The 140,281-nt window shown below is 44.9% G+C and overlaps 2 long non-coding RNA genes across 2 annotated transcripts; both read right to left on the bottom strand.

The window, feature by feature from the left end:
- Positions 1-57,422: 57,422 nt before the first annotated feature.
- On the bottom strand, positions 57,423-94,011 carry LOC126036847 (uncharacterized). Its single transcript, XR_007505400.1, has 3 exons — positions 93,983-94,011; positions 57,991-58,091; positions 57,423-57,470 (listed from the first exon to the last, which is right to left on the bottom strand). It is a non-coding gene; the product is annotated as an uncharacterized LOC126036847 (long non-coding RNA).
- On the bottom strand, positions 92,344-93,470 carry LOC126036845 (uncharacterized). The gene is made up of 3 exons (XR_007505398.1): positions 93,383-93,470; positions 92,761-92,865; positions 92,344-92,490 (listed from the first exon to the last, which is right to left on the bottom strand). It is a non-coding gene; the product is annotated as an uncharacterized LOC126036845 (long non-coding RNA).
- Positions 94,012-140,281: the final 46,270 nt, after the last annotated feature.

Raw genomic sequence — 140,281 nt, 5'->3', positions numbered from 1 at the left:
GAGGTGTCAGGCTCAAAAGTGTGCAGAAAGAAAACCCTTCACAGGCTCGTTCACCCTCCTGAGAGGCAAAGCCCATTAGCAGCATCATGTTTTCTCTCTTTTTCTTTCTAACAGTAGAGCTGAAGCTCTAGCATCCTGAGGATAACAAGAGGTACAAATACGGTAAGGAAAAAGAATATCTTATTGGATCAATGGGTAGATTCAGAAAAAAACCCTGCTACACAGTAGTTTATCCTGACTGCTAGCTAGAACCGAGAAGACTGTTTTTTCCACTTGGGTCAACAGTTCCGGTGAAACATACTACCTGTCTAGGACGGCTGCATCTGAGGAACAAGAATTAGTTATTTGCAATACAAGGAATGAGTCATTTTGTGTCATGATATTCATCAGACTGCACAGAGAAACAAGAGACAAATGCATTTGAATACCCATGTGTTGTGTTACGTTTTAACCACTTAACATTCCCCAAGAGCTCAAGAAGACAGAGCAGAAAGACAGGAGACAGGTGAAAGCCTAGAGCGCCAGCTAGACGGAATGAAAGACCCTCTTCCTTCTCTGAAGCTTCAGCAAGGCTTCCTTCACCTGCTTGTTCCTCCGACTGTCAATGACGGGGTTCAAACTGGGGCTGACGAGACTGTAGAAAAGGGAAAGAACTTTCTCCCTCCCAGAGGAGTTACCGCTCCCGGGCCCCGCGTACACGAAGATGGCGTTTCCATAAAAGACACCCACCACGGTCGGGTGGGAGCCACACGTGGAGGTGGTTTCGTGCCATCCTGGCACAGAGCGGATGCGCAGATCGGTGGCCAGGCTGTCCAGGGAGCAAATCAGGATTAAGGCTAAAGGGAAGAGGAAGAAGCACACACAAACAGCAAAGATCAGGACTTTATTGGCAGGAGCGGCAGGGCAGGCCAGCTTTGAGACAGCAAGAATTTCACAGGAGAAGTGGACAACCTCGCAGGGGCCACAGAAAGGCAGGTGTAAAGCCAGAGAGGCTTGCAGTGTACCAAATACGAACGCCAAAGCCCACAGAAATGTGGCAAGGGTGAGGCGCAGCCTCCAGATCACGATGAGGGCATAGCGCGGGGGACGGCAGATTGCCACGTAGCGAACATGAGACATGACGGCCAGCAGCACACACGCTGTAAGTGCAAAGATTAAATAAAGATGGCTCTGTGCCCCACACCCAGCAAAGGAGGGGGTTCTGCCTTGTCCACGGAGGCTCCTTAGCATACGGGGGACATTGCTGGAGGCGTAGCAGATGTCCGCGATGGAGAGGTGGCAGAGGAAGAAGTACATGGGGCTGTGGAGGCAGTAGTCCGGGCAGATAAGCAGAAAGACAAGTGCGTTTCCCATCAGAGTGGCAGAGCAGAGGGCAGAGAAAAGGCCAAAGAGGCAGCGCTGCAGGGCTGGGGTGCTGCAGAACCCCAGGAGGACGAATTCTGTGACCGTCGTTTCATTCTGCACGCTGTGCTGGAGGTGAGGCAGCACAAACTGCGACCACGGAGATCTGGAAGCGAAGGAGCAAGGAAAAGGAAAGAAAAAGGAGAGTTTTCCTAAGAATGTCAGGTCCTTTACTCTTTACGCTGCAGCTCCCTTCTCCCCGTTTTTCCCTCTGACTCCAGTGAAAGGTGCGTACTACCCTCCCCACGCTGAGCGACGTACATCTGAATTGCAAGCTCCAATCTCTCGGCAAACTTTGAGCAGTTTGACCAATCTCGCACAACTTTGCTGCCTAGCTTGCCCTTGAAGTCTTTCTTTTCCTGGGTTGGTTTTGGGGTTTTTTTTGCAGGGGGTGGGGAGGGGCAGGGTATGGTTTGGCTGTTGGAGGAGATAAAATGATGAAGATTGCAGGTGTCGATTAAGGTGAAGTCAGAACAACTTCAAAGCAGCTATTTTAAATTAAGTCCATATTAAAAGGAATGCACAGTTCACAGAATAATTCCAGTTTTACCATTAAACCAACCAGCATTTCCAAGCCACTGCTGTGTCCTCTTTACCTTCGTGAAATGCATTCCTACTGAATCCTGCAGTTGCTTGATCCAACTCCCCTATCCCAGCTACTGCAGGTCCGGGAAGGTCAGGCAGAACGTCACCTTGGTTCCTGCTGTGCAGCTGCTTGCCCTTACCAGTTTCGCAGGGTGCTGGTCAAGGTCCCTGGGCATCCCCTGGCACTTGTCTCCACGCGGCTCTCTGGTCTCCAAGATCTTCCGCCACTTCCAGGATATTTCCTCCAGCCAGGATCTTCACCTTTTCCTTCCTGGGTCCCTTGCTTCTCTTCAAGATCCCTTCTTCTTTCTGGGAACCCTTCTTTTTGACACCACCTCTTCTTTCTGGAACCCCACGCCCCCAGTTTTCCTAATCTGTCTATGTGAGCAGTACAATGCCTGATCAGCCTCCAAATTAAGGCTTCTCTCTCCTAGCTCTTTACTAACTGTAGGATTCGGGACACGCCACTTTTGATTATTCCAGGTGTTACCCAAATTTACAACCAGCCCACGCTGGCTGCGTGTAGCAAGAAGCAGGCTTCTGCTTGACAGCTCAGAACTCAGTTTCAGACATTCACACGCACAGACCTTGCCGCACACGTGCACCCAGTCACGTGTTGCCTGGTAACCTTCACAGTTTGAGCCGGTTTTTTGTCTACGGCCGGGCTTCAGAGGCAGGGCATGGCCACAGAAGCGCATTCCCCCCGTCAGTCTGTGAAGTGAGCAAGGGAGAGTCAATACTTGTCTGGTGAGCCTCATACCCAGACAATGTGGTCGAGCCCTCTCCTGTGACAGCCCTGGCAAAAGCCACAGCAGGGTGCTCCCTTGCCTCTGCCTAGGTCACTGGGGTTCCCCTGCCTGCCATTGCTCCTTTGTCCTCCTCTGCGTTTGTGGAGATGAACCTTTAACCACACAACCTAACACCTACAACACCGGGAAAAAGAGAGGCTGCAGAGGGTCCAACGGGGAAGGTCGCCGATGTAGAATGCTCTTTGTGAGAGGCAGCACACCCAGCTCACCTCCTTGCTCCTGAGCTGCTCTATCGGAAGCACTGCGTGCAGGACGCTCTGTTCAACAGGCTGTGTCTGTATCTGACTGCCTTGTCCTTGCTACAGCACCGTGTGCTGGGGGAACGCCACGGAGAGCAAGGAGGACGCTCTTTCCCCAGGAGCAACGGAGGGTGCTCAGCTGAGTGCTGCTGCAGGGGCCAAAGTGGGGCAGGCAGGCAGGGAGGGGAACGCAGGAACGAGGGAGCTGGCAGTAACCGGCCAGTCTGGGAGATGCCCGAGAGGCTCGAGAACCCTGTAAGCACAGGACGAGCTTAGAGGAGGTTCAACGTGAGGCCCTGTGGTTAACCATCCCCTCCAGATCTGGACCTTCTCTGGTTCCCGAGTTACCGTGCAGTTTCACAGCCTGGTGCAGAGATCCTGACTGGGAGATCACTGTACCTCCAGGAGTCAGGGATCCACCTAACAGTTACCCTGAGCGGGTGCAGGTCTGTGCTGCGCTGTACGTGCAGCGTGGCCTTCAGGCTGCGTCCCTACACATGTCCCTTGGCCGCAGGATAAACGGAGCTGGTTGACTGTAACAGAGGAGCCTCCAGGCAGCTCCTGCTTGGTACCAGCGATTACGCCACCTGCGCGGCCCTGCCGTTACCTAAAGTGCAGCAAGAAGTCCGCACGTGAACATCCTTTATGCATAGAGATGTTTTCTTCTAAGCAAAGTTGTATAACACCGTGAATGACCAAAAGGAGGAACTTCTCCACAGGCAGGATCTGTACAGTGTGCCAAGGGAAAATCCATCTGGGGTCTGCCCAATGCTGCATGAACGCAGGGTCCCCAGCATCTGAAGGGACCTAAGATTTACTTGCTACCAGGATGCCTCTTCTTCCTGGCTACGTCGCCTCCCAAGATCTTGCCCACCCCCAGCCTACTGGGGAGCGGGGGAATGTTAGAGAGACAGCCTTGATGCTGTGCCAGCACTGCTCAGCCATGGCCAAAACACTGCTGTGTTATCAACAGCTTTCTAGCTACCAGTACAGAGCACAGCACTACGAGGGCTGCTGTGGGGTAAAGGAACTCCAACTCAGCCAGATCCAATACAGAAGGAAAGTGGAGGAACAACAGAGGGGGCAGCCCAGGGACACAGAGCCCCAGGTCTCATCTGGCCACTCCTGTGACCATACAGTGTATTCAAAATCAAATACCTGAAGTGCTCCCTTAGATGCAGTTTACAGCCAGGGGACAAGAAGGTGGCAGTTCTGCATTTCGCAGCTCCCAGGCTGATGGCAGAGCCAAAGCAAAAAAAAAAACCACAACAAAAAACAAACCAACCAAGAGAGGTAAAACTGGAGCGCAGGGAGCAAATGCTTTTCTTTCACCTTAGGCCAACTGCTCGGACGCTCTCTATGCTGCCCTGCCGCAGAGGGCATCCCTCTCGTACCAGTAAGAGACATAAGAGTGAATTAAAGCCAGGACCCCAAACCAGACCAAAAACCCGGTCATGATCAAGAAGAAAGTGGAGAATGCATCAAATATAACAGAAAATTTATTTTGGACATTCCCAGTTTACATTTGGAAAAAAGAGGAAAAAAAAAAGAGGAGGAATTAGGTATTAAAAGAAGAGCACTGAATGATAAAGCAGTAGCAGTCCCTCTACCACTACAAACCCACACCCCCACACGCACGTACGCACACAGACTTAACACCACCAAAATCCCCTTGACTGTGACCTTCACCTCAGCTTGCTGGTCTAGAGATACTGAATGCCTGAAGCACACCAAGGATAACTGAAAACATCTGCATGGCTTTAATGGGAATCCTCCAACTGAAACAAAAATGCCTTCACTTTGCACTGAATTCCCCCGCTTTCACGTAACCAAACACTGACCTGCCCTAAACCCTGCAACAGAGAGCGCTGAACTTGCCTGGTCCTCCCAGCCCCATATACCTCCTGTGCCTCCACCAATCTTTTTCTTACACAAAAGAGTTTCATTGCTTGCTCTGCGAGAAGTTTTTCCCATGCCACTGCTTTTTTCCCTGCTGCTACAGAGACAAAATACCAGGGAGCCAACATGCTGCACGCTGTAAAAGAGTCCGTACCTGAATTCCTCTGAGCAACGACACACCCATGTAGAGAAAGACGCCATAAAGCACAGGCATTGGTATAAATTGGGGGGGGGGGGGGGGGGGGGGAAGCAAAAAAAAAGAAAGAATGCAATCGTTTCTTTTTCTGTATTGCATTTTCAGTATTACCACCCTCTTCCACAGGCACTGCCTAAAATTGCTTGAAGCTTTCCAGCTTCCATTCAGGCTTAGAGATGGGTCAGATTTTAACCATTTTTTTGCCATTTTGTGCGCACGAGTGAGCTAAGGCTCTGCTTTAGGCTGAACTTGGGAGTTACCTCTCCTCAGAATAATCCTATTTTCCAGAAAGGTTGGAGGAAAATAGGCGATTTCACCCGTGCTACCCTATGCCGCATTCTCTGGCGGTAGAAGAAACACTTCTGCCTATTCTTGGGGCAACAGGCAAAGGCCACAGGCCTCCTCCTAGCATAGAGACGAGATTACTTTGTGGGAGGAACGTGCAAGGAAGCCCACGGGGATGACCTCAGTGTGTTTAGCTCCTGGGAACGGCTGCTCCGGGGCATTTGGGGAGCAAATTGCAGCCACTAAAGGGCTGCCTGTTTGAAACAGAGCAGATGCGCTCGTCTGAAAATGCTCAACTGTAACCCATAAACATGGGCGGGCCTGAAAGACACCCAAAAATTCAAGCAGTTGCGTTGCGCGCTCGCCTCGAGCACACCAAACGGGGGCCTGAAGGGCTGCAAAGCCTAACCGAGGCTGGTTCCCACCGTGGGTCAAGCCCCAAGGGTTGGGATCACCTCCTCCTCCTCCGCTCCACAACTAACTACTCAGGCCTGCAGAGAGGGGACTGTTTTGCTGTAACCTCCAACAAGCTCGCGGTTGTTGGGTGGTTTGCATTTTCCTCTCACCTTTAACACAGAAGTGAAGAAGACGGAGCAGCCCATGAGCACAAAGATCAGCAAGCCAGTGACTCTCTGCTCTCGTATCCCCAGAAACTTGGGTTGTTCTCCTGGAGCTGAGCAGTCAGACTCTACTTTGAGGCTATTCACGTGGGTGATGGACAGGACGGTCGCAGCCACAAACCAGGGCAGCCCCATCACAGAGCACACCCCGAGCATCATGGCCACCACAAAAAGGTCCAGGTGGTACCCGCATCCTTTCTGCAGGCAGGAAAACAAGAAACAGAGCATCCCATAGCACAAGAGCAAGGATAACGTCGCAAGTCAGACTCAAACCCTGCTCGAGCACAAGTCAACTTCTTCAGAATTCAAAACAAGAAATGGAAACAAGCAAGCGTGTATGCAGGCTTTGCACAAGCACCTGGCATGAAAATCTGGCAGGAGTTCAGACACAATGGATATGCAGAGCTCGTGCGATAAATACTTCAAAAAACAACAAGCCACAACCCAAAACCACCAAAACATTTTTTCCACTCATAAAGAAAATTCTACCACTTGCGAGGAAGGTGTGACTCTGAGTTATCCCTGGCAGCGCATCAAAACAATTCATTCCCCACACCTGCTGCTGCTGCCATTTTAAAACGAAAACACGCTTCTATATTGCTCCAAGATTAATTTGCTCCTCCAAAAGGTTGCTCATCTGAACTGCCCTGTCACTTGCTCCCTGCATCATCGTTAATCCAGGAGAGCATCCTGCCATGCAGCTTGACCTTGTCCCAAACCAATGCCTTCAGAAAGCATCGGGAATAAGAGCTTCTCCCCAGACCTGCAGCCCAGAAGGGGCTGGAGTCATCTCTCGCAGGCCCTTACCTTCAGCTTGTGCTCCTTCCTGTTCACAATAACGGCACTGATCTGCTGGTCCATGAATATCAAGATGGTGCAGAGCAGAGCTGGGACGAGCGCAGCCAACACCGTCCACCAAGGGTTGGGACCTATGGGGTTGATGAACCACCCGCGGTCGTCTCTGGTAGGCTGCAACAAAGCCCACACATCAGCATCGTCTCCCAGCCCAGGCACTCCACTGGCTTTCATTTTCCCCTCTGTGATGGGTTGACCCTGGCTGAACACCAGGTGCCCACCAAAGCCATTCTATCACTCCCCCATCCTCAGCTGGACAGGGGAGAGAAAATATAACAAAAGGCTCGCGGGTCGAGATAAGGACAGGAGAGATCATTCACTATTACCGTCACGGGCAAAACAGACTCAATTTGCAAAACATACTCAATTTATTACAAATCAACCAGAGCAAGGTAATGAGAAGTAAAACGAAATCTCAGAACACCTTCCCACCACCCCTCCGTTCTTCCCGGGCACAACTACCCTCCCGGATTTCACCACCAAGCCCCCCCAGCGGCACAGGGGGACAGGGATGGGGTTTATGGTCATCACACGTTATTTTCTGCCGCTTCACCTCCTCAGGACGAGGGCTGATCACACTCTTCCCCTGCTCCAGCGTGGGGTCCCACCCACGGGAGACAGTCCTCCACGAACTCCTCCAACGTGGGCCATTCCCACGGGCTGCAGTTCTTCACGAACTGCTCCAGCATGGGTCCATTCCACGGTGTGCAGTCCTTCAGGAGCACACTGCTCCAGCGCGGGTCCCCCACGGGGTCACAAGTCCTGCCAGAAAGCCTGCTCCGTGGGCTCCTCTCTCCACAGATCCGCAGGTCCTGCCAGGAACCTGCTCCAGCGCGGGGTTCCCACGGGGTCACAGCCTCCTTCGGGAACCCACCTGCTCCGGCGTGGGGTCCTCCACGGGCTACAGGTGGAGATCTGCTCCACCGTGGACCTCCCTGGACTGCAGGGGGACAGCCTGCCTCACCAGGGTCTTCACCACGGGCTGCAGGGGAATCTTCGCTCCGGCGCCTGGAGCATCTCCTCCCCCTCCTTCTTCACTGACCTTGGTGTCCGCAGGCTTGTTTCTCTTACATGTTCTCACTCCTCACTCCGGCGGCAGTTTCTCTCCGTCCCAACTTTTTCCTTCTTAAAAATGTTATCACAGAGGTGTTACCACTATCACTGATTGGCTCGGCCTTGGCCGGCGGCGGGTCCGTCTCAGAGCCGGCTAATATGGGCTCGCTCTCTCTTGAACACAGGGGAAGCTTCCAGCAGTTTCTTACAGAAGCCACCCCTGTAACCCCCCCCCCGCTACCAAAACCTTGCCAAACAAAACCAATACATTCCACCCCTCGCCTCTGTGCATCACATTTTTAAGAACTATCATTAAAATCCACATTCATCACACAAAGTCTTCACTCACATCACAAAAATAATTCCCCACACCAAAATCAAAATAATATCATCACAAAACTGACAAAAGTGGACAATTTACACACACAATCCACCCCTCATCCCTTCACCACAATTACAACAATAAAGATTCCCCATTCATCAAGCAGCTCTTAACTCTCTAGCTGCGTTCAGTCCATGTTTTGCCCGTTACCTCTCTCAGTTACTATCCTTATCTCAAATTCCTCACATGCCCGCATTCTCCACCAAAAAGACTGTGATGGGTTGACCCTGGCTGAACACCAGGTGCCCACCAAAGCCATTCTATCACTCCCCCATCCTCAGCTGGACAGGGGAGAGAAAATATAACAAAAGGCTCGCGGGTCGAGATAAGGACAGGAGAGATCATTCACTATTACCGTCACGGGCAAAACAGACTCAATTTGCAAAACATACTCAATTTATTACAAATCAACCAGAGCAAGGTAATGAGAAGTAAAACGAAATCTCAGAACACCTTCCCACCACCCCTCCGTTCTTCCCGGGCACAACTACCCTCCCGGATTTCACCACCAAGCCCCCCCAGCGGCACAGGGGGACAGGGATGGGGTTTATGGTCATCACACGTTATTTTCTGCCGCTTCACCTCCTCAGGACGAGGGCTGATCACACTCTTCCCCTGCTCCAGCGTGGGGTCCCACCCACGGGAGACAGTCCTCCACGAACTCCTCCAACGTGGGCCATTCCCACGGGCTGCAGTTCTTCACGAACTGCTCCAGCATGGGTCCATTCCACGGTGTGCAGTCCTTCAGGAGCACACTGCTCCAGCGCGGGTCCCCCACGGGGTCACAAGTCCTGCCAGAAAGCCTGCTCCGTGGGCTCCTCTCTCCACAGATCCGCAGGTCCTGCCAGGAACCTGCTCCAGCGCGGGGTTCCCACGGGGTCACAGCCTCCTTCGGGAACCCACCTGCTCCGGCGTGGGGTCCTCCACGGGCTACAGGTGGAGATCTGCTCCACCGTGGACCTCCCTGGACTGCAGGGGGACAGCCTGCCTCACCAGGGTCTTCACCACGGGCTGCAGGGGAATCTTCGCTCCGGCGCCTGGAGCATCTCCTCCCCCTCCTTCTTCACTGACCTTGGTGTCCGCAGGCTTGTTTCTCTTACATGTTCTCACTCCTCACTCCGGCGGCAGTTTCTCTCCGTCCCAACTTTTTCCTTCTTAAAAATGTTATCACAGAGGCGTTACCACTATCACTGATTGGCTCGGCCTTGGCCGGCGGCGGGTCCGTCTCAGAGCCGGCTAATATGGGCTCGCTCTCTCTTGAACACAGGGGAAGCTTCCAGCAGTTTCTTACAGAAGCCACCCCTGTAACCCCCCCCCGCTACCAAAACCTTGCCAAACAAAACCAATACACCCTCCCTCCTTGTGTCAGAGCACCTCCCAGCCCTGGCTTCATGTCCCCCTCTCCCGGGGGCTTCAGCAGTGCCAGTCTCCTCTTTGCAAGCACCTCTAGATACTTCCCCTGTAGGTATCTAGTTTTGGGGCCATCTTCTCGTTTCCAGGAGGAAGCAAGGCACTTGGAGGTGGAAGAGGAGATGGTCACACCACCAGCATCTCCTCCAGACTCAGCCCTGCCCTGCCCCGGCATCACCTTGTGGCACCCCCACCGTGCCAAAACATCCCGTTACCTTGAACGCATGGGGGACCTGGAGCTTCGGCGATGGGATCCCAACCACAAAGTCAAGGAGCACCATGATGACGATGGTGAGGAAAACAGCAAAGTCGCTCACTGTGGACCGTACCTGGGGCGAGAAACCAGAGGTGAGAGGGGCATGGCAAACAGGGCCGTAACGTGAGATGCAAGAGTTGCAGACATCCACAACATTAAGGCTGCTTAACCAAATCCCACCACCCCTCTGAGCACATGCAGCCTGATCCCTTGCTTAGATACTGCTGCTGTGTTTGTCCCTGTGAGATCTGGTGTCACACAATAAAAAAAAGCTTAACTAGGCCAACAAGGGTTGGTTTAAGTCAAAATCTAAAAATAATAATAATAATATTAAAAATAAGAAAACACATGTCTGACACTACAGCTACACTCACAGCTACAATGGCAACAAGGCACTGAGGCATCCTTTAGTCCTCAAAAGGAAGCTCCTCATTCGAATCTACTTTCCGCTCGAGCACATAATGCGCAGAAGGTAGGGTAAAAAAACCAAACCGAAAACCCCAACCCCCAAAACTTTGGGAAACCTGACTTCCTACTACCTGAGGAGAAGAAATAAAATAAAAAAAAAATCAAACCCCAAAAATCTTCAATCTGGGACAGGTCACGAGGCAGGTGGGAAACGCTACGATGATTTTGCACTCATGGAAATGAGTGTGGGACATCCAAGCTCTTGGAGAGCTTGGCCTGCAAGGGCAACGTTTCCCAGCTTGACCAAGGCAGGGCAAATACTGCTTAGTGCTCCAGGAAAGCCATTTTGGGAAACGAGTGCGGAGATGGACACTGGCCACCTCCTTCTACTTACTCTGGTTGGAAAGTAGCGGCTGGTTTTAAACTTCTTCAAGAAGCTTGACAGGGCAAAGGTGGCGAAGAAGAGGATGCAGCACCAGAAGAACACGTCAGGGGTGTAGGGGCCGTCGCGTCCACAGGCAGGTCCTTGAAACTCCCCACGCAAATACCGACATTCCTGGAGAAACAGAGCGTCAGGACACAAAGGCAGTGCACGTGCGGCAGGGAAACCTCGCATAGCTAGGGGGTTTTGAGGATCTTGGCCCAAGATCCACAACCCTGTAACTGCTCCTGCCAATGGAGATTTATATTTAATGAGCAGCAGCAGCTGAACAAGTGACACATCGAACTACAGAGCAGAGAAATAAGATGTGAGGAGACACCATACGCTAGTAACACATTACAAGAAACACTCATCCAGGTGACACTCTCCCATCAGTTGCTTGCATTCATAGCATTGTGTTTCCTTAACTGCATCTGGCTTCAGTCCTGACATCTTCCCGCAAAAAACAACATGCCAGGCTCTCCCAACCCTGTGAAGAAAACCTCATCAGCTTTCCTAACTAAAAAGTAATTCTTTTAAAAATTATTTTTAAACCTGAAAAGGACTAGGATTCACAGGACTAGCGTCATTACATTCACTTCACAGTTCAAAATGGGAGGACAAAAGATAACTGACATGACAAACACCACAGTTACAGACGTTCCTTCCTGGGGGTGCAGTTCGCACACCTAGGAGCTCATGCATGCACGAATGCGTGACGCCAGGCAGCAGTCTCCTTACGTGCCTCTGACCTCAGGAAGAAACAGGTAACATGAATACTTTTACTCCATTTGCATCCTGAGGACCAGAGATGGAGCCCAAGATTTGCCTAGATGACACAGTCGGTTCCTTTAAGGGATGAAATTGTTCGTTTGAGTTTGGCTTCAAGGACTCCCACAGCTGGCGATTAACTAAGAGGTATGCTACAGCGAGGAGCCCGACACACAGACTTGCAGGACAACTCATCACGCCAGGCCTCTGAGCTTGCAGTTCTCCGCAGGGCCCGGTGCTGCCTGAGCAGGTGGATGGACTTCCCAGTTCCAGAGATACAAGCTCGTGAATCAAACCCTCCGCAAGCACGCAGGCAAAACTGGCTGCGCTTTAGCGAAGCAAACCAACAACGAGGCTTCCTTTGTTTGGGTGCCTCCTGTCTGACGATGCTCTGGGCTACTTTCTCTTCCTGGCAGTAACAGGAATAAGTTGCTCTCATACCTACCAGCTTCTGACAGAGAAAGAGGATGATCTCGTTCTTGCCTGCTAGGACCAGGGGTGGCAATAACGCAGTCTGCCGAGACTGGAAAGGGATGCCTTGGAGGCAGAAACACGCAGGTGTTCATTACTCCTGGGCACTCGGAATCACGGGAGGTGATGATGCCGAAGGGCCTGATCCGATTCACAAACTGACACACCTTAGGACTGAAAAGGCTTCTCCTTCCACTAACTTACTTTTCTCTGCAACAACAGCCTCAGGAGAGTAACTTCTCCGTAACCCTTTACACTACAGCAACTACAATACTTAATCCTAATGTACCTTACAAGAAAACTACTGCGGTCTTCTCTACTAGAGGGCCAACGCTGCTGCGCCTGTAAGGAGCGCTTTACGTTTTATTAACCTTTTGAAACAACGCACTAGCTTTCCTTGCAATCGCATTACGTGGGCTTCCTGGGACTTTATATATGCACGTTCGTTTTCTCTGGCTAAATCAGATTTGGAACGCAGGGGTGGCCATCTGAAAACACTGCAAAACATTCTTTTTACATACATCAGTTCTCTGGTGAAGGCAACAACTGAGGAGGATCTTCAGCTAATGTAAAACTGCAAAGCTCAGAGGAGTCGTACTCCAGCTAAAGATCTGCGCACTACTGGGCAGGAATGTCAAATTAAGCAACGCCCAACAGATACAAGTCATTGGACCTTTTCTTTTACAAGTAGGAAAGAAAGGGTACACAGAAAGATAGTGGTCTGTAGAAAATGGATGTAAATCATCAAGACTACTGAGGATTACTCGAATCGCTTCCTGGAGAGGCCAAAACAAGAAAGGAAGGAAGAATATTAACAAGATAGCCACAATCCCACCGCCAAGTACAGTTTTCAGGCTTGGGAAAAAAAAATAACATTACAGTTTGCAGGAGTCAGAGCAGGTTCTAGATATTTTGCTTTTCCTCCTCCCCTTCTTCCCCCTGCTCCCTCCCATCACCTTAGAGCACGCTGCCCTAACAGATTCACAGAAACTGAAGTGAACGAATATCTTAACCCTGAATTAACATAGAAGCAATACTATGGAGAGTGGAGGTGTGCTTTTAAATTTAACAAGTTCTACATTTAAGAAGCCTCCTCCTTGCCAGCACAACACATGCAGTATTGACCTGTTTCAAAAATAAACATATTCCCCTTTTTCGGAATATTGACCCAATTCAGTTACAAAGGAACTGTAATTCAGCCCCAACAAACGCCTGCTTTATAAACGGGAAACTTTTTCTAGGAATACCTTTCAGTATTTTCAAAATTGAAAAAGAAATTAACCAATAATTTTCTGTATCAGTTACAATCAGCACATTTTCTTCAATAATATTTGCAATGCTACTACTGTACTCTGAAGATTTGTTTCAACTTAACTAACAGGAACATTTTTAAACAGGCAGTATATTGGTCTCATTTCCTCGGGAACGGCAGGGGCTTTCTTCTGTCTCAGGAAGAAGATGACAACAACAGAACTCATCAGCTGTCACCAAGCTTGGCCACAAAGTAATGGCGTCATTAAAAGAACATCCCCTGGCTTCCACAGCTTCCCAACTATTAACTACATCTTTTGTAAGCCAGCTTCTCCAAAGTTGTTCACTGCCAGGTATCGGCCAACAATAAAATGCACAGGGAGAGAAAGTCTCAAAGGAAAGCTGAACCCATTCAGAAGTAAACAAATGTCGCACAAGTGTCACTTGGAAATAAGGAAATAGGGTGGAGTGTAAGGAATTACGGCATGCAAGTGTTCTCTGGCATATAGTCTGGCAGGCAGCCATTCTCATATCCTCCACATTCAGGGGCCCCAGCCAGAACTTGGTCAGAGATGAGAACTCTCCTTCCTCTTCAGAAAGGCCCTCTCCTCGCTTAATATGGAACACGTTAATGAAAGGAGTTACACAGCACGCCACAGCAGAAGGACAGATATCACCCACCCAAGACTCACGCTGTGGTCATGAAGTCTTCATGAATCACCAGGGACACAAAAGTACGATTGAGGAAGGGATGCTGAAGCGGCAATGAGGAGAAGAGGGTGGAAAGAATGGAAGAAAGCAAGGGGCGATGACAGGCTGCCAAACTCAAACAAATGCAGTGCTCTCTCTACCATCAGGAGATCAAACACCTGCAGGCTGCTCAGAAACGTACGCACACTACTGGCAGCGCTGTCCAAAGGGATTACGCTGAGGGAAAGAGCTTGGTCACAAACAAGAGCAACATTTCAAGCATCTTCTGAACACCACACGACACCACAAGACAGACAACACACCTTCCTCTCCAAAATCAACACAGAGAACAAAACAAGGAGGAAGGTTAATCCTCCTAGATCTGACGCTATTCCAGCAGAATGCTAATAAGCAAAGCTAAAGAAACAACTGCGTTTCAATTCATCCCAAAATAAAGTCATGCAGCAGAATTTCAAAGACTCGGCCTACTTCTCCAAAGGAAAAAGGAGACTAGTGTGGCACGAGATTTAATGCAGCTTCAGGTCTGGAGACAGCCTAATTGGCGTGGTGTTCATAGCACAGTCTCTTCAATTCTGCAGCAGCTAACAACAGTCACTTCCAGAGTAAAGCCAGGCCCTGGCAATGCCTGTGCACATCTCATTGCCAAAGCAAATTCACTCACACTCATAAAACCACTCTCTAGGCAGAGGCTTGAGTCATTGCCTATGGCATTTTAGCCCTGCTGCAACCTCACTGGCATGAAAACAGCCCTTTCGGGATGCCACGACACTGTTCTGTTCCTCTGATGCAGGGATACTTCCTGGCTCAAAAGGATCTCAGTCCTAGTTTCTGCACGGGTGCCACCACCTGAAAAGAGACTTCACCTCAACAGTTCAGAACATTTTCCAAAAGCCTCTGAGGGCATCAACCTTGAACTGCTGTCTGATGATGATCACACCCTTGCAACAACATACACAGGGAGCCAGATTATGCTGAGCCGCTGCTTTTTTATTAATACTTATGAATACTATCATTATTCATTTTTTATCAGAGGCTGAGACACCAACAACAACTCATAAAGTTTCAGACCAAGTTTGAGCCCTACAGAACACTCCTTCAGCAGGACCCAATCTAGAGGCACCTGCTTAAAAATACAACCCTTAAACCTAAGCAGCTCCAGCTCCTTTTTCAGAGCAGCTCAAACTTCTGGAATTATTACAGATCCCAGCCTCCGGCAATTCCCAGTCCCCTCTCAAACTAAAAGCTCCAGAGCTCCTCAACTGAGCTGGTCAAGGTTTTGCCCACTCACAAAAGCACTTGCCCATCATCTCTGTCTGCCTGACTAGCAGACACAAGCAGATTCCTCCAGGGCAATACCCTCAGGGAAAGTCTCTTTTTCACTTCTAAAGGACCATCCTCCTCACTTGTTTTACATCCTCCCCAGCTGACCAGGCTGCTCAGCACCCTGTGCTTTAGTTACTTTGCTGGCTGCTAACTCAAACTTCCCATTGCAGCCTTACCACACAACTGTTACCTCCCACAACCCTCCTATTCCTTGTGCCCTGCACACCCAAAGGCCGCTTTCCTTTCTCTGCCTTGCATGCCAGCAGTACCACAGACTAAAACACTCTCCCTTCACTCTCCTTTCTCAGGCTTGCCACTACAGTGCCTTCTAGAAACTAAGAGCGGCAGTTATCCTAAAAGTCCTGCTCAGCCCCTCTGCCTGCAGCAGAGGCACGCTCTTCTTTCCAAACAGGACAGGTTTGTCACAAACACGTTGGAAAGAGGAGTGGCAGCGCAAGGGGAACCTTGTGAAAGAAAAAATCCCAAGAGCACAACAAACAACTGCTGCCACTGAGAGTTTCCAAAGACTCTTTCCACATCCACACTTGAGCGCCAGATTGCCAGGCCAGCAAAAGGCACATTGCTACCAGCAGACAGCCCAAGAAAGAAGGACATACTTTGCGTACAGAGCTCCACGGCTGTGCTGGTTTTGACTGGCAGAGAGTTAATTTTCCCCACAGTAGCTTGCACGGGGCTACGTTTTGGATTTGTGCTGAAAGCAGTGCTTACCCAGCATCAAGGCCTTTTCTGCTCCTCACCCCACCCCACCAGGGAGTCGGCTGCGGGTGCACAAGAAGCTGGGGGGGGGGGGGGCACAAAACTGGGACAGGTGACCCCAACTGACCTAAAGGATATTCCAGACCACAGGATGTCACGCTCAGCAATATAACTGGGGGAAGAAGAAGGAAGGGGGGACATGCCCAAGTAACTGTTAGGCGTGATGGAACCCTGCTTTCCTGCAAACTAAACACCTGCCAGACAATGGGAAGCAGTGACTGAATTCCTGACTTTGCTTTGCTCGCGTGCACAGCTTTTACTTATTAAACGGTATTTATCCCAACCCGCGAGTTGATTCACCCTTCCGATCCTCTCCCTCCTCCCACTGCGGGGCAGCGAGCGAGCAGCCGTGCGGGGCTTAGCTGCCAGCTGGGGTTAAACCACTACAAAGGCTCGAGAGCTTCTCAGCTGAACACTTTAAATAAAATTTCAAAACACCGTCAGTAAAACCAGCCTCTTTTCCCACTGAAGCACGAAATCCACGCACGGCACTGGAACAGGAGCGCTTTTTACAGCTCCCGTTACTCCCATTACACTCCCGTGCAAGCGCAGTAGCCCCTCGGAAGCGACCGCTTTCACGGTCAGTGAAAGAGGGCAGGAAAAGAGCAGCACCCCCCGTCCCATCCGAATTGAGGGTCTCCTAGGAACTCACTGCTACCGGCAGGCACCAAACTGCAGGCTGTAGCTTCAACACGCTCACCTGCCGATTTGAAGTCCGTACACATGCCTGCCTGCCTGCCTGCGTGAAGAAACCTGGTTTCAGGCAACCGACAGGTACCTGCTGTCGAGGACGTCCTCCTTTCTCCCAGCCGAGGGAAGGAAGCAGGAGAGCCAACGGGACGCGACAGCTCTGGAAACGCCACTGCCGACCTCCCTGAAGCTCCCTCCAGGGCCTCTTGCCCCGGGGGCTGCCAAGAACGCCCGGGCAGGACTGTGTCGCAGCCCGCCACCCACGCCAGGCTGGGAGGGAGGGAGGGAGACCCCCGGCGGCTGCGGGTCCCTTCCCTGCGGGGACAGCCGGCAGAAACTCCTTTTTTTTCCGTCCCCTTGAGCAGCTGCACCGCCACCGCCCGCAGCTCTCGGGGGCCACAGAGGGTTATTCTGCTCAAGAGGAGGAGGAAAAACAAAAGAAAAGAGAAAGCCCCAAACCCAAACGTAAAGGAGCCTCAGCGCTGGAGGACGAGCTCTCCTCTCTCAAAGCAGCCTGGGGGAACCACGGGCAGAAGAGGCGAACCCAGCCCTGGGCTTGGGGTTTGAGGACTGCTCACCGCTTCCCCAGCCACCCTCCCTGGGTGGAGAAGTTCTGCAGCACGTTGAAGGCAGAGAGCAGGACCCAGCTCTGCACCACCAGCGCTTTGCCGGGACACAGGCAGCCTGAGCAGAGCCTGGACCTCCCCGTACACCTCACCGCAGACAGCCAGAGCACACCCAGACACCCAGGCATCCTCCACGTGGAGGCCACTTCCCACCCCGGCTGGCCAACGCAACGCGCTGCCTACCTTCTTCAAGGACGTCAGCGGTTTGATGCTGACGAAGACCATCTTGTTCTTCTGGACATGTTTCAGGATGAAAGCATCCTTGGCCAGGTTCTCGTCAGAGAGGTGGAATTCCACCTGGGACACAACCCTCCTGGCCAGCTGCCAGTCAGGGATGCAGTAGCTGCAGTCCAAGAGATCAGCCCCCAGAACATAGCTTGCATTGCAGAAGCTCCCGGCAAAGCAGCAGGGACACGGGTGTGACTTGGTGGCCTTTGGGATGTGCAGCACTGCCCGGTCCCAGCCACAGCGGTCGGTGCAGATGGCAGAGTCTTGAGGAGCGGGGTGGCTCAGCTGCGCTCTGAAATGAAACGGAGTTTTATGCTTTTAGAAGCGCGCTTGCCTTCACGCCCCCAGCATCGGTCCCTGCCACAAGTTACGCAGCACATGGCCTTGCACAATCTTGCAGCCAGAGGTGCCTCACGAACAGAGCGCAATCTCTTTGATTACCAGGATACAGGCCAGGAGAGATCTTTGGCCTCCGGTTCACGGCAGTTGTCCCGACTCCCCCAGGCCACACACTGTTCACACAGTGGGAGCGAGAGGCCTGTGTCCTTGGTACCCTTGGGGTGTCCTTGCTAGCGCCGAATCCTCCAAGCACGAGGAGGGGATGTACTAACCCCATCCCTGGGGTCCCGTAGAGCGCAAACAGCCCCAGCGCCCTGACACCGGACGTTGGGCAGAATCCAGTCCTTTTCTGGGAGCACGCGGCGGCGGGTACCGTCTCCTCCGGGGTGTCACGCACCCAGGGAAAGGGCCACCCCCTCCCAGGGGGATCCACAGCTGCTGCTTTTCCCAGCAGGAGACTGAAAGACCTGACAGCACTACTGGAGCGAGGGCTGGGGGAAAGCGTGCCACCGAGCGACACCGCGTGACCTTCCTTCACGCCCTCGACGTCCTTTTTCCTATATCTACCTCGCTCCGGTCAACGCAGCGAACAGAAGCGCAGGCAACGGTCACAAACGCATTTGCCATCTGGCGCAAAGAGGCTGCGGCTGCAGCTTGGTGCCCACTCGGCTCGGCTGAATCAACTTGTTCTTCTTCCCCCACCGGAAAAATACTGTTGAAAGCAAAGAGCATTTGCACCTGCAGACCCCGAGAGCCGCCTGTAGGCCCTGGGCGCACCCCAGCCTCCCTTAACCCTTTCCCCCCCAGGAGGAGCTGGGGAGGCTCTTGGGGGTGGGGCGGAACACAGGGAGCCCCCGCCTTCCTTCCGGGGAGACACCAAAGAGTCCTTGGCAGCCAACAGCCAGAAGGGACCATGGCGCAGCCACCAACGCAGCTCCCACTGCCTGGGCCCTGGGGCCCCCCGGCGCCCCAGATTTTCCAGCCATTCGTGCTCCCCAAAACCTTCTACCCTCGAGGTAGGGACCAACGCCAAGCCCTGCAGCCCAGGGACGCTCTTGGGGGGCAAGAGCAGAGGTGACCGCCGGCCATCGCTCCTGTCTCATTCTCTCAGGCTCGGCCAACCTGTGCCGCCTGCCTGCGTGGGAGCAGCCCTTCCCTGCAACCCGGGCCCCGCAGGCACCACCAGCAGGTATGGCACCCCAGTCTGCTTTGGCACCTTCGCCATCCCCATCACACCCGTTCCCCCGGCACTTTTCGCATGGGGGTTCAGCAAGCCCCGGTGAGCATCCTTGCCCTCGCCTGGGCGGCGCGTGCCCAGTAAAACCCATCTGCAGAGAATTCCCCAAATATCTGGGGCCACCTCTCCCCTTTCACCTCCCCGATGTGAGTCTCCATCCCCGATTTGCAACCCCGTCCCACCGGCACAGCGGCTCACCCCGGGGGGATCGCCCCGGCCACAAGCTCCCCACGCCCCTGGCCCAGAGCTGGGGGATGTCGGCCATCGGGGCTGGCTCGGCGGGTGCCCCTGGACAGTTCCCCCGGCCCAGCACGGCTCCCCCTCACCCACACAGGTCTGCAGAGGGCTCCATGTGGCTGCCTCTTCGACCCCCGGGTCTTCCGCATCCAGTGGACAACCACCGACCTGCCTCCACCGGCCACTGCCACGCTTGGCCAAGGCGCCGCTTCTCTGCCGGGTGCTGCCCTGTGGGGTCCCGGGGGCTGCGGGGCCCCCCTGGCCTGGGCAGCCACAGGGACCCCCCAGGGCCAACCATGATACCTCGCACCCTACAAAAATCAGAGGAGTGGGGTGGCCCCAGACCCTCCATTGCTGCTGACAGCCATCCCCAGCTACCAGCACATCGAGGGGCAGCTGGCGAAGATCAACATCTCCAGCGCGGCCAACCCTGCGGGGGCACCCCCAGGCAGCGACGTCCCCCCCAGCCAAGCCCTTGGAGATGCCCTTGCCGTGGCTGAGAAAGTGGCTCTCCAAGAGGCCCTAATGCTCTTTGATTGCTCCCTGGGCGGGCTGGCAATCAGCCAGCATGCTCCCAGCAGCAGCCCCATGCCTGGGGACGCTGGTGGCACCGGCGCAGACACCCCCGACTGCGACTTCAGCTCGCTCTCGCTGCCTGAGGAGATGCTCACCCCCGACTACTGCATCCCTGAGCTCAGCGACGCCATGCTGAGCCTCAAAATAGTCAACGGCGGCGGGATGGAGCCCCAGGAGCCGTGGCAGGATGCGGGGATGGACCTGCCACCGTCCCCACCTGCCACGGCAGGCAAGCGGAGGAAGAGGCAGGCGCAGAGCTCCTTGCCGATGCCACCCAGCAAGCGCAGGGCTCTGGCAGCCAATGTGAGGGTGTGAGGGGGGGATGGGGATTAGACAGGGGTGAGAGGGATGGAGATGAGGGGAGTGGGGGGTGGGAGTGGAGGGGGGGTATTTGTCGAAGGGGGGGCCAGGGAGGGGGCTAGGGAGGGGTTAGACCAGCTTGGATGGGACCTTTTCTCTTGTCTTTTCAATTAAAAGCTCCTTCTCCAGAACCGCTCCGTGCCTGTGTGGGACGGGGAGGGAGAGCAGGGGGCACCAAGAAACAGCACCCAAGAGGTGCAAAAGCCCCACTGAGCCCCCAATCCGAGCCAGCAAGCCACGAGGGGAACCCAGCCACCCCCAGGGCCCAGTCACCACCAGCGGGGCAGGCAATGGTGGGGCGGGACACGGACGACTCCCCTCTCCCCTTCCCCAGGGGTGGGGAAGCCAGGACAGACAGGTCCCTGCAGGACTCACGGACACGGCCCCACGCAGAAAGCAGCACAGAGCCCCAGCGACAACGACAGACCTTGGGGGCCGGGGGGGACAAGGACACGCATGACAGCGAGGCCTGCAAGGCCTTCGTCTTGAACACCACCAGCGTCCCCTCCAGCGGGGACAGGGCTCGGTGCACAGCCCTTCAAAGCCTCAAGACCATCACGGCCTTCCTCGGGTCCCAGCGCACTCAGACCCGGAGAGCCCAGCTTTGCCTCACTGACACAGCAAAATAACCCCCAATCACCCTAAGAATGGCGAGGGAGGGAGCTGCAGGCCAGGCAGGGACCCTCCTCCACTTCTCTGGCTGCACCTTGGGCAGCTGTAAGACCAGCAAGGAGGGAGAAAAAATCAGAAAGAAAAAAAAAAAAACAAATCACTGCACCAGCCAGAAAGTGCCTGGAAACTTTATCAAATGGTACATTTCAGCTTGGGGGCTTGAAGATTTACACCCATGTACCAGTAAAGCTCTCCATGCATGCTACAATTTGGTGGGAGCAAGATTTGTGGATATGTCTGCACCCAAAACGCAGCAGTAAGTGGCATCCTTTAACTGCTGTTCTTCCCAAGCCCATTTACCTTTGCAGAAAAAGGGATTGTCATCCTGCACATGGCACAAAGCAAGACACATGCAGCCTATGGTGGCTGAGAGGGTTATTAGGGAATAAATGCATTGAGCTGGTAAATTCAGCCACCAGCACTTGAAATCAGACACTGAGTCCCAACTCAAGCAGCGCTCGCTCTCCTCCCTGCCATCACGCCTCACCATCGAGCTATTAAAGCCGTCCCATTGTACCAGCTGTCCCAAGGCTGGCCCACAGCATCTGCCCAGCTTCAGCAGGCACCAAGGCCAACCCTTACGCTTCCCCTGCCTGACCCTCCGACTCAGCTCCAGCCCTTCTGGGGCAGCCCGTGCAATTTGCCATGAGCTGCTGTTAACACTCACGGGCCCAGTGACAGTACTGGATTTACTCCAGTTTATGTCAGGAACAGTGAGCTCAGCCAGGACATTCGGATTCTTCCCATCCTCCCACCAACCTTATTCATAAACAGGGGTTTGTTTGGGGTTTTTTTAAACGCCGTATTTTAGGTAGATGTAATTACTGTGAAATGCAGCAAGAGGTCAGCAGACTACATCATCACACAGACGGTCCAGGAGATGAGACGCCCTGAGCCGGGACAACAGTCAGCCCCTTCCACTGTTCAGCCCCTGGAAACATTTTGAGAAAACCAGAGGGTCGGGCTGCTCCAATACAGCTCTCACACTCCTGGCTCTGGAGCCTTCATCTCACATTCCCCACATCCCTTCGGCCTTTCTAATCACAGGCTTTAAGGTCACGACATACATCGGTGAGCAAATATTGATTTGCCTGCACTGCCTACAGATCATAATCTAACTCCACGCACCTTAAAGAAGCTCAGCACACACTCCACGTTCTTACAGCTGCTTTGACTGCAATTCAGTCTCTAGTGCATTACCCTTATTTATAATGCCAGGGCTTCAGCGTGGTGCCTCAGGCACTCTAAAATTATTACAGGGCCCTTTTGACTTTCAATTCCCTTCTATTCAATTCCATTTTTATTTGCCAGCAGAGACTCCCATTGACCAGCGGTGGAAGCCAACCGTGCGCAGGCAGACGGCACTACTGCATGTTAAGCCAATCCTATAGAAATTACTTGCACGTGGCTCAACACGACGCGTCATCTCAGTTTGAATGAGAAACGCCGGGTCTGGAAGAGCAGGTGGCAGAGCGCTCCTGGGTGCAGCTGCCTTGGAGAGATGAGTCATCCAGGCTTGGAGCAGCACCGGGGGTGCTCAGCTGCAGCCCCTCGACAGTGCCATCTGTCCGGCTGATGCAGCCATCATTTTAAAAAACGGCGAAGGAAAGCGACTTTAAGAATCAGAGCTCCGGTGAAATCAAACTTCAATTATTTACCAAATCTCACTTTTACAGTCACCTAGCAGCAAACCAGTTTCCACAGCTGGTACAAAATATTAAAACCATCAAAATATTTAGACATACCATACAGAATGTATGGAAATATGCTATCAATTCCCCCCTTCCTGTTTGAGGCTACTAATTCTTTTAGTAGTCTCACCTGAACGTAGCTTGCGTCACAGTTGCGCACAGCATTCTTTATCTCCTTCCATTCATTTATGCTAACATTAACAGGCTGTATTTAAGAGAAATGCTACTAACTTAGACAAATCTTTTAAGATGACAGCTTGCTTAGCTGTATTTAGGAATACATGAACTAATCTACAACCATGCTGTTTTAGAAGAAGGTACCTTTCATATTCCTGGGTAAAAAAAAAACATTACATATGAAGACATTCTATGTACATTTTATTTGATGGATATATCCTTTCAGCAGGTTTTTTTTTTAATATAATTACACCATTTCTTCAGCTAGAGAAAACAGTGAATTGCAGAACTACAAGAAATGGATTCCTGAGGATGACAGGGAGGTAAGTATTTTGTTAGCGAGTTATTGATGGTTTTATTTGCTTCTTTCTTATTTAATCTAGTGATGACTTTCCCCTTTGCCTGTTCTCCACCAGGATTCACTCTAACAGCTGGTGACCAGGCAATCACACTCACTAGGTAAGTTATCAAATACCAGGGGCCTTCGTTTGCATAGCCATGTTAATCTGGTGTTCACAGCACATCCTTCAGTTCACTTTTAATAAATAAATCCCATTTATTTAATAAAGAAAGAAAGAAAGAAAATAGCAGAGGGGAAGGAAGGTTGCTGTGCTGCTTTACAAAGCAAGCAGTAGCTCAAGCAGCCTCAGAAGGGATGGTTCTGCCCCCTCTACTGAACAGCATCCTCCTCCGTGAGCTTTCACGAATAGGCCCTCTGAAATAAGGTGCTCAGTGTAAGGGTGAAGAAATCGAGCCCCAAATCATTTTACTGCCGGGCCAGTTCCTGGCTTTGCATTTCCCACGACAGTCAAAAGGAAAATGCATTCCAGCACTCCAGAGACAACATTTTTGATTTTCAGGCAAACTTTTTTCTCCTGTACCGCCAGACCCTGGAGCCTGATGCATGGTTAGACTTTTTCTAACCTTGACACATCACTGCTATTGCAAAAGTTCCAACAAATTCCTTTTGCTCTCTGTTCAAGGAAAGTTTCACCAATCTCCAGGAGAAAACAGCAGCCCCAGTTTAAATCCAGCCTGCGCTTTCTCTGCGCAGACAGTATGAAAGAAAAAACAAGAGGTGAAATGTAAGCTAAAGCACCGCTGGCTTCCTAACCGACTAAAAGCATGAAGACCCCATCCTTGAAACAACACCGTAAATGACCCTGTGACAACAAGCACAATCCCACAGAGGTCACCAGATGCAGAAACACATCCTTCTTTCTCCAGCACCTTTTCCCTTGGCCCCCTCCAAATGCTGCCCGTGCGGGCTCCAGCTGCCTCCTACCTCTGAAGCACCTTCTGCCACAGCAGCAATGTTCTTCTGCAGAGTTCGACACCTCTGTCACCCCAACCTCAATCACAGGATAAATAAAGGGCCTGACAAAGTCTACAATGGGTCCATCTTTCTCAGCCTTGTCCTCTTTTTTAAGCTGCGGGGCTCTTTTCTGAACGACATTTTTCTAAGTACAGCTGGGAGATGAGTGTTGGAAATCGGTGCCAGGAGCTGGGGCTGGAAGAGAAGACAGGAGTTTTGAGCTGGAAGGCGCGGGAGCCTGGGAGGGGGCAGAAGAGGGGCTCTGCAGCAGGGCGAGGGGCTCTGCAGTGAGGGGCTGCCAAACAGGGCAAGTCTGTATTAGCGACTATAGTCTCCGTTATCACTCCCCTTCCACCTTCTGGAAGGAGCGGGGCAGCAAGATTCTCCCTGTGGGAAGCAGTCTGGGACAGGACGTGGGGGACACGTGGGGTTTGCAGAAGGGCTCTGAGCAACAGGGGCAAGGCCCTTCCCTCCGTGCTGTGCCCCCACACTTACATCTGGACACCTGTGGCCAGGGCTACACTTGGGGCTGGAGTACGCAGGCAGGAGCCCTGCTGCCAGCTCACCCCCTGCTTACACACCTACCCCACGCACAGCACTGCTGCCTCCTTCTCCTTACCAAGGAAGCAACAGCCATAAGCTACCTCTCCAGCACGTGCAAGCAGGGCAGTACACTTTGAAACGCGTTTCCTCTAAAAACACCCCAGACAAAACAGATGCCAAGAGCGACAGTGTAGTTCTCTGCCTCCAAAGAAGCGGGGTACTGCTGAGACTGTCCACTGCACACACAGAGAGCGCTTTCCACCAGCCGTACCAACACACCCTCACCAGGTATTGCCTGTTCATTAATTACTTGCACTAGCAGATCTTCCCCACCTTGACTTTCGGAATGTTGGGCCATTATGGGACTTGGATTCCTTCCAGTACCAGGCAACAGCATCTTTTTAAAGAAATAAAAATAGCACTGATACATGGGTACACTACCTCTTATATTACTAGAGCTACCACAGAACGCATCATTGGTAGAATTCCACTCAGTCTGGTCGACTTACCCTCTCGATCATTTTTTGAGCCCTTACATCTTACCAGTTTACTGAAAAGGCACTTTCTTTTTTGGACAAAAGCCCAAATAAAATACTTCGCAGTCCATGTAATTCTCGGCCTTCCTATGTTCCTGTATGTCTCCTTCTCTATAGCGGATAAATAAATCATGCATTTGGTTTTCAAGTAATGCAACCAAATGCCAGACAGACATCATCTAACCCAAGGACCCATTAACTGACCCAAGCTTTGCTCCCCACGAGACCAAATGTTTTAACAGGCTCAAGATTTAAGTGCATTTTATCAAAACTCTAACATACATACCTATATATATATCTCATCCCTTCTGCTCTGAACAGGACCAGGGAAAAACTGAAAAAACTTAATTCCAATAATTTACTCCAGAGTGGTCTTGTAGCTCAACAGGCTGATTCACAGGTCAAAGAAACTCGCAACAAAATAGCACCAGAGCTATTTTCATTCTCCGTTTCCCAAGACAGAGTATTGCAGTTATGTTTGCCAATATTCACCGTTTACACCAATTACCCAAACTTCCTTATTATTTATAACTTCTTGGGGTACAGTTTCATCGCTTTTACACATATGCCCCTCTGCCTCGCACTAGAACCATGGATCCTACTCGAGGTTGCTCACCGAGTACAGTACGATTTCGCCTTGGTACACTTAGAAATATCTTTGTGAATGGTATTTCACAGCATGCTCTTGCATGTCCCCTTCAGTTAGCAAAACATCATGGATATGCTCTACGTATCTGTACTCCTAAAGTTGTCCTCTTTCTGTAAAACTGATTTTAAGTCAAGCTGTTATGCAGCTGTTCCATAATCAAATTGCATACCATAAAAGCTGATGTAGGAAGTATTACCACGTTGCAGAAGGTAAATAGTCATAGATTAAGCTTGTTCTCCTTAGCTTGAAAAACTAGGCAAGTTAGAGATCAGGACTTCTAAAATTAATCAAAACCTTGGCGGATGTATTAACAAAAACAAAGCTCAGTGTTTTAAAGAAAATAAAAGGAGTCTGCTTTAGTTCAAGCTCTGCTAAAATTACCTGATGGATAGGTGCCTAACGTGCATCCTGTGCCAGACACTCTGTATGCACAGAGACCTTTCTTATACACTTTCTTAATTACCTGCACTGCTTATCAGTATTCATTCCTTCATATAGGCATACTCATTTCAAGCAACTTATCTTAGTAGGGCTATTTTCATCACAGCTTGCTTTGAATACCATCTCATTGGCAACATCAGCTGGTCAACCCTTAGGTATACATAGGATTCCCACAGGTACCCGCACCTACAGAATCTGGCATTTGTGAGACAATGCCTGTGCAAAGGCTAACGAGGTGGCTAAAACAGTCTCATTTGGTGCATCCAGGATGGGTGCTGCATCCTCTATCCACAGCGCAGACAAACACAGGACTAAGATGCACGTGATACAGTGAATTTACTGGGTGAGAAGGGAGAAAGCAGAAGAGGATTTGCCTTCTGAAACGGGACAGTACTCTTCTCAAGAGCAAGAGCTGCTGCTTTTATTAACTGTTTTCAAAAATCTGCAGCTAAGAGGACTCCTTTGAGCTGAGTACTTAACAGTCCTTCTCCACTTGTACATACTTGACAAATACAAGGGTATTGCCCCTGAGGGTGTGTTTTGGCTTCATGGGGGGTTTGTTTGTTTCTCCAGAAGAAATTGCCAGGAAGTAGTAAATGTCAGCAGCTCTTCAAGTATGCTGGTGTGTTTCTGCATGGTTTGTAGCCCTGCCTCCAAAGGAAAAACACATGCACACAGTTTAGCATTGAAAATACTTCACACTGTACTGATGGCTTTTTTTCTTCTGAATCTCAGTTCGTAATTGTTGGAAGCAAGTTTTCTAGTCATAAAGTTAACTGAGCTATTGGAAAAACCTGCTGTGTACTATCTTTACACTGCTATCCACCAGCGTGGAACTTACTTTCCTGTAACTACATACCTCAGATTATAAAATACATATGCATGTGTTCATTTCAAATGATCAGTTATTCATGTCATAGCTGAAGAAACATATCTCAACGTGAGAAAACAAGTATACACCTACTCACTCAACTGCAAGGTTTAAGCTTCACTGCAACACACCTTATAGTTTTAGTTTCTTTCCAGAGGTGAAGATGACAACAGAAAGGCTAGAGTCCAAGGCTGTTTTCACCTACCCTGAATGTTATTTCAAGTTATTGCTCTGTGATTAATACAAAGATTACACAGTGATATGGCTTGAAAGGCTGACCATCTTTCACGCACTCTGCAGAGTGCAAGGTTTTGTGCACGAATCATAGAGAAATGGGAATCAGCACAGGTAGATCAGTGATTTGTCTGTCACACGTACAACAAAGTGTTAAGAGGTTAACTGGCAATTTGTTTCATTTTTATCCTTACATCTCCACCACTGGTAAGCCAGTTGGGTGAGACCCTTCATTTCTGTAATTCCAACTGGTTTACACTGTACTCAATATTCCCATCTCTAAACATGGGCCCACTCAAAACAAACAACTGATTTCAGGTTTTAAAAACACTTTTTGAGTTTTAAAACATCTCTAAGTTTTACAGCAGTCCAGTTGTATGTGCAACTCCAAAACATCCCTCGCCTGTAAATCCACCAGTCGGATGATCATTTACATCATAGGTCTTTCACCGAGCGCAATGTTCCTGAGGTGGGCACAATGCGATATGTGCCAGTGTAGACTCTTTTCCATTACCAGGGAAGGTAAAAAGATGCTTTAATATCACTGAAAATTCAGGCTGGATGGAAAAACACACAAGTAGAAAATGCTGATTTCAAAAATGCCAAGGCATATCCTTTCGTTGCCCACATGGAAAAAACCCATAGACCAGGTATGGCTATGGAGATCTCTTCCTCCACCCCACTACTCCCTAAAAGGACAACGGGCAGATTTTTCACGCTGCTTGGGACCCACAAAATCTATAATTTGCTGTTATGTTTCTGCATGCAGCCCTCTGCATCATGCGGGAGCAAAGACATGCTCCTGCTGCCTTGCAGCCCTGCCACTCCACAACTCCCAGGACACCTCAGAGCTCTGCACATCCCCATCGGTTCTCCTTGGGTGGACATTCCCAGAGGAATTATGCTGCTGTGAGCACGCAAAGCCGCGTAATCCAAGCCACCTGAAGGAGACACAAAACAATTATACATTTTCTCCTTAATAAACAGTCCCTCTGGACACAGAAGTCACAGACTGTCTCTGCTCGGCAGCACGTGGGATAACGGCGCATCAGTCACATCCTACATGTTCTCCGTGTTGTTTCTTTCTTTTGCAGCACTTGCAGATATCCACTGGGGAATATGGTAATCCCAAAACACTGCTGCCTCCATGCTACACGGTTTCACCATTCATCAACATTAGCTGTGTTCATGCATTATAAAGTACTGGCTTATTTGTACAGGAAGGAAAGACAAATTAGGAAGTTTGTGTACTAACACTTTATCTGCCCTGGCTTTGACACACCACACCCTGCCCTCTTCTAGAACCGCGGTACCAAAAAAAAGCTATGCAAAAATGACACGTACTCTCTGCTTCTAGTCTGCTTTCTTTTCCCCACCATCAAATCCCTTCTCGGAGATATGAGAAGACAAGCAATGTAGAAAGCACCTGGAAGGTTACCTTACTGCTTTTCCAACAAATTATATGGCTGCCCGCCTCTGGGAAACGTTTGGGGAGCTGCATCAACATGCAAGGAACCTCAAAAGGAGGAGGGAATTTTTGACTGCTCTAATTGTCACTCTGTCCTGAAAGTGAGACCTCCAGCACAGCAAAGACCTCTGACACCAAACAAAATCAGCAATGAACAACCACCAAGATGGTTTCCCACACAAACCTCAGTCCTGCCCTTGGCAAACTGCAGGCAATTTGCTTAGAGAAGAAATTTTCTTAAGCTGTCAACTGGGCAACAAAATTGCCATCAAGGAAAAAACAAATGCAACAGTATCTCCATGCAGATGCCAAAAAGAGAGCACTAGGTTCTTCTTCCAGGAGAAGAACCAAGAGAGACGCTATAGACTAGGTTCATTCAGTAAAACCCGCTAACAGCATCTGACTTCTCCTTTATCACTCTGATACGCACCTACTTACTCCTAACTTACAGTGGACAGAGTAAATATGGTTTAAGAATTACTTGTTCTCAAATTTCACTTATATTCTTAAAAGTACAGGACTTCGGGCATAAATCTGCCACACAGGACACGCCTGTTTCCCATCTATATTCAATCTAAAAGCAGCCTTTCTTGAAATGATCATAAATTACACATTGACACTTGGCAGCCTTTGTTAAAAACAGAAACCTACCACAGCCTCATCACAGCTCTCTGTTGCCATCTCCTCACTTCTGTAGCTAAACACACCCAGTGTGGCAAAGCAGCTGCATCATTTACTGTTCATTAAGAGGTAGACATGATGCAGCAGGTGCATGTCAGGTTTTGTCCATTACTTCACAATTACTTGTTCTGAATATTTAACCCACATTTTGGGAGGTGGAATGAGAACCATTTATCTAAATCAGAATGATTCACCTGCGGAATATTTTCCCCTCCTGCACCTCTTTTATACCCCCCTTCCCCCCAACCTCATAAACTATTACATTCTCCTGGATCACCTTATTAGTACTCAGCTATTAATAGCAGACTCCACAAACTCCTCACTCCTCAATTAATGTTGCTCAGCCAAACAGCCCATGCTTGAAAGGGCTCAGGATGACTACAGAAACCTCTCTGTTGCAGGAACTAACAACCTTGAAAGATACCTTAACGAGGCCAAGAAGATCTCCTCAAGTTTATTAAAAAAAAATAAAATGTGCTAACTCATCCAAATGCTTGCATGAATTTGGACCAGTTTCTGTCAAACTTCCCCTTGTTCTTGGTTGCCTAGGACTCACTCTTAGATTTTAACCCAGCCACCTTTGCACACAGGATTTGTCCAGAATTGTAAGTTTCCATTAAAATGCAGAAAACCCTTGAAAGCTAACGTTATTTCCATTTTCTATACAGACTGGTACGCTTGTAGAAAAAGCTCCACTGTCCAGAAGGCTGTTGACCACAGCCTTCGTTTGCAGCTTGAACTACAGCCAATCCAGATCACTGAAGGTGAGGACAAACACTCTGAATTTGACTCACAACATCATAAAAAGTCAGGGTAGCAAGTCAAGCACATGCCAAATAATTTACTTTTTACATATATGACTTCATTCTCCACAAGGTTGAAGCAGCTCAGCAGCAATCTCATACTAGTGGCAAAATACAAGACTAACACATAGCAGTAGGTATCTTGCAAGTGCCACCAAAATGTGAAACACAAATATAGGCAACTTGCTGTATACAACTGATCACAAACTCTGGCATCTGAATAACAGGAAGGTGAGCTGGAAGATCGATGTGTTACACCACCCGCACAATTCTCCCACCAACAGGGCTCCTCTCTTGCCTGAGAACAGTAAATTCACACTGGGCTACTGCAAAACTATCGCCAACAATTGAAATGAGAAAAGGTTGTGGTATTTAATTAGGAATTTTTAAAAATGCCATCCGTTAAATATAAACTGTCAGGACTTCATTCTTTCTGCCTCAGTGTTGTTCATTGAGCCCTTCTTTGCTTTCTTGAATAATAGCCATGAATTTTGGGAAGGGTGCAGAGAGGATTACTTAAAGTATAGCGAGGGCTGTGTCCCGTGCCAGAAGCTTTAAAAAAAAAAAAAGAAAAAGAAAAAGAAAAAGAAAAAGAAAAAGAAAAAATAAAAGAAAAAGAAAAAAGAAAACAGAACTGTGGCAAATGGAAGGAATGACAACTTCAAATCTGCAAGCGCACAAGTGATCAACAAATGCTGGTTGATAGCCTAACGTGGTGAGTAAAGCAATCACAGTACGCCTGCTTCTGCCCTGACAAGGGCCAAATGAGAGAACAACCATCAGCCAGGGGTCATGGGCAAGCCATCACTTCTGCACAAAATTAAAGTACAATGGAAACAGGCTGGAGAAATACACAGAATGACAGTGTGGAAAGATGCCCCTCTGCCTTACTTCAGATGTTCATCTAGAGGAAGCGAAGGAAGAAAACAACAGCTATTCTATTTGTGATTTCCTGCTGCTGCAGGAGTGCCTGAACTGGCATGATAACATCTTCTTCCACCCAGGTGTGCTAGAAAGGGAATGCTGCACACATCAGTTACTGAATTCAATGAAATAGATGCAAGTAATAAGTTCATAAACTGATCTCTAAATCACTGCTATTTTGTGGATAGACAAGGTCAGAGTCTCCATCCCTGTATTTCATCTACAGGCTTGCAGTCCATTTGACTCTCACTTAAAAGTTATTCCTGATTTCACTCTTGAACTGAACAACAGGGAAATAAAAACGGACTTCTTGCATCCCTAGCCCCATGGTTACTTGCAACGAATCCTAAAAGGATGGTCACAGTGCACGTTTTTAGGGTTTTATCTGCCATTTGACAACACTTCCAGCTACCCACTAGTCAGATAAACACTAACATCAGCCACTGCGTAGAGGTCTGGCTTACCAGAGCTATCGCTCCTCTGTCATTGGGTCTTCTTGTCCACAGCTTTTGTAGAGCCCCAGCAAAACAGCCCTCTTCTCTCCCGTTGCATATACATAATGGGCAGCTACACTCATCAGCTAGTCACAGACCTGTGGCACATGAAAGAGGAGCTGGGCATGACCTTCAGCATCAAAATCACCCGCCTCCACGCTCAGAGCAGTGTGGCAGCCTGTGTGCCCTCAGTGAGGAGCGAGGCTCTGCAAGCCAACACAGAGAGAGGGGAATGCGCTGCCTCCTATCATGGACGCTACCCTCACACCCTCATCAGTGTTAATTGTGATTCTCCTGTAGCAGCATGAACTACTATCAAAGAGGTAATGACAACAACAAAACATTTGAAACCAACTTCCTGTATTCTACATGAGAGTGAAAAATACGTGCTTTCCTCCAAACGATGCTGCTTGTTTTTTTCTTCCTCCTCCTTTTTTCCCCCTTTTTGCTTAGTATTCAGCTGTGGGTTTTGCATCTCCTCAGAGATGAGCACAACATAGCCGGTTCCTCGCTGGACCTGTTCATGACAAACTTCACTGCCAGTTTCTAATGCTTCTTCTAGCAGCTAAGTTTTGTCCCTCAGTATGGTTTCAGGCTTCCCTCCTGGCTGAGTTGTTGCAGTGTGTTCATAGGTCTCAGCCTACGATATTGCCCTGGAAGGAGCAAAATTCCCACTTGCTGACACTAGAGAGGAAACTTGCAGTCTGTGACAGGCCACAAATCCTCCTCTCCTATCAGGGTAAAAAAAAAAAGCAGGTACTTGGTACCGCACGCCCTGCTTTTCCAACATATGCCACCTTTTCCAGGCTTCTCACAGACAGAGCACTTGAAGAACGAAGGGCTGAGTTATCCTGCAGGACCACCAGCATCTCTCAGCAGGATCCTGGCCTGACATTCAGGAAATGGTCCAGGGCTCTCCCTACCTACACATGCACACACACAGAAAACCATCCACCTCCTCTCATTCCTCATTTTCCTTTCCATGGCATTCCCATTTTTGCTGTCACAAACTAGGTATCCCAAGGAGAGTGTTGCAAGGAAGGTCCTTGGCAAAGCTGGTTCCTTACACGACTGTTTGGTAAGGACTAGGACAAACCACTAAACAGGCATGTAAAAACCACAAAGCACATGATTCTGAAAATCATGCATTGCCATTTTTCTATGCATTTTTTTCATGCTGCTTTGCAGTGTACATTTTCATATTGTGTTTTAACAGTGAGATTGATTTAATTGACAATTGTTTATCTAATATTGCTAGTCTCCTACGTTATTACTATTTTTACAGGCATCAAAAAAATTCTGATGAAAATGTTTTAAAGTTGAAAGAACACCCACAAGAGAAGAAAGTTCCAAAATCACCTGAGAAATTTCCAAGGTTTACTTTCTTCCTCAGAAATACAACAAAATAATAATCATTTTCATTGCAATTTCATTTAACTGAAGTCTGTCTTCTACCTTGTGAAATGGGAAATAAGTACACCATTATTCTCTGTGTTAACATACTACTTCCAATTAGCTGTACCTTTATATTAAGTTTAGCTACGAGACATTTACTTGCATGCTTCTAAATATACAGTTGGGTTATTTCATTTTATAATCCATGCTGCCTGGAAACTACAGAGCCAGAAGTTTGGGTGTTTTCCCTGTAAAGAAGAGTTTCATTTTACGAATATATGACCAAGAAGAATAAAGCTGAGAAGAAGAAATTTCAGGAAACAGGTATAAAATGAACTCAGCGATCCTATCTCAACTCTCCATTGCTTCTATTGAGACGATCTTCTCAAAGCCGCTCTGCAGGCTAAGTTGGCCATATGTCCACACTGCTAGGCTGCAGCAAGGCACCAGCCTCTGTTCGACAAGCAGTAACGCTTTGAAAAACGCTTCCAGTAACGCTGGAAGGCTTTTGATGCACTTTCCAGTTGGCACTCATATGTAGTTTGGATGCATCTTCTGGACGCAAGCCACCTGAAGCATCACTAGTCAATGTACACCTGGAGAAGAGGCATAGCCCAAAACACTGTAGTTACATGGCCAGGTCAGCACGATGCTATAGCCAGTGTGACCCAGAAAACTAGATGCAACGATGCCTCACCGTAACCAGTCATGATGTCATCTCAACACGGGCACCAAGCAAGGAGGTTGCTGGTCAGGTAACTGCCACTGGGCTTCACAAGACTAAACTAACACCTGGGTCTTGACTGCTTACAAGTTCGGGACAGACAAAAGCCCTAAAACACGCAGACTTGATCAGTGACGCTAGCATAAATGGAATGCTTATGGCAGTCATCCCAGGAAAATGCTAAGTGCCACACAAATGGACACCATCCTCCAGTAGATGCTACACAACAGGGAACCCGTGGACAAGCCCAGCCCAGCCAAGGATGGCCTTCTGTCAGAAAGCGACTGTTAGTTTCATCGCTAAGTCGAGGACAAGCCAGAGGGCTGTAGTTTCACACACCTGCACGCTCCAATGCTGACACTGAACAGGCGGGTGCCGAGCAAGGAAGGCCACAGGGTAATGTGAGTTTGGTGCAGACAGAGGATGATGACCACAACCCTCTCCTTCTGGACTGGGCAGCTCATCCCAGACCTGGCACTACTCCAGACTTTCTGCCAGCTCATTTAGCCCACAGCCCAGTCCTGCAAATCCAGTCCTGCCAAGGGATGCTGGTGTCACTCTGCCAGAAACAGCCTGAGGTGACAGGCCTTGGTTCAGTAAGAATCGCAAAAAAAACAAACCCAAAAACAATTAAAAAAAAAAAAATCACACAAAATCTCACGATGCAACAACATAAAACTGGCACAGGAGCTAGACCCCTGCATGTGAACCAGCTGGTTATCCATGACCACGAGGAGGTCACCGCAGGTCACCTCAGCTCTCTTACCTGCAGCTCTGGCTGTCCCTCACAAAACAGCTGAACCCCTCCTGCCTTTCCTGTCCTGCTAGTAACATCCCACTGAAAAATAATCCCTCCGTGGTCACCAGAGAACAGCCAAGGAGGACAGAGGGCAGAGGCACTTACAAAGGTAACAGTGAGGTGGCCCTGGGGTCCGCATGGTTACAGAGAAGTCAAGTATGGCACAAATGCTCTCCAAGACTAGGCAGACCGTAGTCAGGTGCTATGGAATAGCAAGGATCCCTCGCAGCACTCAGCCTTTCTGTACTGGGGATGTCAAACAGCATGAACATGGGTGCAGTTGTCTAGCCAGAGCTACAGCCATGGGGACTTACTCTAAAATTTGCACATACTTGCCCCTCAAAAGCCAGCATTTTGTCTCAGAGTTCAACAAAGCCAGTGTTTAGCTCAATGTGGTCACATAGCAAACCTGTTTCTTTCACCCCCTCTCCAGAAAAGATCTCCTATTCAAAACCAAAACAACAAACCACAGATGGTCGCTGTTCATGCTACCCATCTGAAATTTTGAGTCAAGTTAGCTTTTGGTGCTTTGTTTCTATCACCAGAGTCCTTGAAATTCCCACAGAAGTATGAAGGCACTCAGAAGAGAAGAGAACTGGTTGATCGGATTACCTTGCTCTCCATCTGAATTGCACTCCATTAGCTAATGCCATTCAGCTTGTGACACCTTAGTTGCCTTAGGCATATACTGGTACAGCCCTGCTAAAGGCAGGTACTCTGATAAAACTGCAGGGATAAAACTGGCAGAGAATCTGGTCTCACATCTGAGGCCATCCCTGGGCCAACAAAACCAAACAAAACCAGAGAATTTTAGAAGCCAGCTGCTGAAAGTATTTAACAGGTAGTTCCCAAGAAAGTGTCTGTGGACAGAGGAGTGTCACAAAGATGACTTCACCTTTGACAAGACAAAGGAAAAGTATAATCACATTTTGCATGTCAATAGACACACAAATTCAGCAATTGAAAGATTAATGAGAGAACGGGCTTATTTGCTTTCCTATCACTTTGTCTTATCTCAGGGCTGGAGGAAATACACTAGAAAATGAGTGAGTGGCTGGGTGGTGCTTAGTTGCTGGCTGGGGTTAAACAATACCTTTGAGATGCCTACCATTTTGTTAAGCTACTGATCAAGTTCAGCTATGCTTAAGAACTTAAGGGGAAGGCTGACTGAGAGATATACAGCAATTTCCTTTGGAAAAGGATAGCCAGTTTTCCTTAGGAAACAAGGCTAAAAATTATGCCAACAGGAATTGCAAGGCATCCCAGTTTGATATTAGTATGTAGAGGCTTTTAATCGCTCATGGTGGAGACAACTAAATAGTGCATTATTAAACACTTCCTTATCACAATAAAGGCTATCCTTAAGTTAGTGTCTTTTCCTATATACAACTCTCTGCCCATATACAGTTTCTTCTGAAAACCTGCAAGGAAGACTGGGCTAGCAACTTTGGTAAGCCAAGCAACTAAGCACAGACCCGGGAACAGACTTGTATGCCCACAGGAGTGCCGCACGGACGTTTGAGACTCACGTGGTTGGAGAGGTATACCACCATCTGGATTTAAAAATATGACTGTCCTCTGCGCGTGGTGGAGGTACCGTAGTCCATGTCAAGGACTGGGGGTGATCTGCATGCTTACAAAGACAGACCTGGAAGCCTTGCACAGCTGCAAAACAAATGCTCAGAGTTTATTATGGTACCAGATTCACGTGACGTACGTCAGGCAGAGAAGGGTGGTCAAGGACAGGCATTGGGCAGTCCTCAAAGCAGGACTTCTTTACTACCAGGACTTTCTTTAGCCATGGAGCTTCAGCTCAAACTCTCATCCCCATCTTGGAAGTGGATTTCTTCCCTGCCTTTCTGAGGCACAGCTCTGTTAGGACACCCACAGTCCATCTGAATTTCTCAACTTGGGTCTTTTCATGTGTCCGATATTTACAGGGACAGAATCTCTGGCTTTGCTTGTCATCAGTAATACATCTATCCTATGAAGAACAAGAACACTGGGACACTAAAAAAAACCCCAACTCAAAAGGCAGAGAAGTCCATTTCTCTTTCAACTGCCTGAAAAAACACCTTCCTCCTGGACCCCTGTGGATATACACAAAGAGAGAGAGAATGCAGCCTTTGAACAGTAACTGGGATAAATCTCTTTCTCCTCTGATCATTCCCCCTCTGACTCATAAATCTCAATCTACCAGGAAAATAGTGCACAGCTCTCACAAAGCATGACTTGCACCTAGAAGGGAGGCACAATTAAAAGAAGAGACAAGAGAGACAAATGATATGGGAGCCATTTCCTTAATGAACAGAACACTTTTCCCTTCTTATTCGTCATAATGACTACCAATAAAGAACAGGAAGAAGCAACAGGTTTGAATACAACACCGATGAATTTAAGTTTAATCCAAGTAAAGTGCCTTATAACAAGTCTGGATTGAAAAAGATGCTGAGAAGGGTGGTTTTCAGAGAGACTGCTTACATTTTAATGTTTAGCGAGACCTGAATCTGCAGTAGATGGGTACAAAAAACAAGGAGAAAATGTCCTTTTTTTTTTTTTTTTTTTAACAAGTTAGGGCAAGTGAGATTCATCTCTCATTTTTGTGTGTTCTTTAAAAAAACAAGAAGAAAATCCAAATAAAAAAGGCAATAAACAAATACTGAGACCTGGGAGGGAAGGCGGGCTTTATTCTACCCCACGACTAGCCCTCAACTCCTGTTCTTCTGCGGTCATGGTCACAGCTCTCCCACATAGCATCACCTCCCTCTCTGATTTTCAGACCTCACATACTAGCTTAGGTAGCTACAGCCAAGCTTCGGTGCTGCCCAGAGAGTGTCAAAACGTGAGAGGTGCTAAAGGAGTCCTGTAGGTCCCTCTCCACCAGGTCACTAGAGATGGGCTCTTGCTAGGACTCAGGCAAAGTAGGGGGAAGGCTGGCTCATACACCTTATTCCCACTGATGCCACCTTGACCCACATGATTGAGCCTCGTGGGCTGACTCCCAGCACGCGGTGCTGTGCCTGAAATTTTCGCATTTGGAGCACTGCAGCATCCTCTCTATCCTGTCGATCAAATGGCCAGTAGCTGGCATGAGCAACAGTTTACATCACTCACAACTGAACCTGAAAGACAGGAAGATTAGCTGCCAGGGCGATTTAAGACTCCCAAAGCAGAACAGGAGCAGATAAGGAAAGCAAAGCAAACCATCCTTAGAAAGATAAACAAACTTTGCAGCTGACACAGGAAAAGCAGCTATGAAGGTAAGCAGGGGTGTTACCAGTCTCAAGCTCAAAGTATTTTGAAAGGTGACAGCAGTTAAGAACCCATGCAAGCCTTGAGCTTAAAAACACTCTGACCTTGAAGGAACTCAATCTGCCTTTCTGGTTCCCAGGACATATGGCCTCAGTAACAGATGATCTATATCATATCTATATCTATACCTATATCGTATCTATATCTATATCATATCTATCTCTATATCTATACCTAGTTCAGTATAGCTACACAGGTATCCCGTAAGGCTTGTCTGGTACAGGACAGAGGGTCTTTGCCTCGCCTGCTGACTGTTCAGCTGCCTGCTACCCTGACTCATCACTTTGGAATCACTGCTGCCCCAAGCCCCCACGGGCTAGATGGAGCCAGCTGGACTACTCCACGATTCCAGACCAACTTCAGCTGTCACACAGAATGGCAGGTTGCACTGAACATTTTGTCTCAGACCAGCATCTCCACTCCTCCCTGGATGTCACCGTCACCTTGTAGCATGGGATCTCTCCTCCCACGAGATCCAGCACAGCCATTACATCCCATAAGCACCACCACAGTCATACACCCCAATCCAGTATCCCAGGTCTTCGGACTCAAAAGAACTGCCCGTCTCTCCCGTACATCGAAACCAAACAAGTCTAGCAGAAATGATGACATCTTGGACACATCGAGTTTTCCGCTGGAACAGTGCCACCCTGGTGACTTGGTTCACTCCAGGCAGCAGTCTGGGACAAACGCAGCAGTTTCTCCCCTATCCTCCAATATAAATAACCTCCACAAACTTCTAGGTGGTATTGGGAGAACAGCACCCAAACTGTCTCCCGTTTCTCTGCTCCCCCTGCTGGGTGCCAGCCCAGCATTATCAAAATGCCTGCTTGGGTAGCGCTGCCAGGCAGCAGCACACGGAAGCTAAAGCAGCCTGTAAAGTTACTACACAGTCTCCCAAAGAGCTCAGTAATTACCATTGTTAATTCTTACCAAGACCAATAGCACCACTACTCTTTACAGGGACCAAGCAGATCAAAAAGCAGATCCGGGAAGAGAGTTTCCGAGTTACAGGCTTCAGTGTCAGCAACCGCTGACATCTCCAGCCAACAGCCAGATCACGCAGCCCTCCCAAGGCTGTACGCCCACCACCTAATATTCCACACTGGCATCAGTCCACAGCCACTGCCAACGATTGTACGTACATGGATGCTGATCCACGCACAGCTATTCAAAAAAGAAAGGAATCACAGCCCCTGAAATTGTGAACTTGCATATTGGTGCAAAGACAGACAGTGGATATATCGCGTTTGTTGCATAAAGTGTGGGCCAAGAAGCTAATCACTTCTATGTGTCTCATGATACTTTTTTTCCCTTGTCAAAAGGGGATAATCCACCATTCTCCATATTCCACTGTATTTTCAAATGTAATTCAAGTTGGGGCCTCCCCTGCCTTTACTAGACAAATAGAATAAATGCCAGGGAGAATGGATTTTAAATCTACATTTTAAGCACTGGAGTAGTAGAACTAGTCAAGACACAAAATTACTTACAACTGCTCGCTCACTGCAATAGAGAGAGAGGTATAGAGAGGGGGTTCGTTTCATTTGGGTTTTGCTTTACATCTTAAAGACGGATTATTACCGCAGGAAAAGTACAACCGAAATGATTGAAGTAGTCACATTCCTCCTTCCATGTTTAAATGCGTTTCAAGCTCAGATCTGGAAGCGGAACAAAAGCACACATAGATCTCCTCCGAATTTTCCAAGCTACAGAACAATAAGTACCGCACAGTAGAAAACAAGATCTAATACAAGAGGTGGCAGCTGGGATTTCATGCTGCTTATATGTATTCACATAAAAAGATATGCAATCACAAGCAAGCGTCACTCCTTTGACACTGGACAGGCATTCTCTCTCTAGCTGTGCATGGAAGGGATAGTTTTGCCATACACTGCTCCAACAGCAGTCAATCAGAACTAGTAAGGGAGTCGCTGCATTTTACAGTTCGTAGCAGTCACGTTCGAAAGCAAGGCCTGGTTTTTCTCTCTGTAAAATCAGTTCATGCAAGCCCAACGTGGCCCCACGCACCCCCTGAGATTCAGCCAACAGATTCCCAATTAAGACATGCTGAACTGGACAACTTGGAAAGCACATTTCAGTCCCCAAAAGGCAACAGGGTAGCAAGATCTTCCACTAGCGTCTAGTAAACAAGAAACAAGGAAAGCCCATGCTTGCCAGGCAATCACTTACCCTCAGACACACCAGGCAAAATCTGTCACGGAAGCACTTGAAGATCACCACCCACAGAAGACCTTGAGGAATCAAACATGCAGCCCATCATACAAAAGATGCTACTGCCTCCTAAGCCCCAGTTTGCACCATAATACCAACATGATCCCAAACTCAGTAAAAACACCACGGTGTTTTTATTTTCTCGTGTCTTTAGACAGTAATTGCAACATACCCTCTTCTCTTCCACTCCCCTGCAGAGCTCAAGCGCGCACGGGGCTTCCTTTCTTTATGAAACTAGACAATTAAAATCTACTTTGTAACAACAATTTGTTTGGATTCCCATCTATAAAAGCCTCCAAAAATGCCACACTGTACAGTAATTCCTCTACCGGTGAAATACAAAGGTTCGGTAATGTTTATAAAGCCATTTAAACTGCATGAGCAAAACTATTTTGCTTCATTACATTTTCCAGCCCTTCATGCTATGTACAAGCTCACTGCTTCCAAGAGTCACCCCTACTCACATGATCAAATCATGCCACTTGAAACGCTCCGACATTATTTTGCCATATAAAAAGGTTGAAATTATCGTGACGACGGCAACCTAAGGACTGCAGGTACCCAGAATCTGGTATGAGAAGTGAAAGCTGAAAAAGAGTTAGAGCTCTTGAAATTACACATTTTAAACACCAGAGACACAAAGTGTTTAAAAGCCATTCAATACCACGCCTCACCAGAAAACCAGAAAACCATCAAAGGTTCTGAAACACTTGTCCTGAATCATTTCAATGGAAATATTAAAGAATGAAAACGCCCCAGGGAATTACAGGATTCATTTATATAGACTGACAAACTCACTTTGTGGTAACGCGTTTTTAAATGTCAAGCAGCATAAACAAGGTATCTGAAATTACCACCTAATACAACGACTTGAACTTCAGCGCCTTCAAAATCACACTTAGACGAAGACTGAAATAAGTTTGACAGACTGAAGTATAATCAAAATCACTGTAGTCAAGAGAAATTTATCCAAAGCAAAAACCATTTCATGCTTGCACACATGTGTGTTTACTATAAAAGTAGAGCATAGGTTTTCAACAACGACCAAAAAAAGGCTCAAAAAACACTTGGAAAAAATAAATTCTGCCACTCGCTCCGCTTTTGCTGGGCACGCCGATTTTCACATTTTGGTCAAAGATCACTCGGCTTCTCCAGTTTACCTCACTTTGGGAAAATCATTTTCAGAAGACATGCCTCCAAGAAACATCGGACAACTGTACGTCCACATGATTAAGTAAGAGGTAGGATCTATCACGCACTTTACAACAGCAGCGACCGCTTGCTTGCAAGCCCCTGGCCAGAATCCTTCTCCTTGGCAAAATAAATTAATGCTAGACAGTTCTCAAGACATCACATCAACAGGAAAAGGGTTAGCTCTCCCTCGCATCAATAAAGCACATCATCTGACCTAAAGCGCAAGTCTTCATCACTACACCACTTTCAGAAGAAACAGTGCCAACCTTCAAAGACATCTTCCTAGAATGAGCTGTCTTTCCTGACCATTTTGACTACTTACAGACTTTATATCTGTCTAGTTCTTCATCTTTTAGGAAGGCTAATGAGGTCGGAGAAGTAAAGGACAAGTCCAGCCAGTATTATTTATGGACCTCTGTTTTCACTCTTGTTCAGTACAGATACGCAGCACTGCGGAATCCTTCGGGACTGATTTCTCCCACCAAACCCACGCTGCAGACTTAATCTTAAAAGCATATTCTCTCGAGGATAAACAAAGTAAACTCATATCCGCCAGACCTGAAAGATGTTTTCACCAATGCCTCAGGACTGTCCACTGCTGGTAGTTCATCCGCTGAGCTTTCTTCAGGAGGTCTAGGGTCACTGAGGATCCTCGGCTTTGGCCTTTTCTTGAGGTTGCCGGTCAGCCCACCGATAACGGTGTTCCACAAGCAGTTCTGTCATTTAGACCCTGCAAAACCAGACAGTCAGCAAAACACATTCCTAGGCCTACTGTCCAGCCTCTCAGCAGTCTGCAAAACAAAGATGCTCTCTGAACTTTTCACCTTTGCATCACCACCAGTTTGGGATTAAGCCTGAAAACCCAAAAGAAAGCTCCAAGTGGAAATAAGCACTACCTTTCAGCTCATTCCAAGCCCAAGACCACAATGCTTCCCATAAAAAGATTTGGTTTCAGAACAGGGAGTTTTCACATCTCAGTAAAAACCATCCTCTCCACGTTAACTTAGAGCTTAGCATGTAGTGGCTTGGCTGTATTTCAAGCCAAAGAACGAACCACAAAACAAAGCACCAAATCCATACAATATTAATCGTTGAGTTTCTTAGTGCTTAAATTACAGACTTGAGAGATCACTGAAGGACTCGCATCCAAAAAACATACTTCTTTTCTGCTGAAATTTCAACTTTTCCCAGCAGACGTTCAAATGCCAAAATATTTCTAGGGATGGTCTTTGTACATGTCTTTCCAAGAGTCGCCAGGCGCCTCTTGCATGTCATTCAGAGAACCCATCCTCATCTGCAAGTCTAGCTCCACTGACAAAGTACAATTAGCACCCTTCAGTCAGATCTCCTCCCCCCCCACCGCTCAAGAACAGAATACCTGCCTTACAGCTCATCAAGTTGAAGGACAGGGAGGGGTCACTCCCCACTTAAGACAGGCTCAACCTGGGGAAGAAACCAAATCCCTGTAATCTGCTACCCATCAAGTCACAACAAGGCTACGAGGAAGCAAAACCCAGCCTGAGAACAGCTTCCCCCCGGGGAGCCCTCCCGCCTTCCCGCCTCAACTCCACTCCCCGTTCTCTCCACCTCCTCCCCCCGGCGGCGCAGGGGAACAGGGGACGGGGACGGGGGCTGGGGTCGGCTCCTCACCCCTTGTCTCTGCCGCTCCTTCCTCCTCAGGGGGAGGAGGACTCCGCGCTCGGCCCCTGCTCCGCCCTGGGCTCCCTCCCTCCCTCCCGCGGGAGACAGCCCTTCCCCAACTTCTCCAGCGTGGGTCCTTCCCGCGGGCTGCAGTTCCTCACAGACTCCTCCAGCGCGGGTCCCTTCCACAGACAGGGTGCAGTCCTTCCGTCACAGCCTGCTCCAGCGCGGGAGCCGCGGCCATTTTGGGGGACATCCGCTCCCCCGCTCCCCTCCACGGGCTGGGGGGGACAGCCTGCCGCCTCCCCGCGGGCTGCGGGGGCATCCCCTCCTCCCCCGCTCCTCCTCCTTCCCTGACCTCGGGATCCGCAGAGGGCTTCCTCTCACGTCCCACTCCCCCGACTCCCTCACGGGGCGTTCCCCTTCGGAAATCTCTTCTCCCAGAGGCGCTACCGCCGTCGCTGAGGGGCTCGGCCTGGGCCAGAGGCGGGGCCGGCTCCGAGCCGGGGGAGCTTCGAGCAGCTTCTCCCAGGAGCCGGCCCTGCGGCCCCTCAAACCCCGCCACACACACACACACACACACAAACCAACAAAAAACCGAAAGAGGGAGGGAGCAGATGCCGAGAAGAGCGGCGAAGGGCTGCAATGGTGCTCACCTCAGTCAAGATGTTGCCGAAAAACTCGGAATAAAGAACTTATCAACACCAATTTAGTGTAGATAAGCAGACACTTCTTTATTAACGGCCGGGTGCGCGGGTGAGTCCTCTCAAAAGACCACGCCCACCTGAACACCCAAATCCTACACCTTCTCTTGAACTTATTCATTCATATTCATTAGGTTTCCGAGAAACGTTATACATATCCATTAGATTTCTGGGACGTCATTAGCATATGTTAATGTCCTTTACACATGCGCATTGAAGGTCTCTGGTGGTCTTCTAGAGTCCTCTGGTGGTCTTTCATAGTCTTCCTCACTTTGTCCGATAGTTGACCTCTCAGGTGGTTTTGCGCAGTACGACTTTCGCCATCATGTATTTGATTACATAAAATACATTCAACGTTAATTCTTAAATTTAACCTTTCAAATGATTGGCCCTCAGTCACACCACTTCATCAATATTCTTATACTAAAACATTCATTGGTTGATTTTACTTAATTCCACTAACTGGAATCTTGACCAAAGTGGGGTTTCTAAGCAACAGAACTAGGTCCATAACGATCTCTCTTAGTTTCTTAAGACAAAACACTGTAATACTAACAAATTGGTCAAAGTTTCTATGGTTAACTAATTTTAGACAATACTTATTCTTTTGTGATTGTATACAGCACATTCTGCATGCTCCCAAGCTTCTATATGTTCTTATTACTTATTATCTAAATTCTAAATGTTCCTACTAGATGATTTTGGCCAATTCCTTCGGCCTTGGTACCGGGTTATACAGAGGGTTTCACAGCAGCTGTGGGTTGTTAATTAAACGTGCAAAATACAATAGAGATACTTTTGCTAAACTACTTCTTACCATTTTATATTCTTATTAAACATGAGCTATTCTAACAACTACCAAATCAATAATAAATCAAAGCTACTAACTAGTCAATAACAAATAACATAATCATAATCAATAACCAATCAGTAACAAAGAGGCTTCTCTCAGCAGAGGTGCAGCAAGCCTTCATCTTACTGGATTCCAAAGGAGTCACTGTTATAAATGAATTTAGTCCCAAACAGGATTCCAAACAAAGTTAACAATTTATTAAATGCATAAAGGCAAGCAAACAGCGCTGGGCAGGCGGGGAGCTTCTGCTCTACCACAACGCGCGCCCTGAAAAACAAGACAGCTTCTTTTATAGTCTAACGTCCATTACATATTCATACTAGGCGTGTTCTTCTCCATCTCCTGGTTGTGTGGGTGCTTAGAAACTTGTCTCTGACCAGGCAGCAGACATGCTGTGTGACAGCCGACACCTTGCACAGCACCAGCTGCGGTCACCAGAACCCAAACAAGTTCACAACAGACACCTCCCCCTCAGCAGATGCATACCACAAATGGCCCATCGAGATCCCCAGCACTGCAATCCCTGAGGCCCAGCACACATCCAAATGCCTCAGTTCTCCTCCAGGATAGTTAACAACAAAACCGGTTTTGGCTTGGCAAAAAGAGAAGGAACTCTGGACGTATTGATATAGAGAACGAACTGCTAATTGCTCAATGATTGTCTCTCTATAACTTTACAGATGAGACAAAGACTGGTGTTTGTAAGAAGGAACCATGAACAATCACAAAATCTTGTTGCTTGAATAGATAGGGCTGGCAAAGATACGAACTCCTGCCTTTGTTCTCGTAACCATATGATTCTTGTAACACTGCTTACCAAGGACGGGTGTCTGTCAGGGATTAAGTTTGTCAGGGACCGGTACTGGTCAAGGACGGATGCGTTAACCAAGGAAGTGATAACAAGAACTGAAATATAGGTCTAAGATAAGATGTATGAGAAGCAACCATAAAACTGTTATAATTGCCTAGTAAGAAGAGAGCATGCGTAGATGACTAAAGTTCATCTAAAGGACAGAAGAGGAAGAGGAAGATAGAACCCCTGAAGAAGTAAACAACTACCAAAGACAAATCTGAGCATGCGCAATGATGACATATACATTTCAGAACTGCTGACATGAGCCTTTTTAATTACTCCGCCTCACTTATGCATATGTATGTTTTTGTATTGAATAACCTTATGAATATGTATATTTACATTGTACAAATTTCTGGTAAATTGTGCAACGGTGTAATGAACGGGTTAACTTTGTTCATGAAATCGCACATGGGGGTAGAGACATTCTCCACAAATACCCCTAAAAGTCTTACTGCTAATCTTGACCTTTGGTCCGTGTATTTTAGATAAAAGTTGTAGCCCTTGTTCAAAGCAGAATAGAATCAATTCAGCTAATGGTGCTAAAACAACAAATATGATAATTTACTTACATACTAATCGGGAAGGGGGAAGACACACATTGTGAAAAAACCCAAGTGCTTAAATGTTGCGTAAAAGTCACGAGGAAAATAACAATTATAATTTACTAGATAAGGGGATTAACTCTACCACGACTACATATCTCCATAGCAAAAGACATTCTACATCAAAAAGACACTTCCACTTGAGAAGATGGACCGAATCCACCCAATAATGAACCTACAGGAGCAAAGAAAAAAAAAGGAGAAACAAGACAAGGTGAAGATTGACAAGGTGGGGGGGGGCATAAACTGTATAAAAGGAATGTAACTATAACAGAAAGTTGCGAGCTTTTGGCGGAGCACTGCCTCCCCGGCCGCCCAGCGCTGTTTTGCTCTTTTATCGCTTGCTAATAAATTCGACCTTTTTTATTCACTACAAATTGGCTCCTCCAATTTGTCACAAGCGTCTATAACAACGGTGTGCACGATAGGTGGAGCGATCCCCCGTGCAACCAGTGCTGTCAATAAAGAATACCTACTTAATAGTCAATCAAACTATTGAGTTAATTTCTTTGAATCAATCTCTTCTGTCTCCTCCCGGCCTGCAATTATACAAGGGTCGACAAAATGGTTAAAGATTACATAGAAAGTGAGGGTCACATTTTTTATGCGGCCCTAGTGTTATAGACCAGGAAGGTGCCAGCCCTGAAAGCTAATGCAGGTCTGCACTATCCCCCTGCAGCCTATCTTTACCGCAACAGCACTGAGGATCTCTGCTTTCCCAGAGACTCAGCATGTCACGGTGCTTGTTCTTGGCAGAAACTTTTTCTGAAAAGGCAAACTTACGGCTCCTTCTCCCACAAGGAAGGTGCCAGCCCTGAAAGCTCTTGCACGTCTGCACTATCCCTCTGCAGCCTATCTTTAGCAGCAACAGCACTGGGGATCTCTGCTTTCCCAGAGATTCAGCATGTCACTGTGCTTATTCTCGGCAGAAACGTTTTCTGAAAAGGCAAACGTCTGGTTCCTTCTCCCACAAGGAAGCTGCCAGCCCTGAAAGATCTTGCTGGTCTTCACCGTCCCCCTGCAGCCTATCTTTAGCCGCAACAGCACTGGGGATCTCTGCTTTCCCAGAGATTCAGCATGTCACTGTGCTTGTTCTCGGCAGAAACGCTTTCTGAAAAGGCAAACTTACGGCTCCTTCTCCCACAAGGAAGCTGCCAGCCCTGAAAGATCTTGCTGGGCTTAACCGTCCCCCTGCAGCTTATCTTTCCCGCAACAGCACTGGAGATCTCTGCTTTCCCAGAGATTCAGCATGTCACGGTGCTTGTTCGCGGCAGAAACTTTTTCTGAAAAGGCAAACGGCCGGCTCCTTCTCCCACAAGGAAGCTGCCAGCCCTGAAAGATCTTGCTGGGCTTAACTGTCCCCCTGCAGCCTATCCACAGGCACACCAGAGCTGGGCATCTCAGCTTTCCCAGACACTCAGCATCTGAACGCAGCTCGTTCTCGGCAGAGCCTTTTTCTGAAAAGGCAAACTTACGTCTCCTTCTCCCACAAGGAAGCTCCCAGCCCTGAAAGCTCTTGCAGGTCTGCACTATTCCCCTGCAGCGTATGTTTAGGCGCAAGAGCACTGGGTATCTCTGCTTTCCCAGAGACTCAGCATCTCATGGTGCTTGTTCTCCGTAGAAACTTTTTCTGAAAAGGCAAACGTCCGGCTCCTTCTCCCACAAGGAAGCTGCCAGCCCTGAAAGATCTTGCTGGTCTTCACCGTCCTCCTGCAGCCTGTCCACAGGCACAACAGCACTGGGGATCTCTGCTTTCCCAGAGACTCAGCATGTCACGGTGCTCGCTCTCGGCAGAGCCTTTTTCTGAAAAGGCAAACATCTGGCTCCTTCTCCCACAAGGAAGCTGCCAGCCCTGAAAGCTAATGCAGGTATTCACTATCCCCCTGCAGCCTATCTTTAGCCGCAACAGCACTGAGGATCTCTGCTTTCCCAGAGACTCAGCATGTCACGGTGCTTGTTCTCGGCAGAAACGTTTTCTGAAAAGGCAAACTTACGGCTCCTTCTCCCACAAGGAAGCTGCCAGCCCTGAAAGATCTAGCTGGTGTTCACCGTCCCCCTGCAGCCTATCTTTAGCCTTAACAGCACTGAGAATCTCTGCTTTCCCAGAGACTCAGCAAGTCACTGTGCTTGTTCTCGGCAGAAACGTTTTCTGAAAAGGCAAACGTCCGGCTCCTTCTCCCACAAGGAAGCTGCCAGCCCTGAAAGCTAATGCAGGTATTCACTATCCCCCTGCAGCTTATCTTTAGCCGCAACAGCACTGGGGATCTCTGCTTTCCCAGAGACTCATCATCTCACGGTGCTCGTTCTCGGCAGAAACTTTTTCTGAAAAAGCAAACGTCTGGCTCCTTGTCCCGCAAGGAAAAGTGCCAGCCCTGAAAGATTTTGTGGTCTTCGCCGCCCCCTGCAGCCTATCCACAGGCAAAACAGCACTGGGGATCCTTTAGCCGCAGCAGCACTGGGGATCTCTGCTTTCCCAGAGACTCAGCATGTCACGGTGCTTCTTCTCCGCAGAAACTTTTTCTGAAAAGGCAAACTTACGGCTCCTTCTCCCACAAGGAAGCTGCCAGCCCTGAAAGCTAATGCAGGTATTCACTATCCCCATGCAGCCTATCTTTAGCCGCAACAGCACTGGGGATCTCTGCTTTCCCAGAGACTCAGCAAGTCATTGTGCTTGTTCTCGGCAGAAACGTTTTCTGAAAAGGCAAACGGCCGGCTTCTTCTCCCACAAGGAACCTGCCAGCCCTGAAAGATCTTCCTGGACTTCACCGTCCCCCTGCAGCCTATCTTTAGCCGCAACAGCACTGGGGATCTCTGCTTTCCCAGAGATTCAGCATGTCACTGTGATTGTTCTCGGCAGAAACGTTTTCTGAAAAGGCAAACGGCCGGCTCCTTCTCCCACAAGGAAGCTGCCAGCCCTGAAAGATCTTGCTGGTCTTCACCGTCTCCCTGCAGCCTATCCACAGGCACAACAGCACTGGGGATCTCTGCTTTCCCAGAGACTCAGCATGTCACGGTGCTCGTTCTCGGCAGAGCCTTTTTCTGAAAAGGCAAACGTCTTGCTCCTTCTACCACAAGGAAGGTGCCAGCCCTGAAAGCTCTTGCAGGTCTTCACTATCCTCCTGCAGTCTATTCACGGGCACAACAGCACAGGGGATCTCTGCTTTCGCAGAGATTCAGCATCTCACGGTGCTCGTTCTCGGCAGAAACTTTTTCTGAAAAAGCAAACCTCTGGCTCCTTCTCCTGCAAGGCAAGTGCCAGGCCTGAAAGATTTTGTGGTCTTCGCCGCCCCCTGCAGCCTATCCACAGGCACAACAGCACTGGGGATCCTTTAGCCGCAGCAGCACTGGGGATCTCTGCTTTCCCAGAGACTCAGCATGTCACGGTGCTTCTTCTCCGCAGAAACTTTTTCTGAAAAGGCAAACTTACGGCTCCTTCTCCCACAAGGAAGGTGCCAGCCCTGAAAGATCTTGCTGCTCTTCACTATCCCCCTGCAGCCTATGTTTAGCCGCAACAGCACTGAGGATCTCTGCTTTCCCAGATACTCAGCATGTCACGGTGCTTGTTCTCGGCAGAAACGTTTTCTGAAAAGGCAAACTTACGGCTCCTTCTCCCACAAGGAAGCTGCCAGCCCTGAAAGCTAATGCAGGTATTCACTATCCCCCTGCAGCCTATCTTTAGCCGCAACAGCACTGGGGATCTCTGCTTTCCCAGAGACTCAGCATCTCACGGTGCTCGTACTCGGCAGAGCGTTTTTCTGAAAAGGCAAAAGTCCGGCTAATTCTTCTACAAGGAAAGTGCCAGCTCTGAAAGCTCTCTCTGCTTTCCCAGAGCCTCAGCATCTCATGCTGCTCGCTCTTGGCACAGCCTTTTTCAGAAAAGGGAAACGTTCGGCTCCTTCTCCCATAAAGTTTGCCTTTTCAGAAAAAGGCTCTGCCGAGAAAGAGCACCGTGACATGCTGAGTCTCCGGGAAAGCAGACGTCCTCAGTGGTATTGCGGCTAAATATAGTCTACTGGGGGACGGCGAAACCAAGGAAGAGCTTTCAAGGCTGGCAACTTTCTTCTGGGAGAAGGAGCCGTACGTTTGCCTTTTCTGAGAAAGGCTCTGCCGAGAACGAGCACTGTGAGATTCTGAGTCTCTGGGAAAGCAGAGATCCTCAGTGATGTTGTGCCTGTGGATAGGCTGCAGAGGGATAGTGAAGACCAGCAAGATCTTTCAGGGCTGGCAGCTTCCTTGTGGGAGAAGGAGCCAGACGTTTGCCTTTTCAGAAAAAGCCTCTGCCGAGAACGAGCACCGTGACATGCTGAGTCTCCGGGAAAGCAGAGATCCCCAGTGCTGTTGTGCCTGTGGATAGGCTGCAGGGGGCGGTGAAGACCAGCAAGAGCGTTCATGGCTGGAACATTTCTTCTGTGAGAAGGAGCCGGACGTTTGTGTTTTCTGAAAAAGGCTCTGCCACCTTCCGTGTGGGACAAGGATCCGGCCGTGTGCCTTTTTGGAAACAGGCTCTGCCGAGGACGAGAGCCATGAGATGTTCCTGCTCCTCTGGGCAAGCCTGGGTCCCAAATCCTGTTGTGCCTGTGAACAGGCTGCAGGGGGACGGTGGCATTGCTGGGGGGGCTGGGGCCATCCGTCTCCCCTCTCTGCTGGTGCTAGCAGAGTCCCCAGGCATGGGTCCACTGCTGGGACCATCCTGGCTGACCTCCACTCCATCCAGGGAGCAACCGAAGAGCCTTAGGGCCTCTTCCAGGAGCATCTCCTCGGACACTGCAAGGTCGCCTGCAGTGTCCCCAAGGGCTTGGTTGTGGGCAGCAGCGCAGGGGCTGGGGGCGACATTGCTGCCCGGGGGTGCCCCCGCAGGGGTGGCCGTGCTGGGGATGTTGATCTGTGCCAACTGCCCCTCGCTGTGCTGGTAGCCAGGGATGGACACTGGCAGCTCCAGAGGGGCTGGGGCCACCCCACACCTCTGATTTTCATAGGGTACAAGGTATTGTGGTTGGCCCTGGGGGGTCCCTGGGGCTGCCCAGGCCAGGGGGGCCCTGCAGCCCCCGGGGCCCCACAGGGCCGCACCCGGCAGTGAAGCGGCACCTTGGCCAAGCGTGGCGCTGGCCGGTGGAGGCGGGTCGGTGGTTGTCCACTGGATGCGGAAGACCCGGGGGTCGAAGAGGCAGCCACATGGAGCCCTCTGCAGACCTCTGTGGGTGAGGGGGAGCTGTGCTGGGCTGGGGGGACTGTCCAGGGGCACCCGTTGAGCTGGCCCCGATGGCCGACATCCCCCAGCTCTAGGCCAGGGGTGTGGGGAGCTTGTGGATGGGGCAATCCCCACGGGGTGAGCCGCTGTGCTGGTGGGATGGGGTTGCAAATCGGGGAGGAGACTCGCATCAAGGAGGTGAAAGGGGAGAGGTGGCCCCAAATATTTGGGGAATTCTCTGCAGATGGGCTTTACTGGGCACGCGCCGCCCGGGCGAGGGCAAGGATGCTCACCGGGGCTTGCTGAACCCCCATGCGAAAAGTGCCGGGGGAACGGGTGTGATGGGGATGGCGAAGGTGCCAGAGCAGGCTGGGGTGCCATACCTGCTGGTGGTGCCTGGGGGGCCTGTGCTGCAGGGAAGGGCTGCTCCCATGCGGGCAGGCGGCATAGGTTGGCTGAGCCTAAGAGAATGAGACAGGAGCGATGGCCGGCGGTCACCTCTGCTCTTGCCCCCCAAGAGCGTCCCTGGGCTGCAGGGGTTGGGGTCGGTCCCTACCTCGAGGGTAGAAGGTTTTGGGGAGCACAAATGGCTGGAAAAGCTGGGGCGCTGGGGGGCCCCAGGGCCCAGGCAGTGGGAGCTGCGTTGGTGGCCGTGCCATGGTCCCTTCTGGCTGTTGGCTGCCAAGGACTCTTTGGCGTCTCCGCGGAAGGAATGCGGGGGCTCCCTGTGTTCCGCCCCACCCCCAAGAGCCTCCCCAGCTCCTCCTGGGGAGGGAAAGGGTTAAGGGAGGCTGGGGTGCCCCCGGGGCCTACAGGCAGCTCTTGGGGTCTGCGGGTGCAAATGCTCTTTGCTTTCAACAGTATTTTTCCGGTGGGGGAAGAAGAACAAGTTGATTCAGCCGAGCCAAGCGGGGACCAAGCTGCAGCCGCAGCCTCCTTGCACCAGATGGCAAATGCGTTTGTGACCGTTGCCCGCGCTTCTGTTTGCTGTGTTGACCAGAGCGAGGCAGAAATAGGAAAAAGGACCTCGAGGGCACGAAGGAAGGTCATGCGGTGTCGCTCGGTGGCACGCTTCCCCCCAGCCCTCGCTCCAGTAGTGCTGTCAGGTCTTTTAGTCTCTTGATGGGAAAAGGAGCAGCTCTGGATCCCCCTCGAGGGGGTGGCGCTTTCCCTGGGTGCGTGACACCCGGAGAAGACGATACCTGCTGCTGCGTGCTCCCAGAAAAGGACTGGATTCTGCCCAACGTCCGGTGTCAGGGCGCTGGGGCTGTTTGCGCTCTACGGGACCCCAGGGATGGGGTTAGTACATCCCCTCCTCGTGCTTGGAGGATTCGGCGCTAGCAAGGACACCCCAAGGGTAGCAAGGACACAGGCCTCTCGCTCCCGCTGTGTGAACAGTGTGTGGCCTGGGGGAGTCGGGACAACTGCCGTGAACCGGAGGCCAAAGATCTCTCCTGGCCTGTATCCTGGTAATCAAAGAGATTGCGCTCTGTTCGTGAGGCACCTCTGGCTGCAAGATTGTGCAAGGCCATGTGCTGTGTAACTTGTGGCAGGGACCGATGCTGGGGGTGTGAAGGCAAGCGCGCTTCTAAAAGCATAAAACTCCGTTTCATTTCAGAGCGCAGCTGAGCCACCCCGCTCCTCAAGACTCTGCCATCTGCACCGACCGCTGTGGCTGGGACCGGGCAGTGCTGCACATCCCAAAGGCCACCAAGTCACACCCGTGTCCCTGCTGCTTTGCCAGGAGCTTCTGCGATGCGAGCGATGTTTTGGGGGCTGATCTCTTGGACTGCAGCTACTCCGTCCCTGACCGGCAGCTGGCCAGGAGGGTTGTGTCCCAGGTGGAATTCCACCTCTCTGACGAGAACCTGGCCAAGGATGCTTTCCTCCTGAAACATGTCCAGAAGAACAAGATGGCCTTCGTCAGCATCAAACCGCTGCCGTCCTTGAAGAAGGTAGGCAGTGCGTTGCGTTGGCCAGCCGGGGTGGGAAGTGGCCTCCACGTGGAGGATGCCTGGGTGTCTGGGTGTGCTCTGGCTGTGTGTGGTGAGGTGTACGGGGAGGTCCAGGCTCTGCTCAGGCCGCCTGTGTCCCAGCAAAGCGCTGGTGGTGCAGAGCTGGGTCCTGCTCTCTGCCTTCAACGTGCTGCAGCAGTTCTCCACCCAGGGAGGGTGGCTGGGGAAGCGGTGAGCAGTCCTCAAGCCCAGGGCTGGGTTCGCCTCTTCTGCCCGTGGTTCCCCTAGGCTGCTCTGTGAGAGATCATGCCTTAACTAAAAAACTGCAGGGAAGCACTGGTGGTGTGATGTCCAGGGAAGCTGTGTCTTCTTGCCATGGTCCGGGAGCACAGGCGACCTTCTCCCACAAATCCTGAATGAGGGATATTGCCTTGCCATGACCTCAGGTTGATGGGGTTGCAGCCTGCCTGGATGATGGGTTTAGGGTGGCCCCTGCCTGGGGAGACTCACAGTGACGCAGTGGCCCCCTCTGTCCCTCAGGTGAAATACCTGACGCAGGACTGGTGGCTGACGCTTTACACCCTGCAGTTCTCGGAGCTGCTGGAGGTGAATGAGGAGGGCACCAAAGTGAGGCGGTGGGTGATAGCATACGTCCATACAGAATGTATGGTATGTCTAAATATTTGTTGGTTTTAATATTTTGTACCAGCCGTGGAAACTGGTTTGCTGCTAGGTGACTGTAAAAGGCAGATTTGGTAAATGATTATTAGAAATCTTATACTAACACTATGATTGAAAAAATAGAAGTGTAGCCAAGTAATTAACTAGTAGAGTTAGTAACCCACTCCTAAGTTTTACAGTTCTTTGCTCTTATGACTGGATGTTCCTGTACATTAGATAAGATTAATATTGAAACTGACCATATATGACTGCAACCATGTTAAGCTCCAAGATCAATGAACAAGGATGACAAACAAGACTTGAAGGTCAGCCAACAGAATTTGAAATGGATCAGTGGTCACAAAAGCAGCCCTTCGGCTCAAATTAAGAACCGTTGCGTGTCATCAGATGTAGGCAGTCCTATGATACTCAGTTACAATAATTTTTATGTCTATGTATACTAATCTGATTAATATGTAATTAGTTACTCCATATAACCTGCTTGTGCTGAAGTTGTGGCACGCACGCTAGGTGGACCCTGTGCACCCAGCGCTGCAATAAAGAATGCCTACTTTCTAAAACTCCAAAATGAGTCTTAGAGAGTTTCTTCGACCGGCTTTTCAGTATCATGGGTCCCCATCCCCAAGTCCCTGCTGAGCGTCCCCCCCAGCAGACTGCTGCTGGCCTGGGAGCTGCTGCCCCTGGAGCAGGACGTGCTGCACAAGGACCCCTCAGCCCCCTCCTGGCCCAGCAGCAACTTCAAGCCCAGCAATTTCAGCAATGCCTTCACTGGATTGCTCCTCGCCAGCAAAGTCTTCCCTCTGCTCGGGACAGGCTTGGGCACAGGCAGCTGCTACGGCCTCTGCTCCAGCACTGAGAGCACTCGTGGCTGCGGCTGGGGGAGTGGGGTGGGTGCCTGGGCACCCTGGCCCAGCAGCCCCTCTCCAGATGCCAAACCTCTTGCCGGCAGTCCTCCGGCAGTGGCGTGGGTGCCTGAGCCCCTTGGCCTGCGGGATGCGGTGCTTTGCCTGCCCCACTGTTGTCCCAAAAGTGGGGTCGTTTACCCGGGGTGCAAAATGCCAATATAAACACAGAGCAGAGGTGTTTTATTCCAGTTCATGTTTACGCAAAGATGGGGGCTAGGTGGTAATCCGCAACGCTAGCACCCCTCATGCCTAAACGGGCAAGCAATTTATACAGTTCAGTTATACGTATTTGATTTCCAAAGTTCTTCCCAAAACTATTGCTGGGAGTTGCTTATCTCCCACAGTTTCTATTGGGCTACAGTTTCCCTGCTTGGAATTAAAGGTCCAGTGTGCTTTTCTTCTACAGCACATGCTCAAGAAGAGTGGGGGGGTAAGTCTTTTTGGTGTGGAATTGAGTTGGTGGTCATGATCTCCCCCTGCCACCTTTCTTTACCTTTCCTCCAGTTTTCAAAGATGTTTCTGACTTCATGCCTATTAGTAATTATTCAACTTTTTGGCGCCTCCTGGGGCAGGATGTTCTTCCCTTCTTCTCAGTCTTTCAGTTCTTCTTCAGGGGCACAGTTGTTAGCAAGGCATGCGTTGATCATACAAAGGGGATCTTGTTTCACACGACCTTTGTGGCCTTTTTCGTGTGGCTTAAGTACATAATTTCTTAAGTACATCATTTCCCCCTGTGGTGGGTTGACCCTGGCTGGATGCCAGGTGCCCACCAAAGCCGTTCTATCACTCCCCCTCCTCAGCTGGACAGGAGAGAGAAAATATAACAAAGAGCTTGTGGGTCGAGATAAGGACAGGAGAGATCACTCACCAATTACCGTCACAGGCAAAAGAGACTCCGCTTGGGGAAAATTAACTCAATTTATTACAAATCAACCAGAGCAGGGTAATGAGAAATACAACCAAATCTCAGAGCACCTTCCCTCCACCCCTCCCTTCTTCCTGGGCACAACTTCACTCCCGGATTCCCTACCAACCCCCCCCAGTGGCACAGGGGGACAGGGAATGGGGTTTACGGTCAGTTCATCACACGTTATTGTGATACTTTCCAAACCAACTGTTGTGGTTTCAGCCCGGCCGGTAACAAAGGACCATGCAGCCGCTCGCTCACTCCTCCTTCCCCCTCCGGTGGGATGGGGAGGAGACGGAGGAGAGAAAAGGAAAAAAAGAAACTGGAACCTCGAGGGTTGAGATAAAGGCAGTTTACTGGGACAAACACAAAGAGATTACAACAACAACAACGGCACTAATGAAAAAAAAAAAATATACAAAAAGAGTGATGCACAATGCAACTGCTCACCACCCGGGACCCGACGCTCCGCCACTTCCCCCACCGAAAACAGAGCCCACCCCCTGGCCCGCTCCCCATTTATATACTGGGCAGGATGTCACATGGTATGGAATAGCTCCTTGGCTAGTTCAGGTCAGCTGCCCCGGCTATGCCCCCAACTCCCAGGTTCCTGTAAAAATTAACTCTATCCCAGCTGAACCCAGGACACCAACCAAGAAAGGTAAAACTGGAGCGCAGGGAGCAAATGCTTTTCTTTCACCTTAGGCCAACTGCTCGGACGCTCTCCATGCTGCCCTGCCACAGAGGTCATCCCTCTTGTACCGGTAAGAGACATAAGAGTGAATTAAAGCCAGGACCCCAAACCAGACCAAAAACCCGGTCATGATGAAGAAGAAAGTGGAGAATGCATCAAATATAGCAGAAAATTATTTTGGACATTCCCAGTTTACATTTCGAAAAAAGAGGGAAAAAAAAAGAGGAGGAATTAGGTATTAAAAGAAGAGCACTGAATGATAAAGCAGTAGCAGTCCCTCTACCACTACAAACCCACACCCCCACATGCACGTACGCACACAGACTTAACACCACCAAACTCCCCTTGACTGTGACCTTCACCTCAGCTTGCTGGTCTAGAGATACTGAATGCCTGAAGCACACCAAGGATAACTGAAAACATCTGCATAGCTTTAATGGGAATCCTCCAACTGAAACAAAGCGCTTTCTCCCTCTGTCTGCATTGGCACATCCCCGAGTCACGCTCTCACTCCTCTCCTTCAAAGTCAAGATTCCTAAACGTGAAAAGCGGGAGTGGGGAAAGGCGAAGGGAAGAGAAAAAGAGGGAGAGCATCATCAGTGGAAGACCTGCCACCTGCTGCTGATTCAGCCCTGTTTGGGGGACCACCCCAGCAGAGAGGAGATGGTTTGCATGCCACGGTCCTCCCTGCCTGTTCCCAGGGACAGGCCGTTTGCTCAGCCTTGCCGGCCAAAGCGTGGGAAAAGCGTAGGTGTGCGCCGTCGCTTGCAGAGGAGCACGGTCACGTTCACGTGCAATCCTTTACCTTTTTCCTCCCTGGATTCAAAGAGTTTCCGTCTTCAAAGTGAGAGCCTTCCATACAGTCATTTGTGACATTTCATCCAGGATAATAATCTCAGAAGGATCAGTCCTGCAATAAATATTTTACATAGCAATCCATGATTACGGGAACTGATGCCACCAAGGGCATTAGCATCAGCAAGAAGAACAGCAGAGCCCTGAGAATCAAAGCTCTGCATAATTGTGGGAGGTTTTGCTGGATGAGGAGTTTTGGGAGGGAAGCCGGGGAGCTGCGGAGCAACAGCTCTGTGCAAAGGCTCTTGCTGGGGCTTAGCCCCGGTCCAGGTTCCTAAGCCACTGCTGGTACAGATCACGCCTGCAACTCCTCATGTGTAAGTATGAGGATCTCCAGCTACCGTAAAGGCACTGGTGAGGCAAGGTTTGGGGGTCAAAAGCGAGTGCTGCAGCCACTATGCTTGGGGTCAGAGCCCTGCAATCACCTTCTGCAGCCCTGCCCCCGAATTTGATTTTCCCACCAAGCTGCCTGCTCGTTTCTATGGGATGCCCCACAAAGAGGCAAGTGGAGAAAACTCTGCCAAACACCTTCAAGCTAATCTTGCCGGGGGTCCTGGCGCTTGGTGGGGCTTTACCTGTCACTGCTTTGCTTTGGGATATCCACGTCACTGGTCTTCCCCACGTTCAGCTGAACTGAACTTGCAGCAGCAGCAGCTTCCATTGCCCTCCTGGGCTCCTGATGTAAAAAAGGGACAAATCACGTTCTCTGTCTTTGGTCAAAGTGGAGATAAGCTGAATGCCCAGCACAAATGTAGCAGTCTGCCCTCCCCTTCTGCCCCTTGGCAGCTATAGGTATTAGTGCAGCAGGGGAGAAACCGTTCACTCCAAAGATTTCGGGGCAGGGGGATTGTGTGTTCAAAACACAATTATGAGCAAGTCTTGACAGCAGCAGCAGCAGCAGCAGCAGCAGCAGTATCTAATAATAATCATCATAATGATAATGAGCTTTGTGAAAAACGACTCATTTTAAAAAGTATACCTGTATTCAACTGTTCAGCTCACTGCTACTTGAGGAAACAAAGGTTAAAATGTGGGATCCAGGCTACTGGGATCTATTTCAATTGAGTGCTGATCTTCCCCCAGCGTTTCCAGACAAGCTGTAAGAGAAACAGGCAATCTCACAGCCCGACGGAGATGTCCAGCCCCGAGGACCCAGCAAGCCTTACCTCTTCTTCTTCTTCTCTGGCTTCATTTCTGGCATCGTCCCACTTCTTCTTCCTTTCTGGCATAAGGTCATCCAGAAAGCTGAGCTCTTGCTTTGAAAAGCAGAAATCCATCGCTTTCCGGACAAAGACGAGAGCCAAAACCTTCACGAATAAGAGGGAAGATGCGGTGAGCTCAGAGACGATGCCACCTCACTCCAACGCTGCAAACACCCCGCTGCCGAGCAGCGGCAGCTCTTACCATCATGGGAAAGATGATGGCGGCACGGGACACCTTGATGGTCCAGAGCAGGACGAGGCAGGTCAGCTGGATCGCCGTGAAGAAATGCACCTTTCGCAAGGGCACGTGCCGCAGGTAGATGAAATCCGGCTGGTGTTTCGCCGGCATCCAAAACAGCTTCAAGCGATCAAAGAACTGCAAAATAAAAGGGAAAGGTTGCCACCTTGGGACTGCGGCAAGTTTCTGGCCCTCTCGAGATGTGGAGGCACTTTGCAGCATCTCGCTTGCCGTCAGAAATCCTGGATCCCACCGCGTTCCTCCTGGGAGCAGCATCCATTTTCCCTTCGCTCCATCTAGCAACCGCCTTGGCCCTGAGAGCTGCCCACCAAACGGCAACTATTCCATGCCATTCCATTATTAGCATTTCTCGGCCCACTGAATCCCCCAGCGAGGATTTCCACCAGTGGTAGAAACTGCCTTCCCTTTGCACTGAATTCCCCCGCTTTCACGTAACCAAACACTGACCTGCCCTAAACCCTGCAACAGAGAGCGCTGAACGTGCCTGGTCCTCCCAGCCCTATATACCTCCTGTACCTCCACCAATCTTTTTCTTACACAAAAGAGTTTCATTGCTTGCTCTGCGAGAAGTTTTTCCCATGCCACTGCTTTTTTCCCTGCTGCTACAGAGACAAAATACCAGGGAGCTGACATGCTGCACGCTGTAAAAGAGTCCGTACCTGAATTCCTCTGAGCGATGACACACCCATGTAGAGAAAGACGCCATAAAGCACAGGCATTGGTATAAACTGCGGGGGGGAAAGGAAAAAAAAAAAGGAATGCAATCATTTCTTTTTCCATATTGCATTTTCAGTATTACCATCCTCTTCCACAGGCACTACCTAAAATTGCTTGAAGCTTTCCAGCTTCCATTCAGGCTTAGAGATGGGTCAGATTTTAACCATTTTTTTGCCATTTTGTGCGCACGAGTGAGCTAAGGCTCTGCTTTAGGCTGAACTTGGGAGTTACCTCTCCTCAGAATAATCCTATTTTCCAGAAAGGTTGGAGGAAAACGGGCGATTTCACCCGTGCTACCCTATGCCGCATTCTCTGGCGGTAGAAGAAACACTTCTGCCTATTCCTGGGGCAACAGGCAAAGGCCACAGGCTTCCTTTTAGCCTAGAGACAAGATTACTTTGTGGGAGGAACATGCAAGGAAGCCCACGGGGATGACCTCAGTGTGTTTAGCTCCTGGGAACGGCTGCTCCGGGGCATTTGGGGAGCAAATTGCAGCCAGTAAAGGGCTGCCTGTTTGAAAGAGAGCAGGGCTGCCTGTTTGAAAGAGAGCAGATATGCTGGTCTGAATATGCTCAACTGTAACCCATAAACATGGGTGGGCCTGAAAGACACCCGAAAATTCAAGCAGTTGCATCGCTCGCTCGCCTCGAGCACACCAAACGGGGACCTGAAGGGCTGCAAAGCCTAACCGAGGCTGGTTCCCACCGTGGGTCAAGCCCCAAGGGTTGGGATCACCTCCTCCTCCTCCGCTCCACAACTAACTACTCAGGCCTGCAGAGAGGGGACTGTTTTGCTGTAACCTCCAACAAGCTCGCGGTTGTTGGGTGGTTTGCATTTTCCTCTCACCTTTAACACAGAAGTGAAGAAGACGGAGCAGCCCATGAGCACAAAGATCAGCAAGCCAGTGACTCTCTGCTCTCGTATCCCCAGAAACTTGGGTTGTTCTCCTGGAGCTGAGCAGTCAGACTCTACTTTGAGGCTATTCACGTGGGTGATGGACAGGATGGTCGCAGCCACAAACCAGGGCAGCCCCATCACAGGGCACACCCCGAGCATCACGGCCACCACAAAAAGGTCCAGGTGGTACCCGCATCCTTTCTGCAGGCAGGAAAACAAGAAACAGAGCATCCCATAGCACAAGAGCAAGGATAACGTCGCAAGTCAGACTCAAACCCTGCTCGAGCACAAGTCAACTTCTTCAGAATTCAAAACAAGAAATGGGTCTGAGTCTGGAGGAGATGCTGGTGGTGTGACCATCTCCTCTTCCACCTCCAAGTGCCTTGCTTCCTCCTGGAAACGAGAAGATGGCCCCAAAACTAGATACCTATGGGGGAAGTATATAGAGCTGCTTGCAAAGAGCATCTCCTCCAGACTCAGCCCTGCCCTGCCCCGGCATCACCTTGTGGCACCCCCACGTGCCAAAACATCCCATTACCTTGAACGCATGGGGGACCTGGAGCTTCGGTGATGGGATCCCAACCACAAAGTCAAGGAGCGCCATGATGACGATGGTGAGGAAAACAGCAAAGTCGCTCACTGTGGACCGTACCTGGGGCGAGAAACCAGAGGTGAGAGGGGCATGGCAAACAGGGCCGTAAGGTGAGATGCAAGAGTTGCAGACATCCACAACATTAAGGCTGCTTAACCAAGTCCCACCACCCCTCTGAGCACATGCAGCCTGATCCCTTGCTTAGATACTGCTGCTGTGTTTGTCCCTGTGAGATCTGGGGTCAGACAATAAAAAAAGCTTAACTAGGCCGACAAGGGTTGGTTTAAGTCAAAACCTAAAAATAATAATAATAATATTAAAAATAAGAAAAGAGATGTCTGCTACTACAGCTACACGCACAGCTACAATGGCAACAAGGCATTGAGGCATCCTTTAGTCCTCAAAAGGAAGCTCCTCATTCGAATCTACTTTCCACTCGAGCACATAATGCGCAGAAGGTAGGGGAAAAAAACCAAACTGAAAACCCCAACCCCCAAAACTTTGGGAAACCTGACTTCCTACTACCTGAGGAGGAAAAAAATATATAAAAAAATCAAACCCCAAAAATCTTCAATGTGGGGCAGGTCACGAGGCAGGTGGGAAATGCTACGATAATTTTGCACTCACGGAGTTGGAGTTGGAGTTTTGCACTCATGATTTTGCAGCCATGGAGTTATTTCCAAGCCCCGCGCAGCACCGTCCCTTGCCAGCGGGTTGGACTGACTTGCAGCAGCGGTGAGAGTTGGGAAAGATGGGCAGCAGAGCCTGGTACACACCTGGGCTTCTTGACCTGCTGGACCTTCCTGCTTCTTTTAAGTCCTCATCTCTTTCTCTCTTCCTTCTTTTCTTTTCTCGTTGGCATTCCTCCTCCTCTGCCCAGGCCTGTTTTCTCTTTCTTTTCTTTCTGTTTTCCTTTTCCTGGGGGGGAGCCTGCAAACCTTTCCATCCTACAGTATGATTAGGTAGGTAAAGCCAGGATCAACTAGAATCAGTTCTTGATTTACCCAAAGCTGACTCATTTTACCTTCTTTCCTCTGAAACGCTCTTTAGTCCTTCTGTGCATCCCAGGGAGTCTACTGTGGTCCCTGGGGTGGTTGGAGCCAAAGCAACGGGTGCCTACAACAGAAATGTCAGAGTCAGCAGGTGGCAAGGGACACCCTGGAGCAGCAGGCGACTCTTTGGCAAAATGCTGCCTTAGCCCTACAGAGAAGATCCCTTTGGCTGGTTTGCATTAGCCCTTTCTTCCAAAGGCCTCACTTTGGAACACAGGATTCACACGGGTGTGTGACACTCTGTTTCTGGCAGCTCAACAAACACAGGGATAGCGTGTCTCGGGTAGGAGAGTAGCTCCTATACCACGCTGAGCCTCGACATATTTAACATCGTCGGGATGGAGCCCCAGGAGCCGCGGAAGGATGCGGGGATGGACCTGCCACCATCCCCGTCTGCCACGGCAGAGCAGCCGAGGAAGAGGCAGGCGCGGAGCTCCTTGCCAATGCCACCCAGCAAGCGCAGGGCTCTGGCAGACGACATGGGGGTGTGAGGGGGGATCAGACGGGGGTGAGATGGAGATGGGGGGAGTGGGGGGTGGGAGGGGGGAATCAGACAGGGGTGAGATGGAGATGGGGGGAGTGGGGGGTGGGAGGGGAGGGGGGTGGATTGGTTGGGGGGGGTTGAGGGGGTGGGTGGGAGGCGGGTGGGGGGTAGGGTGGGTTTACAGCAGCTTTGGTGGGACCTTTTCTTTTGTCTTCCCCTTTAAAAGCTCTTTCTCCAGAACCGCTCCGTGCCTGTGTGGGACAGGGAGGGAGCGCGGGGGGCACCGGGAAACAGCCTGTTCTTTCCTGCCATGCTGGCTGCACCCACCTGTGGGGCTGTCCTTGGGAAGGGCACCAGAGCCGAGAAAGCCCCTGGGAGAGGGGCGGGGAGAAGCTCTTCTCCAGAGATTTGCCAGAAGCTCTCCAGAGCATCCCTTTTCCAGCCCATGAGATACTCTGTGTGACAAGGGAAGGTGCCCGTCGGTCCAAGGGATGAGGCCCTGCAGGGCTCCCATCAGGGTCCTTTGACCTACCCATCTTCCAGCTGCCACCCCAGGAGCTGTGGGTCTCACGAAGGGCAGAGCCCTGTCCCCCACCTGCCGCTGGGACAGACATTGGTGCATCCAGCCATTAAAACCTGCCGAGGCCAGCTAACTAGGAAAAAGAGAGGAGCCACACTGTGCATGCCCAAAGGATAACATTAATAAGTATATGATTAGAACCATATAAGCTTGTCTTGCTGTAGGTAACGGTATGCCCACTAGGAGGAACTACCCCCCCAGTGCATCCAGCGCTGCAATAAAGAATGCCTGCTTTCTAAAACTCCAAAATTGAGCCTCAGAGAGTTTTTTCGACCGGCTTTTTCGGTTACACACCCCTACCTCTGACTGGCAGGACAGAAGAGAAGATTGTTCGGGCACCTGTCCCTTTCACTCGTGCCACTCAAGTCCTGCTCGACCTTGCCCGGGTTTTGCTTTACCGTGTCCTGGTGCCCGCATGGAAAAGGAGCAGGGGAAAGCGGTCTGTGCTTCGAACCAGCGTGCCAGCCTCCCCGTGACATCCCGGAGCACTCCTGGGTGGTCAGCACCACGGGGCCCTCCTTTTTCGTCTGGCAAAGTCTCAGCTCCTCCTCTCTTGCTCGCTCCTCCTCCGCCATCCACATGCTGCTTTTCTAGGTGGTGGAAAGCATATTCTGCTTTCCCTGACTCCCACACGGCCCCTTGGTTTCCAGCAGGCTTCCCACCAGCGCCTCTGCAAGCCTGTTCTTAGGTGCAAGCGAAAGGAGAATTTTCTCTTTATTATTCCCACACCTCAGAGGCAATTCTGCTTTCACTGAACTGAATGGAAATTTGTGAGTAAAGATGATGTTTAGATTCACCTGCAGTGCCACAGTAGAGTTCACAGGGCCCTGCCCACCTTCAATAAATGTCAGCTTTGTGTTGTGGTTTTCACTGGAGTGAGAGCTACTGAATTGGAGAAGACCCACGGGAGAAAATAAACTGATGACAGAAGTTTTGAACGATGGCCTTGGGAACCACAGATGTGCGTGTTTATAGAGTACCTCTCCTTCAATCTCCTGAGAGGATTTTTTCCTCTCATAACTTGAGTAGGATGGAAAACTTTTCGGTCTGATGGATTTGGTATTTTTAACTTCACTTTTTACTGTGTTGCGAAAAAAATGCACGCAGTCTTACCATTTACATCCCACAGTGTTACCCGCTGGGCAGAAATGTCTGAGGCTTTCACATCTATTCCGTACCTCTGCTAACACTCTGCCAGTCTTGATCTGGTCGAACGAGAGCAGCTACTGCAGATAACGTTCTCGACTTCCCCATCTCCTCACTCTGGTTTTCCTGTGTTTCTCAGGCATATGCTTTCTCGAGACTGCATATGAGGGTGAGAGATTACTAGAGTCCGTCCTTATTCCTAAAGGCATCTGAAAATTCTGTTAGGAGTCACTTGCTGTAAGATTATCTCCTGAAGTCATCGCAGAAATATCTAAGATCTTGTAGAAATTCTTTGGAGGCTCAGGAAGGTATGATTCTTTTCTTATGCTCAGTTTCACAAAAGTCTCTGTAGCCTTTGTCTCATCTTCTTTAATGCTATGTTTGAGGATTACTGGTTCTCCCAAGCAGGGTGCCCTGCTGTTGCATTAGCCAGGCACAGCACAGAACCCTTGGTCTGGCCATGGTGAATACTTTTTTGGATAGGCTCAGATGAGCATGGTGAGTTTATGTTGTTTCAAGGATTTGCTGCAACATCTGTGCCTACTTTGACCCAATACTGCAAGCTGTTTAAAGCCATACACTTCCCCCTCCCCCTCCAATGAACCAGTCTGAGACTCTGTAGAGCACAGGATTATTGCACTATAATATAAGGTATTAATATAGCAGCAAAGCAGTGTTCCTTGCTGGAATACCTACCTAGCCTTCCTACCAGGATAATATTGTTTCATACTGTGTGTACTAGAATGAAAATGCTCATAAATGCAACATGAATATTTGCTGACTGCAGGTATTTTTACAGTGCTGATCCCTCTAATATGGAGGCAGATGTAACGACAGTCACCCGTGTACTTCTATGAGCCTGTGCAATGTTTAGTTTGTTAATGGGCTGGAGAGTGATTTCTGATGATGATTAACCCTCAACTCCTGTTCTTCTGCGGTCATGGTCACAGCTCTCCCGCATAGCATCACCTCCCTCTCTGATTTTCAGACCTCACATACTAGCTTAGGTAGCTACAGCCAAGCTTCGGTGCTGCCCAGAGAGTGTCAAAACGTGAGAGGTGCTAAAGGAGTCCTGTAGGTCCCTCTCCACCAGGTCACTAGAGATGGGCTCTTGCTAGGACTCAGGCAAGGTAGGGGGAAGGCTGGCTCCTTGTTAATCCTTTGGAATCCAGTAAGATGAAGGCTTGCTGCACCTCTGCTGAGAGAAGCCTCTTGACTGAGGTGAGCACCATTGCAGCCCTTCGCCGCTCTTCTCGGCATCTGCTCCCTCCCTCTTTCGGTTTTTTGTTGGTTTTGTGTGTGTGTGTGTGTGTGTGTGTGGCGGGGTTTGAGGGGCCGCAGGGCCGGCTCCTGGGAGAAGCTGCTCGAAGCTCCCCCGGCTCGGAGCCGGCCCCGCCTCTGGCCCAGGCCGAGCCCCTCAGCGACGGCGGTAGCGCCTCTGGGAGAAGAGATTTCCGAAGGGGAACGCCCCGTGAGGGAGTCGGGGGAGTGGGACGTGAGAGGAACCCCTCTGCGGATCCCGAGGTCAGGGAAGGAGGAGGAGCGGGGGAGGAGGGGATGCCCCCGCAGCCCGCGGGGAGGCGGCAGGCTGTCCCCCCCAGCCCGTGGAGGGGAGCGGGGGAGCGGATGTCCCCCAAAATGGCCGCGGCTCCCGCGCTGGAGCAGGCTGTGATGGAAGGACTGCACCCTGTCTGTGGAAGGGACCCGCGCTGGAGGAGTCTGTGAGGAACTGCAGCCCGCGGGAAGGACCCACGCTGGAGAAGTTGGGGAAGGGCTGTCTCCCGCGGGAGGGAGGGAGGGAGGGAGGGAGCCCAGGGCGGAGCAGGGGCCGAGCGCGGAGTCCTCCTCCCCCTGAGGAGGAAGGAGCGGCAGAGACAAGGGGTGAGGAGCCGACCCCAGCCCCCGTCCCCGTCCCCTGTTCCCCTGCGCCGCCGGGGGGAGGAGGTGGAGAGAACGGGGAGTGGAGTTGAGGCGGGAAGGCGGGAGGGCTCCCCGGGGGGAAGCTGTTCTCAGGCTGGGTTTTGCTTCCTCGTAGCCTTGTTGTGACTTGATGGGTAGCAGATTACAGGGATTTGGTTTCTTCCCCAGGTTGAGCCTGTCTTAAGTGGGGAGTGACCCCTCCCTGTCCTTCAACTTGATGAGCTGTAAGGCAGGTATTCTGTTCTTGAGCGGTGGGGGGGGAGGAGATCTGACTGAAGGGTGCTAATTGTACTTTGTCAGTGGAGCTAGACTTGCAGATGAGGATGGGTTCTCTGAATGACATGCAAGAGGCGCCTGGCGACTCTTGGAAAGACATGTACAAAGACCATCCCTAGAAATATTTTGGCATTTGAACGTCTGCTGGGAAAAGTTGAAATTTCAGCAGAAAAGAAGTATGTTTTTTGGATGCGAGTCCTTCAGTGATCTCTCAAGTCTGTAATTTAAGCACTGAGAAACTCAACGATTAATATTGTATGGATTTGGTGCTTTGTTTTGTGGTTCGTTCTTTGGCTTGAAATACAGCCACGCCACTACATGCTAAGCTCTAAGTTAACGTGGAGAGGATGGTTTTTACTGAGATGTGAAAACTCCCTGTTCTGAAACCAAATCTTTTTATGGGAAGCATTGTGGTCTTGGGCTTGGAATGAGCTGAAAGGTAGTGCTTATTTCCACTTGGAGCTTTCTTTTGGGTTTTCAGGCTTAATCCCAAACTGGTGGTGATGCAAAGGTGAAAAGTTCAGAGAACATCTTTGTTTTGCAGACTGCTGAGAGGCTGGACAGTAGGCCTAGCAATGTGTTTTGCTGACTGTCTGGTTTTGCAGGGTCTAAATGACAGAACTGCTTGTGGAACACCGTTATCGGTGGGCTGACCGGCAACCTCAAGAAAAGGCCAAAGCCGAGGATCCTCAGTGACCCTAGACCTCCTGAAGAAAGCTCAGCGGATGAACTACCAGCAGTGGACAGTCCTGAGGCATTGGTGAAAACATCTTTCAGGTCTGGCGGATATGAGTTTACTTTGTTTATCCTCGAGAGAATATGCTTTTAAGATTAAGTCTGCAGCGTGGGTTTGGTGGGAGAAATCAGTCCCGAAGGATTCCGCAGTGCTGCGTATCTGTACTGAACAAGAGTGAAAACAGAGGTCCATAAATAATACTGGCTGGACTTGTCCTTTACTTCTCCGACCTCATTAGCCTTCCTAAAAGATGAAGAACTAGACAGATATAAAGTCTGTAAGTAGTCAAAATGGTCAGGAAAGACAGCTCATTCTAGGAAGATGTCTTTGAAGGTTGGCACTGTTTCTTCTGAAAGTGGTGTAGTGATGAAGACTTGCGCTTTAGGTCAGATGATGTGCTTTATTGATGCGAGGGAGAGCTAACCCTTTTCCTGTTGATGTGATGTCTTGAGAACTGTCTAGCATTAATTTATTTTGCCAAGGAGAAGGATTCTGGCCAGGGGCTTGCAAGCAAGCGGTCGCTGCTGTTGTAAAGTGCGTGATAGATCCTACCTCTTACTTAATCATGTGGACGTACAGTTGTCCGATGTTTCTTGGAGGCATGTCTTCTGAAAATGATTTTCCCAAAGTGAGGTAAACTGGAGAAGCCGAGTGATCTTTGACCAAAATGTGAAAATCGGCGTGCCCAGCAAAAGCGGAGCGAGTGGCAGAATTTATTTTTTCCAAGTGTTTTTTGAGCCTTTTTTTGGTCGTTGTTGAAAACCTATGCTCTACTTTTATAGTAAACACACATGTGTGCAAGCATGAAATGGTTTTTGCTTTGGATAAATTTCTCTTGACTACAGTGATTTTGATTATACCTCAGTCTGTCAAACTTATTTCAGTCTTCGTCTAAGTGTGATTTTGAAGGCGCTGAAGTTCAAGTCGTTGTATTAGGTGGTAATTTCAGATACCTTGTTTATGCTGCTTGACATTTAAAAACGCGTTACCACAAAGTGAGTTTGTCAGTCTATATAAATGAATCCTGTAATTCCCTGGGGCGTTTTCATTCTTTAATATTTCCATTGAAATGATTCAGGACAAGTGTTTCAGAACCTTTGATGGTTTTCTGGTTTTCTGGTGAGGCGTGGTATTGAATGGCTTTTAAACACTTTGTGTCTCTGGTGTTTAAAATGTGTAATTTCAAGAGCTCTAACTCTTTTTCAGCTTTCACTTCTCATACCAGATTCTGGGTACCTGCAGTCCTTAGGTTGCCGTCGTCACGATAATTTCAACCTTTTTATATGGCAAAATAATGTCGGAGCGTTTCAAGTGGCATGATTTGATCATGTGAGTAGGGGTGACTCTTGGAAGCAGTGAGCTTGTACATAGCATGAAGGGCTGGAAAATGTAATGAAGCAAAATAGTTTTGCTCATGCAGTTTAAATGGCTTTATAAACATTACCGAACCTTTGTATTTCACCGGTAGAGGAATTACTGTACAGTGTGGCATTTTTGGAGGCTTTTATAGATGGGAATCCAAACAAATTGTTGTTACAAAGTAGATTTTAATTGTCTAGTTTCATAAAGAAAGGAAGCCCCGTGCGCGCTTGAGCTCTGCAGGGGAGTGGAAGAGAAGAGGGTATGTTGCAATTACTGTCTAAAGACACGAGAAAATAAAAACACCGTGGTGTTTTTACTGAGTTTGGGATCATGTTGGTATTATGGTGCAAACTGGGGCTTAGGAGGCAGTAGCATCTTTTGTATGATGGGCTGCATGTTTGATTCCTCAAGGTCTTCTGTGGGTGGTGATCTTCAAGTGCTTCCGTGACAGATTTTGCCTGGTGTGTCTGAGGGTAAGTGATTGCCTGGCAAGCATGGGCTTTCCTTGTTTCTTGTTTACTAGACGCTAGTGGAAGATCTTGCTACCCTGTTGCCTTTTGGGGACTGAAATGTGCTTTCCAAGTTGTCCAGTTCAGCATGTCTTAATTGGGAATCTGTTGGCTGAATCTCAGGGGGTGCGTGGGGCCACGTTGGGCTTGCATGAACTGATTTTACAGAGAGAAAAACCAGGCCTTGCTTTCGAACGTGACTGCTACGAACTGTAAAATGCAGCGACTCCCTTACTAGTTCTGATTGACTGCTGTTGGAGCAGTGTATGGCAAAACTATCCCTTCCACGCACAGCTAGAGAGAGAATGCCTATCCAGTGTCAAAGGAGTGACGCTTGCTTGTGATTGCATCTCTTTTTATGTGAATACATATAAGCAGCATGAAATCCCAGCTGCCACCTCTTGTATTAGATCTTGTTTTCTACTGTGCGGTACTTATTGTTCTGTAGCTTGGAAAATTCGGAGGAGATCTATGTGTGCTTTTGTTCCGCTTCCAGATCTGAGCTTGAAACGCATTTAAACATGGAAGGAGGAATGTGACTACTTCAATCATTTCGGTTGTACTTTTCCTGCGGTAATAATCCGTCTTTAAGATGTAAAGCAAAACCCAAATGAAACGAACCCCCTCTCTATACCTCTCTCTCTATTGCAGTGAGCGAGCAGTTGTAAGTAATTTTGTGTCTTGACTAGTTCTACTACTCCAGTGCTTAAAATGTAGATTTAAAATCCATTCTCCCTGGCATTTATTCTATTTGTCTAGTAAAGGCAGGGGAGGCCCCAACTTGAATTACATTTGAAAATACAGTGGAATATGGAGAATGGTGGATTATCCCCTTTTGACAAGGGAAAAAAAGTATCATGAGACACATAGAAGTGATTAGCTTCTTGGCCCACACTTTATGCAACAAACGCGATATATCCACTGTCTGTCTTTGCACCAATATGCAAGTTCACAATTTCAGGGGCTGTGATTCCTTTCTTTTTTGAATAGCTGTGCGTGGATCAGCATCCATGTACGTACAATCGTTGGCAGTGGCTGTGGACTGATGCCAGTGTGGAATATTAGGTGGTGGGCGTACAGCCTTGGGAGGGCTGCGTGATCTGGCTGTTGGCTGGAGATGTCAGCGGTTGCTGACACTGAAGCCTGTAACTCGGAAACTCTCTTCCCGGATCTGCTTTTTGATCTGCTTGGTCCCTGTAAAGAGTAGTGGTGCTATTGGTCTTGGTAAGAATTAACAGTGGTAATTACTGAGCTCATCGGGAGACTGTGTAGTAACTTTACAGGCTGCTTTAGCTTCCGTGTGCTGCTGCCTGGCAGCGCTACCCAAGCAGGCATTTTGATAATGCTGGGCTGGCACCCAGCAGGGGGAGCAGAGAAACGGGAGACAGTTTGGGTGCTGTTCTCCCAATACCACCTAGAAGTTTGTGGAAGTGCTTTATATTGGAGGATAGGGGAGAAACTGCTGCGTTTGTCCCAGACTGCTGCCTGGAGTGAACCAAGTCACCAGGGTGGCACTGTTCCAGCGGAAAACTCGATGTGTCCAAGATGTCATCATTTCTGCTAGACTTGTTTGGTTTTGATGTACGGGAGAGACGGGCTGTTCTTTTGAGTCCGAAGACCTGGGATACTGGATTGGGGTGTATGACTGTGGTGGTGCTTATGGGATGTAATGGCTGTGCTGGATCTCGTGGGAGGAGAGATCCCATGGTACAAGGTGACGGTGACATCCAGGGAGGAGTGGAGATGCTGGTCTGAGACAAAATGTTCAGTGCAACCTGCCATTCTGTGTGACAGCTGAAGTTGGTCTGGAATCGTGGAGTAGTCCAGCTGGCTCCATCTAGCACGTGGAGGCTTGGGGCAGCAGTGATTCCAAAGTGACGAGTCAGGGTAGCAGGCAGCTGAACAGTCAGCAGGTGAGGCAAAGACCCTCTGTCCTGTACCAGACAAACCTTATGGGATACCTGTGTAGCTATACTGAACTAGGAAGTGATATAGATCATCTGTCACTGAGGCCATATGTCCTGAGAACCAGAAAGGCAGATTGAGTTCCTTCAAGGTCAGAGTGTTTTTAAGCTCAAGGCTTGCATGGGTTCTTAACTGCTGTCACCTTTCAAAATACTTTGAGCTTGAGACTGGTAACACCCCTGCTTACCTTAATAGCTGCTTTTCCTGTGTCAGCTGCAAAGTTTCTTTATCTTTCCAAGGACGGTTTGCTTTGCTTTCCTTATCTGCTTCTGTTCTGCTTTGGGAGTCTTAAATCGCCCTGGCAGCTAATCTTCCTGTATTTCAGGTTCAGTTGTGAGTGATGTAAAGTGTTGCTCCTGCCAGCTACTGGCCATTTGATCGACAGGATAGAGAGGATGCTGCAAGCGCTCCAAATGCGAAAACTTCAGTCACAGCACCGCGTGCTGGGAGTCAGCCCACGAGGCTCAATCATGTGGGTCAAGGTGGCATCAGTGGGAATAAGGGGTATGAGCCAGCCTTCCCCCTACTTTGCCTGAGTCCTAGCAAGAGCCCATCTCTAGTGACCTGGTGGAGAGGGACCTACAGGACTCCTTTAGCACCTCTCACGTTTTGACACTCTCTGGGCAGCACCGAAGCTTGGCTGTAGCTACCTAAGCTAGTATGTGAGGTCTGAAAATCAGAGAGGGAGGTGATGCTATGTGGGAGAGCTGTGACCATGACCGCAGAAGAACAGGAGTTGAGGGCTAGTCGTGGGGTAGAATAAAGCCCGCCTTCCCTCCCAGGTCTCAGTATTTGTTTATTGCCTTTTTTATTTGGATTTTCTTCTTGTTTTTTTAAAGAACACACAAAAATGAGAGATGAATCTCACTTGCCCTAACTTGTTAAAAAAAAAAAAAAAAAAAGGACATTTTCTCCTTGTTTTTTGTACCCATCTACTGCAGATTCAGGTCTCGCTAAACATTAAAATGTAAGCAGTCTCTCTGAAAACCACCCTTCTCAGCATCTTTTTCAATCCAGACTTGTTATAAGGCACTTTACTTGGATTAAACTTAAATTCATCGGTGTTGTATTCAAACCTGTTGCTTCTTCCTGTTCTTTATTGGTAGTCATTATGACGAATAAGAAGGGAAAAGTGTTCTGTTCATTAAGGAAATGGCTCCCATATCATTTGTCTCTCTTGTCTCTTCTTTTAATTGTGCCTCCCTTCTAGGTGCAAGTCATGCTTTGTGAGAGCTGTGCACTATTTTCCTGGTAGATTGAGATTTATGAGTCAGAGGGGGAATGATCAGAGGAGAAAGAGATTTATCCCAGTTACTGTTCAAAGGCTGCATTCTCTCTCTCTTTGTGTATATCCACAGGGGTCCAGGAGGAAGGTGTTTTTTCAGGCAGTTGAAAGAGAAATGGACTTCTCTGCCTTTTGAGTTGGGGTTTTTTTTAGTGTCCCAGTGTTCTTGTTCTTCATAGGATAGATGTATTACTGATGACAAGCAAAGCCAGAGATTCTGTCCCTGTAAATATCGGACACATGAAAAGACCCAAGTTGAGAAATTCAGATGGACTGTGGGTGTCCTAACAGAGCTGTGCCTCAGAAAGGCAGGGAAGAAATCCACTTCCAAGATGGGGATGAGAGTTTGAGCTGAAGCTCCATGGCTAAAGAAAGTCCTGGTAGTAAAGAAGTCCTGCTTTGAGGACTGCCCAATGCCTGTCCTTGACCACCCTTCTCTGCCTGACGTACGTCACGTGAATCTGGTACCATAATAAACTCTGAGCATTTGTTTTGCAGCTGTGCAAGGCTTCCAGGTCTGTCTTTGTAAGCATGCAGATCACCCCCAGTCCTTGACATGGATGATGGTACCTCCACCACGCGCAGAGGACAGTCATATTTTTAAATCCAGATGGTGGTATACCTCTCCAACCACGTGAGTCTCAAACGTCCGTGCGGCACTCCTGTGGGCATACAAGTCTGTTCCCGGGTCTGTGCTTAGTTGCTTGGCTTACCAAAGTTGCTAGCCCAGTCTTCCTTGCAGGTTTTCAGAAGAAACTGTATATGGGCAGAGAGTTGTATATAGGAAAAGACACTAACTTAAGGATAGCCTTTATTGTGATAAGGAAGTGTTTAATAATGCACTATTTAGTTGTCTCCACCATGAGCGATTAAAAGCCTCTACATACTAATATCAAACTGGGATGCCTTGCAATTCCTGTTGGCATAATTTTTAGCCTGGTTTCCTAAGGAAAACTGGCTATCCTTTTCCAAAGGAAATTGCTGTATATCTCTCAGTCAGCCTTCCCCTTAAGTTCTTAAGCATAGCTGAACTTGATCAGTAGCTTAACAAAATGGTAGGCATCTCAAAGGTATTGTTTAACCCCAGCCAGCAACTAAGCACCACCCAGCCACTCACTCATTTTCTAGTGTATTTCCTCCAGCCCTGAGATAAGACAAAGTGATAGGAAAGCAAATAAGCCTGTTCTCTTATTAATCTTTCAATTGCTGAATTTGTGTGTCTATTGACATGCAAAATGTGATTATACTTTTCCTTTGTCTTGTCAAAGGTGAAGTCATCTTAGTGACACTCCTCTGTCCACAGACACTTTCTTGCGAACTACCTGTTAAATACTTTCAGCAGCTGGCTTCTAAAATTCTCTGGTTTTGTTTGGTTTTGTTGGCCCAGGCATGGCCTCAGATGTGAGACCAGATTCTCTGCCAGTTTTATCCCTGCAGTTTTATCAGAGTACCTGCCTTTAGCAGGGCTGTACCAGTATATGCCTAAGGCAACTAAGGTGTCACAAGCTGAATGGCATTAGCTAATGGAGTGCAATTCAGATGGAGAGCAAGGTAATCCGATCAACCAGTTCTCTGTTCTCTTCTGAGTGCCTTCATACTTCTGTGGGAATTTCAAGGACTCTGGTGATAGAAACAAAGCACCAAAAGCTAACTTGACTCAAAATTTCAGATGGGTAGCATGAACAGCGACCATCTGTGGTTTGTTGTTTTGGTTTTGAATAGGAGATCTTTTCTGGAGAGGGGGTGAAAGAAACAGGTTTGCTATGTGACCACATTGAGCTAAACACTGGCTTTGTTGAACTCTGAGACAAAATGCTGGCTTTTGAGGGGCAAGTATGTGCAAATTTTAGAGTAAGTCCCCATGTCTGTAGCTCTGGCTAGACAACTGCACCCATGTTCATGCTGTTTGACATCCCCAGTACAGAAAGGCTGAGTGCTGCGAGGGATCCTTGCTATTCCATAGCACCTGACTACGGTCTGCCTAGTCTTGGAGAGCATTTGTGCCATACTTGACTTCTCTGTAACCATGCGGACCCCAGGGCCACCTCACTGTTACCTTTGTAAGTGGCTCTGCCCTGTGTCCTCCTTGGCTGTTCTCTGGTGACCACGGAGGGATTATTTTTCAGTGGGATGTTACTAGCAGGACAGGAAAGGCAGGAGGGGTTCAGCTGTTTTGTGAGGGACAGCCAGAGCTGCAGGTAAGAGAGCTGAGGTGACCTGCGGTGACCTCCTCGTGGTCATGGATAACCAGCTGGTTCACATGCAGGGGTCTAGCTCCTGTGCCAGTTTTATGTTGTTGCATCGTGAGATTTTGCGTGATATTTTTTAAAATTTTTTTTGGGGTTGTTTTTTTTGTGATTCTTACTGAACCAAGGCCTGTCACCTCAGGCTGTTTCTGGCAGAGTGACACCAGCATCCCTTGACAGGACTGGATTTGCAGGGCTCGGCTGTGGGCTACATGAGCTGGCACAAAGTCTGGAGTAGTGCCAGGTCTGGGATGAGCTGCCCAGTCCAGAAGGAGAGGGTTGTGGTCATCATCCTCTGTCTGCACCAAACTCACATTACCCTGTGGCCTTCCTTGCTCGGCACCCGCCTGTTCAGTGTCAGCATTGGAGCGTGCAGGTGTGTGAAACTACAGCCCTCTGGCTTGTCCTCGACTTAGCGATGAAACTAACAGTCGCTTTCTGACAGAAGGCCATCCTTGGCTGGGCTGGGCATGTCCACGGGTTCCCTGTTGTGTAGCATCTACTGGAGGATAGTGTCCATTTGTGTGGCACTTAGCATTTTCCTGGGATGACTGCCATAAGCATTCCATTTATGCTAGCGTCACTGATCAAGTCTGCGTGTTTTAGGGCTTTTGTCTGTCCCGAACTTGTAAGCAGTCAAGACCCAGATGTTAGTTTAGTCTTGTGAAGCCCAGTGGCAGTTACCTGACCAGCAATAGAAGCAATGGAGAGTTGAGAGAGGATCGCTGAGTTCATTTTATACCTGTTTCCTGAAATTTCTTCTTCTCAGCTTTATTCTTCTTGGTCATATATTCTTAAAATGAAACTCTTCTTTACAGGGAAAAAACCCAAACTTCTGGCTCTGTAGTTTCCAGGCAGCATGGATTATAAAATGAAATAACCCAACTGTATATTTAGAAGCATGCAAGTAAATGTCTCGTAGCTAAACTTAATATAAAGGTACAGCTAATTGGAAGTAGTATGTTAACACAGAGAATAATGGTGTACTTATTTCCCATTTCACAAGGTAGAAGACAGACTTCAGTTAAATGAAATTGCAATGAAAATGATTATTATTTTGTTGTATTTCTGAGGAAGAAAGTAAACCTTGGAAATTTCTCAGGTGATTTTGGAACTTTCTTCTCTTGTGGGTGTTCTTTCAACTTTAAAACATTTTCATCAGAATTTTTTTGATGCCTGTAAAAATAGTAATAACGTAGGAGACTAGCAATATTAGATAAACAATTGTCAATTAAATCAATCTCACTGTTAAAACACAATATGAAAATGTACACTGCAAAGCAGCATGAAAAAAATGTATAGAAAAATGGCAATGCATGATTTTCAGAATCATGTGCTTTGTGGTTTTTACATGCCTGTTTAGTGGTTTGTCCTAGTCCTTACCAAACAGTCGTGTAAGGAACCAGCTTTGCCAAGGACCTTCCTTGCAACACTCTCCTTGGGATACCTAGTTTGTGACAGCAAAAATGGGAATGCTGTGGAAAGGAAAATGAGGAATGAGAGGAGGTGGATGGTTTTCTGTGTGTGTGCATGTGTAGGTAGGGAGAGCCCTGGACCATTTCCTGAATGTCAGGCCAGGATCCTGCTGAGAGATGCTGGTGGTCCTGCAGGATAACTCAGCCCTTCGTTCTTCAAGTGCTCTGTCTGTGAGAAGCCTGGAAAAGGTGGCATATGTTGGAAAAGCAGGGCGTGCGGTACCAAGTACCTGCTTTTTTTTTACCCTGATAGGAGAGGAGGATTTGTGGCCTGTCACAGACTGCAAGTTTCCTCTCTAGTGTCAGCAAGTGGGAATTTTGCTCCTTCCAGGGCAATATCGTAGGTTGAGACCTATGAACACACTGCAACAACTCAGCCGGGAGGGAAGCCTGAAACCATACTGAGGGACAAAACTTAGCTGCTAGAAGAAGCATTAGAAACTGGCAGTGAAGTTTGTCATGAACAGGTCCAGCGAGGAACCGGCTATGTTGTGCTCATCTCTGAGGAGATGCAAAACCCACAGCTGAATACTAAGCAAAAAGGGGGAAAAAAGGAGGAGGAAGAAAAAACCAAGCAGCATCGTTTGGAGGAAAGCACGTATTTTTCACTCTCCTGTAGAATACAGGAAGTTGGTTTCAAATGTTTTGTTGTTGTCATTACCTCTTTGATAGGAGTAGTTCATGCTGCTACAGGAGAATCACAATTAACACTGATGAGGGTGTGAGGGTAGCGTCCATGATAGGAGGCAGCGCATTCCCCTCTCTCTGTGTTGGCTTGCAGAGCCTCGCTCCTCACTGAGGGCACACAGGCTGCCACACTGCTCTGAGCGTGGAGGCGGGTGATTTTGATGCTGAAGGTCATGCCCAGCTCCTCTTTCATGTGCCACAGGTCTGTGACTAGCTGATGAGTGTAGCTGCCCATTATGTATATGCAACGGGAGAGAAGAGGGCTGTTTTGCTGGGGCTCTACAAAAGCTGTGGACAAGAAGACCCAATGACAGAGGAGCGATAGCTCTGGTAAGCCAGACCTCTACACAGTGGCTGATGTTAGTGTTTATCTGACTTGTGGGTAGCTGGAAGTGTTGTCAAATGGCAGATAAAACCCTAAAAACGTGCACTGTGACCATCCTTTTAGGATTCGTTGCAAGTAACCATGGGGCTAGGGATGCAAGAAGTCCGTTTTTATTTCCCTGTTGTTCAGTTCAAGAGTGAAATCAGGAATAACTTTTAAGTGAGAGTCAAATGGACTGCAAGCCTGTAGATGAAATACAGGGATGGAGACTCTGACCTTGTCTATCCACAAAATAGCAGTGATTTAGAGATCAGTTTATGAACTTATTACTTGCATCTATTTCATTGAATTCAGTAACTGATGTGTGCAGCATTCCCTTTCTAGCACACCTGGGTGGAAGAAGATGTTATCATGCCAGTTCAGGCACTCCTGCAGCAGCAGGAAATCGCGAATAGAATAGCTGTTGTTTTCTTCCTTCGCTTCCTCTAGATGAACATCTGAAGTAAGGCAGAGGGGCATCTTTCCACACTGTCATTCTGTGTATTTCTCTTTCTTCAGCCTGTTTCCATTGTACTTTAATTTTGTGCAGAAGTGATGGCTTGCCCATGACCCCTGGCTGATGGTTGTTCTCTCATTTGGCCCTTGTCAGGGCAGAAGCAGGCGTACTGTGATTGCTTTACTCACCACGTTAGGCTATCAACCAGCATTTGTTGATCACTTGTGCGCTTGCAGATTTGAAGTTGTCATTCCTTCCATTTGCCACAGTTCTCTTTTCTTTTTTTCTTTTTCTTTTTCTTTTTCTTTTTCTTTTTCTTTTTCTTTTTCTTTTTCTTTTTCTTTTTTTTAAAGCTTCTGGCACGGGACACAGCCCTCGCTATACTTTAAGTAATCCTCTCTGCACCCTTCCCAAAATTCATGGCTATTATTCAAGAAAGCAAAGAAGGGCTCAATGAACAACACTGAGGCAGAAAGAATGAAGTCCTGACAGTTTATATTTAACGGATGGCATTTTTAAAAATTCCTAATTAAATACCACAACCTTTTCTCATTTCAATTGTTGGTGATAGTTTTGCAGTAGCCCAGTGTGAATTTACTGTTCTCAGGCAAGAGAGGAGCCCTGTTGGTGGGAGAATTGTGCGGGTGGTGTAACACATCGATCTTCCAGCTCACCTTCCTGTTATTCAGATGCCAGAGTTTGTGATCAGTTGTATACAGCAAGTTGCCTATATTTGTGTTTCACATTTTGTTGGCACTTGCAAGATACCTACTGCTATGTGTTAGTCTTGTATTTTGCCACTAGTATGAGATTGCTGCTGAGCTGCTTCAACCTTGTGGAGAATGAAGTCATATATGTAAAAAGTAAATTATTTGGCATGTGCTTGACTTGCTACCCTGACTTTTTATCATGTTGTGAGTCAAATTCAGAGTGTTTGTCCTCACCTTCAGTGATCTGGATTGGCTGTAGTTCAAGCTGCAAACGAAGGCTGTGGTCAACAGCCTTCTGGACAGTGGAGCTTTTTCTACAAGTGTACCAGTCTGTATAGAAAATGGAAATAACGTTAGCTTTCAAGGTTTTTCTGCATTTTAATGGAAACTTACAATTCTGGACAAATCCTGTGTGCAAAGGTGGCTGGGTTAAAATCTAAGAGTGACTCCTAGGCAAACAAGAACAAGGGGAAGTTTGACAGAAACTGGTCCAAATTCATGCAAGCATTGAGATGAGTTAGCACATTTTATTTTTTTTTAATAAACTTGAGGAGATCTTCTTGGCCTCGTTAAGGTATCTTTCAAGGTTGTTAGTTCCTGCAACACAGAGGTTTCTGTAGTCATCCTGAGCCCTTTCAAGCATGGGCTCTTTGGCTGAGCAACATTAATTGAGGAGTGAGGAGTTTGTGGAGTCTGCTATTAATAGCTGAGTACTAATAAGGTGATCCAGGAGAATGTAATAGTTTATGAGGTTGGGGGGAAGGGGGGTATAAAAGAGGTGCAGGAGGGGAAAATATTCCTCAGGAGAATCATTCTGATTTAGATAAATGGTTCTCATTCTGCCTCCCAAAATGTGGGTTAAATATTCAGAACAAGTAATTGTGAAGTAATGGTCAAAACCTGACATGCACCTGCTGCATCATGTCTACCTCTTAATGAACAGTAAATGATGCAGCTGCTTTGCCACACTGGGTGTGTTTAGCTACAGAAGTGAGGAGATGGCAACAGAGAGCTGTGATGAGGCTGTGGTAGGTTTCTGTTTTTAACAAAGGCTGCCAAGTGTCAATGTGTAATTTATGATCATTTCAAGAAAGGCTGCTTTTAGATTGAATATAGATGGGAAACAGGTGTGTCCTGTGTGGCAGATTTATGCCCGAAGTCCTGTACTTTTAAGAATATAAGTGCAATTTGAGAACAAGTAATTCTTAAACCATATTTACTCTGTCCACTGTAAGTTAGGAGTAAGTAGGTGCGTATCAGAGTGATAAAGGAGAAGTCAGATGCTGTTAGCGGGTTTTACTGAATGAACCTAGTCTATAGCGTCTCTCTTGGTTCTTCTCCTGGAAGAAGAACCTAGTGCTCTCTTTTTGGCATCTGCATGGAGATACTGTTGCATTTGTTTTTTCCTTGATGGCAATTTTGTTGCCCAGTTGACAGCTTAAGAAAATTTCTTCTCTAAGCAAATTGCCTGCAGTTTGCCAAGGGCAGGACTGAGGTTTGTGTGGGAAACCATCTTGGTGGTTGTGCATTGCTGATTTTGTTTGGTGTCAGAGGTCTTTGCTGTGCTGGAGGTCTCACTTTCAGGACAGAGTGACAATTAGAGCAGTCAAAAATTCCCTCCTCCTTTTGAGGTTCCTTGCATGTTGATGCAGCTCCCCAAACGTTTTCCAGAGGCGGGCAGCCATATAATTTGTTGGAAAAGCAGTAAGGTAACCTTCCAGGTGCTTTCTACATTGCTTGTCTTCTCATATCTCTGAGAAGGGATTTGATGGTGGGGAAAAGAAAGCAGACTAGAAGCAGAGAGTACGTGTCATTTTTGCATAGCTTTTTTTTGGTACCGCGATTCTAGAAGAGGGCAGGGTGTGGTGTGTCAAAGCCAGGGCAGATAAAGTGTTAGTACACAAACTTCCTAATTTGTCTTTCCTTCCTGTACAAATAAGCCAGTACTTTATAATGCATGAACACAGCTAATGTTGATGAATGGTGAAACCGTGTAGCATGGAGGCAGCAGTGTTTTGGGATTACCATATTCCCCAGTGGATATCTGCAAGTGCTGCAAAAGAAAGAAACAACACGGAGAACATGTAGGATGTGACTGATGCGCCGTTATCCCACGTGCTGCCGAGCAGAGACAGTCTGTGACTTCTGTGTCCAGAGGGACTGTTTATTAAGGAGAAAATGTACAATTGTTTTGTGTCTCCTTCAGGTGGCTTGGATTACGTGGCTTTGCGTGCTCACAGCAGCATAATTCCTCTGGGAATGTCCACCCAAGGAGAACCGATGGGGATGTGCAGAGCTCTGAGGTGTCCTGGGAGTTGTGGAGTGGCAGGGCTGCAAGGCAGCAGGAGCATGTCTTTGCTCCCGCATGATGCAGAGGGCTGCATGCAGAAACATAACAGCAAATTATAGATCTTTGTGGGTCCCAAGCAGCGTGAAAAATCTGCCCGTTGTCCTTTTAGGCAGTAGTGGGGTGGAGGAAGAGATCTCCATAGCCATACCTGGTCTATGGGTTTTTTCCATGTGGGCAACGAAAGGATATGCCTTGGCATTTTTGAAATCAGCATTTTCTACTTGTGTGTTTTTCCATCCAGCCTGAATTTTCAGTGATATTAAAGCATCTTTTTACCTTCCCTGGTAATGGAAAAGAGTCTACACTGGCACATATCGCATTGTGCCCACCTCAGGAACATTGCGCTCGGTGAAAGACCTATGATGTAAATGAGCATCCGACTGGTGGATTTATAGGCGAGGGATGTTTTGGAGTTGCACATACAACTGGACTGCTGTAAAACTTAGAGATGTTTTAAAAGTAAAAAAGTGTTTTTAAAACCTGAAATCAGTTGTTTGTTTTGAGTGGGCCCATGTTTAGAGATGGGAATATTGAGTACAGTGTAAACCAGTTGGAATTACAGAAATGAAGGGTCTCACCCAACTGGCTTACCAGTGGTGGAGATGTAAGGATAAAAATGAAACAAATTGCCAGTTAACCTCTTAACAGTTTGTTGTACGTGTGACAGACAAATCACTGATCTACCTGTGCTGATTCCCATTTCTCTATGATTCATGTACAAAACCTCACACTGCAGAGTGCATGAAAGATGGTCAGCCTTTCAAGCCATATCACTGTGTAATCTTTGTATTAATCACAGAGCAATAACTTGAAATAACATTCAGGGTAGGTGAAAACAGCCTTGGACTCTAGCCTTTCTGTTGTCATCTTCACCTCTGGAAAGAAACTAAAACTATAAGGTGTGTTGCAGTGAAGCTTACAACTTGCAGTTAAGTGAGTAGGTGTATACCTGTTTTCTCACGTTGAGATATGTTTCTTCAGCTATGAAATGAATAACTGATCATTTGAAATGAACACATGCATATGTATTTTAGAATCTGAGGTATGTAGTTACAGGACAGTAAGTTCCATGCTGGTGGATAGCAGTGTAAAGATAATATACAGCAGGTTTTTCCAATAGCTCAGTTAACTTTATGACTAGAAAACTTGCTTCCAACAATTACGAACTGAGATTCAGAAGGAAAAAAGCCATCAGTACAGTGTGAAGTATTTTCAATGCTAAACTGTGTGCATGTGTTTTTCCTTTGGAGGCAGGGCTACAAACCATGCAGAAACACACCAGCATACTTGAAGAGCTGCTGACATTTACTACTTCCTGGCAATTTCTTCTGGAGAAACAAACAAACCCCCAATCAAGCCAAAACACACCCTCAGGGGCAATACCCTTGTATTTGTCAAGTATGTACAAGTGGAGAAGGACTGTTAAGTACTCAGCTCAAAGGAGTCCTCTTAGCTGCAGATTTTTGAAAACAGTTAATAAAAGCAGCAGCTCTTGCTCTTGAGAAGAGTACTGTCCCGTTTCAGAAGGCAAATCCTCTTCTGCTTTCTCCCTTCTCACCCAGTAAATTCACTGTATCACGTGCATCTTAGTCCTGTGTTTGTCTGCGCTGTGGATAGAGGATGCAGCACCCATCCTGGATGCACCAAATGAGACTGTTTTAGCCACCTCGTTAGCCTTTGCACAGGCATTGTCTCACAAATGCCAGATTCTGTAGGTGTGGGTACCTGTGGGAATCCTCTGTATACCTAAGGGTTGACCAGCTGATGTTGCCAATGAGATGGTATTCAAAGCAAGCTGTGATGAAAATAGCCCTACTAAGATAAGTTGCTCTAAATGAGTATGCGTATATGAAGGAATGAATACTGATAAGCAGTGCAGGTAATTAAGAAAGTGTATAAGAAAGGTCTCTGTGCATACAGAGTGTCTGGCACAGGATGCACGTTAGGCACCTATCCATCAGGTAATTTTAGCAGAGCTTGAACTAAAGCAGACTCCTTTTATTTTCTTTAAAACACTGAGCTTTGTTTTTGTTAATACATCCGCCAAGGTTTTGATTAATTTTAGAAGTCCTGATCTCTAACTTGCCTAGTTTTTCAAGCTAAGGAGAACAAGCTTAATCTATGACTATTTACCTTCTGCAACGTGGTAATACTTTCTACATCAGCTTTTATGGTATGCAATTTGATTATGGAACAGCTGCATAACAGCTTGACTTAAAATCAGTTTTACAGAAAGAGGACAACTTTAGGAGTACAGATACGTAGAGCGTATCCATGATGTTTTGCTAACTGAAGGGGACATGCAAGAGCATGCTGTGAAATACCATTCACAAAGATATTTCTAAGTGTACCAAGGCGAAATCGTACTGTACTCGGTGAGCAACCTCAAGTAGGATCCATGGTTCTAGTGCGAGGCAGAGGGGCATATGTGTAAAAGCGATGAAACTGTACCCCAAGAAGTTATAAATAATAAGGAAGTTTGGGTAATTGGTGTAAACGGTGAATATTGGCAAACATAACTGCAATACTCTGTCTTGGGAAAGGGAGAATGAAAATAGCTCTGGTGCTATTTTGTTGCGAGTTTCTTTGACCTGTGAATCAGCCTGTTGAGCTACAAGACCACTCTGGAGTAAATTATTGGAATTAAGCTTTTTCAGTTTTTCCCTGGTCCTGTTCAGAGCAGAAGGGATGAGATATATATATAGGTATGTATGTTAGAGTTTTGATAAAATGCACTTAAATCTTGAGCCTGTTAAAACATTTGGTCTCGTGGGGAGCAAAGCTTGGGTCAGTTAATGGGTTCTTGGGTTAGATGATGTCTGTCTGGCATTTGATTGCATTACTTGAAAACCAAATGCATGATTTATTTATCCGCTATAGAGAAGGAGACATACAGGAACATAGGAAGGCCGAGAATTACATGGACTGCGAAGTATTTTATTTGGGCTTTTGTCCAAAAAAAAAAGTGCCTTTTCAGTAAACTGGTAAGATGTAAGGGCTCAAAAAATCATCGAGAGGGTAAGTCGACCAGACTGAGTGGAATTCTACCAATGATGTGTTCTGTGGTAGCTCTAGTAATATAAGAGGTAGTGTACCCATGTATCAGTGCTATTTTTATTTCTTTAAAAAGATGCTGTTGCCTGGTACTGGGAGGAATCCAAGTCCCATAATGGCCCAACATTCCGAAAGTCAAGGTGGGGAAGATCTGCTAGTGCAAGTAATTAATGAACAGGCAATACCTGGTGAGGGTGTGTTGGTACGGCTGGTGGAAAGCGCTCTCTGTGTGTGCAGTGGACAGTCTCAGCAGTACCCCGCTTCTTTGGAGGCAGAGAACTACACTGTCGCTCTTGGCATCTGTTTTGTCTGGGATGTTTTTAGAGGAAACGCGTTTCAAAGTGTACTGCCCTGCTTGCACGTGCTGGAGAGGTAGCTTATGGCTGTTGCTTCCTTGGTAAGGAGAAGGAGGCAGCAGTGCTGTGCGTGGGGTAGGTGTGTAAGCAGGGGGTGAGCTGGCAGCAGGGCTCCTGCCTGCGTACTCCAGCCCCAAGTGTAGCCCTGGCCACAGGTGTCCAGATGTAAGTGTGGGGGCACAGCACAGAGGGAAAGGCCTTGCCCTGGTTGCCCCGAGCTCCTGATGCACCACTGCCCCGGCAGCCTCTGCTGCTCGCTCAGAGCCCTTCTGCAAACCCCACATGTCCCCCACGTCCTGTCCCAGACTGCTTCCCACAGGGAGAATCTTGCCGCCCCGCTCCTTCCAGAAGGTGGAAGGGGAGTGATAACGGAGACTATAGTCGCTAATACAGACTTGCCCTGTTTGGCAGCCCCTCACTGCAGAGCCCCTCGCCCTGCTGCAGAGCCCCTCTTCTGCCCCCTCCCAGGCTCCCGCGCCTTCCAGCTCAAAACTCCTGTCTTCTCTTCCAGCCCCAGCTCCTGGCACCGATTTCCAACACTCATCTCCCAGCTGTACTTAGAAAAATGTCGTTCAGAAAAGAGCCCCGCAGCTTAAAAAAGAGGACAAGGCTGAGGAAGATGGACCCATTGTAGACTTTGTCAGGCCCTTTATTTATCCTGTGATTGAGGTTGGGGTGACAGAGGTGTCGAACTCTGCAGAAGAACATTGCTGCTGTGGCAGAAGGTGCTTCAGAGGTAGGAGGCAGCTGGAGCCCGCACAGGCAGCATTTGGAGGGGGCCAAGGGAAAAGGTGCTGGAGAAAGAAGGATGTGTTTCTGCATCTGGTGACCTCTGTGGGATTGTGCTTGTTGTCACAGGGTCATTTACGGTGTTGTTTCAAGGATGGGGTCTTCATGCTTTTAGTCGGTTAGGAAGCCAGCGGTGCTTTAGCTTACATTTCACCTCTTGTTTTTTCTTTCATACTGTCTGCGCAGAGAAAGCGCAGGCTGGATTTAAACTGGGGCTGCTGTTTTCTCCTGGAGATTGGTGAAACTTTCCTTGAACAGAGAGCAAAAGGAATTTGTTGGAACTTTTGCAATAGCAGTGATGTGTCAAGGTTAGAAAAAGTCTAACCATGCATCAGGCTCCAGGGTCTGGCGGTACAGGAGAAAAAAGTTTGCCTGAAAATCAAAAATGTTGTCTCTGGAGTGCTGGAATGCATTTTCCTTTTGACTGTCGTGGGAAATGCAAAGCCAGGAGCTGGCCCAGCAGTAAACTGATTTGGGGCTCGATTTCTTCACCCTTACACTGAGCACCTTATTTCAGAGGGCCTATTCGTGAAAGCAGCAGTAGTGCTCACGGAGGAGGATGCTGTTCTGTTCAGTAGAGGGGGCAGAACCATCCCTTCTGAGGCTGCTTGAGCTACTGCTTGCTTTGTAAAGCAGCACAGCAACCTTCCTTCCCCTCTGCTATTTTCTTTCTTTCTTTCTTTATTAAATAAGTGGGATTTATTTATTAAAAGTGAACCGAAGGATGTGCTGTGAACACCAGATTAACATGGCTATGCAAACGAAGGCCTCTGGTATTTGATAACTTACCTAGTGAGTGTGATTGCCTGGTCACCAGCTGTTAGAGTGAATCCTGGCGGAGAGAGGCAAAGGGGAAAGTCATCACTAGATTAAATAAGAAAGAAGCAAATAAAACCATCAATAACTCGCTAACAAAATACTTACCTCCCTGTCATCCTCAGGAATCCATTTCTTGTAGTTCTGCAATTCACTGTTTTCTCTAGCTGAAGAAATGGTGTAATTATATTAAAAAAAAAAACTGCTGAAAGGATATATCCATCAAATAAAATGTACATAGAATGTCTTCATATGTAATGTTTTTTTTTTTACCCAGGAATATGAAAGGTACCTTCTTCTAAAACAGCATGGTTGTAGATTAGTTCATGTATTCCTAAATACAGCTAAGTAAGCTGTCAACTTAAAAGATTTGTCTAAGTTAGTAGCATTTCTCTTAAATACAGCCTGTTAATGTTAGCATAAATGAACGGAAGGAGATAAAGAATGCTGTGCGCAACTGTGACGCAAGCTACGTTCAGGTGAGACTACTAAAAGAATTAGTAGCCTCAAACAGGAAGGGGGGAATTGATAGCATATTTCCATACATTCTGTATGGTATGTCTAAATATTTTGATGGTTTTAATATTTTGTACCAGCTGTGGAAACTGGTTTGCTGCTAGGTGACTGTAAAAGTGAGATTTGGTAAATAATTGAAGTTTGATTTCACCGGAGCTCTGATTCTTAAAGTCGCTTTCCTTCGCCGTTTTTTAAAATGATGGCTGCATCAGCCGGACAGATGGCACTGTCGAGGGGCTGCAGCTGAGCACCCCCGGTGCTGCTCCAAGCCTGGATGACTCATCTCTCCAAGGCAGCTGCACCCAGGAGCGCTCTGCCACCTGCTCTTCCAGACCCGGCGTTTCTCATTCAAACTGAGATGACGCGTCGTGTTGAGCCACGTGCAAGTAATTTCTATAGGATTGGCTTAACATGCAGTAGTGCCGTCTGCCTGCGCACGGTTGGCTTCCACCGCTGGTCAATGGGAGTCTCTGCTGACAAATAAAAATGGAATTGAATAGAAGGGAATTGAAAGTCAAAAGGGCCCTGTAATAATTTTAGAGTGCCTGAGGCACCACGCTGAAGCCCTGGCATTATAAATAAGGGTAATGCACTAGAGACTGAATTGCAGTCAAAGCAGCTGTAAGAACGTGGAGTGTGTGCTGAGCTTCTTTAAGGTGCGTGGAGTTAGATTATGATCTGTAGGCAGTGCAGGCAAATCAATATTTGCTCACCGATGTATGTAGTGACCTTAAAGCCTGTGATTAGAAAGGCCGAAGGGATGTGGGGAATGTGAGATGAAGGCTCCAGAGCCAGGAGTGTGAGAGCTGTATTGGAGCAGCCCGACCCTCTGGTTTTCTCAAAATGTTTCCAGGGGCTGAACAGTGGAAGGGGCTGACTGTCGTCCCGGCTCACGGCGTCTCATCTCCTGGACCGTCTGTGTGATGATGTAGTCTGCTGACCTCTTGCTGCATTTCACAGTAATTACATCTACCTAAAATCCGGCGTTTAAAAAAACCCCAAACAAACCCCTGTTTATGAATAAGGTTGGTGGGAGGATGGGAAGAATCCGAATGTCCTGGCTGAGCTCACTGTTCCTGACATAAACTGGAGTAAATCCAGTACTGTCACTGGGCCCGTGAGTGTTAACAGCAGCTCATGGCAAATTGCACGGGCTGCCCCAGAAGGGCTGGAGCTGAGTCGGAGGGTCAGGCAGGGGAAGCGTAAGGGTTGGCCTTGGTGCCTGCTGAAGCTGGGCAGATGCTGTGGGCCAGCCTTGGGACAGCTGGTACAATGGGACGGCTTTAATAGCTCGATGGTGAGGCGTGATGGCAGGGAGGAGAGCGAGCGCTTCTTGAGTTGGGACTCAGTGTCTGATTTCAAGTGCTGGTGGCTGAATTTACCAGCTCAATGCATTTATTCCCTAATAACCCTCTCAGCCACCATAGGCTGCATGTGTCTTGCTTTGTGCCATGTGCAGGATGACAATCCCTTTTTCTGCAAAGGTAAATGGGCTTGGGAAGAACAGCAGTTAAAGGATGCCACTTACTGCTGCGTTTTGGGTGCAGACATATCCACAAATCTTGCTCCCACCAAATTGTAGCATGCATGGAGAGCTTTACTGGTACATGGGTGTAAATCTTCAAGCCCCCAAGCTGAAATGTACCATTTGATAAAGTTTCCAGGCACTTTCTGGCTGGTGCAGTGATTTGTTTTTTTTTTTTTTCCTTTCTGATTTTTTCTCCCTCCTTGCTGGTCTTACAGCTGCCCAAGGTGCAGCCAGAGAAGTGGAGGAGAGTCCCTGCCTGGCCTGCAGCTCCCTCCCTCGCCGTTCTTAGGGTGATTGGGGGTTATTTTGCTGTGTCAGTGAGGCAAAGCTGGGCTCTCCGGGTCTGAGTGCGCTGGGACCCGAGGAAGGCCGTGATGGTCTTGAGGCTTTGAAGGGCTGTGCACCGAGCCCTGTCCCCGCTGGAGGGGACGCTGGTGGTGTTCAAGACGAAGGCCTTGCAGGCCTTGCTGTCATGCGTGTCCTTGTCCCCCCCGCCCCCAAGGTCTGTCGTTGTCGCAGGGGCTCTGTGCTGCTTTCTGCGTGGGGCCGTGTCCGTGAGTCCTGCAGGGACCTGTCTGTCCTGGCTTCCCCACCAAAGGGCTGCTTCCCCTGGGGAAGGGGACAGGGGAGTCGTCCACGTCCCGCCCCACCATCGCCTGCCGCGCTGGTGGTGACTCAGGCCTGGGGGTGGCTGGGTTCCCCTCGGGGCTTGGTGGCTCGGATCTGGGGCTCGGCGGGGCTTTTGCACCTCTTGGGGGCTGTTTCCCGGTGCCCCCCGCGCTCCCTCCCCGTCCCACACAGGCACGGAGCGGTTCTGGAGAAGGAGCTTTTAATTGAAAAGACAAGAGAAAAGGTCCCATCCAAGCTGGTCTAACCCCTCCCTACCCCCCTCCCCGGCCCCCCCTTCGACAAATACCCCCCCCCTCCACTCCCACCCCCCACTCCCCCCATCTCCATCCCTCTCACCCCTGTCTAATCCTCACCCCTCCCTCACACCCTCACATTGGCTGCCAGAGCCCTGCACTTGCTGGGTGGCATTGGCAAGGAGCTCTGCGCCTGCCTCTTCCTCAGCTTGCCTGCCGTGGCAGGTGGGGACGGTGGCAGGTCCATCCCGATATCCTGCCACGGCTCCTGGGGCTGCATCCCGCTGCCGTTGACTATTTTGAGGCTCAGCATGGCGTCGCTGAGCTCGGGGATGCAGTAGTCAGGGGTGAGCATCTCCTCAGGCAGCGAGAGCGAGCTGAAGTCGCAGTCGGGGCTGTCTGCGCCGGTGCCACCAGCGTCCCCAGGCATGGGGCTGCTGCTGGGAGCATGCTGGCTGATTGCCAGCCCGCCCAGGGAGCAATCAAAGAGCATTAGGGCCTCTTGGAGAGCCACTTTCTCAGCCACGGCAAGGGCATCTCCAAGGGCTTGGCTGGGGGGGACGTCGCTGCCTGGGGGTGCCCCTGCAGGGTTGGCCGCGCTGGAGATGTTGATCTTCGCCAGCTGCGCCTCGATGTGCTGGTAGCTGGGGCTGCATGTCGGCAGCACTGGGCAGGCTGGGGCCACCACTCTTGCCTGACGTTGGTAGGGGGCGAGGTACTGTGGCTGGCCCTGGGGGGTCCCCGGGGCTGCCCAGGCCAGGGGGGCCCCGCAGCCCCAGGGCCCCCACAGGGCAGCCCCTGGCAGAGAAGCAGCGCCTTGGCCGAGCGTGGCGCTGGCCGGTGGAGGCAGGTCGGTGGTTGTCCACTGGATGCGGAAGACCCGGGGGTCAAAGAGGCAGCCACATGGAGCCCTCTGCAGACCTGTGTGGGTGAGGGGAAGCCGTGCTGGGCCGGGGGGACTGTCCAGGGGCACCCGCCGAGCCGACATCCCCCAGCTCTGGGCCAGGGGCGTGGGGAGCTTGTGGCCGGGGCAATCCCCACGGGGTGAGCCGCTGTGCCGGTGGGACGGGGTTGCGAATCGGGGAGGAGACTCACATCTAGGAGGTGAAAGGGGAGAGGTGGCCCCAAATATTTGGGGAATTCTCTGCAGATGGGTTTTACTGGGCACGCGCCGCCCGGGCGAGGGCAAGGATGCTCACCGGGGCTTGCTGAACCCCCATGCGAAAAGTGCTGGGGGAATGGGTGTGATGGGGATGGCGAAGGTGCCAGAGCAGACTGGGGTGCCATACCTGCTGGTGGTGCCTGGGGGGCCCGGGGTGCCCAGGCTGCAGGGAAGGGCTGCTCCCTCGTGGGCAGGCGGCACGGGTTGGCTGAGCCTAAGAGAGAGAGACAGGAGCGATGGCCGGTGGTCACCTCTGCTCTTGCCCCCCAAGAGCGTCCCTGGGCTGCAGGGGTTGGGGTTGGTCCCTACCTCGAGGGTAGAAGGTTTTGGGGAGCACGAATGGCTGGAAAAGCTGGGGCGCCGGGGGGCCCCAGGGCCCAGGCAGTGGGAGCTGCATTGGTGGCCGCGCCATGGTCCCTTCTGGCTGTTGGCTGCCAAGGACTCTTTGACGTCTCCGCGGAAGGAATGCGGGGGCTCCCTGTGTTCCGCCCCACCCCCAAGAGCCTCCCCAGCTCCTCCTGGGGAGGGAAAGGGTTAAGGGAGGCTGGGGTGCCCCCGGGGCCTACAGGCGGCTCTTGGGGTCTGCAGGTGCAAATGCTCTTTGCTTTCAACAGTATTTTTCCGGGGGGGGGGGAAGAAGAACAAGTTGATTCAGCCGAGCCAAGCGGGGACCAAGCTGCAGCCGCAGCCTCCTTGCGCCAGATGGCAAATGCGTTTGTGACCGTTACCCGCGCTTCTGTTCGCTGCGTTGACCGGAGCGAGGCAGAAATAGGAAAAAGGACCTCGAGGGCGCGAAGGAAGTTCACGCGGTGTCGCTCGGTGGCACGCTTTCCCCCAGCCCTCGCTCCAGTAGTGCTGTCAGGTCTTTCAGTCTCCTGCTGGGAAAAGCAGCAGTTCTGGATCCCCCTGGGAGGGGGTGGCCCTTTCCCTGGGTGCGTGACACCCCGGAGGAGACGGTACCCGCTGCCGCGTGCTCCCAGAAAAGGACTGGATTCTGCCCAACGTCCGGTGTCGGGGCGCTGGGGCTGTTTGCGCTCTACGGGACCCCAGGGATGGGGTTAGTACATCCCCTCCTCGTGCTTGGAGGATTCGGCGCTAGCAAGGACACCCCAAGGGTACCAAGGACACAGGCCTCTCGCTCCCGCTGTGTGAACAGTGTGTGGCCTGGGGGAGTCGGGACAACTGCCGTGAACCGGAGGCCAAAGATCTCTCCTGGCCTGTATCCTGGTAATCAAAGAGATTGCGCTCTGTTCGTGAGGCACCTCTGGCTGCAAGATTGTGCAAGGCCATGTGCTGCGTAACTTGTGGCAGGGACCGATGCTGGGGGCGTGAAGGCAAGCGCGCTTCTAAAAGCATAAAACTCCGTTTCATTTCAGAGCGCAGCTGAGCCACCCCGCTCCTCAAGACTCTGCCATCTGCACCGACCGCTGTGGCTGGGACCGGGCAGTGCTGCACATCCCAAAGGCCACCAAGTCACACCCGTGTCCCTGCTGCTTTGCCGGGAGCTTCTGCGATGCGAGCGATGTTTTGGGGGCTGATCTCTTGGACTGCAGCTACTCCGTCCCTGACCGGCAGCTGGCCAGGAGGGTTGTGTCCCAGGTGGAATTCCACCTCTCTGACGAGAACCTGGCCAAGGATGCTTTCATCCTGAAACATGTCCAGAAGAACAAGATGGGCTTCGTCAGCATCAAACTGCTGACGTCCTTGAAGAAGGTAGGCAGCGCGTTGCGTTGGCCAGCCGAGGTGGGAAGTGGCCTCCACGTTGAAGATGCCTGGGTGTCTGGGTGTGCTCTGGCTGTCTGCCATGGCCAAAACACTGCTGTGTTATCAACAGCTTTCTAGCTACCAGTACAGAGCACAGCACTACGAGGGCTGCTGTGGGGTAAAGGAACTCCAACTCAGCCAGATCCAATACAGAAGGAAAGTGGAGGAACAACAGAGGGAGCAGCCCAGGGACACAGAGCCCCAGGTCTCATCTGGCCGCTCCTGTGACCATACGGTGTATGCAAAATCAAATACCTGAAGTGCTCCCTTAGATGCAGTTTACAGCCAGGGGACAAGAAGGTGGCAGTTCTGCATTTTGCAGCTCCCAGGCTGATGGCAGAGCCAAAGCAAAAAAAAAAACCACAACAAAAACCAAACCAACCAAGACAGGTAAAACTGGAGCGCAGGGAGCAAATGCTTTTCTTTCACCTTAGGCCAACTGCTCGGACGCTCTCTATGCTGCCCTGCCACAGAGGGCATCCCTCTCGTACCAGTAAGAGACATAAGAGTGAATTAAAGCCAGGACCCCAAACCAGACCAAAAACCCGGTCATGATCAAGAAGAAAGTGGAGAATGCATCAACTATAGCAGAAAATTATTTTGGACATTCCCAGTTTACATTTGAAAAAAAGAGAAAAAAAAAGAGGAGGAATTGGGTATTAAATGAAGAGCACTGAATGATAAAGCCATAGCAGTCCCTCTACCGCTACAAACCCACACCCCCACACGCACGTATGCACACAGACTTAACACCACCAAACTCCCCTTGACTGTGACCTTCACCTCAGCTTGCTGGTCTAGAGATACTGAATGCCTGAAGCACACCAAGGATAACTGAAAACATCTGCATGGCTTTAATGGGAATCCTCCAACTGAAACAAAGCGCTTTCTCCCTCTGTCTGCGTTGGCACATCCCCGAGTCACGCTCTCACTCCTCTCCTTCAAAGTCAAGATTCCTAAACATGAAAAGCGGGAGTGGGGAAAGGCGAAGGGAAGAGAAAAAGAGGGAGAGCATCATCAGTGGAAGACCTGCCAGCTGCTGCTCATTCAGCCCTGTTTGGGGGACCACCCCAGCAGAGAGGAGATGGTTTGCATGCCACGGTCCTCCCTGCCTGTTCCCAGGGACAGGCCGTTTGCTCAGCCTTGCCGGCCAAAGCGTGGGAAAAGCGTAGGCGTGCGCCGTCGCTTGCAGAGTAGCACGGTCACGTTCACGTGCAATCCTTTACCTTTTTCCTCCCTGGATTCAAAGGGTTTCTGTCTTCAAAGTGAGAGCCTTCCATACGGTCGTTTGTGACATTTCATCCAGGATAACAATCTCAGAAGGATCAGTCCTGCAATAAATATTTTACATAGCAATCCGTGATTATGGGAACTGATGCCAAGGGCATTAGCATCAGCAAGAGGAACAGCGGAGCCCCGAGAATCAAAGCTCCGCATAAGCGTGGGAGGTTTTGCTGGATGAGGAGTTTTGGGAGGCAAGCCGGGGAGCTGCAGAGCAACAGCTCTGTGCAAAGGCTTTTGCTGGGGCTTAGCCCCGGTCCGGGTTCCTAAGCCACTGCTGGTACAGATCACGCCTGCAACTCCTCATGTGTAAGTATGAGGATCTCCAGCTACCGTAAAGGCACTGATGAGGCAAGGTTTGGGGGTCAAACGCGAGTGCTGCAGCCACTCTGCTTGCGGTCAGAGCCCTGCAATCACCTCCTGCAGCCCTGCCCCCGAATTTGATTTTCCCACCAAGCTGCCTGCTGGTTTCTGTGGGATGCCCCACAAAGAGGCAAGGGGAGAAAACTCTGCCAAACACCTTCAAGCTAATCTTGCCGGGGGTCCTGGCGCTTGGTGGGGCTTTACCTGTCACTGCTTTGCTTTGGGATATCCACGTCACTGGTCTTCCCCACGTTCAGCTGAACTGAACTTGCAGCAGCAGCAGCAGCTTCCATCACCCTCCTGGACTCCTAATGTAAAAAAGGGACAAATCACGTTCTCTGTCTTTGATCCAAGTGGAGATAAGCTGAATGCCCAGCACAAACTTAGCAGTCTGCCCTCTGCTTCTGCCCCTTGGCAGCTATAGGTATTAGTGCAGCAGGGAAGAAACCGTTCACTCCAAAGATTTCGGGGCAGGGGGATTGTGTGTTCAAAACACGATTATGAGCAAATCTTGCCAGCAGCAGCAGCAACAGCAACAGCAGCAGCAGCAGCAGCATCTAATAATAATCATCATAATGATAATGACCTTTGTGAAAAACGACTCGTTTTAAAAATTACACCTGTATTCAAGCGTTCAGCTCACTGCTACTTGAGGAAACAAAGGTTACAAAAGTTACAGGCTATTGGGATCTATTTCGATTGAGTGCTGATCTTCCCCCAACGTTTCCAGACAAGCTGTAAGAGAAACAGGCAATCTCACAGCCCGACGGAGATGTCCAGCCCCGAGGACACAGCAAGCCTTACCTCTTCTTCTTCTCCAGCTTCATTTCTGGCATCGTCCCACTTCTTCCTTTCTGGCATAAGGTCATCCAGAAAGCTGAGCTCTCGCTTTGAGAAGCAGAAATCCATTGCTTTCCCGACAAAGACGAGAGCCAAAACCTTCACGAATAAGAGGGAAGATGCGGTGAGCTCAGAGACGATGCCACCTCTCACTCCAACGCTGCAAACACCCCGCTGCCGAGCGGCGGCAGCTCTTACCATCATGGGAAAGATGATGGCGGCACGGGACACCTTGATGGTCCAGAGCAGGACGAGGCAGGTCAGCTGGATCGCCGTGAAGAAATGCACCTTTCGCAAGGGCACGTGCCACAGGTAGATGAAATCCGGCTGGTGTTTCGCCGGCATCCAAAACAGCTTCAAGCGATCAAAGAACTGCAAAATAAAAGGGAAAGGTTGCCACCTTGGGACTGCGGCAAGTTTCTGGCCCTCTCGAGACGTGGAGGCACTTTGCAGCATCTCGCTTGCCGTCAGAAATCCTGGATCCCACCGCATTCCTCCTGGGAGCAGCACCCATTTTCCCTTCGCTCCATCTAACAACCGGCTTGCCCCTGAGAGCTGCCCACCAAACGGCAACTATTCCATGCCATTCCATTATTAGCAATTCTCGGCCCACTGAATCCCCCCGCGAGGATTTCCACCAGTGGTAGAAACTGCCTTCCCTTTGCACTGAATTCCCCCGCTTTCACGTAACCAAACACTGACCTGCCCTAAACCCTGCAACAGAGAGCGCTGAACTTGCCTGGTCCTCCCAGCCCCATATACCTCCTGTACCTCCACCAATCTTTTTCTTACACAAAAGAGTTTCATTGCTTGCTCTGCGAGAAGTTCTTCCCATGCCACTGCTTTTTTCCCTGCTGCTACCGAGACAAAATACCAGGGAGCCGACACGCTGCACGCTGTAAAACAGTCCGTACCTGAATTCCTCTGAGCGACGACACACCCATGTAGAGAAAGACGCCATAAAGCACAGGCATTGGTATAAACTGGGGGGGGGGGAAGAAAAAAAAAAAGTAAGAATGCAATCGTTTCCCAGACAATGCCCAGATGTGTTTCAGGCGCTGGCACGGGCCAGGAGCCAAGCGAGATAGGCAATCTGAATGGTGCCACCCTTGTTTTGTAGGTAAGGGAGTTCAGGTGCATGGATGTGAATCATACCATGTTATTTGACCTCAGAACCATTGAACAGCTTCTTTCCTCTTTAATTTCCTGCTGTATGTATTGTAGACATACTGCCTCGTGGTTATAGAGAATAAACCTACTTCCTATGGAAAATAATTATTACAACTAGTTTGACAGACATTTGTAAGTGAAAGATAATGTATAAAACAGCAATAAGTTAAATATATTGACATGAATGTGCTTCCTTTTGGCTTCACTGATAAGAAAGAGATAAACTGGCTTCTCTCTGGCTTTGATTTTGGCATACTCTGATATACAAAGTGTCGGTTACTCTGTGGTTTGCAAATGAATTCAGAATATGTATGTTTTTTAAATTTTTAGCCAGTAACCTTTTCCAGTTACCCCTCATCTACAGTTTCCACATCAGTTATGGGTGAAAAGGGGTTGTCAGTAGTTAGTTATCTACAGGACTTAGTGCAAACTTCGTGTTCTTCGTTATACAAAATGCACACTTGAATATCCTAGAATGAATCAAACCCTTTCCGTCTCTATTCTGCAATTTAGTTTATTCCACATTGTTTCCATAGCTGTACAAACTAAAGCAGTCCTGTGTGAGAATGGCAAAGACTTCAGCATGTGACTCCAGAAGCAAGTGGACTTTTGAGGCTATTACTCTGCCATGTAGTCCCTTCTCAGCGTCATGTGTGCATTAAGACACAATCGTGTTCATGGCTTGAAATGTCCCCTAGTGGTTTTTGAAAATTTGTATCTTCTCTTCTGTCCTGATCATTGTTTCTTTCACTATGTTTCCTTAAAGACTGAACCATGGAAGATGAATTTTCTGCTTTGTAAGAAGGCCTTAGCCTCTTGAACACGCACTTCATTTAATGAGGTTTATTATAGTTAATCAACCTTATATGTATACTTTTATTCTCTAGATAAACTAGTTTGAGATAGGTGCTTGCAAAAAATTCCTCTTCATGTAGACTTTAAAAGGAAGTTTTAAGAAGCTTATATCCTTACCAAGTTAATACTGGGATCTCAGTGAAAGACAGCAGGAAGTAAGAATTTCATAGTTGTTAAGCAAGAAATGCAAGATCTCAGCTGTTATGTCTGACAGTTATCTGATGGCAGAACAGACATTTTACTTCCATTGGCAAAGATACATCCAGAGTTCTCTACAAAGGAAGATAGAATAGTCCATGCTAATGGTGAGATCCTAGTCACCCAAGACACAAGTTTTAGAACCTTAAGAAAATTATATTATTTATTTCATCTTCAAAAGGATGACTTTTTAAATTTTTTTTTTTTTTTTCTCAGAGCCTTCCAGGTTCCCTTCCACTCCCCTCAAAACAGGATTTTACATGGTCAAGAAAGTCATAGTTTAAATCCATGGGATATCATAGCTTCTTTGGAAGAAATAGTACAATTTCAGATTACTTTAATGAGAACTTATGAATGCCACTGAACCCTGGGAGACTTTTGTTTTAATGTGGAAATTTTGATATGCTAGGAAACAGGCAGGTGTCTAATCAGTTCTTCATAAGCTCACTTTAAGCCACTTTAACAAAACTAAATACATTATAATGGCATATTGCATGAAAATGAACAGGAAATTAAAGAGGTTATGAAAGAACATTATTAAATATGAATATAAAAGGAAATCTTCTGTGTATGAAACAAAAAACCCTCCTAGATTAAAAACTGAGAGTTATGCTTCACTAATTCTATCAGCTGTCTTTCACATGGGAATGAAAGATAATACAAAGCCCAGAAGTACTGATATGTACCGAATCCTCAGTTAATAAAGAAGTTTATTGATTACAAATGGAACTGTGCCAAACTGGAAAAAAATGATAAATTGCTAATTTAATAACCAGCATAGCTCTACTTAAGAGTTTTCTGATTCAATTGGTGATTGTATGCCATTAATGTAGTTCTCAGAAGTACAGCCAGAAGTCAACAGTGTGTTCAAGAATAAGGCATGGACCAAATAATATCACCTGACAGTGAGAAACTGTTCCTGGAAACATGATGCCTTTTCAGGCAAAGGCTATTTTTTTAACAGTTATGATTATTATAATTCTGAAATATATAGAAAATGCAGAATATCAATCTACACACCTATTTTAGAACTTTATTTTGAAATATCTGCTTCTTACCATTCTCTTATTTATTTCTTCTTGTAGAATATAATCTTAGGAGTCTAGTTTTCATTGAAAACTAACTGTTCATTAAAAAAAGTGTTTTATCCCCAGTATAAAAATCTAGTAAAACATTTCAAAATTATCTAAGTGAATTAAGGAACAAAGTTGCATTTAAAATGTTACAGTAGGCACATGAAAACCCAAGTGCTATTGAATGTTATTTCTCTAGTCAGTTATTATCCATCGCAATAGAAAGATTTATGTGGAAAATTAGATTTCAGCTTCTTTTTAAAAGTTGCTCTACAAAGCATTTTTATTTTCTCTAAAGAGCTGAAAAGCATTTTTCTGGAAGTTTTAGCTTAAATTCATTGTGTTCTTCTTCACCCCTCTTTCCATAGCATATTTAGGGGGTGGGTTTCATAACTCAATTAAATTTCTGATGATGACTGTCACCAAGAGCAGGACAACTGTATTGTTACCACAGAACATAAGCTACTTAGGTGTAGGTGTAAAATGTCTGCACTATGCATGTCAGGAGGTATCATTTTCAATTAAAAAAATAAAATATTTCACTAACTAAATCAGTTTTGTTAACCAAAAGCCATGTACACTTTTCCTTGAGCATTAGTCAGAGTGGTGTACAAAAAGGTTAACCAATAAAAAGGACAAGCTTGACTGCATAGAAAAAGTCATGTCCTGGAGGCCAATATGGCAAATTGCAGAAAGAAAGGAGGGAGGATCAGGCCTTGGTAAGAATTAGAGCATGTGTGATGAAGACATGGTGGAAGGGATTTGGGCCTGATTAAAATATAAGATTAAAGCAAGAACAAAATCATATGTGAGCAATGAAGAGTAGTCAGTGGGGATTTATACTCATATGGTTCTCTGAAAAAGTATTTTGGGGATGTGCGCTAACTTAGGAGCTCTGAAATCTTGACACTGGTTTATAAGAACAGGGCTGAGTTTCTTTTTCCTTCTTTCATACGTGCTATTCACTCATCCTTGTAATACACAGCTGACTTCACGGCTAGAGCTTAGTTACCATTTATCAAAGCTGCCCAAGCAGTGCACTCTTGTTTATAATACAAGTGCAGTCTCTCAAGTGAATTACTGTTTTTATTTTTCTTTGAAGCTATCTATTATCTTATGGTAGGGTACCATGTGAAACGTAAGTGGGGAACTTACAAGCTTGCATTCAGCACTACCAAACAACGTACTATTGTCATGCAAATGGCTTTCAGGTCAATTTGTCTGTCCTTACTCTCTGATGCATCCCTTTGCATGGTAGGCCTCTTGCCTTTATCTTCAGAGGAACTATAGCAATTTTTTTTGAGTCTTAGACTGGGAGTTAGAGACCAACCCCTACACTTACCAGTCACACTACATATGTCTGTTCCTCTGCAGCTGACATACTCTGCTTCATCATCACCTTTGACCAGCATCTAAAAGCAAGATTTTTAAATAACAGCATACGTACATTGGCTTTGTTCTAATTTATTCCCTCAGTGAAGTTCTCCTCTTAACTGACAAACAAAAATGAAGTACTTACACTATATGAGCCTTTATTCCTGTTTTAGTTTGGAGTAGTACTGTGGTTTCCATTATTGTCCCCCTCATTGTACATTGCTCACAAATTGATTTTTGTGCTTCTGAAATAAATTACTTTCTGAGGACATTAAAATGGAAACTTCAAATCTGATGCTTACCGAATAATCTCTATCCTAAAATGCAGAGGTAATGGTCTGAACCAGTGGGTGATGCCTGAATAGCTCTGGAACACAGGCATGCTGGGAACATGGTGAAACTAAATGTAGTTCAAAGCAAAGCTGCTGAATTTCACAGAGTGTAGTTATAGAGGTCTCAATACGAACTACTTTAATCTGTTGGTTCACTTCTTTTCCACCAGTTTACTTGCTAATGTTCAGAAAACAAAGATCTTTCTGAAGTTCTGTTCTAGTGTTATTCTTCTAGCTCATGAATTCTCTGATAATAGATGTTTGTTTAAGAAAGCCTAACACTGTTAAAAATTGCATGAGCCCATTGCTGACTTTTTATTTTAGAGCTCCTTACCAAAGTTTCCTAATGTTTCACGCTATCTTCCAGGGAATCCAACAGACTCTATCAAACAGAATTTCTGTTCCATGGTTTGGATGGTTCAAACAATTTATTCCTAATAGCTGTAATTATTGACCTAATATCTTTACCTCTTTGAAGACCTAATGTCTTTATGTCATTATTGAAATTCTCTTTGTATTAGCCAACAGTCTTATTCAAGCACCTACATCATATGGATAGAGGTCTAATTATGAAATTTGATATCTCTGCATATTTATATATGCTAGCACATTTTCAGTTGTTTTATGATTTGTAAGTAACAGTTTGTATTACCAATTGATGCAAAATATTCAACTCTTCTGTGGTATTTTTCTTCTTTACCTGTGGGGAGTGCCTAAAAAATAATTCATATTTTCTGCAGTAAATATTTCTCAAAATTACCGTACAGCTTTCTATATGATATCTGATTCAGATTGTTCTAACTGTCTTATAGTTCCTTCCTTTTTTATTTATTAAGTAGCAAAACCCCTCTATTGGAACTTAAAATCTTATCATTTCCTTTATGAAGGAAAATGTCACTGCTTTGGAAAGTTAGAGAAAGAAAGAAATTCTGAGCAATATGGCTTCCCCCCTATCTATTCTACTACATAAACTGATGTTATATTTCATTTTAAAGGCAGGTAGAATTAGAATACATAATAATTCAGTACCATTTCAAGATCTCAATCACCTATTTCCTTCATTAGAGCTACCTACAGTGGGCAGTTGTCCTGTCAACCATCTTATTTTCTCATTCAGGAATATTTCTGTAGCTTCATGACACAATTGTGAGTAACCCTGCCTGACAGAAAGCTAATTTTCTCTGTTATTGTTTTAAACTCTGTTACTAGAGTGAAAAACTCCGATCTTTGCTTTTAAAATGTATACTGACTACAAATGCTGACTTCTCCAAAGGAGCCATTTTTGAGAGGATTTCTGATACTGCAGAACAAACATGGAAAATAAGTGACTGTTGGACACGCAGTAGAGTAACTTTGCAATTTAATACTAAGCAGATACTGTATTTCATTTATTATTTTTTAATGATGTGGGAGTTTTAATAGTTATGGGTCTATCTGTGTCTTAATATAAAACACGTATCAAAATGTGTGCACAATATCAGGAGGAAACAAACATAATATTTTCAATATTCCTTATTTCTGAATTGTGTGGTATTATGGACCACATAAAAACATACAACATATTTAGAGTTCATAACACATTATTACAATGAACATACATAAATACAAAAATTAGTTTTTATTCTTGAAGTATTTAGCTGAGTCTAAAATAGGTATGGTACCAATATGACATACTCTTCTTTCCAAGACTACTTCAATGCCAAAACATGAAAAATGAAAAGGGCTTGCTAAATTGCAGTGGTAAATAATCTCAGGTTTAGAAGACAAACATTCTGGGACTAGATCCTTACCTATATGGTGCGTGAAGTATGTTTTGCAGTGAATAGGAAAAGCATCTGCATTTGTGCTTATATGATCACCCTGTTAGCTGAGCTCTTGTTTTACTGCTGTTGGATTTAACAAAACTTCATAGCACCTTAAGCTATAGCAGTTCTCAGCTGCTGGAAACAGCACAGTAAGACAATGTTGAAATGGTAAAGGGCTATGCTGAAGTTCAGATGGCATGAAGCAGAGGCAATATGTACTATGTAGCAGTGAATTGTCACATGAGGGCATATGGGGACACTATATACAAAATCTGATGCAATAGTGTTTTGAGTCTGTGTTCAACAGACAAAATCACGATAGTGCAATTTCACCCACCTTCCCTTTGAGAGGGGTCCCTGAAGTGAATTACATCCCAAACCATGGCTAGGTATGGAGAGCAAAAATAGTTCAGAGCTTGGGAGCAAGCAAAGAAATCAGCTGTTTTGACACAGGGTTTAAGATTACTCTTCAAATACCTTTTATTTAGCAGACACTACATCTTTGTCACTTATTTCACAAGAATTTAACCTATGTGTTCAGTAGAGATTTTTGTTTTTACAGCAGATTAATGATCTTTTATAACAGAGTATAGTCTCTTCATATTTGCTTTTATTGCATATTATTCTCCCCCACCTTTTCTCCACACACACTCCATTTTATTCCAAATGTTTTGAACTATGTGTTTCTGTCTGTTGCCTATAAGATAACCACTAACATTGTCCTTTTCCTATCACTCTTTTTTTTCCACAGTTGGTTCCATGAGCTACCAATAGACATTTATTTGCTCCATCTATAACTTACCTCCTAAACTCTTGACCTTAACTTTTATTGAACTTTAAAGTTTGCAGACTATTTCAGATCTGAAGAAAGCTTGGAAGAAAAAAATATCAACCAAATCTTTTCCAACCTTACCAAATTATTCTAGTAAAAACATATTATTTCCAACTACACAGCTTGTCCTGGGTGCCTAGCCTATCACAGCTATATTAATATTAACAATTTTGTTTCTTTCAGTTATAAAAAAAGTAACTAAACATATTTTTCCTATACAAGGAAGTTTTTGAGAAGTGTTGACTTTGCCGAGTGCTCTGAGATTCTCAGAGATGAATTACTTTATCTTAGTAAAGTATAGACCAATTAATACAAAATGTGTTCCTATTCACTACATACATAAGTCTTAAAAGTGAGTATGAAAATAATATGAAGCTAATAATGCATCACTTCCTTGTCTGTATAACTTCAGCAACACAGAAATGAAAAAGTCCTTATATAGTAACACTGTATCATGTGACTGGGGAGGAAATAGAAGGCACATGCTCCACAGAGCAATTTTAATAAAGATGTATTTATAGAAATTTATTTATAAATTGTCATTAGAATGCTTAAGTGTTATACTGCCACATAGGTTATTGATGGTTACTTTGTCAAAGATAGTTAAATTCCTTGATAGCGGCACTCATCAAATTACAAACAACGTCACAAAATGAGATGGTCGGTCCAAATTGTATAACCTTTCTTAGGTGCTTTTTGTAAAAGCATTAAAAGCTTCCAGCAGATGACTTTACAGATCAATGAGAGGGGTTCCTGTGAAAAACAGCAATCTATTTTATCTTTTGGAAAGCATATATCTACTCTGGAGGCTACCCCTCTGTTATTCCACTCTGGTGTTTCACAAAAATAAAATTTCCAAATCATGTTAAAGCATAGGAAGTACTACAAAGAAGAAATGCAAACATAATTCCTGCTTTATGTATTTATCATCATGAAAAAAAAATCAAGACGTTGAAAAAGTTATAAAGAGTAATATATTTATGATGTGTTTATAATACAAGAACATAGTAGAAACGTAGAAGAAAATGTGGCATGTAACAGAAAATAACCTTGTGACAAAACTCAGAGAGGTGAGGAAATAGATACTCCTTGCTTAATGAAAAATTTGAGTTAGTAATATGCTAGTAGATACAATGAATTTCTAAAGTTTTTAAAAAGCTTAAGAAAAATACAAAAGACAAATAAGAACAGTCACATTGCATAATATACCAAGTTCCTCATTGAATCCTTTAGTTAATTTTCCCATTTCATCCACAAGCCACAGCTGTCAAAGGCAATCAATGCAGTGCTGCCTGCTTGCTGAAGCAGTGCCAGTTCCTAACAGTTATATATAAGCCAGCTAGAAGTAGATGGCCTATTAATATTCTTGAATTGGTATCTTGTGACAGAAGCATATAAATTTCCCAAATAATTGCTATCAGGTGAAGTGGAAGGTTCATTCCATTTATTAAATGAATATGTTGATGCATTTCTCTTCAGTAAGGCACAGTAATTGAACAGCATAATAATAAATGTGTAAGTCTCTATTTTAAACCAGGACTCCTTTTAACTTAGCAGATATTCCACGGAGCAATTTGCCTGTGTTAGTAGACATGTTATTAGGTATAAGTTTAGAAAAGTTTTACATTTGTCTGTATATCCATTTAAAAAAAATCTCAGTGCATAATCATTAGATTTAGAGTAAGAAAATAATTTAAGGCCTATGATACGTTATTACCATAGTCTAATTGCTGGATAGTCAAAGTCATGCCTTTGCTCCCTGCCATAGTCCTGTGGGCCATTTAAGATAGTAAAGTTTACATAACCAGTAAGACTTTTTGCAATCTGATTCCTTGAACATATGTTATTCCTGCTACCATCATCCAGTGTGCACCACTTCCCTGGTTTTGGCTGAAGAAGCTGAACAGCTGAATTCCAGAAAGAAAATCAAGTATTGGGTAGTTCTACCTGCCTAATCATTATCCAAGAACTTAGCATTCTTTCACAAGAGGAAATATTTCCATAGTTAAGAAGAGGATTTTTAGAATAATTTTGGACTGTGTATATTATTTTCTGTTTTAAAACCCCAAATTCTTCTAAACTTAAGACATTACAGGTGAGACATATTGAAGTTACTTGATGTATCTGACTGCTTTGCACATTGTGTCTGATATATCTTTGACATGTCATTGTCCAAATAATTATTAGTAGGCTATTCCTGGTTTATTGTTTTACACCACAGTGGATTTGAGATAATTCAAACTGATTCCTGTGTAGTGGCTGTAGAACCATTTCAAGACATATATAATTTTGTATGATATTAAATAACAGACATCGTTGGGATTTGAGTCATAACACTGAAGCTATTCTCATAGAGTGATCCTTTTAGAATGATAAGGTAGGTGGTTGTTACTCAGCATTGAAAAAATCAGCAGGAGGTTATTTAATGAGCTATTAACTCTTGACTGTTGATTCTTCAGTTAGAAAATCGACAACGACTTCTTTAATATTTGCAAAGTGCAGGGAAGCAATTTTGTTACTAAGGTATTCCAGTTTTGCTTGCAGACTTTTTCAACAGATGTTAGTTGGTGTAGAAACCTAATTCCATGTGAGGTTAAACCTGAAATAAATAGCCAGTCCAGTTTTGACAAAAGTGACTTTGACTATGTTTAAAAACTAGTAAGACACATGTTGTTTCATCTTCTGACTGGTGCAGTTGTCCTCAGCCTTATTTTTTTTGTAGCAAGAAATGCTAATTCATATACAGTGATAGTGATGGGGAAATACCTGTACTTTAAATTACACTGAAGTTTGTTCTATTAATAGTTTTACCTGCTAATTAACTTGAAAAAAAAAAAAAAAAAAAAAGGATTAGAAGATCAAGTTGTTGTTAATAAATCTTCAAGAAGTCTGTTGTTATTTGGAATAGTATTTGTTGTGGCATTACATTACATGATTTTTCTTAAACCATGTACATACCTTGTATCATGCATAACTTACATCAGGAAATAGAAAAGCCTGCCTTCCATTCTATGTAATAATGTCTGCTTTTTGTGTTTGTTAACACAGTATTACCCTTAAAAAGTAATGTATAGTGGTTTAACTATGTGACATCTGCTAAAGTCAATCAGTTGGACTGTTTTATCACTCTAATGTAATATGGTTCCACTCAAATTAATAGTTATTCCAGTGTCAAACTCTGAAAAGATGCCTTAGCTATTGGATAACATATGACTTAGCCATATATGCTTTAAAAAAATTCCCAGGGACAGTCCACCTAGAGTGAACACGCATTTTTCTTCCCCTCTCTCCCCATTGAAAAGGAACAAAAATTTTAAAAGCTTGGCTATGTGTATAAATATATGTGAGATGCAATTTTTTGTTATGTTGTTCATTTTCAACCATTTTAATGATTAGTCTATACCATTTTGGGGGTTATCTAACCATCCATGAAGATTAGCCTGCAGCTAGTTTGTGTGTAACTTTGCTGGTATTTTTAAGGCTTGCTTTTAGCTGTAAAACTATTGGATGTTTTGGGCGATGCTATGTGTGAAAATGCATTCAACACAATGCTGTGTTTGCACTAACTATTTGGAAAACAAAAGAATTTAATTCAGTACCTTTAATTATATCAAGTTTCAATCTAGTTAGTGGTATTTTTAATCATGCCCTGGATATGTCACTTAAGATACAGAAATTATTCAACAAAAAATAGTCTTACTTTCAACCTCTGTATTAAGATGTTGGACAATCATTTGGAGAATGAAATCTTTCTACTTAAAAGTCAATAGAAAAAATTCTCATTGACCAACTGTGATCAAGATTTTTATTTGGGAAGTCTTATTTGTGCCATCAGCTGATTTATATTTTATGAAACAAACCTAATCAGCAAGTGATTAATATAAATTGTCTATAAGGTCCTGATCAAATCTGTAATTATCAGCTGCACTACTCGTACTGAACAATTAGTAAAACTGGCAATTTATTCAACAGAAAAAATTTCAAGAAGCTTTAAAATCATATTGCCTTTTACATTGTTTTGGGGTTATTTAAAAGATTTTATTCTGATGTCATGTTTATGAGTGTGAAGATGCTGGTAAGAAGACTTACAAAAAATTAGAAGATTCATGAGTAATATTATATCTGTGAGCTCCAGTCAGAAATTAAAATAGTTTTTGTATTATGAAGTGAACAAGTTTTAGCATTTCATGTTCTTGATTTTGCCAGTGTTGGACTTGCTGACTGCCAGTCAGTGAGGCTCAGGCAGACATAAAGTAATTGTATTCAGAGTGAGAACATGACCTTACAAAGTGCACAGACTGAGTCAGACACAGTACCTGGAGGAAAAAGTTCAGGGGCTACTATGATGCCTCTGTAGAACTGTAGGCATTGTCTCAGGACGTTGGGGACTTTCTTTGTCAATCCCCTCATTTTCTTAAGGTGCTGCTTGGTGACAGAAAATGTTTTTCCCTCCTCTGTAACTTGCTTTGTAAGGTAGTTTCTGTGGTGGCAGTAAATACGAGCATAACTGAGGTTAAGGTTTTAAGAACTTTCTGTCATTTCTGCCTTCTTGCTTTTTCTTATTGGGCTTATGCCAATTTCATTCCTTTTATTCTAAGTGTCTGAGCTCTGCTCTCAAGCTGACAACAGATATGGGCTATATCAAATTCCAGCACAACACATCCAACGTATCATTTGGTTTTACTTTATTTTGATGGCACTGAAATACATGTAAATGATTAAATATATACTGCCTTTTTAATATAATGAACTAATTCTTACAAAATTAATTCCATTTAATTACTTGGAATGGACAAAACTTTATACTTCCCACACAGTAAACGACTGAGTTCTTTCTTATGTCAAGAATGTAGCTTTCCAGTGTCAGCAGAAGACTGGTGTTGGAATTGCAGGCTATTCAAAGTGGTTTGCCTTCATTAGTGTTTCAGCTGGGATCAGGAATGCATTTTCAAGCAAATCTCACTATTGTTCCCACTTAAGAAAGTTTGCATCTTAGATAATTCTCAAAGTTCATAGACTTGTGAAAGGAAATACATTGCCATTAATGCACTGCAGTTGATAGCAGAGGTTTTTACTCATTAATGTAGACATAACTCGCATTAGGGTACCAGAATTCCAGTTCCACCTGACACAGTTTAAATTGTTTCTTTCTTTTTTAGGCACTTTCATGCTTTTTTTATGATTATATAATAATTCTAGCTGTATTTTGACTGAAATGAACTGTAGTATGTCTTTGATATAAACGGTAGTAGTAAAACATGCTCCAAGAGAAAAACGCACCAGTCCAAATATAAAAATAGAACCAAATATTCCACTTTTATTCTGTCTTGCTAATTAGTGGACACCTTTGCTAAATAAACACTGTTTTGTCAAATAGGAAATATTGTTTTAAGTGACCATTTTTTTTCCTGGTTTTGACTTTGGTTGCCTACAACAAAAATCCCTGTAGCTGCACATAAAAATAACTCTACTACCCAAATTCAGAAGTTTTGGCAATAGTGTCCCCAGTTATTTGTTAGAAAGGAAAGGGAAAGAAAAAGAAGGAGAGAAAGAAAGATAAAGGGAAAAAAATATTTTTGTGACCTTTTCTAGGAATCATAAATAATAGGATTAGTTGCCACACAAACAACAAATATTTCCCTGCTTGAAGTATTTTAGAGCAAGGGCAGCAGTAGCAGCAACAAGAATTCTTGTGTTCAGAATGAATAACTGTATGCAGGTACTTATTAGTCAACACAGGAGCTGAGTCAAGCCTGACAAGATGTCACTGCACCTACTGACCTACAGTGTGTTTATCTTAATATTGTTATTTTCGCTTACATGTTATGAAAAAGATCCCTACTTTTCTCACAATGATTTATCCAGTACAACAGAATATTATATGTCTTATGTGAAATAGTTTTGACAGTAGTGGCACAAAACACATCATAAAATGACAAAGACCAGTCCCAGTGTTGCCTGAAATATGTAATGTCTAAGCTTACTTTTCTTGTTCTACCGTTCCTAGGATAGATCTTGAGGACGACATTCAAAGTTGTTTCTGGCAAACACCTCCTTTCGCTTCCAGTGACCTTTCTAAGTAAAGTGAGACTGTTTATTACATGATATGAAGAATTCTAATCAGTGAATTTAAGAGCTTAATAATTTGGCTCACACATATGTTGTTTCATACAGTTTAAATCCCTACAACTAGATTTTCCAGTGGGACCAAGTAGTTTCATAATGACACAATATTGGACTTAGTGTCCACAGGAAAAGACACTTTTCAGTTTTAAGCATAAGACGTGTGGTGAGTGAACAGTCAGGAGGAAAAGGGTATGTGTAACATGCTTTTTAGGTAAAGGTCAGGTTCGTTATGCTAGACCAAACATCATGGTTTAAGCAGCCATGATAGCATAATTGCACAGAGGGCAGAAGATGTGCAGAAATGGCACACATAGCACTCCTATGTTCTAAATCATAAATAGCTACTTACTGTGTACTACTCGTTTGTCATTTTTGCTACCTCTGAGCTTTATTAATCACTTTTGCTTCCTGAACTGCTGTTCTTCTTTTCTGTCCATAGACAATTTCCCACATGTCTTGGACTATGAATCCTGAGTGTTAATAATCCAATCAAAATTTACACTCGCCTCCAATTACAATTTTTTTTTTTTTTTTTTAATTCAGAAAGAAGAGAAGAAATAGATAGCTTAAGAAAACTTTTGGTTGTAATTTTACTCAAATGAGGAATTTATAGAAGCTTTTCTTTGGGTAGATGTTGATAGCCACAACTTTATATAACTTGTTGAGAAAAAGAATTTTCACAAAGGTTTTGGTTTTTTTTTTATTAAAGCTGATATATTTGGCTGAGATGCATCAATTTCAAAGAAACTTATTGAGATTTATGAAAGAGAGACTGAAAATACTGCCTTCTCAATTGATTAGCTAGTAGGTAAGTCCATGTCCAGAATTACCTGGTCAACTAGTTAGTCTGAATATTGGATTCGAATTTGGGATTGTGTTAAATAAATATAAAAAAATATTGTTTGTCTTAATAGCCTTAAGCTGTCAGCAGCTCTTCCAGTATCTGAACTCTGAGAAGTTAGCTTTTTTCCTGATATTTTATAACACTGTGTTAGTCTACTTTTTAAAGTTTTCATGTTAACACAGGCTACAAATAAAAAACAAAACCACTTATCAAGGTACTTCAAGACCTAATAAGTTTAAACATAGCCCTTCGATTGTTCATGGTTTTAAAAGACATGAAAGATATCCTGGGAGAAGGAAGTAACATTTTTTTAGAGATTGATACAGTGCAACTACAAAATGCTACTGATAATCTCAGCATTTCTGATTAGATGTGATGTTATCCTGTTTTTGGCTGGGATAGAGTTAATCTTCTTCCTATTAGTTGGTATAGTGTTATTTTTTGGGTTCTGTATGAGAAGAATGTTGATAACACGCTGATGTTTTCAGTTGCTCCCAAGTAATGTTTAGATTAAGTCAATGATTTTTCGGCTTCTCATGCCCAGCCAGCAAAAAGGCTGGAGGACCACAAGAAGTTGGGAGGGGACACAGACAGGACAGCTGACCCAAACTGGCCAAGGGGATATTCCATATCATGTGATGTCATGCCTAGTAGTTGCCAGGGAGTTGGCCTGGGGGGCGGTCACCTCTTAGGAGCTAATGGGGCATTGGTCAGCAAGTGGTGAGCAGTTGCACTGTGCATCACTTGTTTTGAATATTCCAATCCTATTATTATTATTGTTGTTGTTGTTGTTGTTGTTATTGTTATTATTACTGTCATTTCAATATTGTTATTATTATCATTATTCTTTTTTTTTCTATTCTATTAAACTATTCTTAACTCAGCCCATGACTTTTACATTTTTTCCGATTCTCTCCCTCCATCCCACTGGGTGGGGGGAGTGAGTGAGCAGCTGCGTGGTGCTTAGCTGTTGGCTGGGGTTAAACTGCAACATATATGAAACAGAGACTGACATCTAGACAATATGTAGTCTATACTAGTGTGCTAAATATCAAAATTCAAGGGTGCATATGTTGTTAATCAATCAGTGGCCATTAAAAACCAACCAACCAACCAACCAACAAACAAACCACCCTTTGCTATTTTAGAAAAAAAAAAAAAACAAAAAACATTTTATTTTGCTATAGCTAAATACAAAGCAACCTTTTAAAAATTTAACGTTTGCTGTCCAATGGTCATATGGTTTAAAATTCGTCTTTCTACTTTTCTCACTCTTTTTATCATAAAAGGCCTGATGTTTGCTTCAGGGAAAATATTTCAGTGATTTTTTTTCCCCCTTTCTTATGTTAAGCCTTACTTCTGAGAAAAAAAGAAGAAAAGGAAAGAAATTGGAATCTTGGTCTAAAATTTTTAAGATGTTCAGTTACAGTCATATTAAATATATTCATTGTGTCATTGAGCTTGAGGAGTTTCACAGAAACCTTTTAAAATGTGTGGCATTGTGCATCTGCTAGAGAAATATGTTGTCTCAGGTTTCCAGTCTGTTGCATTTCTGCTGTTTAGGTATTCCCTCCTTGTCAATCCGGACTTCCGATGTTGCTCATTGTATAATCAGGTACATTTTTATTAGTGTGTCTGCAAATTCCAAGGTGACAGAATTCCCAATTGGATGCAAAACACTCTCTGCTCAGACTCAAAAAAACATTTGCAAAAGCTGTATAATGGTTGCAGTCTGTGATTAGTCATACTGGCATAGAATAATCTTAGTTCTGAATTGCTCATTCTCTTTCTTATGTCTCTGAATATTGTACTTTGATTCAAGGCTAGCAGTAGGAAGAGGTAGTGATATCAGAAACAAGAGATCTCTTGCTTCTTAAACCAAACAACTACTATCTGATATAGGCAAGGTGATCTTGCCCCTTTTTGAAGCCACCTCAGTAACCTTCAAACTACATGTGGTATGAAGTCCACGAGAGGTATCAGTCTCTATCTATTATGGCTTGTCCGTTTCTTATTAAATCCATGTAGGAACATGCTAAACAAGGCCTCTGTAGAAGTTTTTAAGGGATATGCAAAGCTGCTTTGTGTAGAAAGAGATGTCCCTCATGCACTGAAAAATACATTGCCAATATTATAGTCTTCTCAAAAAAAAAAAAAAAAAAAAAAAAAAAAAGGCAAGGGTACTTACTGCTTTTCACTCTGCCTTAAGTAGTCATGGAACTGTTTCAAAACAGGAGCAGTCTTGATATTAAAAGTACACAGAGCCTTAATTATACTCAGAGGTTGCCTATAGAACAACAAAACAAATGTCTCCACAATAGTTTTTTGCCCTTTGCCCCTGACTTGTGGCTATGTAGCACTCAAAGTAAAATATATATACCTGCTATGTAAGTAAAATAATAACTGCCATAAAAGATGAAAGAAAGACCACTTCTGTGTCCTTTTTAAGATAGCTAATATTCTATTATAAAATATCTTGCTGAAGATAACTCATCTGTTCTTATTATTAAATTGATTTTTCTCAGTGGAAATCACGTTCCTCAGTTTTACCATTACAAAGCCCATGCATTCCTTTTCTTCCCTTAGTTCTTGGTTGATGACACATCATTTTTTGATTCTTCATTTTTGATTATTTCTGTTGTATATCACAAAGCTGAGCACAATATGCCTATGAGTTGAAAAGCAAGTGTTACATTGTCACTTGCTCCTGTTTTGTGCTTTGGAGAAATCCAAGTAATACAACCAGTAAGAAAAACAAACAAACAAAACTCAAATGAAATCTGTCTCTTAAATAATTCTTTACAACTCTCAACCTAATTCTTTTGTGACAGATGGACTTTTGTTTTTAGTATCTTGAACTATATTTTTAAAACTGGTATTTTCCTTCTGTGTACTTTCCTCTGGTGTCTTTTTAATATACACAGATGTAGCAAAACATCAGTATACTGTGCATTAGAAAACATAGTTACATCAGCTCATATAAACTACATGAAAGTAATGAAAATTTCTTTCATAGAGGGAATGGTAATCCTGCTTATGCCAAATCCATTTCTGGAATAGAAGAGCATTGACAACAGTAGCATAAATAGAAGATGCTGTGTAGCTCCCATCCCCTTAGGAATGGCACGTAAAACACTGCAAGTCTAATTAGATCTCAGGAGACTAGGAAACCCCATTTGACTGTCAATTTAAAGACAGCAGTGCCAGAGCACTTTTATTTCCAAAGGCTTAGAATTGTGAGTTATCTTTGCATCAGTTGTGTGAATTCAGAATATGATATTTACTGAAAGTCCATATCAGTACATTTCGCATTGTAAGGAAAAACATGCCCTGTCTTTTTAGTATTCATGTTAGCAGACTGAAAGACAAGAAAACAACATGCAAGTCTAGAAAAAGAAATATACGGCTACCCACTATTAAAAGAAATACATTAGTGACCTTAATTGCACAAGTTTGTGTTTAAAGTGTAGCTCACACACATTCTCAACTCTAATGTTCAAGAAACATCTTTACTCTGCAATACCTATATGTATACATACATATTGAAATAATTTTAACACTGAACTAATTTGAAAACTTTCTTATTCTTTTTACAGTTGAGATTTCTGACTAGCATAGAATGAATCTTTTACATTTGTTGTGGTTTAAACCCAGCCAGCAACTAAGCACTATGCTGCCACTCACTCAATCCCCCCCACCCCTGCCACTGGGATGGGGGAGAAAATCAGGAAAAGAAGTAAAACTCGTGGGTTAAGATAAGAACGGTTTAATAGAACAGAAAAGAAGAAACTAATAATGATAATGATAACACTAATACAATGACAATGACAACAATAATAAAAGGATTGGAATGTACAAATGATGCGCAGGGCAATTGCTCACCATGCGCCAAACAACACCCAACTAGTCCCCGAGGGGCGATTCCTCCCGCCCCCACTCCCCCCAGTTTCTGTACTAGATGTGATGTCCCATGGTATGGAATACCACATTGGACACTTTGGGTCAGCTGCCCTGGCTGTGTCCTGTGCCAACTTCTTGTGTCCCTCCAGCTTTCTCGCTGGCTGGGCTTGAGAAGCTGAAAAATCCTTGACTATAGTCTAAACACTACTGAGCAACAACTGAAAACATCAGTGTTATCAACATTCTTTGCATACCGAACTCAAAACACAGCACTGTACCAGCTACTAGGAAGACAATTAACTCTATCCCAGCTGAAACCAAGACAAGATCATTATTAAAACAAATATATATTTATTTTAAATTTTGGGTTTGGTTTACCACCAATTAGTAAAATACAGTACGTAGAGTCAGATACTGTTTGCATAGATGCAGATGCTTCGTGATACAAAACTTTGAAAATTTTATATATTTGGCTGCAATGTGGACTTCTGGTATTGCTTCCTTTGATTTGGTCTGGCTTCAAGGAACAATGGGACTGGAGGAAAAAGAGAAGGACTATCAGATCATAGGATAATTTGGGTTGAGAAAGACCTCAACTTGAGGGGGAGATATTTGGGGTTGTCTTCAAAGTTTATTAACAATTACTCCATTACATTCTCCAGGTCTTTGATAAAGATGTTAAAAATGTCTCTGGATCTGATCCAGCTGCTGAAACAATAAATCTGCAGAATACAAAGGATATGAACATGCTATGTCTAGAAGCTGGAACTGTGTCCCTTCTCAGCTCTAATGATTAGTAGGAAAGCTTCCCCACCCCTATATGATTTCCTGGGATTTTGTTGATGACAGATCTAAGCAAATTGGAGTTTATGGACTGATTTATCTGTTGTATTAAAACACCTCTAAGGTGAAAGGAAGTGTGGATGGAGAGAAGTTAAGCCTGCAATTTTTCAGCGATAGCTTAATCCAGAGTGGACCAATAGGTTTAGGATTTAGATTGCTAAGAGTTCTCCCAGATGGTGATGCTCTGGGTTCAGGAACTTCTTAAAAATATAATGGCAAACATACTGCATCACTGCAATGGTCCATCTAACCTGTTTCTGAGAGCAAAATGATGCCTAACAGAAAGTAGAGAAACAGGATGAACATACACGATACTTTTCCTCAGTACTCTCAAACCCCAAACAAATGTTGTATCTATTGTAACATCATTGGCTATAATAATTACCCAATCCATTTTTCTCTAACTTCTTTTAGCAAGCACAATCAGAACTTGGTGTAGTAATAACTAAAAAGGTAGTTTTATTTCTTGTAGGATATGACTAATGTCTGTGTTACACCATATACCCCATGGTTGTCCTTTTGCCTCTCAGGACTTGCATGCTTGTGTATGCACATAGACTTTGCAATTATATCTAACTGAAGCTAAATTCAAGCTTATTGTCAGCCCTTAATATCAAAAAGGGACAGTAGAAAGGCCATGTTGTGAGCAGTAAAATGGATGCTAAGGAGGGGAGGAGCAGGCAGGGAAGGGGAGGAAAGATAAGACCTCAGTGTGGCATTGGATAATTTTAAGCTATTAGTTTAGTAAGTTACTGAAAATGTGTAACAACAGTTCACAGAGAACTATTCTGAAAATCGATCATTAAGCTAGGCAAAATCCCAACAAACACACAAACCCCCGAACAGGCCTTTCAGTGTGCATGTTTGCACTGAAAGTTAACTGTCACTAGGGAAGTTCTTCTTAAATGTATCATAAGTGTAATAAAAATTAGTTTCTTCAACCATTGGCACTTCAACTCTATTGACTAAACTAAGTAAAATAAAGTAGCTCATACAACCATAGCTGATTCTTTGTTCTGTGATCTATTGTTTGTTCAAAGAAAGCTGAGCTTCATCAAGTAAGATTGTCTTTGCAAAGTGAGAAGGTATATTCCTTTTTTACCTTCAGGAGACTAAAAGCTAATCTGAAAGGTTATAAACCATTAATAACTTATAATGGTGACAAAACACTCAAAGAGAAGCTATTATGAAAACAGGAAAAGCTGAATTCTAACGTGCTTGGCTCTCTCACCTCCAGCCAGAGTGTCTGACATTTTAATGAAACCACATTACATTTTTAAAAAATCAAATATGTTTAGGGCAATTGTTTATAACATAGGAACACAGATTGTTGAAATGTTAAATTATTTTGCCAGAATATGGTAAAAACTTGAAGCTGAGCGATGGGACTACTTACTTAACTTAGAGTAATGCAGGTGCAGTTAATGAATTAATGCCAATTTTCAGTAGCTGGAGAGTAGTTAGTGAACATTGTATTGTTAATTATTCTGTGCAGACTCTCTTCACTTGGAATTAAAATAAATGAAAGGATGGCATCCTGTGTTTCATAGTAATTTTCCATTTGATCCTGTAATCAAAACTGATATTAGATTTTCTCAGTTTGTTGCTCTGAGATGCACCAGTTTGAAATAAAATTGCTCTAGTCAGTAAATAAAGGTAACATAACCTTGATACAAAATATGACTAAAATCAAATATGAATATGAACTTGTTCCTACATTTTTTCCTGGTTGTTTTCTTAGCAGTGCTATAAGTATTTGTGTGTCCCCTAATCCAGTTAATGTTCCCTGTGTGTAAGCTCTGTATTAAAAGGAAACTATGAGTCTGTTCTGACCTTCTGGGTTGCTGCTTCTGTAACATCGTTTGCTTGAAGGTAAGCGTACCTCCTTATCTTCCTCCTTTGCCTCCCAGCCACTACAGTGAAGGAACCCTTTGCGGTATCCTGGATCTGCTGACAAGGTATGAATGAATTAAACAGCAGGAATCTATAAATCTTATCTGCCTCCTCTGTAGATTGTTCTTGTTTTTACATACAGTCACAAAGCAACAGTTTGGGACAATGTAGGAAGGGAAAGAAACTTAAAAAAATATATGCTTGTATGTGTTTACACTTGTTTGTACATACTGATGGATCATGTATTACAGATTCCTTATCTCCTCTAAGGGAGGCTTACTACATCACTTCAGCTGTCTGATATGAAACACATTAGCAACAAATCCTTCTCTTTTCTCTAAGAAGAGATACTTTGTTTTTGCAGTAAATATTGTAGAAAAAAAATATGAACTATACTGGAATACCAGTTAGAACTTGACACATTGCTCTGTTACTCTAGTTTTACACTGACATAATTTTTCAAATGTCAGTGAAGTTACTGTAGCATGAAACCAAAGCAATACAATAGAGATTTAACACTGATTCTAGGTAGTCCTTCTCAGTGCTGTATTGTCAGTGAATTTGGCAAATAATTCCACAAAATTAAGTGCCAGCTGATTGCTGTGTTGTTAATGTTCATGTTAGTCTCCCATGACATTCTCTTCATAAGCTATCTCAATTCCTCTAAAGAATTGCTTTAGTGTAGCATGAACAACTACAGAACGTAAGATTTTTTCAAATATATTCAGTACTCCCAATAGATTGTAAATTAAGAGTTATTCCATAATTACAAATAAAACCAAAGTCAACCAGCCCTCAATGAAACAGTAGGGTTCTTTTCTTCTCTCTGTATCTGTCAGGAAGTGGTTTTCAAAGGCTTCAATTTTAATAAAAACGTTTCTGAGTTCTCTTTGTGCACTTGAATACTAACATTTCAGATGGATATTATTGACTAGTTCATAAATATCTTGGTCATGTGCATGACTTTAATATGAGCTGAAGACAACTAAGTGAAAATTTAACTAACTTGAAATTTAACTCCATTGGAATATTTGCTTAACCAGAAGAACATAAAAATATTGGGAAATTCAGTTGTACAAATCTTTTTTGTTGCTTATGCACAGAGGACAGGTCCACAGGGTATGATTATGACATAAAGTGATTTGAAAGCACTGTAGAAAGGACTACACAAGATAATAACAAGGAGATAAAGGGAGGAAAAAGAACTGAATACTTCTGAAATTCATTCATTCTTAGTAGGAACTTAAAATCACCCAAATCACCTTTGAAGCCAGCATTCAAGTGGCAAATTGAAGATGAGGTGCAAGACAGATGTTGTAAGGAATCGGCAGTTAACACACGAGCTCCGTAAGAGTACAGAAATCATAGTTTTCTTCTCAGATCATGACAAGAGACAATATGAAGGAGAAGTTCTGGATTTTTCCCCCTTTCTTCAGTGACCCAAAAGAAGAAATAAATAAATAATTTAACCATTTAAAGAAGTGCCTCGTAAACTTAAAAAAAAAAAAAAAAGAATAGGGAAAAATTTAGGCTTACTTTAGGCTTTCATGTAGTCATTCTTATAGTCGAATAAATGCAGTCAAAAAGATTAGAGCATCTCCAGCTGATACAGATGTTATCTGTGTCATTGTAACCAAGTAGAAACAGAATGGCTTGCTGCTCATAGACACACAATAGAGTGTTGTCAATAAGTACAGTTTGATTTGATAAGTAATATTAGTAACAGTGGCACTGACCATTAACTTTCTGTGTACTTATTTAGGGAGATAGCAACATTACAGACAGAGAGACTGAGAAGCAGCCCAATTCTTGGAGGTCTTCAAACAGATCTCTTAGGGACTGCGCAATAAAAATGTACCACAAAGAGTTACAGAGCTCCCTCACAATGAGGATTCTCTGCACATAGTGAAATGTGAAATTTTTTGTAATTAGTAAAAAAATGTTGTGATAGAAAGCTTGCATTGTGTCCCCCTGCAGTCATGTAGTTGTCTTAAAACAGCATAAACTCAGTAACAGATTTGTTAAATTATGCAGGAACTGTTTCACAGTCATTCTGCAAATGATTGTGCTAATTGATGAATAGAGTCGATGCAGACAAAAAGCAGGTTTGTATTCTTCCTAGATCACTACTACCTCACAGTGAATATATTCTGTCTTTCATGAGGTGTAATGCATTTGTTCGTACATGGTAATATTTTGCATCACAGTTACAAATTTTTAGATTGTACCAGGATTTGTGTAGACACTTATCTATATTTCAACTAAATTGTTGCCTTTTGTATGTTCTTATCATCTGGTGAACAGTTTTAGCATAGTTCACACACCATTATCATTATTATTAATGTAATTTTAAAACTCTAATTAAGTAGTTTATTCATTACTTTTGTTATTACTATCTAACAAATGAATTTTTCATATTTCTCTTATAATACTTTCATAACACTTTTACTTTCAAAGAATTATCTAACAAGCAAGTGTAATTTTCTACTGAGAGGGCTGGAGATTAAATATCCTAACGAGACCTTCCCTTTAGAGGGCTACAAATATCTTAACCAGAAATAATTTATGAGTTTCTCCCATTTTTTACAAAGATAATCTGATTCTTTTATTAATTCTTCATATCACTGATATTATTTGAAAATGTTTATTTTGTGACTTGGTATTTACCAAGCTTATGGCTTTAATTTTATGTATAAATGTATATTTATTACTATGTATTTTATGTAAATATAAAATACTCATATTCTATTCCAAACAAAGGAAATAAAAACTTGGTATCTGTTTTCTGTTCCTGGAGACAACGACCTCGTCTCTAAAACTGTGGTGATACTCCACAGACCATGTGCTACAAACTTCCCCATTAAGGATGGGAGACATTCAGTGTTAACTTATTCAAATCAGAGCAAATAATTTGAAGTCTATCTTAGCAATGGACATGTGTATGGGAAGAGAAAAATGAGAGAGAGAAAATGGTTTGAAGGCATTATTATGCTTGTTCTGCAATGACTAATAACATGGCAGTTGTTTATTTAGAGCTTTAGTACAAGGCATGTTAGCTCAATAATTATTTTTTAAAAATCTCATGCTTTCTGTATTTAGGTATATTCATGGTCTTTGTCAGAAAAGAATTCTGTGTTTATGTGTGTTAGTAGACTGTCAGGATTATGTTACAGTTATGTTGTGGATAATGAAGTTAAACCTAGGTGTCCTTTTTCAAGAAAAAATAATTTAATTCCAATATCAAATTAGCACAGACACTTACTGATCCTTTTTCAAATACAGTTTATGCAGATATTACTTACAAATAATTTGTACTTTACTTAGCAGACCTGTGACTAAAGTATTTTTTTTAGATTTGATTGATAAAATGTCACCCTGTCTTAGTGATATTAGCATACAGCTGAGAGTAGCTTTCTGTAGCTAGAGTCATTCAGATCTCCAAAAATGGAGTCAACCCTGTGACATCTTTCTCACTGCTGACCTCCTGACGTCAGATCCCAGGAAGAAGTGTGATGTTGATGCAAATCACTAGGAAAGCAACTTCAGGTTTAATGCTTATACAGCTAATGTAATCTTGATACATGAGTTTACCAGGTACAGGAATATCTCTCAATATAACCTTGAACAGATTGCCTTTTGATACTCTACATCATTCTCGCATATTTTTGCAGAAGAAGGGATAAAAGCACTAACTAACCTCATCCGTAAATCTTCCTGGAAGAACAGTGTTTCTTTAGAGATTAATAATTGAAATGATCCAAGAAATATTCAAAAGTAAGTAACTCACAGTTGAGTCACAACACAGGAATCATGGAGTTCACTCATCGAGAACAGAATATATCAGGGATTACTGAGTCCTTAAGTCTTTGAGAAAAATTGTTAAAAGTTGTCTCAATCACCATCTGATCTCTTTGGACACCTAAAATGAGCCAATGATTCCACTCTGTACTCTGGGAATAAATATTTGGTAAGGAAAAGGGTGTTCTCAGTGGTGTTTATGCAGTGATAGTTATGACCCTCTTTCTGCACGCTCTGTTAACATTATTAAAACAAAGATCACACACTGTCAGAAATCCTTGATTCAAGGCAAGCTTCTTACCACAGAGGATTGTGATGTTGTTCGTTTTCCATCTGGACCTGTGAATCTTGTAGTTGGGATTGTCCAGTGGCTAAAAGTGTCCAATTTAGCCTAGGGTTTAAGATACTCTCTTGGGAAGAGCAAATCTGTCCAGGTGGAACTGACATCCTTGTTATTTCTCAAAACCAGACAGCTACTGTGAAACAAGGTGGGTGGGTGTGGGAAAAGTCTTCTTTCTCTTAGCTGCTCATATCTAGAACAGGATTTAATGGGAAACTCAGGATCAGAAATTCAGCCACACTGTGCTTACTTTTTCTTTTAATGTGGCTTTTGCAGCTTTCTGTCCAGCCTTTGAAGCACTGAATTGCTTCATAGAAGTATTAGTTGTAGCTGAAATGGAGAAGTGCAGGTGCCTCACTTTGACTCTTTCCAATGTTCCTTTGGAGCAACAAGCTTCTTCCAGTTTTTCACTGGGGATTTTAGGGTGGGGAAGCTGCAAGAACAAAATTATGCTGCTCTGTGACATAAACTGTAAAGGATTTTTTCTTAGTGGGATTGGTGCAGAATGACAAAATTAATGCATTTATCTTTCTCCATTTTGCCACCTGTAATGATTTCCTTTGGAAGAAACCTCAGGGGGAAAAAAAAAAAAAAGGGATAGAGGGGAGCATGTTAGGGCATTCTCCAAGAAAGTTGCTGGTGTTACCAGAGTGAAGGCAAGGAAATTAGGGTGCTTCTTGGACCCCTACATATAACATGTATTCAATACGTTTACAAAATATACTTTTTTCATTTGTAAGCATAAATGTATTAAGCAAGGTGCATTTGTAGACATCTAAGACATATTGTTGCTTTTAGAAAATTTCATCAATATGCAAATTGTGTCAAAGCTAATTCTAGCAAAAATGAAAAGCTTTAAGGAAATATAATATTGTGCTTTAAATGGTTTCAGTTTATAAAATGTTATAATAAAATTAATGTGGGTATTATAAAACATGTACAAATAAATATTGTGGTACTACGATTAATAGCAAAATAGAAAATGATTGCAGTCTACTGAATGGTACACTCTATGGTTAAGGATTTGGATATATGGGAACATGTTTGGTTTTGATTTACAGTATTAACAATCTTCTCCTTACGCTGACTTACACAATTGCTTGGTCATATGATAAGGAACTGGTGCATATAACTATTCATTCAACACCTGCCCAGGTTTTGGCTAACACGCAGCCCACGCTTAGGCTCCATGTACATTGGGAGCAGCGCCATTAGATCCACCTGAAAGCAGCACGTAGGCAGGACATGATGGCCAGGAAGGACTAAAGATCATTATGCAGCCACTATCAAGCATAGCTTGCTGTCTCCTGCAGCCATAATCCTTGCACACTGATTGTCTGGCAGTTTCTTCAGAATCCACTAATTTACAGAAACAGTATAGACCCAACTTCCAAGCTGCAAGGTATGATTGCATCAGCTTACGCAAAAAGCTTTTGGAGTGGATCCAACAGGGCTGCTGGGGCTTTTGTGGTTCCTTGTGTGATACAGCGGACACCTGCACCCTAATGGAGGAGGAAGGGTGCGCTCTCACCCTCAGCTGGGTTAGGATTTTGTTCATCGGTATGCAAGTTAGTTACAAGTTGCAAGGTACAAATTGCAAGTTAGGAGGTATGAAATAGAGAACTTGTGAGCTAGAAACCTCATAATTAAGTGATGAATTAGTGAATTCATGTGTTAGACTAGTCTGTATGAAGGGGATTGACCACTTTTTTGTCATGTTTGTTTTCTTTCCTAATGAGCACTTCAAGTAGAGTTTAAGTGACAGAATACATTGTCCTGTAAATTTGAGAGCTCCAAACAGACTGTGACAGTGCAGACAATGAAATAGTGGGGGGTGGGGGAGGGAAGCTGTTTCGGCACAGAATAGAAATCACTGCCTTTTTTCAACGTTAATTTGAAATAAAAATACATGCAGTCTTTGCTTTAGCATTGATTTTCAGTTCCAATCTCTGATAAGAATTTAAACAGGTTATACTTTCATTCATTAAAACAATCATGTTAGAAAAGACTTCACACAGGGAGGGGCATATGATCCTTCTTTTCATCTTTTTGTCATCTTTGACCCTTATTATAAAGTAAGAAAAGAGTATGGATAGCATCTGAATGTTCAAAAAACTTGAATGTGTTAACTTTTAAAAGCTGGGTAGTCATAAGATAACAAATACATTATTGATATAGCTTGTTTACAGCACTGTATTTATTAGAATTTTAATTAAATATTTGAAAGTTCTGTAATCCCCTAATTTATTATTACCTTGTAAGTCCTTCTTATTAACCCTTTTATACAGGCGTATGTGTTTCATGTTCTTTTGAGATTCTCAGTGTTGTCACAAATCTCGTAAGAAGGAATCTTGTTATAAAGGTCCTAAAATACCCTTGTCTCCAGCAATCTTCCCAGTGACAGATGATTTCAACCTTGGGAACGTTAGCCAGTGTACACCTTTAGTTAATCTCTTTCTCTACAGCAATAGTCGCAAGATCTCTTTGAACAATATGCTCACATAAAAACACTCTAGGTATGAACTCCAATCACTGGATAAGGGGTTTTACATTTGGACCTTTATGGTGTTTGAAGACACTAACCTCAGGGGCAAAACAGATTAGGGTGCGCTGTTCATACTTAAATCTGGTTCAGAATTTTCTCTTTAAGTGAGTTGTCATTTTAAAATATTGCTTGACAAAGCCTGGTGATTTCATTAAAAAAAACCTGTTTTGACTGAAGTTTAATAAAACCCTGATGGAATTTTAGAAGAGATCTTGCTTATAGCTGATGAACTTCCAGGAACCTTCAGTCTTACTTGTTCTGCAGTTCAGGCCGCCTTCTCCCTGTGCTGCTCCTGAACAATGCTGGCACCCTCAGGGCTTCTACCCTGTAGAGTCCAGGCTTCCCAGTGGTATTGGTTGCCACTGACTGTAAGGTTATGGGAAGACACCTGTGTCTGACCTGACTGTAACTTTTGAAAGTTAATGAAGCTATGTTAAATTATGACATTATTTAATTTCAGTCTTAGTTCATAGGGGAATAATAGCATGTAAAACACTGGTTTGTAAGAGATGTTGTGTAACAGGAAATCTTTATTTGAAAAACACTGCTCTCACAAAATCTTGTCAGCCTTGGTTACCCAAAAAACTCCCAAATCCAAACCAATCAAAAAACAGAACAAGGGTACACATTTTACAGAATTTTATGCATACATTTGAAGAAATTATTCTCAGGTTAAAACATAGGAAAGAACAAAGTGACCTAAAGTGGATTACACACAGAGTCACAAATCTTCTGACGATTCATAATTTAGAAGCAAAATGAAAAAAAAAAACCATCATGGAAACTCTTCATCCTCATTTTTCACCAAATTCCTGTGCTATGAATCAAATGTTACCTTTACCAGGCAATTTTGCAGGAAAGGGAATTTGGCTACATATTTAGCTAACAGGTCTTTATTTAGAGGCATAACAGTAAAAGCAGAATATTGACATTTTTTATCTGTGTAGGAGGTTGAAGCTTATAACGGCTGGTGTAGTAGAGGGTTTGTGAATCCACACCAAGAAGTTGCAAGGGCATCTAGTGTATCCCACATGTGAAGGAGTTAGGGGAAGTGCCAAGGAAACACACTGAAGTGAGAATGAGTCTGGTTTAGTGTACACTTCAGTACTTTTTCCTCTTGGTTTTCACAATATTTTTTCAGTCTTTCAGATTCTGAGCATATGTTTTATTCTAAATTTTTCTACCTTGGCCTCAGGGGAGAAAATCTCACTGTCACCAAGGGGCAGGAGGATAGGAAGAGAACAGATGGAAGGGGAAGAGATGGAGGATTTAAATGCAATTCTGCCAATTCAGTCATTATGTATAAGCAGGGATGTGGAACTTGCATATTAGTTTACTCTGCATCTCAGGTGGTAGAAATAAACTGTGGGAAGACTGTGAAGGCTAATCCAATGTGTACTCTTCTTAATTTTTAAAAAAATAATTTCTAAAATACCATCTCAAGTCCCAGATGACTTCCCATTTTTTTCTAACCACTTAGAAGAGGGGAGAAAGGGGCATGACTGCCAAATAATCAGTGGTTTTAAACAATATGGATAGAACAGCTGAGACCTTGGAGGATAGAAGAAACATTGAGGTAGGGGTTGACAAGTAGATTGTGAAGCTTTGGACAGACTCTTTTGGAATATGTGTATGACAAATAAATCAAAGAAGTGGGAAACTTTAGCAAGTACATGACAGAAGTCTGGACTATTTCTAGGGATCATACCTAATAACATTTCTTGTTCTTGTGTGACAACTGAAATTTCAAAAATTAAGGAACTTGATGTAGAAGTTAGTTTACTAACTAGCAAACATTTGGTTTTCTAATGAAAAATACATGAGGAATTTTGCAGGTGATAATTTTTACAAATCCCTTAATACCTTGTTAAGATATTAAGCAAATTTAGAGGAAATTGTGAGAAAACATATTCTGTCTGATTTTCTGCTTCCTGCATGCTACATTAAATGACTATTTTCTGCATGTCTAGTATGCTGATCAGGATCAGGATATATACTCTTCTGGTGTGACCTTCCTTGAAATATTAGGCATATCAGTTACAAGTGGCAGAATGAAACCAAAAAGAAGTCTACCCCAAACAGTATAAATAAATCTACGGGAAGGTCATGCCATGTTTCATTTACACATTAGCCTGTAAGATAACACTGGCCAAATCAGTGATAGAGGATGGAAGGGAGGAGTTATTTGCTACTGGTTCCTGTTTTATCTTGTAATACCACAAAACTACTAGACATTTTCATTCTCTGAACTCTTAAATTTTATGTTCTTAGAAAGACTAAAAGAAAATCTTACAGCTGAAAAATAAAACTATAATTAAGAAGAAGATATTGGTGAAAATAAAAAAGACATAGCACTTGATTTTGAGTTGATTCCCATATCATGATTATCACAATACCCTACAAGGAAGAGAAGTTTCAAAGGGCTGCAAAGTGAGAAAAGGCAGGTTATTCTTTTCTTAGCTATCTGGGATGATAGTCTATCTAAGCTACAGTAAGCATACTATTAAGACAGAACATTCAAGAGAGAAAGAAGAAAGTAGTGGTGAAGGGAAGAGAGGCAAAAGATAGCAAAATCATCATCAGTAAGCAATTCTACATTTCTCTGGTGCCCTTAATCAAATATATATGAAACTTTATAAACTTACAATGTTAAACTTCCTGTCCTGTCATTGTGTGACTTAACATATAATCTGGTTTGGTTTCTCCTTCCAAATTGACCGATCACTTATAGAAGATACTAGTCTGACGTAATTCAAGACTGAAATAGCAGTATTTTCTACAGTACGTGTCAAGCTCAGAATGACCATCTCTGCCACCAAAATAAAAGGAATGCAGATACTCGGTCTGGCCTCAGGGTGCATGGCATGTCAGTGACATTATGACTGCAGTCTTTGTAGTTTAAATATGTTTGTACTGGTATCATTCTCAAACCAAACCCACTTTTTTTGCACAGACAAGGTGATAACTATGGCTAGATGCTACGATGGTGTTTCCAAGTGTCCTAGTTTCAGCTGGGATAGAGTTAACTGTCTTCCTAGTAGCTGGGACGGTGCTGTGTTTTGAGTTCAGTATGTGAAGAATGTTGATAACACTGATGTTTTCAGGTGGTGCTAAGTAGTGTATAGTCTAAAGTCAAGGATTTTTCAGTTTCTCTTGCCCAGCCAGCGAGAAAGCTGGAGGGGCACAAGAAGTTGGCACAGGACACAGCCAGGGCACCTGACCCAAAATGTCCAACGGGGTATTCCATACCATGGGACGTCACATCCAGTATAGAAACTGGGGGGAGTGGGGGCAGGGAATCGCCGCTCGGGGACTGGCTGAGTGTTGGTCGGCAGGTGGTGAGCGATTGCCCTGCGCATCACTTGTACATTCCAATCCTTTTATTATTGTTGTTGTCATTTTATTAGTGTTATCATTATCATTATCATTATTAGTTTCTTCTCTTTTTGTTCTATTAAACCGTTCTTATCTCAACCTACGGGTTTTGCTTCTTTTCCTGATTTTCTCCCCCATCCCACTTTGGGGGGGGGGGGGGGGGTAGTGGGGTGAGTGAGCGGCTGTGTAGTGCTTAGTTGCTGGCTGGGGTTAAACCACGACACCAAGCACTGACTTATTAGATTTGAACTGAAAACTCATGTGCAGTATATATCGTCATTCTGTATCACAGAACCCTATTTTCTGTGAAAAATTATTTAATCTCAAATCAATGAGCAGATATTGTAGAGACTCCTGCAGACTCAGGCAGTTATTTAAGAAGTTTCTGCTTTTTTTTCTTAGGAACTGCTTCTCCAACTGAAGGTACTGCCTGCTCAGTTGTCTAAGTGGAGCTAACTGTGTGGGTTTTCTTCTGTCTTGTTCAATAAAAAGTAAACAACTTTAGTTTAAATTGGTAATGAAATTATTTTACTTTGCATATGGATGAATAAGAAACACATGTGACTGAAAATAATCCAATTTAATTTGACCATGTGTGTTACTTTGTCAAACTTTCCTGCATTTTGTGAGTTACACTAAGCAAGTAAGGTAAATCGCATTCTACTGCTATTTTTAATGAAGATATAAAATAGTTGCCTGAGTCATATCAGGCATAACAGCTGTCATTCTCCCCACATAGCTGAAAAGGACAACATTTTTTCCTACTAGGGTGATTGTGTGATGGCAACAATCACATAGCTTTAAGATTCCCCTTGTATTTCAAAAGAAATGTTGGATAATGTATTATTCTAATTAGACAACAGCAGTCTCTCTCCTAATAGTTCAATGTGTTCTTTTAGCCCTTTCGATGAGAAGATATATTGTAATGATACATGAGCAAGAAAAAAAATATTGTACTTAAAATATTTGCCTTCATTATCTTACTCCCCTTAAGAATTTGATTCTGCATGGTAATAAACAAGCCCTGTTCATTCCTGTGATAATACTGAATAGGCAATATATTTTTCCAGTTTCAGCAGAAATAGTAAGTTTTTATATAAATAGAAGAACTTTGTGACCAATACTGTCTTTATTGTGGTGGTAGAACCTTGTCTGAAGAATTCTGGTTTGGCAACACTGACAGTTTCTCCCATCATGTATAACATGGCTACCTGATCTCAAAGTTTTGCTTTAAGCTTATCATTAAGTTTTACCACACAAAAAATAGAAAACAATGGTCAAATACAGAACATACCCTATTTTACAGATTGGAAGTCAGGCATAATGAAGGTAAAATCATAATATGGTAATATTGTGTCACTGAATGTCTTAAAGGAAGACAGAAAAAAGTTTCCTCCAAACATTTAAAAATCAAGCTTGTTCTTATAAGTAATATAGATTCAATATACTGTACCTCACTACTATAAAATGGCCTGACAGAAAGAAATGCAATGAAGTATAAAAGATACCAAGCAGATACAGTACCTTTTCTAAAGGAAGAGTCACTGAGTGCCTATAAAAATTCCCATAAAAATGATCTTATTGCTCAGTTTAGCAACAGTTTCCAAGACCCTTCCCTGGAAAAATCACTTGAAATGTACCAATAACAGACATCATATTCAATCTGGAATTTTTAGGAATAGAATTTTAAATTAAATAAGTACAAATACTAACAACCTGGAAAAAATAATTAAAAATATGCATGCAGTGCCTTAGAAGAGAGATTGTCCGAGTTCTCAGTCAGTGTGCCTCACAATAGGCAAGCAGATTCTTCCCTTGCTTTTAAAACATTTGTGTTTTGCTGTTTTAACCAGTATTAGGGAAAGGTGGAATTCAAGGGCAGTATAAGTTGAGTACACACATTTAGTATATTTATTCTTTAAAAAATTCTGCACACCGTCTCTCTGAACTGAAGATTGAAATACACGTTAGGTCAAATTGTTTGACTTGCAAGACACATCAGGATTCTCAACCAACTTTTTCTTGTTTCCCAGTTACTTGAAGTGTAACAGGAGATTTTTCTGTCCACTAGTTCATAGCTTGTTCCTTAGAAATGGGGGGTGGGACATAAGTTACATTAAGTTACATTATGAGTGTACAGGAAAAAAAATTGCTGCATTCATAAAGTATGCCTGCATTTACCATGAGTGATCTCTTTATGCAACTGTTACTCATAATGGATAATAAATTAGTCAATATATAGTCCCGCTGATGTGAACTAAGGTAGTTCTTCAGAACAATTCTTACATAGTGGTTTGGGATTTTTTTAATGTTTAAAATTTCTTTTCTGCTGGTACAGTTTCTGTAAAGATGCAACAGTTGAATTGTTTCTCTACATTATGTAGTGACATATTTCAATAATTTTCAATCAGAACAAGTCTAAAAAAGAGTGCTGAAGAAGTCCTTGACAGTTCCTGTGCCTTAAATGTAAGTAGTAAGTAGGTATGACTCTCTTATTACTAGGAGTGCAAGACGCAAGTAGTATCATGGGAGACTGCCCTCATTCTCCGTACAGAAGTACATTATCAGTTCAGTTCACATGTCCAAGGAAAGCCACAGCAAAAATTCATTGAAGGAAGATATCCTTAGGACATTCCGTGTTTCTGTGTATATTCAGATATCATGATGTAAGGTATATATATTCCTAAAAACCTACCAGTGAAAAAATATTTGAAATGATTGGTGACTGTGAAGCTTGATAAGGTAGTTACTCCAATCAGTGTAGAAATCACAATTAAAGGAATGAAGTGAGTTTAGTGACAGCTCAGGAGCTGAGCCAAAAAGGGAGCAGGATGGAGAAGGAAGAAGTAGGCAGGGTGCTAGTGAAAAGGCTTTGTTTAGAGGTGTTGATAAATTGTAGTTGATTGAATGAAGACTGAATGAAGGACTGAGACTACTGATACAGGTAAGAGTTTGAAAACCTTGAAATTTAATAAATTGAGATTAATATTCCTGCACATTCACATGTCATAGAAGATTTTATTAACAGTAACAACATCTGACTGTAAGCGAGATGGAGGTCTGTTGAGAGGCAATTGGAAATTTTGTTTGTTCCAGCTAAATGGTGGCAAGGCTACTACATTCATATGTAGCTACTAGAATTTTGCAAATATGCTCCCTCAGCAAATTTGCAGGTGATATTAAATTAAGGGAAGTGGTGTACCTGCTGAACAATAAAGTTTCAATCCAAAGCAACCTTGAGAAAACTGTATATTGGGGACAACAGAACTCTTATGACATTGAATACAGAGATGTGTTAATTTGAGAAGCAGTAATTCCACATATCACTATAACCTGGGTACTGTCTGGCTAACCTTGCTAAACCAGATCTGGGCATTTCAGTACTGAATATGTGCCAGCAGTGTGCTCTCAGTTCAAACAAACAAAACCAGATAGCAGGTTACTTTACGTTGAGCAAGTCTGAGGAAGGTTCTTCTTCTTTACTCAGTGCTCGCAAGACTGCAGCAAAAATACTATGCCCAGTCTAGGACCTTCCAGTTCAAGAGTGACATTAAAAACAGTAAAGCAACTCAGATGGCTGGGCACCTAAAGTACTGGACTCCAAACTTTTTTGTTTCTGCATCCATATAATTAACAATTTTTGAGCACGCATCCCAAATATATGTATATTTATTATTTATTAATTATATGGATGTACTGCTGTACTCATATACATTATAAAACCCACACAAAAATGGAAATGGATGAGACAAAGGTGAAATAAATATCATTATTATTAAAGTATTATTTTATTTTACTTATTTAACAGTGGTACAAAAAAACCCCTTCCTTCCTGTACCTCAATGGATTGTCTAGCACACCCATGCACCCTAGTTTGGAGACTATGGACCTAGACCACGGAAGGAGAGGATGAGGGAGCTTGGTTTGTTTACTACAATGAAGAGGAGACAAAGGGAATCATTTTAATGGTAGCTTTTGCTTACTTGAAGAAAGGTTACAGGGCTGAGGAAACAAACACTTCTCCCACAGGGGCCCATGGTATAATAAAGGGCAGTTCCACAACTTTTAGCTTGGGAGAGCCAGGCTAGTTTTTAGAAAGCAATTCGTTACCATGGGGTCTGTGCAGGACTAGCATGGATCACCAGAGAGGTTGTTCAAACTCCACACCTCAAAGCTGTCAAGATTTGGCCCACAAAAGGCATAGCTGACCTGACCTAATATTGCGGATAGCCCAGCTTCAGAGTGGGTGAAATGATCCCCAGAAGTCTCTTTAAACTAATATTTCTATGATTCAGTGCCTTAGTTTTAAAGGAAAAAAAAAAGTGAGATAAAGCTTGATGAATGTGTAGAACTACTCTCCAGTTTGGTTGACTAGTGTGTGCGAGTGTCTTATACAAGAATGATTTTTCTGACTTTGACCAAAAGTCTATATCTAGCTCTTTCCATGAATGTCCAGTAGCAGGTATCTCAGGTATCTAAAGAAGAACTAGGAATGAGGAAGCAAAGTAGTGGTACTTTTCTTAATAAAGTCTTCTTCAGTGATTTGTAGCTTGGAGACTTTCTGAACTAAAAGTGTTATCTGTGTGCTTTATAATTCCTGTCCAGTAGTATGGGCCCATCTATAGATTTATGGAAATCTGCTATGAGTTTTCATAGTTCAGAATATGCAAAGCTTTTTTATAACAATACCTCCTAACAAATAAAGGCAAATGTATATTTTTTTTTGTGCAAACAAAATCCCATTAGCTGTTAAGATTATTATTCTTTTCTTCATTTGTTCTACCAGAAAACAAGTCTGAACTGGGTATTAAGATACTGTTTTTTAATCCTATGATACTTTATGCTTTTCTGAATATTGACATATACTATTTTATAAGGATAGAGGAGTATCTAGGGCTTACTGAAAATATCTGCTAGCAGCTATGCAGGAATACCAGTTGTCAAATAAGCAAACTGTTCTTTTATAACGTGGAACAATTTTTTTGGTGAGGGAGTAGGAACTTACAGTCACACATTTTTTGCTTATATAGGTATGGCTGTATGAACATTTTCTGCAAAGAAGAAGGAAGAAATGTACAATTCTGTTGATAGGATATCAAAAAGTTATGTAATGCTGAGTTTTGAAAAGTAATGATGAAAAAAGAGGCTCAAAATGCAATTTCCATTTTTGTGAGTGATTGCACTTCGTCTGCTTTAAAACTACATGGAAAGCAATATATATTTAAATTTTCCATAAAATAGAGTTTTGCTCACAAATTTTAGTTTTAAAGATGTTCTGTTAGCATTATATTTAGAGTATTATCTTAATATTGGCCTTTTTGACAATAGGTGCTATGATATATACCAGATAAAATTTCCTTTCTGCTTTAATGTGTAGCTAATTGTAGCTTAAGTCCTCATTCCATAGCCTTTTATAGATTGAAATACAGCTAACGATAAGGATTATAAATAAGAGATCCTGCTTCCTTCATCTGACGGACTGTGAAATACTTAGGTTTAAATACATGTGCAGTATATGACTGAACTTCAAAATGAAGTAAATGCAAAGATCAGCGTAGTATTTCTAAACTTTGGGTTTGCACTGCTCAGAGGGAGGATTATGTTTTCCCTAATACATTTTAAGGGGCCTAAGAATAAAGCAAGTTTATTTCTCTTTTCTTCATTATAGAGGAAAGTTTATCTTCAATAGCTGTACCATACTTCTTTCACACAGCTTTTGGTAACTTACACAACTGAGGTGGTTCTCCTGCTTTATAAATAATTAACCTACAAAACCATAAATACTTGTATTTGCTACTGTGAGCTAACTTTTGAAATCCAACTGTGAAAGTAGAAATGCTGAATTTTGGGAATGAAAACTTGACAAGGAAATTGGACACTGGGAAACATGTCAGATGTGTCTTCAACAAAAAGTTAGCTCAGTTTGAATATTAACAAAAAGATGAATTAATTTAGTTAGTTATACAGATTTGCCAGATTGTGACAGTGATCTCTGTAGACCAGATCCGTCAAGCACCTCTGAGAGTTTATTACAAATATGTATGTATGCTTGTATCTATAACAATTGCCCACAGTATTCTGATAGCATGGACAGAAATTAACAAAATTATCAAATTAAACAAACTCATGTTATGCAGGGAGAGTACAAAGCCTACATGGAATAAACAGACAAAACTTTCCTGCTGAAGAGATTGTTGTGAGTATACGCCTAGGTTTTCTTCCCCCCCACCCCGCTTAATGGCAGAAGTCAATTGAGTCAGTTCCCAAGCAAGTCATATATTTCCACTAAGAAAATGCTGACCTTAAATCAAGGCTTAAGGGAAGGAGTGACCCAGCTTATGTTGGAGAATTAGGGGAGAAAAACACATATATTTCTACAGAAAAAATATGGAAAAAGTAATCACTATTTAAATCAGATTTTCAGTGCCCACTCAGTCAGTCCATGGTTCAGTACGTTTGCTGTTTATACAGACAGGCTCCACTTGCATTGCAGTTCTTCTTAAAAAAAAGTATCAGTCAGCTAAGATTTTAACATTTCTAAGCATATGTTTACTACATGAACTGGTCTGAATTCTGCTTTCCCAGCAGCAATTGCTTTTGTCAGTTGTGTAGTATGACATATGTATCTTAAGATGAATGGTTCAGACAGATATTGTTAGTCTATTTATTCACGGCAATCTACTGAATGTTGGTGTAGCTCTATGGGGCCTTTAGCTACAACAGATAGCTAAACTGTCCTGTTAGCTATTAGAAGAGAAAGAAAAGAGACAGCAACAGCCTGTCAAAGCGGTAAACCAGGTGTGTGCTCTTCTGTGCATCATAACAATCCTCCAGGCAAGCAACAAAAAGTAAAGTAGGATGTGGTTTCAGGGACAGGGTCTGTCAAATTTAAACTCTTCCTGCCGCTTCCCCAGAAAGTATCTAGGACATCTGGAGATATTTTTATTGCTTGCAAAAGTTCTTGTTGATTGAGTTCCAAACTGTTTTTCTACTGTTGAAAAAAAAAAAAAAAAAGGAAATACTAACCTGGAGAGGTCTGCTTTTCTCACAGTGAACACAAATGTGGAAATGAAAAGCGTAGTGAAAGGCTGATGTTTGTAGTTAACATATTTCATGACACATGAGTATAAATGTGCTCAGATTGTTAACGAAAACTACATGTGCAAATCTGGCAGAGAAAATACTAAGAACTAGTGTCTGAAATATCTGTTGTATTTGTCCTCAGTCAGCTTACCCTGTTGACTGAAAGCTGGCTATAGAAGGGAAATAGGAAAACACTGATCCAGGAAAAATAAATAGATAAGAGCATTTGGTTGTTGAAATCTTACTTTTCAAATATGTATGGAAAATTTTGTTTTTTCCTGAATGTTTTTACAGCAGTTTAAAGTACAAAGAAGTTTTAGCTAATAGATTGTTACAGACTTTTAAAACTACAAGCAGAATAAATGATAATAACTTAAGCCTCCCTTCCTCTTCCATGGTTGGCTTTGTTTTTCTCCTTATCTGAGTCAGATGTCTCCAAAATCCAACCTTCTTTGCTTAGAATATAGCAGCAATTTTTTACAGTTTTAGGTTTGGGGTTTTTTTTTGGGGGGGGGTGGGGGTGGTGGTTTTTTTTTCTGTTGAGTATTACTTGGTCAGACTGACTTGTATTTTTGCTTTTGTGTATGTGTATGTATATGAAGGAAAATGTAAAGGTAGTTGCTTTTATGATAAAAAGTTTCAGGACATACAAATTCCTACATGAATAAAAATATGAAATGCAGCCCTGTCACCTGCATTATCCAGTCGCATTTCTTTTTTTCTTTTATTTTTAAATAATATGTAGTTATGTTAGACTTTGTCTTGAACTTTCTTTTTCACAATAGATAGATAATCTCTACTGAGGAAGTATGGAGCTCACATCCTGGGGAGAATCTTGTGACCAAGCGCGCTGTGGAACTTCAAAGAACTGTGGCAGTTGTTTTCATGAAATTGCTGTATTTCTTCATTTTTTTAAATTGTCTTTGTATTTCCAGAAGCAGCTCATACAGCATGAAGTTAGTACAAATTACACTTCTAGTTATTAGTAATATTGGCTAATTAACTCACTTGTCATTATTTGTCTATCTATAGTTCTCCACTGTGGGAGAAAACTTGCCATGTGAACAGGAAGAACATAATTCCTGTTTGTTTGTACAGCAGAAAAGCAAACATATGCTTATTGCATATGTCTGTAACCTAAATGACCTGAGACTGCTTTGGCCATGAAGTCAAGTGATATATTAACATGTCCGATCTAAACTAGCAGGAATACATCCTTTCTCAAAACACATCCCACACAATTTTCTGCCTCTGGCATGTATGTCCATATTTCTGTATCATGACAGGTGATGGTGGCCTACTACACCTATAACTTATCACATACTTATTTCTTACATCCTCCCTACTTCGTGATCTGGATGGCTTTGTCACCCTGGACAACCAAAGGTTCCCTGCTGGAAGTTAGTGGAAGAAGCCTCCCTTCGTCCACATTTCTCTGCTACCTCTGCTGCATGCTGAACCTATGCTACTTGAGGACCTGAGTGATTGCTGTCTCACCCTAGTATGCTGAACAAAGCCCAGGAGTCTCCACCATACCATGCATATCTGTAATCCATTGTATCAGCAGTTATGCACAGGACATGGCACAGTAGCATAGCAGCTTGCTATGCACACGTAATTTTTGACAAATGCTGCTCTATCTGCTGCAGTTTCTGTGGGAGACTGTCTTTGTGTTGCAGTGACAGATTCATGCCACTCTCTGTCCTGAGTCTGTCCATGGTCAGCAAGATTCTGACCCCAAGACATGTAGGTTACCTTCTTCACCCTCTCCTATTTGCAGGAACAGAAGAGTTTTCACTCCCCAGAGTCTGACTTCAGGTCTGATCCCATTCCAGCGCTCAACTCTCCCTCACTTGGGATCTCCTGAAGAGATATCTGAGGTAGCAGTGCCTCTCATGGCGTATGATGAATCTGAAAAGAGAGCCTAGCATTGTTGGCTTGGCAGTCTTAAGTAGACTCCATCAAGGACTGACATCTTTCCTTTTCAACATAGTCTTGTTAATGTAGACAGCACTGCTTAGCAGAACTAGAGCAGGGGGTCAGGTTGCATACCTCCATATAGCTAATCCCTGTGCTGTGGTGGGGTATTAATAACCACCATGTCTCCCTCCAGGCTTCTTCCTATTTGATATTCATACTGAGAGGCTCTTGGCCTATGCTAAACCTCCTTAACTTTTGCCCAGTTCTATACAAGAATCCACAAGGACTCCATCCTTGGGTGTCTTCTTTTTGACTCTTACACAAGCAATAATGAACGTCTTAACTATGACATTTTAGGCATCTCAGTCAGCCCAGACAATTGAACCTTGGGGGCATGCTGAATAGATATGGCATTATCTGTACCAACACTACAGATATTCCCTGGTCTGGGTCAATCCTCAGACCCTTCTGGGCATTGGGTGGGAAAGTGCTGTCAGGTGGGAACAGGCTAAAACTGTACTAAGAAGCCTTTTGACACTCAGTATGGATAGTAGCTGAGCATCAGTACCCAGACCCACATTTTGGCATTGTTTAATTTACTACTGTGGACTTAGCTGATGGGGAAAAAATTTTCAGTAAGGACAACCTGAAAACTTCCATTTAAAAATCATCAGTCTGCAACTTTTTCTCCAGAAATAACTGCTTGCAATCTCCCTAATTATAGTTTGCTTTGCTTTTGCTGAACCATCTTGCTGAGGAACTGTGGTAACATCTGGCTTTCAGTTGCTTTTAATCTAGTTTTATATGAGTCCTGAGTAGAGTTTGAGAAATATACTCAAATTGCTATTAATCATGGGTAAGGTGTAATAAAATACTTTGGTCCTATCAGTTGCCTGTATTAGCATTGATCCCAGAATGGCACTGGAATACCTTTAAAGCAAATAAGGCACAAACGCAGTCTTTGAGTGCTTTCACTCTGAAAGCTTCAAGAAGTTGGAAAAGTGCTCTAACTTTGCCTAATGAAATGTTCATCTTCTATCTTTTATTCATTTGCTTTTATTCATTTGATGAGAATTGCAGAGCCATTTGTGCATAACCACTATCCATTTGAACTTTAAATATGTCTCCTCAAGCAAACACAAGAAAGTGTCCACTGGGTAACATGTAGATTGTGATTACTATGGGAGTTCTTTGCCTTTATAAAATTTTTTTAAAAGCAAGAACTGCTATGTGGCTGACATGAATTAAATGATACAAATTTAATGAAACAGCATACACTGAAGTGTGTGCTGAGTTAAAGTAGTCTTTCCTACTTATTAGTGGGTTGCACTATTATACAATTTTATATAGGGGAAGGTAAAGACTTGTTAGGCTGAGTTCTTCTTTCTAAGCTCTCCCACCCACTCTAGAACAAATGCAAGGTACAGACTTCAACAGTTTGATATAAGCGAGGCTCATCTGAGCCAAAGGAAAACAGAAGCATACAGAACAAATAGCAATAAGGTGCCTTGTATATATAAATGGCAATAAAAACACCTACCTGCATTAAATGAGAACCTGCTAATATGAGATTTGAAGCATGTCCTATAAAACATTCCAAGCATGTTACAAGGTAACAGTCCATTTTGTGAGTATGTTTTTTACTTAAATATTGCTATGAAGTAAAGTATCTGTTGACAGTAGGCTTCTCTGATCCTGTTTCTAGGGAGTTTAATTATAATCCGTTACCAGAATTTGTCACAGCTGTCTTGCTTCTTCATCCACAAATCATCATAGTTCCCTTTTTTTAAGTTATAAAGAAAATGTCCTTTCAGTGTGACCTCTTCTTGGGTTTTATTCCTTTTGTGATCTCTTAAAAATAGGACCAATAAATTTGACTGTGTGCATCAAAATATTTTGTAGTCAACCAAGAGAATGAAATTGGGAAAAGAGCATTTTGGAGGCTAATATCCTTGTGGAACATTTGCTTAGGATGAGAATACTTCCAGATCACATAGCTTTAAGTCAGGTGGACATGCTATTTGCAGGTTAGCTATGTGCACAGGCAGATCCTGACTGTCCCTTTTACTTAGGATCATGCACAGTGGAACAATTTCCACTCTTTTGGAAGTTAGGCTATTGTAACTAAAAAGAGAAAATAGCCCTGTGTCCTTTCCTAGTGCTGTCAAAATGTGTACAGTATGGCCAAGAGTGATTGTTGAAAGACATTCCTAATGTATAGTTGCATGGGAAAAGTTCTGATGGTTCCCTGGGCTCCTTCCAGGTACATCCAGGTTTTCATCAGCTTTTATAATCTTAAACTAATAGAATTGTACCAAGTGTACTTAGTCTGGAGAAAATAAGGACATAAAAATTGAAGTAATATAACCTATAAAGAAGCTATAAATACATGTATATATTTAAGTTCAGGTAACATAATTAAATGGTACATTTATATCTATAAATTAAAGCAATTCTCAAAGCAAGCACACAAGGAATTGAGCATCAGATTTCCATTCATTTTTGAATCATCACTGGGTGTTTAGTATCTGTCGTCTTTTGGACAATTAACTCAAATTCTCTATTGTACTCCAACAAATTTGCACCATGTGGAATTTCAGCAGAGACACTGCAGGATCAGCATATTAATGCTGAGGACAAGCTTGACAGGTCTGGGGGATGGATGGATGGTCCAGGGAACATCATCCCAAAGTTCTGTTTCATCAATCACAATTAAAAAAAAAAAAAAAAAAAAAAATTGCTCTGAGAAGCTGAAAATAGCCTAAGTGGTTATTTGGTTCCCATTTCATATTAATCAAAACTGTTTATTTCACAAAAAGGGGAAAAAAACAGCCTAGCCATTTCACTAGAGCTGGCTTTTACAAGAGTGTTGCACTTCCCACATTCATAGAAGCAGGAACATCTAACCAAGCATTGGGGCAGCGCAGGCCATGGTCAGAAATTTCAGGCATGAACAATAAGCAGTTTTAAGTCAATCAGAAAGTTTGTGTACATTTCAAGCAAAGTTTGAGGATTAAGTTTAAGTGCAATGTTTTCAAGTAAAGATGATAGCTAGTTAATATTTCTATTTATCTTTTGGGTTGCTTTTTAAATGCTATTTTACATTGACAGCCTATGTTTTGCCTTTACAGCAGTATCTACGTGATAACTTCAGAATCTAAGTATTGTTTATTATTACTTTTTGAAATTCTTCAGAGAGTTGACTTCTGAATTTTGATTTTAACCATATGTATGTTTCACCACCACCTACTAGTAAGGCTAACTGCAGAAAAATGTTCTAGTTAAGAGACAAAAACCCACAAGGTTTTAACTTACTCATGAATAATTTTTTTTTTTTTTTTTTTTTTTTTTCTTGATAATGAGTGAAAGAGAAGCAAAGAGTTGGTTTCTGAACTGAATGTAACAACATCTGAATTGTTTTGGGTTTTGGTTTGGTTTGGTTTGGGTTTTTTTTCAGTTTACTGCATTAGCTAGACAGCAGAAAACTTTATTTAGCCTGTTTAGATGCTTGCATCATATATTGTTCTAATCTACAAAAGGATACTGTGTATAAGATCTTGTGAAAGATAAATTGCATTGAAGAATGCTAACTAGTTGTGAAAGCGAAGAGAGGGTGGTTTACACCTCCCTGAAGTAACAGGTTGCTTTTTAGGGGGTGAAAGGCAAGCGAAGTCTCCTACTGTAACAAATGTGTAGGTAACTGTGGCAGATAACAGTTTAATTAAAAAGAGGAAAAATATCCTCTACCTAAGGATGGAGGAAAAAAGAGAAGGATTTTTGTAGTAAGTATTAGCAGTGTAAACTCTCTGAAAGATCTGTAGAGATTAGTTCCAACTTCCACAATGCCAAAATGCCTACACAGAAGCAGAAACCAAGATTGCCACCTTTTCAGGAAGGCAAGAGGCATCTCTTTTGTAACTTCAGTTAAGCTGTGGGGGTTGTTTTGTTTCTTTCTTAAGACTTTTATAAATATTTTGAACTGTGCTTTATGGTTTGGATATTACAGATAAATGCTTTTCATGTCCCATTTGTCTTAACCTGGCATTATGTGTAATTTAAATTAACTGGACTACAGAAGGGCTCTTATCGTTCAAGGATTTGATGATTTTAAAAAGTAGGACCTGCAGCAACAGAGTGCATTTCCATTTCAGTACAAGTCAGAGGTAAATCATCACAAAGGCCTGAAAAATCAAGTAATCTCCAGGCAATTGTTGGTGACCTTGAAGTCTTCTGGTATACAATAATAGCATTATGTAAACACTTGAACCTCCAGATCACAAGAAGAGTGTCCCAGAAGTGTACTCCCAAGTACCAATTTTAGAGAATTACTTCTAAAACTTTTTAAAAAATACAGTAGTATAAGCACTCCTCAGTTCCTGGGAATTTTTAATTTGAAAAGTTCAGAAGGCCTTAAGGTTTTTATGGTCATTTTTATTGCCATGGACATTAATAGAACGCTTTAAAAAAATCACAGTTTGTGAAGATCTGCAGATAGCAGCTAAATACACACAGAATATTTTGCTGAAGTAGTGTTCCATGCCTGATTTAAAGGAAATCCATGCATGTTTCTAACCTCTCCTTCCCCCTGTGAACTTTGGCAAGAGACAAACATAATTTTGAAGGCAATATTAGCTAGTGTCATTGCAGTCCTTCAATATTATCAGGAATGCCAGCTAATGGGAAAGACATGTCAGAAACTGTTGTTGGGTATGTAAACTGGTAATGAATCAGAGAACTGTAAAGCTAGAGTATAATGGCACAGAAGAGAGCAGAGTAAGCAAAGCTTCTTGCAAAACTGCTGTAAGATCCACTACTCATTCTCTGCTTGTGTCCTGGTTGTCCTTCCCATTTGTAATCACAGTGATGGTCTCTAAGGTCCAGTTCTCAAAGAAACAATTTGGTTCCAAGCCTATAAAACAAGGACGAATAAAAAAAAAAAAGCATAACAAATCAAACCTAAGAAGGTAGAGTAACCATGGAATCCATCAGACTTTTAGTGGTTAATCAGCTATAGCATTTATAGCTCAGCTTGGGTAATATGAAACAAGATCTCTCTTCTTCATAGTGCTAACTCATCTACCATTCTGTACTCATGAAAGTTCATAGCCTGTTTAAATACCTCTGTAAGCAACTATCTGGAAAGAGCAATTTGCAGATGCAGTCTGCAAATATGGAAAAAGGTTGAACTGTGTAGCTGTGATTCAATCACACTCTTTCTGATATATTCCCAAATATTTTTGGCTGATGTGAGACAAGAGTAACCTACCACAAACCAGCCTTAAATTGAAAGAAAAAGGTTGTTTACAATAGACAGAAAGTAATTTTCTCAGTTATATTCTTTAGGTGGCACCTTTGGATGCTGTTTATATTTTTAACTATTTTAAACATTGTTTTTCAAAATACTAATATGATACCAAGGTGACTCAGAATTCATTTGAGCTACATTTTTACCCATTCCTGGTACTGTTCTCAAACTTCTTTTTATTACTGGATGACAAGGACACAGAGGTAATGTACTTACTGAGAAAAAGGAAAAATTGCCTTTCTCTTTTATTACTTACTGAATTTTAGATTGCTTGGATACCAGTATGCAAAGCCAAAATAAAACTAGAACCATATAACCTTCACTATTTTTGTTTGCTGTGGCAGAATCCATAAAATCTCTTATTTTCTTTTATTAAAGATGCATGTTTTTCTAACCTTGAACAAGAAATTGCTGAAACAAAGAGATCAACTTTTACTGAAGTATAGATACTGGACTTGTAATGTACCTGCGTTGCTTGCACAATACTAGTATTAACAAATGCATAAACAATGATAACAGAAAGCGGTGTTGGTAGTTAGTGAAGTTGAGCCAAACTTTCAATTATTTAAATGATGAGTTTTGTCATAGTTTAACCCCAGCCAGAAACTAAGCACCTTGGTGCCGCTCACTCAAACCCCCCAACCCCACAGAG

Source organism: Accipiter gentilis, unplaced genomic scaffold, assembly GCF_929443795.1.
Source record: "Accipiter gentilis unplaced genomic scaffold, bAccGen1.1, whole genome shotgun sequence".
NCBI classification, from domain to species: domain Eukaryota; kingdom Metazoa; phylum Chordata; class Aves; order Accipitriformes; family Accipitridae; genus Astur; species Astur gentilis.
This window is presented reverse-complemented; position numbering and strand designations above follow the sequence as displayed.